We start from the raw sequence: 121896 nt of genomic DNA on the forward strand, positions 1-121896 counted from the left end.
CCTACTTTGAAATAAAATTAAGTTTCTTAGTTTCTCTCTCTTCCACCCAATATGTGCAACCAGGTGCCTGGGTGTTGTTTAGCAGATGTAGTGAAATTTTGTAATATTCTGTTTACACAGCTAATAATGCTTCCCGTCCTGAGATTTTCTTTTGAAAGTGTTTTCAGTTTTTCATGGAAGGTAACAATGAGTCATTGGTCTCCCTCTAGTAATTAACAAATCACTTGATCATTTCCCTATGACTTTATTAAACAATGACAGCAGAAACTTTGTTCTGAGTCGCAGTGGGAGTCTTTCACTGGTGAGAACGTACTGCTTTTGTATAAATGCCTAGAAAATTTACCAGAGAATCAAGCACATACATTCATGTAGGTGATTAAAAGAAATCACATGTGAAATCACTTTATAAAATAAACCATTCCTGAATTATTTTCTTTCCTATAAATTCTATTTCCTAGTCATTAAGCTGGCAAACAATTAAGCTCAGCTGTTTGTTTGTTTGTTTGTTTAATGCTTTGTTTATTGTTTGAGCTAAGTAATACCAACATCCCAACTGCAGAAAGGGTTGCTCTGAAAGCAGGCACCCTACACACACCCAAGGCTCTGGGTGGGGGAAACCGCACTGAAAGAATTAGCCTCAACTATATTTGGAGCCAATGGTAGTTTGAAAGGCTGAAGTCTTTGGGGCAGGTCATCTGTGAGCAAAAAGTAATAGAAGGAGGTGGTTTTATTGGAACAGGAGTTAAGTGACCTGCAGATCAGCCTCTCATCTAAGGCGGGATCAAAGCATTACCAGGGCTGCATCAGGAGGAAGCTACAAAATGTGGGGACAAATGGGCCATTGTCTTTACTCCACCAGAGGCAGGTTAGAGATTGTAGAGTATAAAACAACCAGTTTATAAGATTATGTGGCTTTTCTTCCCTAAAATTCCAATCTCAATTATACATACGTGGGCACTGAACAAATGATAATGATGTACATCATGGATACTGAAGAAGTGGCCATTTGAACAACTGAGAGTAGATAGACCTTCAATATATTTTTATTGAATGAACAGCTCACCCAATACTGGACCCTGGCCCCCCAAACTGTTTACAATAGTAATTGGGAATGAAAAGAACTGCTTTCCACAATGGCAGCTGCTGATAGCCGGGCTCCCAGCAGCACTCTCAGGGAAGGACTCTAACCCATCAAAGGTGCCCAAGAAATCCATGTGGCTCAGTGAGTTTCAAATATTCCAGACATGTAACTATGACAGATACAATACAGAAAAAAAGAAACAGAAAAGAAAGACATACACTTAGTACTATAGTCATTATTAAAAAAAAAAAAAAAGTTCAGGTACACTAGGTGTTAAAAAAGCTCTCCAACCTGTACATGTCTTGCCATTTACTGCAATAAGTTCTAAGGATGTTTGCATCCAAGGACAGCAGAGGATGTCAGCTCAAGGTTGTTCTCTGAATCTAAGTTTCCTTGGGTCAAGTTCAAGAGACACCTGGAGAGTATTAGCACATCATTAGCCGATGGTACCCAGGTGCTATTTTCCAATTATCATAGGTGATTCTACACAGATTGGAGTCAGGTAGAGAGACAAGCAGACAGAAAGGAGACTGCGAACACAAAGAACCAAGGAGATATTATTGTTCCCTTCAAAGTAAACTTTCAAAATCATCACGACAACATCGCAGATCCTAAAAATTAGTACTGCTACTAAATGTCCACATGCATGCCGTATTATTGCTTCTGAGACTGTGGTTGCTAGATCACTGAGACTAATGGCCACCACTGGAGTCACTTTTTGCTCTGAATGCAGCAACAGCCCCATCAAGTGGCCCTGCCCATACACTGATGGGTGATGGGATCCGTGCTGTCTGGAGGGCTGATGGCTGGGCCTGCCCCCAAGACAAGGGACCAGCCAGCCTCCTGGGCTCTCTCACTTCCCAACTCAGAATGCTTCCACACCATGACTATCCATCTCCACAAACACATGTGTTATTTAAAACCAATTTTTCAAAGCTTTTCATTGATTTTTCAAAGTGAAACACAAAGAATAAGCAGTAAACCCATCATTTATCACTGGTGAAGCATGCAGGGAGTGTCACATCTAATTTGTGTGAAAGCTACACTTTAGTGGTGTCTGGTGTGAGTTGCCAACAACATAGAATCGAGTTTTAGAGCTGGAGGGAGCATCTCCATTTCACAGCTGAGAATCCCGTGTTTCACAGGGATGAAGAGGTGCTGGCCATGAATGAATTGCACAACTAGAACTTGAACTTTGGGTTATACACGCCCACCTCCAAGTCCCTGGCCCCATTTCAGGCTGGCTCACCTGTGCTCAGGTTTCACCTACCAGCTGCTAGAGGAGACACTGTTCCCCAAATTCATCCTGCCCCGAAGCATATGCTGAGGCTACATAACAGGATCACCTTGTCCTCCTTTCCCATAGGCATGTCTCCTGAAGGCTGTGGATCAGGAAAGAAAGGTCATCCTTAATCTAAGCCTTCACGTCTCATCTCACCTCAGCAGATTTTCTCGGGGTATTTGTTTTGTTTTGCTTTGCTTTTAGCAATACTCTTTTTTTTTAGAGAGAGAGAGAGAGAGAATTTTTTAATATTTATTTTTTAGTTTTTGGTGGACACATCATCTTTATTTTATTTTTATGTGGTGCTGAGGATCAAACCCAGGGCCCCACGCATGCCAGGCGAGCGCACTACCGCTTGAGCCACATCCCCAGCCTAACAATACTCTATTATTGTTTCATTACACCTTGTCTTGTCTTGATTCTTGGATCCAGTGAATAATTAGGAATCTGATTCCATAATGATGATATTTCCACAGGTTGCCTTAGGTAACACACCCTGACCTTATTTTCCTGATGTAGGGTTTGTGGTTGGTACCTACTAGGGTCTGAATACATGTGTCTCCTCACAATTCATAAGTTTACATTCTAATTCCCAAGGTGATTGGGGGGGTCTTTGGAAATGACTAGGTCATGAGGGTGGACCCCCATGAATGGGATTAGTATTTTTATAAAAGATGCCAGACAAGTCTCCCTGGACTTTTCTGAGAGCACAGCAAAAAGAGGGAGGGCAGAAAAGAAGCCTTCACCAGATACAGAATCTGCTAGGAACTTGATCTTGGGCTAACCAGCCTCCAAACTGTGTGAAATAAATTTCTGTTGTTGCTAAGCCCCCCAGTTTATAGTATTTTATTATAATAGCCCAAATGGATCAAGCTAGTACTCCATCCAGATTGTCTTTCCTGGGCTGATCTACCCAACCCAGGCACTAGGAATATTAAAAGTTGCCCTCTTCTCTGGATAATTAGCCATGAAGAGGAGCCATCTCACCCTTGAGGCAAATCAGGGAAGAGGGAGAGTCAGTCCAAAATGACAGATCAGTGAGTGCATAAGGCCAGCCCATTTGTTTCAAGAAAAGACAGCTGTAGTGCATCATTTGGTTTATTTTCTTAATATTCTCTCCTCCATGAACCATGCCATTTTCCTGAGATCATATCTTGCCTCAGGCCCTCCTCATTCCTCTTTCACTCTTTATCTGAAGGTTCTTCCTCATTAAATCACTTGCATCCACATCTTGGATTTTGCATGTATAGAACTCAGTCTGCTCTTACAGGTTAGTGCTGGCCACTCTCTGGAGGCACTAACCACTGGCACAGTCAATACACCATGCCCCAGCCATGGAGGGATTTTGATTCAAATTCTAGGATTTACTAGATGCAATTGGCCAAACTATTTAAAATTTATAAGAGGAGAGAGAATTTACAGTTTCCTCATCTCTAGAAGAAAATGCCATAGAGAATTGTGAAAATTAAGTTATAATGCTGCTAAAAGTTATTAGAGTAGTGCTGGAAACCACGTCCTCTGATACGTGAACATAAGAGTAACAGCTAAAATCTCTTGGGTTTTTACTCTGACTCAAGTTCTGTGAAGCATGTTACATTCATTATTTAATCCTTTCATCAATCCTTTGAGGTAGGTTCTACTATTACTCCACTTTACAGATGAAGAAACTGAGACTATGATTTAACCAAAATCTCTTACTCTGTACATGGCAGAGCTCAGATTTAAACCCCCATGTATTCTGGCTCTAAATGACAATGTTTTGCTTTGTCTCCAACAGCATTATATCTGCTTTCCTGCAGCCACATCTTTCATTTCACCTCCATTCTAAACCCCTCAACTCCTGCTTCCCTTAGGATAGCCCCTCGTTTGTAGAATTTCACAATTAAATGCCCTCATACTCTTGGTCTCCATCCCCCGACAAAACGTCATGCTCTGGTGTCCTATTCTGCATTAGCTGACTGATGACCCCAGGCTCCTCAGACTGAAGGCAGTGGTTTTATGCATTTCCAACATAGAGAACCTCAGCATTTTAAACCTGCTCTTCAATGACATCTCTTCAACAATTGCATAATGCCATAATTTCAGGCATGTTGATGGGTCAGTAGGAAAAATATTATTTGTAGGCAAAATGTTTATTCCCAATATTTCACAAATCCTCCCACTCTGATGATTGCCACCTTCTCTCTGAGAAACACCCTGAGCTGAACCCCTGTCTCAGGGGGATTATCCACCGGATCATTGGAGGATCAATTTTCCATTAGCTCGGCCGGACAGGTCCTATTCATTCATCCCTGCCATCATAAACATTATGTATTTCTTTTTTTAAAGGCAGAAAACATGTTTCTATTTCTGAAAAGCACACGGGTCACTTCAACTTCTCCCTTATAAGTGGGAGCAAAAAAAAAAAGAGAGAGATGGAAAACAAAGAATAGATCATATCCTCTTTTCTATTAGGTCTCATTTTATTTTAGTTCACTGGCCCGATTATCTAGATTATGCTTAAGCAGCAAAGCTTCCTTCTTTGCAGCCTCTGCAGACTTTTGCATTAGGTAGAGGAAAGAAAGGTTAAGAAAAAGTTCCCCTGGACAAATGAGCCTTTAGACAGAAACTTTCATTAGGCACACAGCTCGCTGATTCTAATCGGAGAGATTCAAATTGGAGAGGGTCACACTTGACCTCAGCCCTCTTCCACTGGGGTAGATAGTGGGAGCTCGGCCTGGCCCTCAATTTCTGAATATCAATTAGAGCAGAAATGTTCATAAGACATGCTTACATGGATTGTGCATAATGAAATCGGGTCTTTAAATCTCTTTTTCCTTTTCTAACCCCACAGGGAACTCAGCAAGTTTCCTTAATAATCAGAAAATATGCTTAGCAATTCAAAAAAAACATTACAGGATCACATTTCAGACATAATGGCTCAAAATTATAGTAAATAAGCCAGAAAACAAGAGTTGTATAATGAAACAAAAGAAATCAGAAGTTAATCACCTTAGATCATTAAGTAAAACGAAAAAACAAAGTAGCCTTACAAAACAGCATACAGTATTATTGCATCTGGATTTAAAAATACATTATCTGCACTAATAAAAGGTTGAAAAATAGACAATGTAAGATTCCCCTTTTTAATAGCTCAGTGGCTATCTCTGAATGATAAGAACATGTTTGGGGGGTTTTTATTATTTTAATTGTGTCCCCCAAAAGGGTATATCAAAATCCTAGCACCTAGCATGGTAGTGAAGGTTGTTGCAGACCTAATTCATTAAGATGAAGTCACATGGCGTGCCGCACGCAGACCCTCATCTAGCATGTCCACTCAGCAGACCCTACTGTAGCATGTCCACTGTCCTCATAAGAAGAGGAGAAGGGGGGATGGCTTCAAGAAGACTCAGACACACAGGGAGGATGTCATGACAGAGATGACGGCTAGAGAGAAGCAGCTGCCATCCTAGGGACGCTCAGGACTCACAATGCCCTTGAAAAGACCAGAAGAGAAAGGAGGGGAGGAGGGATCTCCCCAGGAGGGAGGCCACCCTCACACCCTGACTGTGGCGTTCTGGTTCCCAAGAATAAATCTCTGCTGGTTTAAGTCACCCGGTTTGAGCTACTTCGTCACTGAAACCTAAGAAACAAATACAATAATGATTTTCAAACTTTTGTTTGTCTAAGTTTTTACTTTCAATAAAGCACATGTTGCTAATTTTGTGATTTCAAAAGGGTTGTTTCATAAAAAGAAGGAGAAGAAGAAAGGAAAGGAAAGGAAGACAACTTGCTGTTTTTTTTTTCTTATTGTTCACCACCTTGGATGAGGCCATAGAGGATAGTTAATAAAAGAGTCATAAAAATCATAGCTGATAACAACCCAGAGATGCCAATAACTCCCTCCAACGGCTAGAAAGTACCTCTGGATCACCTGCTCCTGCACCCTCTCCTTCCATCAGTCAAGCCTTATCAATTCTCAGTCCCATTGCCCCAGGGCCCTCTCTCTTTGGGACATCCTTTTATGTTTGCCTTCACCGGTCATTTACTGAGCACTACTCCAGGCCAGGCAACAAGCTGGAGTGTAAAAATAAAGAAGAAGTCCTTGCCCACACATAGGTCACAGTCTAGTGGCACAGAAGGTCAAGAAACAGAAATCTCACTGGAGTGTAGGAAGTAACTGGAGGTGAGGATGGTGCAGGGGCGAGGTAGAGTGTGCAGGAGACCATGGACCAAAGGTCCCTCACTCTGACTTGGAAGGGTGGGGCTAGGGAAGAAGCCAATGTTGAAGCACACATAAGAGCCTGCCCAAGAAAAAGAGGAGAGAGCATTCACAAATAAAGGAAGAAGCAGCCCTTGGCAGAACCAGAGATGCAAGACGCCCGTGGTAAATTTGGAGAAATTGTGGAACTTTACTGGAAGATGATGAGAGAAGCTTCTTAGATGGAAGCCAGGGGTTCAGAGCCACAGAGAAACAGAGAGGGTCAGAGATGGCAAGAACTCCGAACTCGACTCTGCCTGCAAGACAAAGACACGGGCAAACTGAGACAGGGCAGTGCCACAGGATCAGAGTCCTGTGGTAGAAAATATTACACTGGAGCAGTGTAGAAGAGTTCCAAGAAGGGAGGCAGATGCTGTCACCGGGAGGCAGGGCAGAGTGAGGCAAGCTGAATGACAAGATAGCAGGGGAGCAGGAAAGGACCGACTAGAACAGGTACGTGCAGCAGAGTGACTGAGAAGGGGAATTTTCTCTCCCACATCCCAGGTGTGGGTCCTCGTTCTGTCATTTACTTTTTGGATAAAGTTGGGCACTTTTTTTGTGCCCCAGTTTTTTCTCCTATAAAATAAGGACAACTAACAGATTTATCTCATCGGGTTGTGGTGCAGATTAAATGAGCCAATATATATCAAATGCTTCAAAATTATGTGACATATTACGTCTTCAATAAATATCATTGTTGTTATTCTTCATAAACACACACACACACACACACACACACATCAAGAGGCCTTTTTAAAAGGATTTGGAGGAAAAAAAGAAAGAGAAAAAAATTCCAATGCATTTCTACTTTTAACCTAGGAACTGGTGTCTACCTCCTCTACTTCTTTTTTCCTGGCTAACTTCATTCAGTCTCTTGTTTGACATGACTTCCTCCAGGAAGTCCCCCTGATCACTCAAGTCCAGATCAATTAGTTGTCCCATGAGCATGGTACACTGCCCTATCACAGTGCTGACGTCATGACCACATAATGGTTCTTTCCCTGTCCAACGCAAACCCTCCTGTGGACCTCAAGCTCTACGAGGACAGGACCAATTCATGGTGTTCGTCACCATATTCCCAGTGCCCAACTTGTCACTGGTACTTAACATATTTATAATGGATACATGAGTAAGTGAATAACTTGATCAATGAATTAATTCAGATGAAGCAGAGAAAATGGTGAGGTCATGTTTGAACAGTCTATATGGAGGCATCTGGAGAATATTCAACTGAGTTTACCCCATAGGTGATTGGAAACCAGTTATGGAGCTTCAACCAGTTTGGACTGAACAGTGAGCATCATTAGCCTCCATAAGGCAAAAGAACAATGAGAAGACCTAGAAAGAAATGGAAATCCTAGAAGAGAGTGAAGGGCGAGGGGAGGGACAGCAGGTTGGCTTGATGTCTTTGCCCTCTATGCTGTAGCCCCACCATTTAACAAAACCAAGAGTAAATCCTTGATGAATTACAAGGGATTTTCAAAAATTTTTTATGGAACTCTCAAAAAACACCACACAAGCAGCCATATACTCAATGTCTCAATAAGTTTGAGGTGCTGTAACAAAGCACCCCAGACTGGGTGGCTTATAAACAATACAAACTTATTTCTCATAGTTCTAGAGAGTAGAAGTCCAAGATCATGGTGTTGGCATTGTCAGGCTCTGGTGAGGTCCTTCTAAGGTTGCAGACGGCCATTTTCTCAATGTACACATAGCAAAAAAGGAGGGCTGGGCATGGTGGCCCACACCTGTACTCCCAGTGGCTTGGGAGGCTGAAACAGGAGGATCACAAGTTCAAAGCCAGCCTCAGCGATGGCAAGGCACTAAGCAACTCTGTGAGATCCTGTCTCTAAATAAAATACAATTGGGATGTGGCTCAGTGGTTGAGTGCCACTGAGTTCAAACCCCAGTACCAAAAAAAAAAAAAAAAAAAAACAACGGATAGAGAGTTCCTACGGTCCCTTTTATGAGGGCACTAATCTAATTCACAAGGAGTCCACCCTTATTACCTAGTTACCTTACAAAACCTCACCTCCTAATATGATTACATTGAAGGTTTTTATTTCAACATATATCCATATTATGTTGAATACATGTCAAAATGGAGAAGCACATTCAGTCCATTGTACTACCTCTACTCTCTCTCTCATGGCTAATACTGACTGAGTGCTTACTATGTACCAGATCCTATTACAAATGCTTTACAAGTATTATTTTTTTTATTTAATCCTCACAACAATACTGTAAGGCGGGCATCATCCCCATTTCACAGCTTAGGAAACTGAGGCCCTGAGATACAGTCCATTGTGACTTCCTCTTAGATTACAAAGGTAGCTCTCTAGATACGTAAGAAAATACAATTATCTAGCTGCTAAAGCCAGTTGGAAGAGGACGACTCATCCAAGTTGACAAGTTCCACACAGTTTGTCTATGAGGTCTGAGGGTTTTATCCCTTAGGAGCACAGTCCCATTCCCCACCACCACCTTAACAAAAATGCCTCTTCTTCACTGTTTGCTGGCAGTGCATTGCCAGCACCTATTCCTGGCAGCTGATTGAAGACATTAAATCAGCCCACAGGAATAAGTCAAACTCTATTAGTCACTCTCTAAAAATGCTAAGTCTATTTATTTATTATGAGTTATTCATAAACATCAAGAGGAGACTCTATAATTTAATACCACCTGCAATGATTCCTGAAAGTGGTAATATTTTACTACTACGATCTGATTAATTGACCTGTTCAAACAGAGCTCCAAATCAAGCATCACTTCCCTGTGACAGAAGTGTATTCATCCTCACCTCAAAGCCAGTCTTCTTGAGTCATCAGGGAAGAACAAAACAGCTCATCAGAGGAAGTCAATTAGAATTGTCTGAAGTGATAAGGACATTCCACTCAAGAAATGCTGATAAACTCTTAATAGTTCCTTTGTAAAAAAAAAAAAAAAAAAAAAAAAAGAACAAATTAGTACACTCTTGATAATTTCAGTCATATATGCTCAAAAACAGTCAATGTAATTCAAGGTGTCAGAACAACAGTTTTCCTTGGTGGCAGAATCTGGGAGACCCAATACCTAGGAAGGGACATAGGTGGGGGACACTAAAGTACTGGAGATATTCTGGGTGCTGGTATCACGGTTGGGATCACTTTGTGAAAATCCATCATATGCACACTTTTCTTTATATACGTTATATTTCAAAAAAACTTATCAAAAATGTAGAAGGGGAAAAAAGAAATAATTGAAAAATTCATACTTAAACAACAAGATCAGTGCGAATTTTAATCAAAGATGATACTACCCTACCTCTTCTACTTCCTAAGTTCATTTGAATGGACAAGTCATGTTACATGAGCCTCAGCTTGTTCACTTATAAAATAAGAATAATATGTATTCACAGATGGATTAAATATGATATATATATATATATATATATATATATATATATATATATATATACATGAATCTATTAACAGAGATATATCTGAGAAATGCATTGTTAGGAAATTTCATCAGTGGGCAAATACCACAGAGTATGTACACAAACTAAGACAGTTATGGCATCACTAAACAATATAATCTTATGGGACCACTGTCTTACATGTGATCCACCATTGATCAAAATAGCATTATATAGTTTGTGACTATATACATAAGATATACATAAGAACCTGAGTAGAGAAGTTAAAATGTTGATTTTTTTTAAAAAGAAAAATACTCCTATTGTTGTCAGTCCTGACTACAATTGTGCCATTCTCCCTGAGTCTTAAAATCCCATTGTTTATGGAATTCCCAAGTAAGGCCAATCTTTTACCTAGACAAATTAGCAGCCTCTAGGCCTTGTCCCTAAATATTCCTGTTCAAGGTTTGAAAGAAAGAATCTTGATGCCTCTTTCTTTCTCTTTCCAGTGCTGGAGCTGGGACCCTGGGCCTTGTGCATGTTAGACAAGGGCTTCACCACCAAGCTACATCCCCAGCCCCTGTGTCTTCTTTTAAATGACTGGATTTTGCAGCCACTCACCAAGGAAGCAGGGTCCTGGGTGAAAAGATACAGAAAAAGGAGGTTTATATCTCTTGAAGACCAGATGCCTCCCCCCACTGTTTATTGGGGTCTGACATCCTGTCCTCTGAGTTCCTAAGTCATTTCCACAGACCACTGCCCTCCGACCAGCACTCTTAAATGGTCATCATTACTGTCAAACACTTCACATTCAAAAACATTCATTCCAACGAGCATCAGTGCAGAGAACACTGCTGAGGGAGAAAGCATCTGCCCTCCCAGAGCCACTGTAAAAGCATAGTGATCAGTGTGACAAATGTCACCTACCAGGTACCTTGGTGATGAGTCCCTGTCCATTTGTAGTAACCGAACCCAACCCTCTTTCCCCCTCTGTCTCAATCTCATTACAATTAACTCTGGAACCCTGGGAAACAGAGATATGGATTAATGTGGACATTGGTCCTCCCGAGCTCCTCGTGGGCAGCAGCCTGCAGGTTTTGCGCTTTTGGGACAGGGAGACCACACATTCACAGGAGCCCACGAGGGTCTGCAGTCACCCCCACACTGTTTTTGACCTTTCTAGATTGGAGCAGGAACCTGGGGGTTGGGAGATTTGCAAACGAGGAGGTAGATGTACAAACATATGTCCTCTATTTCATGTCTTTACCTAAAGCCAACCTTGTGGCCAACTAAGCAGCCACTGGGACACTGGATTCCAGGGATGGCCCAGTTCCCAGGGCCCACGCCCAACCACAGAAAATAGCCCTCCCCTCAGGCAAAGTCCAGTTGGTTACTTCAAGTATCCTGACAAAGCTCAAAAAAGAAAAGAGTTAATTCTTCCCTGAAAAGTGCTATTTTCTAATAGCAATTCCAAGATCTCCCATTAATCTACATAAAGGTTTTCCTACCCAACAAAGACCTTAAAAACTATCTAGTCCAGAGTTTAAGTAACTGTAGACTGCAACCTATGAGGGAATTCAGTGGTCTCCATTTGCCTCTAAATAGTCAGAATGGTATGGACTGGATTAGCAAATATAAGAGCATCAGATACAGAAAGAAAAACTCTCTCTGAAACTTTTATTTATGCTTTTTGTTTGTTTGTTTCTACTCATATGTATGTATACTGGGCTATAACACAAAATGCATGTCTTACTGTGAATTGTATCCATACGGCTAAAAGCTAGTGGTGCAACCTAACGCCCTCATTGTATAGATGGGTATACTAAAACTCAGAGAAGTAAAGCAACCTTCCAAAAGATACACAGTGGATTAGTAGCAAATCGATAATTAGAATCTAACTCCCCTGACTCTTTAGTCACTGGCATTACACCACCTATTCAAAACCAATCTTACATCTCATTTCCACCTTTTAAAATAGCACATTCCTGCCTATAAGACTTGTTTAAAGAGGTCTTTCAATAACTTTGCATCCATTGTCTTAAAGGAGACTCTAAACAAAATAGTAATATTGACCTTTGCTGAGATCTGGGCCACACAGACATGGAACCAGGGGCAAAACCTGAAGGTGTTTAATTTTTTGCCTTGGAAATTTCCTCACTAAATATAACAGAAGGGAACATAGCTGGGAGCACTGTGAAGTCTTATTAAAGAATGTGTCTCTTAAATAGGTACTGCTTACAAAATAAATGATAACAGTCCTATTTTCTCCTTTATGATCTAATTTTCTTGTTGGCAGAGCTTAGATTTCTTTTTCTTAAAAAGAAAAACAAATCATTCTACACCAGTGACCTTACCCCCAACCAATGAGAGCCGCTGTAAATAATAACAACGTGATCCTAACGGTTTCTAATAGCCTTTAAATTGGACAGAATTCTCTCAAGGGATTTGAAGCAGAGGGGGAAAAAATGTAGCACTTTCAATTAGACTGCACATGGGCAAAAGTTGCCAGAGAAGAGGGGAGAAATGGGTAAGGGCTTTCTTTTCTTTTTTTTTAATATTTTTTAGTTGTTGATGTACTTTTTATTTTTTTATTTATTTATATATGGTGCTGAGGATCAAACCCAGTGCCTCACACATACTAGCTAGGCAAGTGCTCTGCCACTGAGCCACAATCCCAGCCCCGAAGGTTTTCTTTTTGTTTCTTCTTCTTCTTTAAATCTTTTACAAATAATTGTGCAAGTAATGTCAAGCTATTTAAAATGAACTCTGGAGCCTGCAAAAAAAATAATAATTATGCTCATATTTCTGAAGATTAATTCTCTAAAACAATAACTGGAACAGGGGAGAATAAGTGCTGATGAGTGTTTCAAAGACAAGAAATTTTACTTTTGCTTTGTTTTTCACCCCAAGGCAAGTTTATGAGCTATCCTATGTCCTCAAAGATACATTGCTCATGCATGTTTAATAATAAAATAAAACAGATGCAGTTCAAAATGTGTGCAAGGGAGAGTGTAGATGAAACAGACTTAATTCAGATCCTGTGGTGCTGTCTTAAGTGACATGATGACTTTCCACTGAAGTGTCCAGTCCACTCATGACCAGAGGAAAAAGAACTGAGCACCTCAGGGCCCACCTGTCCCTGCTCTGTGGGCCCACAGAGCAACGGGTTGTTTAATATGTCAGAATGACTTTGCGTAAATCACTTATAAGGCCCTAACACAACTGCAACAAAAGCTCCAAAACCAACACTTGGGTTTCAAATATTCGCTTTCAATTCCAGTATTTGCGGCTAGATTTCCATTTTTCCATTAAAAAACAGACATGCATCATCGTCATCATCTCCACCGTTTCATATTTAGGAGTACTTCCCCTGTGCCCGTCATTGTTCTAACCACTCTACATTTTAACCCATTTAATTTTCACAGCAAGTAGATACAACAGATGAAGGTGAGTTCCAAGCGGACAAAGAGTTTTGTCTGTTTTGTTCACGATTCTATTTCCACCATTCAAAAGGGTGCCTGGCTCATACGAGGGCTCAGAAAATGTGTGCTGTTGAAATGCCAGGACAGACAGGAGAGAAGTGGGGCAGAGAGAGGGTTCTTGCCCAAGGTGAAGAAGGTAGGAGAGGTTATAAAATGATCTACAACCCACACTTAACAGCTTGTAGTGTCATTCAGTGGTGGCTTGCTACCATTGATTTTTAAATGCAGTGCTTTTCAAAATATTCTTTAATTTTTTTACTTTTTATTTTTTTGTGGTTGTAGATGAACAGCATGCCTTTATTTTATTTGTTTATTTTTATGCAGTGCCAAGGATTGAACCCAGTGCCTCACACATGCTCTGTCACTGAGCTACGGCCCCAGCCCCTCAAAACATTCATTTTAATATGTGGGCATTTCTAATTTTAAAGTTTTATTCATAGAAAAATTCAAAGATATGACATAGAAAATAAGAAATTGCCCTTCACCCCACTATTAGAATAACCCCAGTTAACATTTTGTTGTTGTTGTTGTTTTGTTATTATTGTACTGTATAGCAAATTAGTGAATACACCAGATTGCATTTTCTCAAAAGGCAAATGAGACATAGGATAACATTTCTCTTTGATTCTCCCAAGAATCTCAATATCATCTGTCATTTGCAGGATTGAGTTTCTTATGACATCTGTGATGCTGTCCATGAAGATATCAATGATCCCTTCGGGGAAAAAAATATTTTCCTAAATTTTTCTATTTTGGGTCCTTGCTGAAGGTTTTCACCTTTTTCTTCTAATCTGTTTTCAACACTTGATCATGTGCACAAGATCTGGTTGAGAGACAGTTTCTGTGTGTTCTTATGAGATTTCCATAGAAGGGCTATAGCATACTATCGTCTTACCATCAGCTGTCAAAGCGAGCTCTGCTTTGCAATTATAGTTATTTGGAAAAGAAGAACATCTAGATTTACGACAAACACCAGATAAAGCTCTAGTTTTGGACTGGAAATAAATGCTTCAAGACAGTTCTCTTTGATATCACCCATTTCAATGCTGTGGCTGCCATGATGTCATAGGACAATTATCAGGGGATACGATAAAAGATGTTTTAAAGAGAACCTGCCTTTGAAATCTGCTTCTTGGCACATCAATTTTTATTTCTGCACCAGACCACCATGTTGCCTCAGTTCAGGTCCTACACACCACCCCAGCCCTGGTTAGCATTTTAGAGAGCTTCAATATCTTTGATAAATTTATACGCATTTCATTACTGGAGTAAAAGATGTGATCTCAAAAAATCTGCATTCTGAACTTGAAATTGACATGTCAGAATAACCCCAATTAACATTAAAAAGCAAGAACATCTCATTGTGGTTTTTGACTTGCAATTCTTAATGAAGTTGAGTATTTTTTTCATAAATCTATTGGAATGGCTATTATCAAAAAGACAAAAAAATAACAAATGCTGGTGAGGATGCGGAGAAAGGGGGGCTCTCACACATCGCTGCTGGGAACATGCATTAGTACAGCCACTATGAAGAACAGTAAGAAACTAAAATATGATACAGCTCTTCCAGTTCTTGGTGTATATCTACTTGAATTTATTCTTTTAAGAAGTGTCTGTTCATATCCTTTCTCACTTTATATTTGAGTTATTTGGTTGAGTTTTGTCTCTGTTGATGAGTTTTTTAGTTCCTTATACATTCTGAATATTAATCCTTTCTCGTGTGAATAGTTTGCAAACACCTTTCCCATTCTTTAGGTTGCATCTCCACTCTGTTAATTGTTTCCTTTGCTGTGAAGAAGTTTCTTAGATTGATATAAACCCACTGGTCTATTTTTGCTTTTGTTTCCTATGCTTTGAGTTCTTTTTTTTTTTTCTGGATGCGCCACAGTTTATTTATCCATTCTCTCTTCTGTTGATTTTTTTCTTTGTTCTTTTTAGTTATACATGATAGTAGAATGTATTTTAACATATCATCTGTACATGGAGTATAACTTCCCATTTTTGTGGTTAAACATGATGTGACATTACATTGGTCATGTATTTATATATGAATATAAGAAAGTTATATTCGATTCATTCTACTGTTTTTCCCATTCCCATCCCCCCTCCTTTTTCCCCACTACCCCCCATCCAATCCAGTGAACCTCCACTCCCTCCACCATTGTGAGTCAGTATCTCCCTAACAGAAAGAACATTCGGCATTTGGTTTTTTGGAGATTGGCTTATTTCACTGCTTTGAGTTCTCATCCAAATAATCACTGATATACCAAGGTCTTGAGGTGTTATCCCTGTTTCTTTCTACTATTTTCATAGTTTCGGGTGTTATATTTATGTTGTTGATCCATTCTGAGTTTTTTTTTTTTAAAAGTGGTAGATAGGAGTCAAGTTTCAACTAAGCATCACCTTAATTTTACTCTTGATAATTTCCAAATTATTGTATGTGTTTCCTATACATTGCTGTAGAATCCTGTAATCAGAATCATTTTACAGAAAAGAAACTTGATAGTTATACATTATGCATTATGACTTTAAGATTCCAAGGCTGAACTCCTCATTCAGAATATCCATTTTCTTAGCACCATTTATTGAAGAAGCTATCCTTCTCAAATATATTCTTCTTTCAGCATTGTCAAGAATCATTTGACTCTAAATGCATAGAGTTATTTTGGGGTGCTCTACTCTGTCATATTGGTCAGTGTGTCTGTTCTTATGCTGATAACATGCTTTTTTAACTATCGCTTTGTTGTGTATTTTAAGTCAAATAGTGTGATATTATCTCAACCCAGTTAGAGTAGTTATAATAAAAAGATGAGAAATAGTGGGTTGGGGTTGTGGCTCAGTGGTAGAGCGCTTGCCTAGCATGTGTAAAGTACTGGGTTCAATTCTCAGCACCACATAAAAATAAATAAAGGTCCACCAACAACTAATAAGATATATTTTTAAAAATATGAGAAATAATAAATGTTAATGAGGATGTGGAGAAAAGGAAACTCCCATACACTGTTGGTTGATATGTAAATTAGTATACTTATTGTGTAGAACTCAAAGAAACTAAAAACAGACCTACCATATGGTCTAGCTATCCCATTTCTGAGAACATATCCAAAGGTCATATCAGCATTTCAAAGATACTCCTGTATGCCCATCTTTGTTGCTACCCTATGCACAATAACTAAGATATGAAATCAACCTAGATGGCCATCCATAGTGGAATGGATAAAGAAAATGTGGCATATACACACAGTGGAATATTATTTAGCCATAAAAAGGACATGTCCTATCATTTATAGAAAAAAAAGTTTGGAACTGAAGGAAACTACATTAAATAAGTCAAACTGAGAAAGACAAATAGCACATTTTTCTCTCGTATGTTCTCATTATAATTAAACTAAAATGAGAATTTTTAAAATTCTTAAAGTTTATCAGAATAGATAATTATGATTATTAAGGCTGGAAAGGGTTGGGAAAGGGGGAGTTTGTTGACTACCCTGATTTGATCATTAAACACTATATGCATGTATCAAATTATCACACCATACCACATAAATAATTAATTTTAAAAGGCAGTCAATGCCTTGACCAGTGATGTTGAAAAGATGACTAGTTGTCGATGGTTTGCCAAGTGTTCATTTGTAAAAGCAAAGTTTCTTTTTTCCTACTGTCAACTCAGAGTCTTCCAACAACCATTCAGGTGTAGACGCTGTTTTGTAAGAGTATTTTTATATGGGAAACTGTATTTTTTTTTAGCAAATTCAAGAAATGTGGAAATGTTTTTGAAGACTAGAAGAAACACCAGATATAATAAAGAGATGATACTAGAACACACCTTCTTGACTCCAGACCCAATATCCTTCCCTTCTGTGTTGCTTGGTGACAGTACAGGATCTTAAGTGCACTAAGGGAAGGGGGCCTAAGTACACTTTGATGGGTATCAAGTCAGAAATAAGTTCTAGAGCTTTGAGAAGGTTAATGAGTGGCCAAAAACATGAGCAGAGGCCAGGGAAAGGTTAAGGTAAAGAGGAGAGCAGGAGAGAGTAGGGGAAATACATTGCTTTGTTCCTAAGTACTGAAGGTCCTAAGCAGGGACCTGAAGGTGCCTAGCCATTGAGTAAGATGCCCAAGTCAACTTCTCAAGGCCGAAACAGCACCATGCCACGTTGTTCAACTGACATGGACCAATCTAACCAAGAAGAACTGAAATCAGATGACCATGTAACAGGATTCAAATTACCAGGACATTAAGTCAGTATCAAGATGGGCACAAAAACACAAGAAATCCATGAAGAGGCTCAGTATAGATGGTCTGGAACAAAATCAGACCTCTGGCCCCCCAATTTCTTGATTATTTGCCACTAGGAGGAAAGTGTTTTTCAGCATATCCTTCTAAATATTAGTATTTTATGTTAATGTACCTGTATGTATCACTGTACAATATAAACATTACAATCCATATGTACAAAACAGATGCTTTTAATGAAATGAAATCAGTTTAAAACTGTTTGCCTATAAAAGATTATTTTTCCCTAGAGGTAGATTTTAATATGAAAGGAAAATGAGAGATAAGCATCTGATAATACAAAGAGAGGCTGCTATAAGTCCCCTCTACGTGCCCCTCAAAAGGGGATGAGAACAAATAGAATGATGTCCTGTTGGTCAGATAAGATATTTCAAGAGGTGGAATTTTGGAGATTATTATGCCCCCAAGTGATCTTGGAACTTAGACTACCTTACTTGTCCACTTCAAAGAGCTATGCTTGGCTTGAAAGCATCACCTTAACTTTGCTCTTGGTATTTCCAAATTACTTGTTTGTATGTGTTTCCTATACATTACTGTAGAATCCTGTAATCAGAATCATTTTGCAGAAAAGAAACTTGATAGTTATACATTATGCATTATGACTTTAAGATTCTAAGGCTGAAGTACTGGTTCAGAATTCATTACTTTTCCTACCATAATAAGTTGTCTTTTACTTATAACATTTAATAAATTTGCCTTTAGTTAAAATAAGTGTGAAAATTCTTTCCCAAATACCAATGAGCCATGGCACACCCTGGATTACATTCCCCCTTCGATTGCCTGAGACAGTATGGGGGTGTGTTATTTTGTTTTATTTGTCTGTCGTCGGTGCTGGAGATTAACCCAGGACCTCACATGTGCTAGGCAATGGCTCTACCACTGAGCTGTAATCCCAGTCTTGGTATTTTTAGTTATAGTGCCTGCTTCTTTTTAACTCACGCCATCTGTCTTAAGTGGCCTTACTCTTGGTACCAGGTGAAGGTTCATTTTTTTCTGTTCACAATCTTGCCTGCTCTAAAATTTTTTTTTTTCACACAGACATAAATAAAAGACAAATAATGCCCAAAGCACTGTGCTGGATCACAAGTTCATTTTATAGTGATCCCCATTCCCCCAAATCAGGAGAAATTAAGAAATCTTTCTTCTTTTTCACAAAGGAAAGAAATAAGTAATTAGCAGCTGGTATAAACAGGCAATTCAAAAGAAAACTAAAAACAGTCAATCAAATCATGAAAAGAATAGCCAAAACAATATTGAAAAAGAACAAAGTTGGATAACACATATGTCCCAATTTCAAAACTTACTTCAATGCGACAGTAATTAAGAAGTGTGTTGCTGGCCTAAAATAGAGGTACTAAGTATCTAACCAACGGAGTAGGACTGAGTGTCCAGAAGCAAACCCATGTGTTTATGGTCAGTTGATTTTCAACAAGGTCGCTAGGACAACTCAATAGGGAAAGAACAAACTTTTCAACAAAGAGTGTTGAGACTAGATGTTCACATCCCAAAGAGCACAGTTGGACCCCTCCTACAAGATATGAAAATTAACTCAAAATGAGAGAGAGAGAAAGAGAGAGAATATCTAGATCACTTTTAATTGTAACCTCTAGAGATGACCATTTTTAACATTTTGAGATTTGGCCTTTTTATAAACATGGGTCTTACTAAACATACTAAATGTAAGAGCTAAAATTACAAAACCATTTAAAATCTTGGAAAGGTGTTTAAAATTAACTAATAATAAAAAATAAAAGTCCAAATAAAGGGAAACCCTTTTTTATATCTCCAATAGATGAAATAAATTCTAAAGATAGAGATGGGCTGTGTAAGGAAAAAGAATTCCAATACACTTGTGATTGTCACATAAGTTGGCTCCTTCTGGAAAAGTTCATCAGCATGAATCAATATTGGAATGTGCATACACTTTGACTCAATAATTCCACACAAAGGAAATCATCCTTAAAAATGCATAAGGATACCAAGTTGTATATACAAAATTTCCCATCTAAGTATTTTAAAGGAAAGCAGAAAAATGGAAGTAAAATAAATGCCCATCAATTAAAGTTTGGTTAAAACAGATATAGAACGGGATAATAATCAGCAATTAAAATTATTGATTAATATATATTTTTTTTACTGCCATGAAAAAAGATTGAGAATTTGTTATTAAGGTACAAGAGTTAGGCAACAAAATAATACATTTAGTATAGGCCTGTGTTTATAAGAAGGCCAAATCTCAAAATGTTAAAAATGGTCATCTCTAGATGTTACAATTAAAAGTAACCTAGATTTTTGTCTCTCTCTCCCTCTCTCTCTCTCTCTTTCTCTCTCTCTCTCCTTCTCCCTCTCCCTCTCCCTCTCTTTCTCTCATACTGAGAATCAAACCTAAGACCTCATGTATCCTAGGCAAGTTCTCTACCGCTCAGCTATAAATTTACCCAATCCCTACATTTTCTTCTTCTACATATCTTGCATTTATTTAAACATACACAAACATGCAATATATACATATATACATACAGATGTCACATGGAAAAAAGTCAAGCCCTTTCCTTAACACATTGGTATAAAGCTATATTATGTGTACGTATACAGTACACAGCTACTAACTCTCACTTAGTTGGTCCCATTTGCGAAATAACGTGATTGGAAATATGTCCCTAATCTCAACTGAGCCTGAAATGTATTTAGGAGAAGACAAGACCCTTGAACTAGATATGACAATAAAATTACATTTTCCTAGGATAAGTAGCATATAACTTATTATATAATCTTATTCCCACCCACCCCTCTTAAACCCTTTTTCCTTATACTTTGCTCACTGATTATCTATTAAAGAAATTAACGAGCTCAACCTAATCCTATCATCAGACAATTTTCTAAAAACTTATTCTAGTAGGAAAATGTGCTCAGAGCACAAGGACAGTGTTTATCTAATACAAGAAAGGAGAGATATAATAGAATATTAACCATATATTAAAATCATTAATGAATATATATATATTATTGTTATTAAATGAAACATCTACAACTTACCATTAAAGTTTTAAAAATTCCTAGAAATATCCACAAAAGAAAGGGAAATTAACATCCAGCAGAAACATTGAAGGTACTAAAGTGTCCCTTTTGCTTTTTCATGTACCAAACCTGTCTTTATACTCCCTCTAATATGCTACAGTTTGATTTTTCTCTTACAAGTATTTACAAGAAGTACATCATGTCCTCCCATCAGTTTCCTGGAAACAATCTGAACATTAAGACCAACAATTAGAGGCTAATGCAATAACTTTAGATTGGCTGGTGGAAGTGGAAGACCCTGGATGCATCATTAGACAGTTTCTTCCTGCTACGCTAGCCTGTGGCAAGAGGTTCTAATCTTTGGATAATTGGAATTGATGACCCTGAGTTATTGGATAATCCCAATGACTCTAAATCCTTCGATGCAAAAGAAATAACAACATTCTCAGCTAGCTGCTGGTAATCTTTTGTAGTATCAAACATGAGCCTGAGAAATCCTTCCATGTCCACTCTTAGTTAGAACCCTCTGGAGATAGGGTCTGTCTGACCCAGAGAAGAGATGTATTTATTCCTCCAAACAAGTTCCCTGGGGACAAGCATCTGTCAATACAACTAAAGCCTAACTTACCCCAAATGGAGCAAAAATCAATAGCTTTTCTTCCTCTCTCCTTCAAGAGAGTGCTTAGAGCATTAAAACAGCCCATAAAAGATTAGAGATCAGCTATTTTATTACATGTCAGCTGCTTGAGCTACATTTCATAATTATTTTGGTCACATTTCCAACAGCCACATAAAAAGGTCCCTAGAGGTACCACATTACACAGATGTCCAAAGGATCAGGCAGCTTGTAAAGCCTCAGAGTGAGGGAAAAAAAATGCCAAGGACCCAGTCACCTGTCTCAAAGCCCCCCTCCTTTCACTTCCAGGCTTAGGCTGAAGCACGCTCTCTCTCACCAACTCTCCATGCATCATCAGCCAAGCACAAAGAACTGACATTCCAGGGACTCAGTCAAGTTCACTTCCTAAATGCTCAATTAGATGTAGCTGTAAATTCTTAAAATTTTAAAACTTGAGTAAAGTGGATATTCCCATTGTTTCAGTTAGCTTTATCCCTGCTAGGACCAAAAGACCTCATGAGAACAGTTGGAGAAGTTGATTTTGGCTCATGGTTTCAGAGGTCTCTGTCCAAAGACAGCTGACTTCATAACCTGTGCCTGAGGAGAGGCAGAACATCATGGCAGAGGGTGGGTGGAGAAAGCGGCTCAGGAGATGGCAATCTGGGAGCAGAGAGAGAGAACTCCACTCACCAGGGAAAAAACACAAAGTCATGCCCCTAGTGACTCACCTCCTCTATTCACACCCTACCTGCCCGTAGGTACACTCAGTTAATCCATATCAGTGGATTAATCCACTGGTGAGGTCAGAGCTCTCATAACCTAATCATTTCACCTCCAAACGTTCTTGCATTGTCTCACACATGAGCTTTCAGTGAACACTGTATATCCAAACTGCAACACCTGGCAAATTTTACATATCCAAGCATCAGGTATTTCTCATGGAGGAAGAGGAAGACTGCTTTCCATGTAGTTCCAAGAATCACCAATGAGGAAGCCTCAACTTTCCGCCTTGTCCCACCCATGAGAAATCTGAGGCTCCTGAGCTATTGTGTACACCAACGCAATTATCTTCAAAAATTGACTGCATGATATTTTATCTTCTTCTGTATTCTGCCCTTTAAAAATTTGCTTTTTGCCACCAACTCTATTTTTGAAACCCAATGGGATATACAAAGTATGGCTTTTTTAAGAGATGGCACTACTTACCAGCTGCAAGTGGGAGAGGGAGGTATTGAATAATATTGCAAATGGAAGCACCGGGGTGCTATGTGCTCTCTGGCAGGGGATTCTTTTTTAGCCTTAACTCTAATCAGAAAGTTACTTTTTGTGTTAACAGTAATGGAAGTGAGCAATATTTCATGGGGGAAAAAATGGTGGAGCAGATGGCCAAAGTCTTCAGAACAGTGGAAGAGAGGAAGGAAGAACTACAGGAACAAACAGCCAGTAACCTATTCTTGGGTTAATGAAAATAAAGAACAAGCCAGACAGGGGCTGGGGTTGTGGCTCAGTGCTAGAACGCTTGCCTGGCGTGTGTGAGGCTCGAGGTTCCATCCTCAGCACTGCATATAAATAAATAAAAGATCCATTGACAACTAAAAAATATTTTTAAAAATAGCCAGGCCTGGTGGCACATGCCTATAATCTCAGGGCTTGGGAGGCTGAGGCAGGATGATCTTGAGTTCAAATCCAGCCTCAGCAAAAGCAAGGTGCTAAGCAACTCAGTGAGACCCTATCTCTGAATAAAATACAAAATCGGGCTGGGGATGTGCTCAGTGGGTAAGCACCCCTGGGTTCAATTCCTGGTACCAAAAATATTTAAATAAATAAATAAACAAGAGTCTTCAGAGCCTGCTGGAGGTAACAGGCTTCCTTAAGAATATGGTGGACGCCGTGTGAGGAAGCAAGAAAGCACCCCCTATGAACTAGAAAGCAGACCCTTAGCAGACACTGAATCTGCTGGCATCTTTATCGTGAACTCCCAGCCTCCAGAGCAGTGAGAAATACATACATGTTTGCCATTGTGAGCCAGGCAGGTTGTGCTGTTTTTTGTTAGAGAAGCCCAAGCAGACCAAGAACAGAAGAGCCCAGATTCTATATTATGGGTAGAAAACCAACCTTGGCTGACAAGGAAGGAAAAAGAAGAGACTTGCAGATGATCCCTGGCTTGCGGTTGAGGGGCAGGATGGATGGTGACATTTTCCAGGATGGGACAGACTGGAGGACTGGCAGGGTCATCACCACAGAAGAGGTCAAAGCAAGAACTCTGCCTCCAGACATGGAGGCCCCAGGGACCCCATCCAATGACAACTGCTGACCAGTTCTGCAGTCCAAGGGCTCCAATCCTCACAGGACATCACCCCAACATCTGCCCTCCAACCAAAATCCCCAGGATTTGGGGGATTGGGGGAATTTTCTTTAGAGGAAGAAAGGCTTTGAGTTGAAGCCATGTTAAGAAGCAGCACATTAACCCAAATATCAACTTCCTCTTCTATCTTGTTAAGACAATATTGCTGAGAATACCTTAATTCCCTCTTACTCTATAATAACAGAAAGGAGGAGATAGAGTTGTCTCTCTGTACCGGCAGGTTCCACATGCATGGATTCAACCAAACACCAAATGAAAATATTGAGGGAAACAATTACATTACACTTGGACTTGCACAGCCTTTTTTCTCCTTGTCCCTATTCCCTGAACAATGCAGCAGAACTATTTATGCAGCATTTACATTGTATTAGGCAGCAAAAGTAGCCTAGAGACTGTTTAAACTACCTGGGAGGATGCACATAGGTTTATGCAAATTCTAGCTCCCTTTGTAAACGGGAATTGAGCATCTGTAGATTTTGGTATTTGCAGGGTTCCTGAAACCAACTGCACAGATACTGAGGGAAGACTCTACCTCTTCACAGTTTTCATTTTGTAAATGAAACAAAGCAACATATGTAACGTGCTTTTCAGCATGCCTAGGGTATATCAGGTGTTTAACAAATCTTGGATGTCATTATTCTTCACATTTCTTTCTTTTTCCTTTTTTTTTTTTGAGTAAATGTTTTTACCAGGCACCAATTTGCTGCTTTTCCAGAGAATCTAGAAATAAGTTTTGTTTGTCTTTAGCTCTGTAGATGAGGGATGTTTTGTAGAACTATAATTATTCAAACAAAGAATAGTTGTCCACCAGGAACATAGATAGTCAACTGTATTTTCCCAAAGTAAATAAATGAAGATGGATGAAAGCAAAACAAACAAACAAAAGAAGACGGTGGAGATAGACTGTAGGTAAAAGGATATTTTGCCTCTTCATAAACACAAAAACTTAGTATTTTTTACCAACTGGGGCCATAATGAAAACAAGGGAAATCTCCAGGCACCACTGTACGGGAGAATAAAGCAGTATAAGAAATTCTTTAGAGGATAACGGTACTTTTTATAGTAGACAAGGAATACCTAGACTAGACAAGAGAAGGCCCTTCTCTATACTTTCATTCAACATTTTCTTAGTGAGGAAGAAGAGCAGTTTCTCCTAGGCCCCTAATATCACCTTTGATTATCATATTCAAAAACTTGTATGGCTTTTGTTCCAAAGTATAAGTTCGATCAGGCCAACTAGTAGATCTTCGTGAAATTCTGAATGAAAGGCTTCCTCCAAATAGCATGGAAGGGAGACGTAAGATGGTGGACCAAAATGTCAGGGTATCAGTGCCTGGAGGGGAAGGCCCCATCTACAGGAAGAGCATCACATCACTCTAACATGTCACCACCTCCCATTGTGCTACCTGGGCAAGTTTTCGTCTGTGATGACTCCATATTAGGTTTTTAGATGACAAACGTGATTCTTCTTAAGCAAAGCCTAGAAAAAAAACGTGTGTGTGTGTTTGTGTATGTGTGTGTGTGTGTGTGTTTGTGTGTGTGCACGCACGCGTACCTAGAGTCAAACCCCGAGGGCACTCTACTACTGAGCTACCACTGAGCTACATCCCTAGCCCTTTATCTTTTATTTTGAGGTAGAGTCTCCCTAAGTTGCTGAGGCTAGCTCAAATTTGCAATCCTCCTGCCTCAGCCTCCCAAGTCACTGGGGTTACACACATGTGACAGTGTACCCAGCAGTAGGGCACCTATTTTTAAAATTTTTATCATTCTGTGTGGACAAGCAATGTTTCCAGCAGAGCTGAGTTCTTTGTGCTGACCTAAGAAGTAACTTAATTCACCATCAGAGTCAGCCTTGGAGATAAATGAGACTGATAAATGAGACAGTCAAAGCATTGCAATGGAGCAGCCTTCTCTTCCTCCTAATTCTTCGTCTTCTTCCTCTCGCTCCTCCTCCTCTTTCCTTTTGTTTTCCTCCTCCTCTCGTCCTCTTCCTTCTTTAGAGCGTCCAGTGCTTCATGGTTATTAATATTCAGATACAGCCACATTTCCTCAGCCAAATACTAATTTTTCTATCTGGTATTTTGGAGGAACCGTGTTACCACGGCGTCTGTGAACAGAAGTAACAGATTGGGGTTTCACCAGCTTCTGTAGCTGCTTTGCTCAGATGTCAGATTCCTGCCCCCTTCTGAAAGGATCAGTAATTGGGCAGCAGAGTTTTAAATTATCAGCAAGCTTGGGTGACATGCCATGAGTTACTCAGCCCTGGGCACATGGAAATGAGAAAAGCAAAGTCCCTGCAGAGGTCATCACAAACACGTTTGCATAACAGAAATGAAAGTATCAGAAGAGAAATAGGAGCAAAGGCCATGGGACTGCAGAGGAGGTACCACTGGAAGCAGCTGTCCCCAGTGTAGTTCATCAGTGACAGATAATGTTTGGGAGCTGAGAAATATTTCTGTCCTGTGGCCCACCGTTCTATGAGAACATATCCACCTTCTCTGACACGGTTTTCTTACCAGTGAGGATTTTCAGGCTCAAGTAAAGTGTGATACTATCGTGACCATTCATAAGGCTGAAGGGTCCTTTTTCTTGAATTCATCCTTACATGGCTCCGTGAAGTCGTTGGCTCCATAGACGTGTGAAGCAATGGAGTTAAATAGGTTGGTAGATGAACAAAAAGAAGCGATTCCAGATTTTAGACTTAGAAAGATGAGGATGAAATGGGAAAAAGAAATGAGGAGGGGGGTCAAGAGCTCTTTCTGAACTCTATTAATAATGTACCTAAAACTACTATCTGTGTCATCATGTCTGAATTTATGTATTCTATGCTTTATATGCCATCTTAAAAATTGAACTGTGAATCAACATTTGCATCAAAATTCTATTTTCAAGTGTACCCCAAGGCAATTTTAAAAAATAATTAAGGATTTTTTTTCTGTAAGCTGGCTCTTTTATAATGTGAATAATCACATTCTCACTTTCTGACTTGTAAGTTGGAGTTTTATCACATTTGCTTAATGAAAGACAAACTGCACCTTATATTGGATATTTAAAAAATAAGTAGTAATGAGAAAAGGGTGGGATGCTGGTGTACTTTATCTTCATAGGTAGTTTCATCACTGGGTTCATGAGATCAGTATTTCCAGTTTTGGATAACTTATATCAGGTAGTCTAGAAGCTCAGAAAGTAGCCAGATTAGGAAGGAATGAACTCTGTTCCCTAGTTTAAAATATATGTATTATATATGTACATATATATACACACACATATACACATACACACACACACACACACACACACACATAATCTAAGCCAACACATCTTAAACTTCAATGCACAGGAATCAACTGGATTTTGTTAAAATACAGGTTTTGATTCAGAGTGTCTGGGGTGAGGCAAGTTGTTCAACCTTTCGGTGATGGTGCCAAAGCCACTGGTCCCTGGGCCATACTTGAAGCAGCCAGGATCTAAGGTAAGGTACTGAAATAGATGGTTAGAAGCAGGTGTTGTACTGTGTGGTTTCTCAGCAATTTGAATGTCCAAGCAAAACGTCTTTGAGGTCTCCAAATCTTATCACTGAGGGGGAAAGACGGGAAAAGGGGCTTCACAGACACTATTTCTTGTTCTTCCTCTTTTCTCCTAGACTCTCCCATCCCTACCCTGATTTTTCAGAAGGCTGTTGGCATGGGGAGTCAGCTCCCGTACCATTTCTGGCACAGTCTTCATATTTCATCTTCACATTTCATAACATCAGTGAAAAAGCAGGACATACAGGGAACGGTCAAAGGTTTTAGCTTTGATCTCATGCAATACCATTCCACTGAGCTACCTGATGCTCACTCTACACAGCAAAATTAATACAATACCTTTTACTCTAGCTCTCTTCCCTTCTTGAGAAATCTCTGGAATAATAGTGCGGTGCTGGATATGTAAAGTTTTCCCTTTGAACTGAGACAAAGGAAGCACATAAGCCCCAGAATACCTTTGAGCTCTAAGCGCTGTGTCAACTTTGAAACTAACTATGAGACTCTAGTTCTGTGTTTTTAAAAACACACACTTACTGAAAAATTGTGCAGATATGCCATTGCACCCGTATTTTAAATGCCATCACCCAAATTAAGGCACATGAAGAACTTTCCTTTACCTGAGCCTCTGGATAATTTCTATACCTTGGTTTTCCAAATATCTGAGTAACCCATAATAGATTGTACCTCACCATTATAGAGCTTCCACTTCCACATGATTTAGAGAACTCCTTAAAGCCACAAATCAGCCATAACATTCACCATGATTTAGCTTTCAATCAACAGAAATCAGTCAGCAAAAAAGTACTCAAAATCAAAATATTTCCACTTAGAAATTGCAGCTAGCTCTTCTCCAAGCTGGGAAAAAAAATCTTGAAGTGGGGGAAAAAAATCAGTGGATTGGAATTGTTGTTTCAAAAATATATCAGGCAAAAGTAACATATGAGAGCAAACTTTATGGCACATTACTCCTACATTTATTTCTCTTAAAAATCTCCTTTTGTATGATAAAGTTTTTTTTTCTTCAAAGGAAAGCCAGGATAAACAAAAGAATTTCTATTGCTCAAGACCCTGTCTGATCCATAAAATCACCTTATGAGAAAGTATAACTATGACAAGAACATATATATATATATATATTCGCTTAGGATATTAATATTATGTATACTAATAAAATTTAGATGCTTTTAAATATTAACGATATGCAGAGAAAAACATGGGAACATAATTTTGAGGTTACATTTTTACTAATGTGGTCTTTATGTAGAACATACTCTGGGTGTATTTCAACAGATATGACATATCTGCCCTCCAGTGGAAAGATGGGATTAGCAATTCAGGCTGGCTATTCTGGTTCCTGGAGAGAAATTCGCCTGCAACTGGAGGAATATCTCTGCCAAACTAGCAGAAGAATATGATTCTACCCTGACTGGAGATTACTTTCATGCTAGGAAGAAGACTTATCTGGGTATACCTTTCAGGTTTACTAGGTAGGCTCTGCAGAAATAAAAGATATTGGAGACAGTAGGTAAAAGCTCATCCTCCAGGAAGTCATTAGGCTCATGCATTTGGTTGCATGAGTGTCCTAGAATTCACTGGGAGGGATAATTTTGAGTTCTACTGATACATCATCTGGACTTCCATAGACACCATCTTTATCTACTCCTCACTCCAGCTGGTGGGTGGGAGGAAGGCTCCATTGTGCCCTACAGAACACAGAACTACAATTCTAGATTCCAGGCATCCTGACTAGGGATGGGCCTGATACAAAAACATGACAAATAGTTTGTCACCAATGATGCTCATTTCCTCTTTCAACACATCCACTGCCTTCTTCACCCACAAAATAATTACTGAATGCCTGCCGTGCGCTGGCCACTCCATCTTTCCCCCTAGGAACCTGGAATCTAGTGGTCAAAAGGGCACCCAAATAATCAGTGTGTACATGACTCACACTTTTGAGAATGGATCATGTGCTAAGGGAACACTGAGGATAATACCTTATTTTTGATCAGTCTGCTAGGATGAGTTGGGGAAGGTTTCCCGGAAATGATATTGAACAGAGTGACCCAATAGAGAAATAGGAAAGAAAGGTATACAAATAAAATCTTAAAAAAAAAAAAAAATAGCCCTGGAAATTGCAATTAATTAACTGTGTTTGGAACATGGCAGCTGGGGTGGGAGTGGAGGGTAAAATGGAGAATAAACCCACTTGGAAAGGCAGAAAAGGAGCCGGCTAGAGTCTTGGATAACAGACGAAGAGGTTTGGAGCCCTATCAGGGATGGAGGAGGGCAGGACTGAAGGAGAGAAGGGCAAGGAGGAGGAGCTGAAATGACTTCCGGGACAGGAGCCTCCAGAAATTCCTGGTGTCCCTTCTCCCACACACTGCAGTGTCAGCCAGGAATCTCCACTTCACTCCCCAGCCCGGCCTGCTATTTACCTGGTCCTGTGCTTTCATCCCTCTCCTTCACTCACCTCCACACCAGGCCTGAGACTCCACTCCCCTTTGATAGCACAATGAAAGAAGTTAGGAACTTTCATATTTGAACGACAAAGGCTGAAGGGGCCTGATGCACACACAAAAAGATACATACAGCCCCCAAAACAAGGGCTCTGAAGGAAATGGAGGGGGGGGTGCAGCCAGAGAGGTGAAATGACAGCAGGCCTTTGCCCACCCTAGGAGGACATTCTGAAAGGACAGTGGGAGGGGGCAGGCAACCTCTTAGGTTCATATAGAAAAGGTAAAAAGCATATTTAAGAACAGCACTACCAGGGCTACATTTCAAATTAGAGCTGCCTTTGATTGCAAATGTTTAAACTTATATTAAAGGAAAATGGCCATCAAGGAGATTGCTTCTGAAGCCAGGCTCAGCATGAAGTAATAGGACGGTTCCCTCGTTAGAATGAGACAGGGACAAAGCTGTGATTGAAACCTCAGCAATCCTGCTCCCGCCCTGAGCATTTGGCCATTTTTTGCACTGCACTGACCCCTAGTGGTACTCCCTTTCATTCACAACTAGCTATGCACTTGATGCAGGCGAAAATAAATAAAATACAGCACAGTGTCCCTTCAGTTTCTTACCATCAAAAGGGGTACGGAGAGGGAAACGCAATTCCACGGCCAAGTGCTATCAATTAAAACCACCTTAATAGAAGCGAATTTGGTCCTGAATTCCTCATGGCCCAAGTGCAGTTGCAAAGCTTTTTACAATAGGAGTCAGACAGATTGGAAACAAGTGCTTGCATTTTGAATGTGAATCTTTGATTTCCTCCCCCATGCAACAGCTAAGACCCTAGGCCCACTGCCAACACACCCAGGCCCCTCCTAATACAGGGAAGGCAGTGGGAAGTCATGGTCCTGTCTGAAGCCCAGGTGGCTCGAATTACCTTTTCACCTGTCACCTTACTTAATTCCTTGCCCAGAGGAGAAAGAGTCCCCAAAGTGCCCTGTGTCACATTAAGTTGAAACCCAATGCTGCGTGCAGAAGCAAGCTACATTACTACTACAGGCTGGGGTGGGGGTGGGCGCCACGTGTCCAGTCCAGACCTCACAAGAATCTTAATGGCACACTCTGGCAACGAAAAGCTTGATTTTTAACTCACAGTTCATCCTGGATCTGACTCCATCTAAAGAGAGAAGAGGAAATCAGGCCCAGGCAACACTGGGGAAGCAGGGATTCCCAGTCTGCTGGTGTGACTTGGGGGCAGTTTTAGGGTGGATGTCCAGGGTTGCATAAGCACTTCAGCCTCTTCAGGGAAGACAGTTCAGAGCAGTAAGAGATCCAAGAGGGTCTGAGACATGTGCTTTTAAAATTTAAATGATCCATATTTATAGTCAGAAGGTCTCCACAGTGTCACATATAGGGATGAAGGGAGGGAAGTAAAGGACTTTAGAAACAAGAGCTCACAAACAATAGCTTGGTCACTCCCTAAATATCACCTACCTAAAGAAGCCCAGCCCTTCCAGAACTCTAGCTCTGGGCTTTGAAGTGGCTTGTTTGTCTCCTCCAGCATCGTGGCTCAGGGTTCCCTGATTGGAACTGGATGGACTGGATGATAATCATGGAAGAGATGCCAAGGGCCATGAAGAGTTCACTGGAGTCAGTGGAGAAGGCAGCTGGTGTCTGGGCTCCTCGTACCCAGATGGCCTCTGTCCGAACCAGCAGGAGCTTGCTGAGATTCTCATGGATTTTCCTTTGGGTAGTAACCATCCATCCCTCCTACAAGAGAGCAACCCTAAAGCTACTTTCTTTCGGTGGTAATCATTAACATCTCAAAGCCAGCTGGTAAGCTGAAAAACACAATCTCAGGTAAATCTCCTTATCTCAGTGGACACGGGAAGAAGCGTTTTTAAACCTGTGTGCACATGGGGGAATATTCTGCATTTTAAAAGTGAATAATGTCAGGGACAAGGAGTTGTATTTGATATTTGATTTGACACCAAAAATAAAAACATGGAATGTAATTCAATCCCTCATTCCTGTGACTACTAAACCAGTTGTCTGTTTCATGAAAATTACAGTTGTGCCTTAGACACTGACCCAACAAGTACTTTTCTGGAATTTCAGGCCACCTTTACTACCAATGATCCAATCATCAATTGGGTGGTGATCTGACTTAGCGGGTGAGTTAGCTGGAATAATTGGATTGACAATTTCCATAGATGAGAAGTTCACTCGTACACCATCTTTCGCCCATTAGGATGTCATGCATTCCTCCAATAATTCAAAGAGCATCATAATTATTCACAAAATATTCCAATTTCCAACTGCAGTTGTCACTCAGAAAGTATGCCAAGAAGCTGAGCGCAAGAAATTCATAAATATGTAAGCCCCTGTCAAATGATCCACCTCACCGTTGGCAACTTCACTCCGAGGAGCTCCCATTTTCATTTACTTAAGGAATTCTGATATAGTTCCAAAGCATATAGAACTATTTATGCCTTAAAATAAATCTTTTCCCACACACACATAGAGTTTCAAAAAAGTATCAAGACAAATACTGGTTGCAAATTGTAAGGCTTCATGGCTACATATGTAATTTCTGAAAAAACTAGGAGAATACAAATCTTTCCAAATTACAGATATTTGCTACTTGTGTTTACTTGTCATCTGGGTTTTGTTAGTTAAGAAATTTTTGCCCAAGGGAATAAAATACTTCCTGTTCTCCCTGGAGTTGGAAGGTAAAATTAAGTGGCGAGAAGGGGGCCCAGGAACAGCCCTACAGCAAGCGTTGACTATATAAGCACTGTTCTCACCCCACCCAGCACAAGGCAAGAGGAATTGTTCCTTTGATTTAATCTTGTGATCTGGAAATGACAGAGTGACCTATGTAAAGAAGTCCAATGACAATACTACATCAGCCTTTCCTATCCAAGGGGGATTGGTTTCAGAACCCTGTAGATACCAAAATCCAAGTTCAAGTCCCTGATAGAAAATGGCGTAGTATTTGCATATAATCTATGCACATCCTCCAGTACACTTAAAATCATCTCCAGAAATGAATAATACCAAATACAAGTAAATGCTATGTAAACAGTTGCTATACTGTGCCGTTTAGGGAATAGTGACAAGAAAAAAACTTTCAAACATGTTTAGTACTGACACTTTATCTTTCCCCAACATCTTCGATCCATTGGTAGTTGAATCCACAGATGTGAATAATGTCAGGGACAGAGAGCCCAGGGCAGAGTAAAAATTGTATTAAGAATTTATTTTATCCCGTTCAAGATTTCTGGTCAACAGAAAGTGGCTATGACATTGTAGGAAGCCTGATGGAGTTTTAAAGATTTTTCTTTATATTATTAAAATGATTACTGGTTGTTATTCAATTTAGAAGCAATTAATATTGTCTGGACTTTCTAGACAGATGGAAGGATGTAATTTTTAAAATGTATGATGGTAGAAACTCAAAATTTGGGGGAATTAAACTCCAATATGTGTTTCTGAGAAGACAAACTATATTCAAGCCATTGCAATCAACCAGTAGAGGCTAATATACATATATCTATATCTATATCTATATATATATATATATATATATATATATATATATATATATATATATATTTGGCACTACAAACCTGTTTTAGTAGCTATTCCTTGCTAAGACTAAAAGACATGACAAGAACAATGTAGAGGAGGAAACGTTTATTTTGGTTCCCAGTTTCGGAGGCTCAGTCCATGGTTGGCCAACCCCATTGCCCTGAGTGTGAGTGAGGCAGAACATGGTGGCAGAAGGGCATGGTGGAGGAAAGCTCTCAGGACATGACAAGTAGGAAACAGAGAATGCTCTGCTCACCAGGGACAAAATGTAAACCCCAAGGGCACACCCCCAGTGACTTACCTCCTCCAGTCACACCCGACCTGCCTACAGTTACCACCCTCTCATAACCTAGTCATTTCACCTCTGAATTCTTGCATTGTCTCACACAGGCGGTTCTGGGGGACACCTTATATCCAGACCATAACAGAGCCCAGAGGAAAAGTAGACAGCTCATTACCTAGATAGAACCCGGGAAGTCTGGACACAACCTCAGCCTGTTTGTGGACTCCAAGTAATCCATGGGCTCTAGATAAGAGGGCCGGCATTAAACTGAAATCCTGTGTGCAGTGAAAATACGCTGTCACAAGGACCTTTTTTATAAATTCCAACAAATCTCCACATCTAAGATGTGGCACCAAGTATTTAGGATGAGTTAAATTTTGATTCCCCCAAAGTTCATATGTTGAAGTCCTAACCCCCAGTAAATAGGGCTATACTTGAAGATAAGATATTTCATTTCTTTTTTCAGTGCAGGGATCAAACCCAGGGCCTTGCACCTGCTAGGCAAATGCTCTACCACTGAGCAACCCGCCCACCCCCAACCCAGCATTAAGCTCTTTAAAAAGGTAATTAAGTGAAAATGAGATCACTGGGCAGCTCTAATCTAACATGACTGGCCTTAGAAGAAGAGATTAGGACACAGATAGGTACCAGGAAACCTGGGAAATCCCAAGAGGCCGTGGAAGGAGTCCTCAGAACAAACCAACCCCGCTGACACCTTGATCCTGAACTTGGAGCCTCCAGAACTATGAGGAAATAAATGACTGTTGTCTAAGCCACCATGGCAGCCCTAGCAAAATAGCTCCTAGAGAAACAGTGGGGGTGACAAAGTACTGTGCCAAAGGGCTGGAAGGGTACCAAAAGTGAGGATGGATGCTGTTCCTTTGCACTTTGAAGTGTAGATGTTGGGGGGAAAGATAAACAGTAACATTCTACTGAAACTGCTAATACACATTCGGCTGGAACTTTGTTTTAAAACACTACATCCTTTAAGATTCCTAATTTATTAAAATGAGATAGATACCTGTGAGAACGTCCCAGTAAGCCAGCAATAAATACAAAGCCTTTTCCATCACTAGATACATTCAGTCACATGAACAACTTCATAGGCAAGTCCTCACAGCATGAACCATGATGGAGGTACTCACATTGGTGGCTGCCCTTTTGTTAAAAATACTAGTCAGGTTTGACCAGAAAGCAGAGATTGCATTTCCCTGTACAACGTTTTCTTTTCTATCACCACATGTGGTGGAGGGGAAAGGCAGGCTGCACCCTCAGGCACACAGCACATGAATGTTAACACCACATGTGGGTTCAAAGAAAATCATAACCTGATTCTGTGAGCCGACACTGACTGCCGTACCTCTCTTGGAACAGGTTCTGAAAGGAAGCGATGCTGCCATCATGGTGATGGACGAGAGAAAAGACAGGAGAGGAGAAAAGGAGGAGGAAAGGGGAGAGCAAGGGAGGGGAAGAGAGGAGAGGAGAGGAAGGGCCTCCCCACCACGTAGGAGCTGCCCTTTGATCCTGCCTGGGCAATAATCACATCCCAGATCTGAAAAAGCATCAGGTCTGGAAGACTGGGGTGAATTCCAATGGAACCCCAGAAGAGTTCTGTTAGAAACTCGGCAATGACTTTTTAATGGCTGCTTCGTGGAGCACATTTCATTTTTAAGCATTTCCCGGATGTTGATGAATGAGCTGGCAATGCTCATCTTAAATTTTCTTGAATAAAAAACAATGGGGAAACTAGCTTGCATACATTTTTTATATTATTTTTAGGAAGAATGTAGCATTCCGGGAAGATATGAAATTGATGATTTATTCTCAAGAGTAGAAAAAAGTTTCCCATTTGGCCTGCCTGGGTCATTACCTCAGCTCGGCCCATCTGAACCTGAGCTACCCAGACAGCTGGTAAAAAATGAAGGTAATGAGGCTGCCCCTCCAACCAAAGGCTAGGAGATGAGAAGCGCCAGGGCACAGAACAGGCCATCTAAGCGAAGACACAAAGTGCCGAAGAAGCAGTGTTTTCTAAATTATCTAAATAGCTTCTTGCGCCATGGGACTACTGTCCCTATTTTCTTTCCAACATTGACACAAGCTTTTTTTCTTACATTTTATCATTAAAAAGAAACATTTTTTTTATCCCAAGTTGCATTTTTCTCCCTTTTCTCATTCTTTCTCCTCCATTTGCCATTGGCTAGAGAATACATTCTTTCCCTCAGTTCTGAGGGGTTCAGAAGAAGATTGCCATAAAGGTCATTCTCACTAACACAGTTTGTCCCTCTGTAGGGCGACACTCGTCCCCTCATGCAGTATTTCTCTGAATGTACTAACCTGACCCAAGTGGAGAGACTAGAAGGTGAAGATGGGTCTTGCATGGACCCTGGCATGATGCTGCCTGGGGTCAAGGCCTTGCTCTGCTGCCCACCAGCTGAGTGGGTCTGGTGAAGGTGCACTAGAACTCAGTGTCCTCATCTGCCAAGGGGACAGAAGAACCTCCCATGTCTGGTTATCAGGAGTCTCAGTTGAGATTATGTATCTGTCAGCCATCGTATCACATGTCGGCCTTTGGAAATTCTCCAGCTCAGTGAGAACTGAAGAGCCTTTTCCATGGAAAGAAACAGGAAAGGGAGCAGGAAACAGGAGACAGTAATGTTGACCCGCATGGGTTCGATCTGTGTCACCTCCCAGGTGGAAGGCCCTGAACCTGCAGGAATCACTTCCCTCTTCCAATGTGGCACCTTCCTGTGATCACGAAGGTGACTCTGAGCATAGGCATCCTCTCCCTTCTCATTTGTACCATCACACAAAGTTCTAAAAGGAGTTGTATCTTTTGAAAACACACCTCAGGATCAAACTGAGAGCTGTTTTAAATCCAATCATTTTTTCCCTTCAATAATTAACCAAAAACTGTTCTCAAACCCATCTAAGAAGACAAAGAAACTACTCGGCCATCAAGGAAGAAAAGAAATCAAAACTGAAATGCATGATGTGAGCAAGATGGCTTATGACTTATAAGTTCCACCTTTGACTGCCATGAGCAAGATCTAGGTGGAAAGTCCCCACTTTCCAGTTCCACAGAGTTTCAGGAGCATTGCAGACCAAAAATGAGAAAGGCAAGACATGTTTTCCCAGCTCACTCAGAAAATGGCCAGGTCAGATGCATCTCTATGCATTAACACACAGCAGCTGGTGCAACCAGAAGGCCCTCCTACCCACATTTGCTTAATCCTAAAATAGCCTGAGAAATTCTGATCTCAAATGATAGAGTCACTAAGACAAAAGAGTCATTCAAAAACACATGATAGGAAAATGTGAAAACAAATATCAGAATTAAGTTCTAGCTCCATAAGAGTATCATTAAGATTATACTGTTGTTCTCTCTTTAACCCCACAAAGATTGTGATCACTAAGCAAATCGCATTCCTGTATTATGTTGGATTAGGCCAGAGGAAAGAGATGATGTTTCCCTAACTACCTTTTTTTTTAAATTTTAAAAAATTATGGTAAAATATACATAATACAAAATTCATTATATTAATAATTTTACGTGTACACACACACAAACACACACACACCACACACACACACTTACTTCAGTGGCATTGAGTACATTCACAATGTTGTGCAACTGTTAATCAGCTTTCTGTTACCATAACTGATACCAGAGATAAAAAGATAAATCAACTTGTAAGGAGTAAAGGTTTATTTGGGCTCACGATTTCTGAGACTTCAGCCATGATCACTTGGCCCTGTTGCTCTTGGGTTTATGAGGTAGAAGCACATCATGGCAGGGAGTGTGGTGAAGCAAGGGCCTCACTACTTGGGAGCCAAGAAGCAGAGAGAGAGAGAGAGAGAGAGAGAGAGAGAGAGATGAAGGGGCGGGGTCCCACTATCCCTTCAAGGACACACCCCCAATGGCCTAAGCCCTCCCACCAGCCCCCAGCTCTTAAAGCTCACAGCGTCCCTGAATAGTGCCAACCTAGGCTCAGTCGTTAACAGGTGGGCCTTAGGGGTCATTGCAGATCCAAACTACAGCAGCAACCATCACTACCGTGATCATCCCAAACTGAAACTCACTGAACACTAACTCCCTGTGAGCCCTTCCCCCTCAGCTGCTGGCAATCCTGCATTCTTCTGTCTGTCTATATGAAATTTATTACTCAAGAGACCCAAAAAAGAAAGTGGAATCATACAGTATTTGTATTTTTGTGACTGTCTTATTCCATCTAACAACACTTAAAGTGCCACTTAAAAGTTAGAAATAAGTGCTTTTTGGTAATTTTCTAGTCAGCTTTTTCACTGCTGTGAATAAAAGACCTGACAAGAACAATTTTAAGGAGGAAGAGTTTATTTGAGGGCTCATGGTTTCAGAGGTCTCAACCCATAGAAAGCTGGCTCCATTCCACAGGACTCGAGGTGAGGCAGAACATCATGGCGCAAGAGTGCAGTGGAGAGAACAGCCCCACAATGACCCACTTCTTCCAAGCACATCCTACCTGCCTTCAGTTAATCCCTCTCAAGGGATTAATTCACTGATTGGGTCAAAGCTCTCATAACACAATTACTTGACTACTGAATGTTCTTGCATTGTCTCACACATGAGCTTTTAAAAGACACCTAATATCTAAACCACAACAGGTAATATCTGCTTACTATTCATTAAAAAAAAATTAGTTTCCTCTATGCCAAGAACTATGTAAATAAAAATATGTTGTTTGGTCACTACAATCTGGTCATGAAAATGAATCAAAGTGCTAGGAGTTATAATAGGAACAAGACTGCATAGAATAACAACCCCAAGTGATTGCAATCAACAGCCAGAATCTAAGCCACTAGCATCATGAATAGTAGAGGTAAGAAATGATCAGAGTTGACTGGTTAAAGTGTTAGTAATTCATGGAGAAAGGGCCTTAGAGAGTGGGTTAGTATTCAGTAGAAACAAAGTGGAGAGAACTGGGGACAAGGACTTGAGGAAAACCAATGCAGATGTAAAGGCAAGAGGGAGAAAAAAGGGACCTAACAGAAATGGAGGGGTGCAGATTACTCAGTGTACCCTGTGCTCCTACCCCTCTGTCCCTGCCCTGCCCTGTGCCCCAGGACCATGACTCTATAGACTGAATCACACTTGCTCTCTGCATTGCAACACCTTCCTGGTGTTGCTGGCCTCAGTGTTCAACCAGCATTTGGTTTTAAAGCTGTCTATATCTCTGCAAACAGTCCATTCGTCGGGTAACTTTCACTTAATCCCATAATGCACAACATTGTGAATGTCACATCAATTTCCTGCCGGGCCCTCAGTGTTATGCTGAGGTGTGTGTTGCACTTACAGGGTATTTTGTATTTTCGTGATGAGATCTAGCATGATCATGAGCCTCTACGAAGGTGAATGAATGAGGTTCTCTAAAGCAAAATAGAGAATGGTTAAATTGTTTTGCATGTGTATTGGACTGAATTTGGGGGCCTCACATTATAGAGAATATGAGGCTACTCTTTTATTTGGTCCTGTTAACAATAAACAAATCTTTTAAGATGTGTTATGGTTACAGAGCTTCAATAGTAAAACAAAACACAGCAACATCCTTTAACACATGAATGGATAACAATGAATAAACAGTCATAGCAGTGAAAGAATGAACTGATTCTCAAACACATTATGCTAAATGCAAGAAGCAAAATACATAAAGCTATATACTACATAGCTCTATTCACTCAATGTAACAGAAAAGGGACAGAGAAGATGTCAGTGGTTGACAATAAGGAAGAGGTTGATCACAAAGGAAATTTGGAGAGTGGGCTAACTGTTCTGTATATTTATGATGGTAGATATGTGACCATACTCATTTGTCGACACTTACAACAGTACATCAAAAACACTGGATTTTAGTGTATATAATTTTTTAAATACACAATTTTTAAAAAAAAAGAATGGCATGTTGGCCTTCAGGCATGCAAGAGCACTTTAGAGCTTTCTACCCATCCTCCCCCATTCACCTATAGTGATTGACACTTACAAAGAAAATAAAATCCTCAGAAATTTCCATGTGGCCTTAAATAAACAACAACCAAAAAAAACCTCTTTCTTTAGAACAGGAGTTTGGCAATATTGACATGCATTGTTGGATCTTAGCAGCATCCCTGGCCTCTACCTCCTTGATGTCAGTAGCAACTCCACTTCTCTCCCCAGTAGTGACAATTGATTCAATATTGCCATGTTTCCCCCAGAGGGGAGGGAATGTTGCCCTAGATTGAGAGTCACTAATTTAGACTAATTTTAGAATTAGTTTGTAGAGTTATATATGCCAAACTATTTATGGTGTACATTATAGTAGATCAAGAGAGTTTTCTAGAATAATGTTGAACAGAGACAGAGAGAGGTAAAGGGATTTTTTCACTTCAATGTTGACGTTGAAACCTCAGGACTCCCAAGATATGATGACTCCTTAAGTATAAAGACTCATTCCCCTGTCTTGCAGCCCCATTAAATTGGTTTGTCCCTTTATGAGACATAAGATCAGAACCAAGAAAGTTCTAATGCAATATAGGAGATGGATGGATTTCAAAGGCCTAAAAAGTATTAAAGATAGGGAAGACCTATGGTTTTGTAATTGCTGCAATAATTAAGTGTTATTGCTAAGGTTAAATGGAAATCATTGTTTTTCTTACCAGGAGGTAAAGTGTTTGCAAAATTACACAGTCTATGTCCTTGCAGTTTATTCTTAAGCCATTTATCTGCTCCGGATTAAGAAAAAAGAGAGCAATTATGTCTTAATTATCTTATTTAATTTGTGGTAAAAGAGCAAGAGATAGATTCTCTTGATTATTTTGTGTGATGATTGCAAGGAAGTACTCCTTCATAGTAAGAGTAGAGTTGAAGAAAGTTTCAGTTGGATGACATTAAATGCTAATTGCTCTTTTAGTTTCATTATTCTAGAATACCTAAATATTAATTTGATTATCAACAGAATTTTTCTGAAGGCCCTAGTAATAGCCAAGTTTATATCAGCTACCAAAAGACTTATCATGACATGCATATTAGAGAATTTGGCCCAAAAAAAAAGGTCTGGCCTTTGCCCTTGGCCTCTTGCCGGGTATTCTAGGTCATATCTCATAACACAGTTCTTTTTAGGGTGAGGTCTGGTCACAGTGAATTTTAGAGAGGGGCCAACCATATCTGAAAGTAATAGGGTAGTGGCTGTCTGCTCCATAAAGCCCAATCCCCTGGTTTAGGTTGAGGGTTTGGGGTTACGTGATATTTCAAACAGGAGACTGAGTTCAACCACACGGGCATCAATCCATCATACCTACACAGTGAAGCTCCAGTAAGAAAACAAACAAATCTCTGGACCATGAAGCTCAGGAGAGCTTTCCTGGTTCACAATACCCCACACAGGGCACACATGGCGTCAGGAGGGGAGTGCATTCCCATTCAACAGAGAACAGTGGGTGTTTCCAGACTCTCCAAGACTTTCCCCCCATGTGTTTCTTTAGTGGATGCTAATCTATAATCTTTCCCTCTGTAACCATGAATATTTTTTAATGAATTCTTTGAGTCCTTGTACTGAATTATCAAATCTAAGGATGGTTTTGAGAACTCACTAAACTTGAAATCGGGGTCAAAGTAAGGGTGGTCTTGTGCAGGCCTGTGCCCTCAAACTTTGACTAATGCCAAGTACTAAATGGATTAATTAACCCCCAAATTCATTCATTTTAAAAGTCATTGTTCATGGGGCTGGGGATGTGGCTCAAGCAGTAGCGCACTCGCCTGGCATGCGTTCGGCCCGGGTTCGATCCTCAGCACCACATACAAACAAAGATGTTGTGTCTGCCGAAAACTAAAAAATAAATATTAAGATTCTCTCCCTCTCTAAAAAAAAAAAAAGTCATTGTTCATGTCCCAGAGGAACTTAGCACTTGGTCGAGAGGAAGAACATTTGAAGAACCACGGTTATATAGCCATATACAACGTTTCAGACTGACTCATGCCACCAAGAAGAGACAGACTGGAAGCAGGAATGCATTTTACGAGCCCTTAGGAAAAAAAAATTGGTGCTCTTGGCCTTAAAGAAAATATAGGATTTGGATTTATTATGAGAAAAATAAACTACTTTTACAAAAGAAAAGGAAGGAAGGAAAGAAAAGGAAAGGAAACCAGAAGCATAAAGGTTGGGAAAGCGTAACACAAAAGCGTTAAAATGGAAGCAGGTATCCTCCCTGTGGCACTCCTGTGTTTCCACTCCTGTGTTTCATCTGCACCATCCGGGTTATTCCAATCCCCTTTCTGTGTGTCTGGCTTAGGAATGAGCATGTTACCCAATAGCCAATGAAGCCTGAGGGAGAGTGCTTCCGGCAGGAAGGGTGTGTAAACCACTGGCCAGAACATCATTTGAGGAATTCAGGCCTGGGGACAAAAGGGAAAAGCCCCACGTAAAGTGTAACCCGGAAGGTCAGATAATGTAGAATATATGAAGAAGATCCCGTGGCACTATACAAAATGGAATGAAGCCTGAGAAAATTAGAAACAGTGAGAACAGATAGAAATCACCTTAGTTATCCAGGCAGGGTCTTCAAAGACCTCACATGAGTAGTAACACAAGAAGTCTTGATAATGAGGAAAAAATCTTAACAGAGCTTCCGGAGAATAACTGAATATTATTGTTCAAAGCTGAGTCTAAAGTTTTGAGTATGCACCCATTAGCATTAGCTTAAATTTAAAGAAAAGAGACACGCATGCACATATTGTTTATTAAGCTAGCAGCAGAGAAATATTCCTAGGATTAGTTCAAGAATTTAAGAAAGTCATTGAGACTGGATTATTTCTGGCTTTCTCGTCCACTGGCATTGCAACACTGGCTTTTGAGCCTCAAGTTTTCTCTTTGATGTCACACCATGACTTTTGAAGATCCAACAGGAATTAACTGGGAGCATCAAGATGGCAGCAGTGCATCGTGCATGGCTGTTGGGCTAACCTACCTTTTATGTCTGCCATGTGCCAGATGGTTAAATAAACAAACGGAAGGCCAGGATGTAACTCAGAGGTAGGGTCCCTGCCCAGTGTGTGCAAGACCCTGGGTCCATCCCCACCCCCATCACCACAGGAAAAATAAATGAGAAACATAAGTTTCAAATTTTATTTGAAGATACGAGTTTTTAGCTTGGGACATTTAATTAACAAGAGGGCATTAGGTAGGCATGTTTATGGGAGTATGAAGTCCTTCACTATTATATTTACTTCTTTCTCAAATCTCCCGTGACAAACTATATCAGAGAAGTTTGAATTATCTTCCTTCTTTAACTCTTGCTCCTCTACTGATCTTTAAGAATATAGTAATATTCTTAAATATTTAAATATATTCTTAAAGAATATGGCAATATTGTGGAACTTTTTTTTTTTTATCAGAAGAACAGACATTATGACCCCTGTTTTGGATAAGTGTCCCAAAACGCTCACCTTTGACTCCATTAGGAGGTAGTGGAACCTTTAGGTGAGGCCTACAGGGAGGAAGTGAGGTCACTGTGGGGAGAAGCATGTTTTTGAAGGGGATATTGAACCCCCAGCTCATCCCTGTCTCTTGGCTTGCCTGACACCATAAGGTGAGCAACTTCCCGGGCCACACATTCCACGGTCTGCCTTGCCACAGGCCCAAAAGCAATGGGCCAACCATTCATGGACTGAAACTTCCAAAACTAAGCCAAAATAAATCTTTGCTCCTTATAAATTGATTATCTCAGGTATTGTCACAGTGACAGAAAGATGTCCCAGTGACAATTCCCTGGATAAAGTTCAGGAGAGTTGAGTGTGTTTTTAACTCATTAGTTAACAATGTATTTTCCCTCCACTTAAGTGTTTTCAGTCTTAGATGACTAATTCAGCCCTTCTTGCTGGGGCTTCTGATAAATCAAAATGGTTTTTTTTCCCCCAAAAGCCACAATCGTTTTTTAAAATGACAGTCATAGCTGCAAGGTTGTGGTTCCTTCATTTGTGACATTATAGTAAGTGGCTCTGTTTTAGGAAGACAGAGGAAGGAAAGAGAGGAGTTTTTAAAGGTGTGAATGTCCATCAAAGACAGCACATTCTACCATGTTGTTATGGAGCCTCCCTCTCAAGTTTCCATGTTACTATTTTCACACACCTAGAAGTTGTTAGGTCTAAGGGTTTTGTATAGACCATACCGTGTCGCAAAGTCACATTGAGAGCTTCCCATCAGCCTCCCCAACGCATAAGTGCAACTCCCACTTTCATTTTTAGTCCAAGGAATATCCATTCAGTCAGAAAAATAAAGGTAACACCCCCCAAAGCATATTCTAATTCCTAAAATTCATCAGGGTTGTTTTGTTTTCTTCTTTGGTCTGGGTTTTTTTTTTTTTTTTAAGAAAAAGGTTACTGGGCTGGGACCATAGCTCAGTGGTAGAACACTTGCCTCCCACGTGTGAGGCACTGGGTTCGAGCCTCAGCACCACATAAAAATAAATAAATGTATTGTATCCAACTACAACTAAAACACATTTTTTTAAAAAAGAGATATTGCATCCATGTACAACTAAAAACATTTTTAATAAAGAGGTTAATACCATTTATGAAATGTGTTATCATATGGGGGAACACTCATATACCTTGTTATCATTGATTCATTAAATCAAAATGGAAAGTTAAGCTACAGATGATCTTGATTTGTATTTGGCAGCATAAGCCACCTCAGTGACTCGTTCTTCCTTGATACACACTCTCCATTTAAAGTTTTATAGAAGCTGTGGATACTACCCTGGAGAAGGACACATGATCAGAATATTTCGTATATGATGGCAAGAAGTTGGAAGGTTCCTTGATTTCAGGAGCATAAGGACCCTAGATGAGGAGTCCTACATGGAAACAATGGTCTTAAAACTCTTTTAGTAATAAACCCTTTCAAAAACAAAAATATAGGTCCTAAACTTTTGGATATTTTTCTATAAATTAGATATGTAGAATACCCTACTAATATGTGCATAATAAAATTACGCACATATTAGTAGGGTATGTGCAAAATAAATTAAATATGTGCAAAATAAAATTAATGTTATGGTTTGGATAAAAAGTGTCCCCCAAAAGCTCATGTTTGCAACAATGCGGAAATGTTTAGAGTTGATGTATTGATTATGAGAGCTGTAACTGAATCAATAGGTCAATCCATTTGAGAGATTAATAATTTAAGTGGGTAGTGGGATGTAACAGGAGGAGGGCACTAAGGTGTGCACTACCAGGAAGGGCTTGCTTTTTTTTCTTTCTTTTTTTTTTTTTTTTTTTTGGTGGTGCTGGGGATTGATCCCAGGACCTTGTGCATGTGAGGCAAGCACTCTACAACCTGAGCTATATCCCCAGCTCTGGTCGTAGTAACACGACCTAACCAACACAGATGAGATGAAGACAAATGTTAGGTTAAGTATTTTCCTACTTCCAGTGCATGGCTGTATGCATCCCCTACAAATATGTACCTTATTTTGAATATTCTTTTCCCAGGGCCTCTGGTCCACTTGTATCTTGCTACCAGGTTCAGGGACACAAAGCTAAAAGTACTACAATGGAAACAGTATGCTTAAACGGCCCCTCAAACAATTCCCAACATTCTGTGATTAAGAAGGTACACATGTTCCCACCTCCTACATAAAACAATCCTTGTAAAGAATTTGTAAACAGAAGAGTTGGCTGGAAAAAGTTTTGACTACTCATACATGAAAGGCCAGTTGTCCTTTGAAGAATCACTCTGCCCTATCTAGGGTTTTAGACCATAGCCATAATGTACTTGATCAACCAAACTCTGTTGTTCTCTTTCTCTGTACAGAAAAGCAGCGGAAGCCTGAATGGGGGAATGTTGGAGAGTGTGACTTTCCACAAACAGGAGACCTCTGCATTCAGATTCCCCTCTCTGTACCTTGGGTAAGGCGTTTCACTTGTCTGAATATTTGGTTCCTTAACCTGTGAGGATAATATGTACTTATTGCATGGTTAAAATTCATGATGACACTAATGGTAAAAGTATTCTGAAATGAGGGTAATAAGAATGTCTACATATTGCATGGAAAATTCAAAGATGACACTAATGGAAGTAAAAATATCCTGTAAATTATAAAATACTACATAAGAGGAAATGAAAGCCTTTGTACTCCTGTCATAAAAATAAAGGTCAATAATTTAAAAAGTAACTCTTACTACAAAAAATACATATGATCTTGTGGAGGAATCCATGTACGAACTATAGTGCACTCCAGACCCTTTGAGACATGTAGACTGATCACCCACATGTGGCTCCAAGCCCCAGCCCCATCTCACAGTGGTTTCTAGCCAAACCTGATGTAACTGATGTAACCTGCCCCACCTGGACTCTTCAGAGGCAACTTAGCCATATGCATCCCTGAAGTGAATGTGAGCAGAAAGACAGTTAGGACAGCCACGCTGGAGACAAGGGCCCTAGGGAAGCCTTCCCCTGGTTCTGTGGAGGACCCTTTCAGTCCCTTCTGTTCCTTAAGCTTGCCAGAAGAACGACTGAGCCACTGTCTCTGGATCTATGAAAGTAGTGTCAATCAGTATGCTCTGAAAGACCTTGCACTCTAGTCTGAAGTCTCTTGGTTCTAGGAAACACAGGCCAAAGATGTCAATCATGAATTAAGTCACTGAAGATGACTTACACAAACATTTTTAAAGCTTCAAAATTTATTGCTGTACATTTTCTCATAGCATTTACTATGGAAATATTAATAGTGCAAATATTTATTTTGGATTTCGTAGCATTTGAGATCACAAAGCTTTTGATATCTTTTGCAATCATTGATGAAGATCTATATTATTCAACTCATATTATTTTTAAAATCTACACAAGTAATTTTATATTCAAAGAGATTACATAATGCTCTCTAAATCTCCTTTCTTGAGGAAAAAGAAAGAAAGAAAATACCCTGGAAGCCACCGGGCACTCCCCTTTCTTAATAATACATATATCTTCCAACAGTTTTCCAACTGCATCACTCTTTGTTCAATCACAAATTCATTCAACAAACACTTATTGACAAGCTATAGTGTGCCAGGCACTGTGCAAGGTCCTGGGGACATTAGGATGTAAAGATCAAATCTCTGCTTTCATGGTGCTTACAGTATCATAGAAAACACAGACATGCAAAAAATTTACAATACAATACAATAAAGTGCTTCCACAGAGGTATTTACAAAGTGCAGTGGGAACTTGGAAGAGGGAAAAAGAAAATCTGCCTTGGAGAAGTTAGAGACAACATCACAGAGGAGGTAGCCATTGAGCTGAGACTCGACCAATGATCAGGAATTTGCCGGGGATGGGCAGGCAAAGGTTGTGTTAGGCAAAGGGAACAACAGGTACAAAGAAAGAGAGGCCCAAAGGGAACTTCAAAGTGCAAGTGATATGGTTCTTCTTGAGCCCAAAGTACAACAGGGATAGTAGCAGGATGGGGCTAGACAGGTATTTATCAGACCTTGAAGAACCTCTTGCCCATTCTTCCACTAAGAGCAGAAATTGAGTGCTTACTATGTGCCAGGAGCTCTGAACGGGACAGACACATCCTTGCTCTCACGGAGCTTACATTCTAGTAGAGAAATAGACAAAGAGTCAACAAATAAATAAAATACAGATTTAGAACTTTCCTAAAGAGGAAATAAACAAGGTACTGAAAATAAAGTAGTATGAGTGTCGGGGTTGTAAGGGTTATCAAGCTTCTAATACCTGCAGGGACAAATAACAATAGCATTCTCCAATGTGTGAAACCACTGTGCGCCGCACACTGTGCTAGACAGTTTATACACAGTATCTCACTGAGTCCTCACAACTCTCTGAGGTAGGTATTATTCCTAGTTCACCCGAGGAAGAACAGGTTCAAAGAGATTAACTAACCTGCCAAATCACACAAATGGCAAAACCAGGATTCCGACACAAGTTCCTAATTTCAAAGTGCCTGATCTTCAAAATTTCTCTAAACTGCACACAAATTGAGGAATCTTGAGCAGAGAAGGGGATAGAATCACATTTGCTTGTTTTGAGGATCACTCTGATGACTACATGGAGGAAACGAAAGTCGAGAGGTAAGGGGGTAGAAAGGGGCAGTACAAGGTACAAGTACAATAGAGGAAGCTCCTGAAAGAGAGGAAGGCTCACAGGTAGGCAGTGGTCCTGGGATGGAGAGGGGCATACCTGTGAGAGGTATGGTGAAACTCACAGTTCTAACAGGATCAACAGATATCTCAAACAAGGAAATAACAACATCTGAGATCACTCCTGGACTTCTGCCTTAGGCAACTGAGATAGTCTGCTTTTTACCCAAGCTGGAGAATGCAAGTTGGTGGCAGGTTTGTGGGGATGAGATGATGAGTTTAACTTTGGACATGCCCTGTGGGTACATGGGGAACATCCCAGGCTTTAGGGATGGTCCCCAGTAGAACACCATGTAATGGCTTTCGTATCTCATTCTCTACCTGAGCAGAAGAAAAGCAAAGTTTTGTAGTATTGTACATTATATTTTCATTTACACAAATCTGCTTAGAAAGCACGTTTACCTTGATTGAAGTACTACAAAAAGAATATATGCTTATCAAGGTGAAAACACTACAATGCCTGATAGCAAATGAAGTCACAGGGTTGGAAGAGAAGGAGAAAAACCTTTGGATAGCCATCCTAACTAGTGTATTACTGGCTCTTAAAAATAAATTCATATTAATTCCCCACCCTCAACCCACTTGGGACACTCAGATCGCCCAGAGAAAGGATCCTCTGCCAACAGTCCTTCCAGAGAACCTCAGTCTCTCTGCATGTCTACTAGCAACACTGTTCCAAGGAAATCGGTGGCCTAGGCATCAAACTCAAATATAAATCAGGAATTTCAAGAAATCACCCCTTCTATCCCTCCCTTGAGAATGAAAGGGAACTAGAGGTACTGGTGATAAAATGTGCAGGTGACAGATGCAGAGCTGCTGGTCATATATTTGAACACATCATTTTGGGTCTAATTTTAATTTTTATTGAATTTATTTATTTACCTATTTTGTGATGCAAGAGACCAAACCCAGGCAAGTGCTCTATCAGGACTACTTTTAAATGAACTCAAGAGTTAAGAAGTATATAAATTGTTAATACACAATGACATTATTTTTGCTCTACTTCTCAAAATTTGCTTTAGTTTGCTTATAACCACTCCCTTCCTTTCTTGGCATCAAATTAATTTAAATATGTTCTGATTTTAAAACTCACTCAATAATATAATGCCAGTTTTAGTAACCAGATATCAAGAAATTTAAGTGGTAATAAAGATTTGGCTTATAAGCATCAACAAAAAAAATTGTTAGTACTTTGGGGGCCAGATAAATGACGGGTAAAGTATCACGATCTGCTTTATAAAGCAACTCTGCCTAGAAACTACTTCTCACTATGGCAAAGCTTCTGACCTGCACCTGTTCACTCAGTAAGCTAATTGGCGTCAGAAACAGCCAAATATTCTAGCAAAAACAACAAACACGGACTTCAACTAACACCTACAGGGCACCTGCATACCTAAAGCAAGCCAAAAAGAAAGAAATAGCATGGCTTTTATGGAACTATCAAAAGTACTAGTGAAAGACAAGAAAAACACTGCACGTGCTACCAACAGTGCAACGCTGCTGGTCGAAGCACCTCCTGGGGGCAGGCTCACTGCCCATGCACAAGCTACTTTCTACCACCTCCATCAAACCCAGGCCCAGGGATCAACGCTGCATGTCCATCAGGAATGCTAATGAGGGGCTATTCACTATGTGTGCTCTTTAACAGAAAAACTTCCAATCAGTCTGTGAATATAATCATTTATTTGTCTTTACAGTGATGATGGAAGAATGTACAGTTGTCCTCTTTCAATAAAGTATAAAAATCTGTTTATATACAGTGAAGTCACAATAATCTTTAATTGGGAAATTTATTTGGTACTCCTGATCTGTTTATATTAAAACTGTGGGGAAACAAATATTTCACGTAAGTGCTACATTTCCAGTAGATTGCACCTGGCATCAAAAGCTCAGCTTCATCTTAAGGGTCCTGCTTGATATTACAAAAGACTAATTTTAAGTCCTAGGACTCAAAATAAACATCATTTTTGAATAATAGATATATACATCAAAAATACATCTAAAAAGGCATTGGTTAGTGCTATTAAAAAGCTCTATGTGCTCGGGTACATTTTTTTCTTACAGGCAAAACCCAGTGGAAACGTTTTATTCAATTTCTAGGAATTTGCTCTTGGGGAAAGTCAGTCGAAAGTTACCTGTAAGGAAAAACAAACAAACTTAAGTAATTCAGTGATTTATCAGGTGAGAAGAAACTTGAAGTAATCAGAGCCTAAATTTCACTTAGAATCAGAAGTCTCAATTAAACATTTAGTTACAGTACATTATAAATACAAAGTATTCAACATATTCCCTCATTATTTCAGATGTTTTATTTTGATGATACTTTTTAATACCCATTTCATTTTCAAAGAAAGTATATGTACCCCTTTTCATACTTATACAAATATTCTCTATCTACCATTAGCTAAATCAGCATAAAAAAAGGAATTGAAAGAGTTCATAATAGATAGCAGCCAAATCTAAGCATATTCTGAGAAAATTTCTTACAATGATTTATTCTACTTCACAATGATTGATTTTACTTTAGGGCATTTATAGATGATAGATATGCAGTCTTTTTATTGCTTATCCTTTTATCATGAGATGGTCCTGTGCAACTGCAAAGTGAACTATTTATGTCTTTGATATGATATCTCATTCATAGCTAAATATTTTAACTCTTTTGTTTTATAGTTATCTTCTTGCAATCATTCCTAAAATGTTTGATAATTTAGACACTTCTCTATGATTGTAAAATTTAAGTAACAGTAAATCTAAACCTATCATTTAGCTAATAAGCTAAATAAAAATAACTAAAGCCAGGTATCGTAGTGTACCCCTATGATCCCAGCTACCCAAGAAACTAAGGTAGGAGGATTATATTATAAGTTTGAGGCCAGTCTTGGCAACTTAGGGAGATCCTGTCTCAAAATGAAATAAAAAGGGCTGGGGTTTTAGTTTCAGCTCAGGGGCATAGCATCCCGGTTTAATCCCTGATACTACAAAATGGAAGCTTTCTTACACAGATTGAGCTCTGCCTTGATCTCAACCTGCCAAGTTCTCTGCAAAGAAAGCACAGGTTTAGTCTACAGCCATACCACCCTGACTCAATGTGCCCATTTTCATCTGATCTTGGAAGCACAGGTTTGATAAAGCCTAGACTACATGGCCTTTGTTTACCCCAAACTGTTGATGGGAGAAAAGGCTGAGGAAAAACCAAAGCTAAAAGCAGAAGGCCTTCCCAGAGTCTGTTCTGACACAATGGCACAGAACCTGGTGCAGGTGCAACAGTGCAGAGTCCCTCGCTGCACCCCAGAGCCGCAGACAAAAGAAACATGCTCAGACTTCTCTCTGGCAAACTTTATATATACTATGTACACCCACCCATGAGAGCCCAAATAACACATCCTTGCTAGTTTGGAAAACAAAATACCAAGTGTAAATACAGTGTCTTCCTGTCCTCATCAGGAAATTAAATAGGGTTGGTGCTGGTGCTGCAGTCACTGGACTTGCAGATGTAAGACACTATATCTCTTATTTGGTTTAGGTATCGTTGTGGCATGAGTCATTCCTGAATTAAGGAAAGGCACTCATGGAAAGGGAAGATGGTGTCAACAATGACACTCATGCTCACTGCCTCTCTCTGCTCCTCTACCACACAGGAATCCCTCCCTCTCTTCCAGACAGAGGGAGGGGGAAATATTCATCTTGCCACTCTCTCAAGCTCACTACTGATCAATCACTTGCTCAAGCTGATTCTATCTCCAAATATATCTCAGATCTGCCCTTTCCTCCTCTCCTCCCTGCTCACTGCCCTTTCCTCCTCTCCTCCCTGCTCACTACCAACACCCTGGAGAAGCCACCACCGTCTCTTGCTGGACTACCACAATAGCATCCCAGCCAGTCTCCCTGCTTCAAGTTGTCCCTACTACAATCCATGTTTTCCTGCAGCAGCTGTAGGGATTTTATAAATAAGCAAATCTGATTATGCTATTCAGCTTCAGTGGACTCCCACTGGTGTTAATGATAAAGCTCAAAGTCCTTAACATGACCCACGGGCTCTGTGTGATCAGGTACATTGCCTACACATTGGCCCTCCCTCTCCAGACATACCATGTTCAGATCATGTTGATTTTTCTTTGTTCCTTAAAGAAACCAAGCTTCCCTTTGCTGTCCCTTCTAACGGGACCCCTGAAAATCTCCCGACATGGTCCTACACACTTCAGGCCCAATGTAAATGTCACTTCCCCAGAGAGGCTTTTCTGACCTTTCACACCATGTTAACTAACCCATCTCTCCTCAATTTGGGCTTCAAAGGAAACAAATAACTGGCTAATGGGTGGCAGAAATTAGAACAAGGGATGCCAAGATACAGGATAGAAGTTGGGAAACAAGATGCTACACTAAAGGCTAGGGTTGCGGCTCAGTGGTAGAACGCTCACCTAGCACATGCGAGGCCCTGGGTTCAATCCTCAACACCACATATAAATAAGTAAATAAAATAAAAGTATTGTGTCAACTACAGCTAAAAAATATTTTTTAAAAAAATGCTTCACTGAAGCCTTAGAAATCTGAGTGTAATCATCTAAAGAAAATATACACCCACGAAACAGAGACTATGAACTTCATATGTGGGTTTAAGGGTAAGATCAAAATTGTATTGTAAATTATGTACTATATTGTCAATGTCCTTCTTGTTCTCTCAGCATTGAGTCTACAGTAAAGAAAGCCTGGAAAAAGTGAAGAATTTCGTCTATATTGCTAACATAATTCTAAAGAGGGATCAACATACCCCAGAGGGCTAATGGGGTGAAGATGACAGCTACCTTCCTCTCCTATAACCACTCCTCCCTCCCTGACACAGTCCTTTTCTTTTTTCTCTGCTTTTCTTAAATGACAACTTGGAGATTTCCCACCTGATTTAATAAATGAGAACAAACAGGTATAATAACTTATATGGTCATTAGATACAAAGGGGGGGCCAGACAGCAGCATATGCATAACCTACGTAAAGCAGCAGCTTTTTCACTCAGTGCTGAGGAGGCTGCAGACAAGAAAATAAACATGTGAGTTCCAAGTGTGTCTATGTCTGGTGTCAGTTTACCTGATCATATTCTTAGGCTTCATCTCCACTGTCCATTTCAACATCCATCTCTTCTGTGTCAGCAGCCCGGGAAAGGATGTCTGCCATCAGTGCTTCTTCCAATTTTTTCCGTACTTGTTGTACTCGCTCTTCCTGTTTCCTTTTCAAAAACAGAAAAAGACACTAAAAATCTGGCATGTACTGAAAATATGAAGCTGCTACAAAAGTCCATCCCTACTTCAAAGTCACTAAATTCCCCAGGAAAAATACACTTTCCTCTCCTTTGACTTTGCAAAGATTGTTTATAAACTCACAAACCAAATACACTGGTACCCTTGACTAAAAGAGGGATGGTCACATACAGTTATCTTTTGTCTCATAGAGAATTCTCAAAAGAGTCACTTTACTTTAGTGACCTCTTCCTCAACTCCAAGAATCTCAAATGTGTGAAGATATAGGTATATTCCTACGAAAAATAATTAGAAATAATTTGGAGGCAGGGATAGAAGGAGGAGGCAACATGAAGAATAAAGAAAAGTGCCTTCCTAAATGAAGCACTAAGAAAGACGTGAAGTAGAGAGTCAGTGGGCTGGGACTTGGCCTGGCATTCCATGGCTACATTGGGAGAGAGTGCTCTCCTGGGCTCCCAGGTCTGCAGGCAATGGGACAGCATGGAAAAGCCAGGCACATAAGCCTGCATACCAAGAACAGAGACCAAAAATCTCCACTTCAACCGAGAGAAGCTGAGCACAGCAAGAACATGCCATGGGTTTTTCTGTGTCTTGGTGACTGCAAGGAGTCCTCAAAAGTGAGTTAATAAGGCTCTGAACCATCGGACAGAGAACAAAGCCCAGGAGAAAATGCTGTTGATAGACACTTTGTCTTAAAAATTCTGAGAGGGCAAAAGAGGAATTTACATCGAGAACTAAGTAGAAAGGCCAAAGTTGAAGAAACACAAGGGAATAGTAAGGACTGGCAGGTAAAGGCCCTGGTGAAAATAAAAAATGAAGAGAGGTGAAAGCAGAGGGAGGTGGGTTAACTACCAACAGAGAACAGGTCAAGTGTTCTGTTGAGAGCAGAGGAAAGATGGTCAGGATGGATGCAGAGTGGGAGATGGAACACAAGGAAGACACAACAAGGAAAACGCAGGGCTCTACTGGAAAAGTGATCTTCCAAACAATAACTGAAGGAAGACAGCTTGCAGCACTGCCCAAATCTAGGACAGCAGAAAGGTAGAAGCACCATGTCACAGAGGACGTCATCCTCGTCATGGAGTAATCACTTCCTGGGGGCTCAGCCAGCTGCATTCACACATGCTCTCCTCCAGAGCACGTGTCTCTAGGCTCAATGAGACATGTCCAAGGTAGGAGGTAATGAGGCACATATACTATATAGCCACAAAAACTTCAGATCTTTATTAAACTCCAAAACAGCAATGACTTCTACTCTTTAAATAAATTTTCAGCTTAAGGGGCAGACAGGGTGGTTACTGGGTCAGCCTGAACTCTATAGCTTCTGTCATATAAGAAGACACTGGAGATGACAGATTTTTATGTAGTGGGGCAGGATCAACATAACACATCTGTTTATTTCTTAAATAATCTGTCTCTCTGCTTGCCCACTGACTCAAAGTTTATGCTAAATGGCACATCAGTCTCATGGGAAGTGTCTCACTTTTCGTAACAGACTACAAGAATATATACCACTACCCTGGAGTAATCCCATCAGGAAGACAGGGAAAATGGAGCAAACTGTGCTTTTGGATGAAGAACTCTATCTTAACAGCTAACGAAGACTTTTACTTTAAGCAGTACTTCTCAACTTTATGATAAATGTTGAAACTAAAGTGCCCACGGTGGCAGGCAGAGTTCTAAGATGTTCCCCAAGCCCTCCTCACTCCACTCCTTTTATCCTCCTTACATAATTTTTTCCCTGAAAATGAACAGAACTTGTAAGTATAATGGGGTTACTAATCGAATGATCTTGAATTAATCAAAACAAAGATTTATACAGTGGTTCTCCTAATAAGAAGAGCCCTTAGTGAGGCTGAGTCTTTCTGACAGATGTGTTTAAAGGATACATGAAGGGGGCTATATGGCAAGGAATTTCAGGCCCACCTTTAGGTGCTGAGAGCAGCCCCATCTCTTGGCCAACAAAGGCAACAAGAGTCAGCCCTTCAGCCACCGAGAATTAACACTGTGACAATTGAGTTTAAAGAGAATCTTAAGCTCCAGAAGGTAAAGCAGTCCAGCCAACACTTTGATTTTAGCTTTGTGAAACCACGCAGAGAATCCAGGCTGCTGAACCACAGAATCATGAGCTAATAATAAATGGGTCTTGCTTTAAGGTGCAAAATTCATAAGAATTTGTTATCAAATATTAGAAAGCAAGTACACAGGTGGATGAAAATATTATCAAATAAACTGAAAAGATATATACTTAATATTGACATCTTTAGCTGGAGGTTTAATATAAACAGAATATTGGCCACACAAATCAAGGAAAAGTAACAATCCCACTTACTGTCATTTATTTTGAACCTATAGGAATTCAACAAAAAACGTTTGCTTAATAAGTTCTGCTTAATTATTGTTATGACAATTAAATCAAATGAGTAATTTGATAGATAAATTTGTCTGAAAAGAAAATCATCTAGACCTGGCTTGGAGACAGTTTCTTCTACTACCAGATGATGTGATATGGAAGCTGTTGGCATTCTCATGATACCACTTAGAGAACCTCAGTCCACACCCATGATGATCTGGTGGAATCCCTGATGACTAACTTGGTCCTCATTCCAAGATGGAAAAGAACTTTTCCTTGAGTAGCTGTCTTCCTCAATGGTAAACAGTACAAAAGGCATGTTAATTCCTCAACTCAATTTTACATTTTGCTATTTTCTTTTTTTTTTTTTTAATGTTTATAGATATTTATTTTTTTATTTATTTATATGTGGTGCTGAGAATCGAACCTAGTGCCTCACACATACCAGGCAAGTGTGCTACCACTAAGCCAGAGCCCAAGCTCCCTATTTTAATTTCTTCAGAAATAAAGTTGATAATAAACTCTGCAAATGCACTGGGGTTGTGGCTCAGTGGTAGAGCACTTCTCTAACGTGTGAGACACTGGGTTCGATTCTCAACACTGCATATGAATGAATGAATAAATTCCAAGCAATCAAGTCATATGACTAGAACTCTGAGCTGTTTTATACCCTTGCAAAGGGAATTACTTTAAAACCCAAGAGCTTTCCAATATAAATCTAGCTAGACTCATGCATTTAGAAATATTTTTATGTCAACTTTTTATAGATTTAGAAAAAAACAAAATACAAATAGAAAACATATTTTTATATTTTGTGATTCAAAAGTGCCATCTGCTGGTTTTGTCTAGGAATAATACTCCAGTAAAATTTTGATTTACATTCGGAAGATGGGAACAGTGAAGTATACATATTGTCATATTTCTGAAGCAAATATACTATAGCATCATTGGTATCAATGATATCATTAGGTATCCTTAATTAATGATACTGAAGTTCCTAAATACTAGACAAGAATTTCTTTGAGGTTTTACTACCCAAAATAGTTTTGTTTCTCCTGAACAATGGTTTGCTCATACTATCAATCTAAGTTAGATGCTTTCCCCTTTTACTATTTGCTACTAAAAACCTAATTTGTGGTCCAGTCTTAGAAACAGTAAAAGATGTTAACAGAGGCAACTGTGTCCCCTTATTCCTGGCTCTTATTCTTTACCCATTGCTCAGCTTTCTTATGTGCTTCTCTTCTTGCTCTATTGTGTGTTTGTGTGTTTATGGTGTCTGTCTTTGGAGGCACCTTAAGTATTTACTGAAACAAAGTGAAATAAGTAAATAAATCTCTAAATTGAGCATAAGTGAGGTAAACACAATCAAGATAACTAAATCATACTTTGAAAAGAAAACTTAGGGCAATATGGCTATCATTTGCTTTAGAGAGATCTTTTGTTTGCAAATAAACCAACGCAGGAAGCAATCATAAAAGGTATTACTGAATGAATAAACTGAGAGAACAGGGAACTAAAATTCAGAAGCCCAAATTGTAAAACTGTAAAGATGATGTGTAAAGAAAATAATTGTCCTGAAAGCTGTCCTTTGGACATGGTCATGATGGTCCCCCTTCCACCTTTTACAAGCATGTATTTATTATAACAGTACTTTATCATCATCTTCCATTACTTTCAGAAAAGCTCTGGGAAGGAAGGAAGAGAGGGAAGGAGGGAGGGAAGGACAGACGAAGGATTTTCTAGTGAGTGAATTCACTTGCAGTTTGAGGATCCTTTTTCTAAAATGCTTGGGACCAGAAGTATTTCAGACTTTTGTTTGACTTTAGAGTATTTGAATATGCATATTGAGATATCTTGGGGGTGGAACCCACGCCTGAACACAAAATTCATTTGTGTTTTATGTATTAACTTAAATACACAATCTGAAAGTAATTTTATACAATATTTTTTAATAACCTTGTGCATAAAATAAGGTTTCCTGGTATGGAATTTTTCAATGTGGCCTCATGGTAGAGCTCAGAAAGTTTCAGACTTTGAAGTACTTTAGATTTTAGATTTTTGGATTAGGGATGCTCAACCTGTACTATGTGTGACACTGAACCTAATGGGCAATATAAAATTTATCCACAGGCAAAAATCAAGCTTTATGGGTTATGATAAACTGAATTACCTAATGTCTTCATCTGTGACAATGAAAGCTTTGCAGAGGGGCTGAGATGTGTTAAGCCAAACAGCGGGGTTCTTTTCCACAGCAGCAGAGACTTGTCCCGTGATTGGTGCGGAGCTTGTGTGCAAAGCACTAGCAACAGCAGATAAAAGGGTCTCATCATTACTACCCGGACCAACTCCTGCAATCAGAAAGAAGCAATACTTAAAATTTTCAATGTGACAAGCAAACCTTATGTGACCTGAAACAATCAACATTTTTGTGTTCATGTAGGGTCATATGTTTAAAGTCAACATGAACCAAAACAGCAAAAGATGATATCACAAGCAACTAACATAAAAGACATAGTAACAAAAAAGTATAGCATTTCAATAAAACTTTTAAAATACATTTTCTAAGGTTTTAAACTTACATTTCCTCAAGTAAAGTCAATTATTTGAATAATCTAAATCCTTTATAAAGGCATTAGATTATGCTCAAGTATCCCAATTAATGTACCCTGGAATAGTCCCTCCTTTTAGCTTTTAAAATTAATTTCTAGTAATATCCCAAAATGTATCTTCCTTGTTTCAGGACTTTGAAGGAAAAGTCAAAGCAAGCATGCTGTACTTGCAGCTTTAACATCTTTTTCAAATGCCTAACTATCCAGATTAATAGAATGAATGACTGCACACAGCAAAATTAAAATGAATCGCTTAAAGTTCTAAAATAGTTCAACTAGTTAAAACAATAATTCCCAAGAACACAAAGAGACAAAAGTCAAACTATAAATTATGAGAATTTCTGAGTAATCCACAATCAAGACTCAGATGCTGAAATTCTAATACTGGAGGGATAAAGATTCTCTAGAACACAGAGTTGCCATATGAAATGACGGGTAGATTGGCAACTGAGTTCTCCATCCCACATTCCACTAGCTGCCAAAACTGAACCAGAGTGCACATTCTCCCACTGCTACTTACAGCAACAGCTTGTAGAGGGAGGGGCAGAAAAAGAGCTTAGTTTTTCTTTTGATAAGAGGAAGAGAGAAAGAACAAATGTTGGGCCCAATGCTGCTAGAAGCTGGAAGTTTGGGAAATCCTATTGTTCATTTGCACTCAGTACTAAACACACACAGCACACGCATTAAATTAGATGACAAACCCAACCTAGAGCCAAAGCTTTTATACAGAAAAAAAATCTAAAGTAATATACTCCATAGAGGCATCCCTACAAGGTACAAGTCTCTTATGTATGTCCTCCCTGGGTTTACTACCACACAAGGGGTATGCCATCCAGCTAGACACACATGATCCCTCAAAACAAAGACCTGGTATCATTCAATTCTTTTTTTTTTTTTGTTGGTACCAGGGACTGAATTCAGGGGTACTTGACCACTGAGCCACATCCTCGGCCCTGTTTTGTATTTTATTTAATGACAGGGTTTCACTGAGTTACTTAGCACCTCGCTTTTGCTGAGGCTGGCTTTAAACTTGAGATCCTCCTGCCTCAGCCTCCCAAGCCGCTGGGATTACAGGCCTGCGTCACCATGCCTGGTGAAATTGTTCAATTCTGAATCCAAAGCATCTAACACAGTGCCTGGCACACAGTAGGTACTTAATAAATATCTGCTCAACTAAACTTAGATAATACCTTGAAGACCTTTAGGTAGTTCCATGGTTTTTATAATTTGTTCTGTTACATCTGATGCACTAAGTCCTTGTAGCCTCTTCTCCCAGAAAAGCTGTAAGGCAAAATATCACTGTTAATAGATACATTCTTGAGACAAGAAAGTAGCGCATCGATGCTGTTGGATAATGAAATTTAAATCATGTCAATAGTTTCCTATAATTTTCTCATTTTTTCCTTACAACAAGCTAAATAATACTCTAAACATGAATTATTTCAACACATCATAACTCTTTCAGATCAATATTACTCAAAAAATGTTTTGTTATTTCATGCAACCTATTTATTTGTTAAATTAAATAGATCATTATACCCCGTATTCTATGTATATTTCTTTATAAGGTATTTTCCAAAGAATATAATTTCAATTTTAAAAACTCATTTGGCATGAAATTTTTATGTTAAAACTTATCAGGGAAAAAAAACCACAAATAATATTATGTATTAGCCCCTTTATCCAATACCATTAGGGGAAGAGCTATTGCACATAGATAATTTTCCTAAGACCTGATGTTTATTTAGCCCTTTAGCATATTTAAAAGAAAAAAAGACACTTTTTATGGCTAAAATGTCTAGGTACCACCTTGGTTTTACAATGGATATCACATTTGGGAGTCACTTTCTCCCTGCTGCACAAGGCCTGAGTCACTACAGTCCCTCAGTGGCCCCAGGCCATCAGTCTGAGCAGCGGGAAGCATACTGAAAGGCTATTCCTGCCTCAGTGGGCGACTGAGATATGCACTGCTTATTCAAAGATTAATTGATCCCTGACAGTCATCTCTTTTATTTATATCCTTTTTATATTTTAGTATTTTCCCTGTTAGCTATTATTTCTCACCCATGTCATTCATCTATTCAGCATGTATTTATTGAGTTCCTACTATGTACTGTGCTTGTCCTGTGGATGCATAGTTAGTAAGACAGATTTTGGCCTCGTCTTTGAGCCTTATTTCTTTTCTAGTCTGCTTCATAATTTTCGTATTTATAGCAAAGAAAAAAAGTCAATAGAACTCTCCACCTTTAATCTTGGATACCAGGGCTTTCCACATAGTTGGTACTGAAAAAATATTTGGGTTAATGACTGAAAATGGGAACAACTGGACTCAGACTGAGGATGTGAAGGACACACACAAAGCGATGTCGAAATCCAAGTTTCAACCACAAAATATATGACCTTAAATGTATTCTATAACCTTTTCAGAAGCTTCAATTTCCTCCTCTGCAAATGTGGGAGCAATGGTTGCTACATCCAATTAGTGTGTTGATTAAATATGGCAATACATATATATATATATATATATATATATATATATATATATGAAGCACCTGTCCTAAAAGAGGCATAAGACTCAGTGTATTTACATTAAACAAATTGTGCCCACTCTCAGAGCTTTGGGGGCTATATTCTGAATTCTGCGTACAGGTAAAGTATCAGATGACTGCCCTCCAGACACAGCAGAATATAAGGTAGTACAACTCTATTTATGACAGAAATGTAACAGAATGCCTCTCTCTTCTGAAGACCTTCTTGGCACTTGGTAACAACTCCTGATGTTTCCTACAAATCATATCATTAGTAAAATACGTGGCCAATATGAACAAATCAACAATTATAATAATTCATAATCATGGATATCAAGTAATTAGATGAGGTTAATAACTGGTGAGTATAAATGTCCCAAGAAACCCTGCTTGATTTCTATTTACTTTGTGGCAGAAAAATATTGTGTTTGTTTTGAATATCAAAGTTATAGTAAAAAGCAAAGAAAACAAAACTCAGTTAAATTTCTCATCAGTGTATGCAGAATCCACAGATATGTATGAGTGTGTACATATACACCTACATACATAAAATCAGCTCTTTGTATCTCTGGTTTCTGCACACACTGATCCAACCAACTAGAGATCAAAATATTCAGAAAAAAAAAAAGTGTCTGTACTAAATATGTACAACTTTTTTTTTGCCATTGTTCCCTAAATAAAATAGTTTAAGAACAATTTATATAGCATTGGTATTTATAAGTAGCCTAGATGTGATTTTAAACATAAAGAAGGATGTGCATAGATTATATGCAACATTGTACTATTTTATAAAGAAGACTTGAACATCTATGAATTTTGGTATCAGAAGAGGATCTTAGAATCACTAAGGGACATCTTTCTGTCTCTCTCTCTTTCTCTCTCTATCTCTCTTCCTCCCTCCCTCCCTCCCTCTCTGCCTGTGTATAAATTTTTTGATTTGCAAAAATAAGTTAAAACTACCAGAAAAATAAAAGCGTAAGAATTATGGACAAATTTGACTGCTAATATTTTATCTAAAAATTCTAATTCCATATATTAGTAGATAATTAAAAATGATAACTTTTAAATTTCTATCCATAAGAAGGAGAACAATACAAAAAGTTAGAAAGGAAATAAACCTTGGATTGACACATGGGTGTATGGACCTCGATTACATCAAGCCCTGGTTATACCATATGTCATCTGACAGTCCTCAACTATGGCTGAAATCAGAATCTGATATGCATGGACAAGTTCTGTACATGTTCTTTCAATGGTAAAAGTTATCATCTCCAGAATTCAAAAGCAGAAAAATACGTTAAATGTGTATACCATGAAAATGGATATGTGTGTGTTTGTGTGTGTGCATGTATTGTTTACCACCCAGGACGGAGGGTAGTGGGAAAGGTTAGAGAAGGGAAAGAGGCTAGTTTGAGAGAACATAGTGAGTGGTCAAGGTCATTTCCTCCCTATCTTCCCACCATCCACCCACTCATTTCACTGAGAACAGAGCCCTCATGAAGTAAATGTCTGTTTACATCTCAGTATGTTCCTAACTCACCTCTTCTCCATCATCCATCTTCTCAGATGCTTCCCTGCTTTGTTGTTTTCAGGGTGGGGGTGGGGGTGAGGGAATTTGGGCATTTTAAAATACACTTTAAATGTACACACAGCAGGCATTATGCTGAGTGGGAAAGGCTAGTTTTTTTCATACCATGTGATTCAATTGATAACAAAAAGACAAAGCTATGGGGTACCAGGGTCTAGGGTTTGGGGTGGAGGAGAGTCTGGCAACAAAGGTCAGCACAGGTACTTCTTTGGAGTACTGGAATTACTCTTTGGTTTTTAGTAAACACAAACTTCATCTGGCTAATACCACCTCCCTTACACCAGGCCTACTTCACTCTATCACCCCAACCTTCTATCCGGTTTTCACTGAACCTACTCTAAAAGCTAGTCAGGTCCTCTCCCCACATTCTATAATCCTTTTTTATTATCTTTAGCCACTTCATAGCCTTCAATGCTCTGGAGGGAGCAGGGGAAGGAAAAGGATATCCTCTGCCTTGAGTTTAAAATTTCTCAGCCTATATATTTATGAACTCCAGGTATTTACTAGGTGTTCACCTGGAGTTCCTTCCTAACCATCCAAAGTCCAAAGACAATCATATTCAAAGACAAATCTCCAAATCTGGACAGGTCCTGTTTACCAGGCTACCTAGTCTGTTCCCGCACACTTTATAAACACCACTGCTGTCATCAAATCCTAACCTATCTGCTGAAAAGCTGATTTTACCTGCCTAATCCCATGGTTTTCTCAGCTTAATCTTGCTGTGAGATGTGACGCCAAATAATCACTAACTATAACGCTTCAAAGTGATTCAATATTTGGAGAAAGCCCCTACACACGCAATCATCCTCCATTATTCCATGCCTCTCTAATCCCCACAACCAGATCCCTTAACTTACTCTAACATAATGTTACCCTCCAGCCTATCAGAAAATTGGATAGCACCCACATGTGCATCACATTTTATTATTTTTTTTTAATGTAGTGTTGGAAATTGAATCCAGGACCTCACATATGCTAGACAAGCATCCTACCACTGAGCTACACCCCCAGCCCTGAATTAATTACCTTTATGGCTTGGGCAACCCTCTATCCAAGAACCCAGTTGATTAAGGGAGAAGCATAGGATGGGATTAATACCACCAAAGTGCCTCAATGGTCAGCAAGGGTGCAATATAACTTTGAAGAAAACATGAGCTCCTCTCTGTATCTTTTTTCTCTCACAGCTCTCCTTACTTGGTAAGTACACTAAGATATCAGTGGGAGCACAATACATGTACTTAGCCTCCCTGAAGATAAGCAGGAGGTGTGTCACAAAAGTTGCTTCTTTAGTGAGATAAGTGAGCAAATATGTTTACTGGAAGTACAGCTAACACAGAACTATAATTGTAGCATTTTTGCCTTTTAATTGCTTTTTATTTAACTCGAGTTTTGGCGGATTTGTTTACTTGTTTATTTGAAAAAGATATTCAAGAACATGATAAAAAAGAACCAAGAATCACAGGAAAACTCCTCACCAACACCCACTCTTATTCTGATGCTATGAATTGAATCTGAACAGACTTTTTTTTTTCAAAATTAGAGGATGTTTATAAGGAAAAAGTAATTAAAAGATCAAATCAAATTCAATAAATATTTTTGTGTGTGCCCTTTATATGCAAAGTATTTTGCTGGACACTGGAGGTGGCTGCTGTTAGGACACTGCTGCCCTCCAGGACCTTTCAAGTGGCTGGAAAACAAGCAAAACTCTTCAAGGCAGACTGCAACAACTGCAATCAGGAAGACAAATTAACCTTGACTTGCAAAAATTTGGAAAACTAAAGCCTCTGGAAAGAGGTATCTCTTGAAAAATACGTAATATTCTGTAAGTATGCAGAAAATGAAAGACTATTCCTATTACATAAGCAAAGACCAGTGTTTCTAAATTATTTCATACAGAATAGTAACCAAGATGGCTTACTTAACTGCATGTCTGAAGCCTTGCCCTGTGTCTGGGATTAATTAGTTTCATTTCACTTTTTTTCTTTTAACAAGTATTTTAGGAGATTCTGATGCAGATACAAGGATCCCAGTTTGAGTAAGACTGGCCTAGTTTGGGGAGAATGAAAAATAGTGCACACAGAGAAGTGGTATCAGTGATCACCAAATCTCCAAGTTTTAATCCTAATTATGAGAGAATATAATATAATATAAATAATTTATATATATATATATATGTGTGTGTGTGTGTGTATATACATATATATATATATATATGTGTGTGTGTGTGTGTGTATATATATATATATATATATATATATATGTATGTATATTATTCTATCATCTTCCTTGTGGAATACTGGAACATGACATTTGCCTTCCTATTATTTCTCTGCAGGAGGACATGTGTTAAAAAGTTTAAAAGTCTACCTAATTGTTTAGGTGTGAAGAAAGGGCTTACCCAAAGTTCTGTGGGGAGGGGAGGGGGAGGAGGAGGAGAATAAGAAGGGCGGCTACCACTTGGCCATCAGGGCTTTTTCATGAGCCTGCACTGTGTGAGAATTCAGTTACTCTTACCTATAACTTTCTGGAATATCACTCCTGTTTATAGGTAATGAAGTTTAGAAAAGTTAAATAATTTATCACAACTAGTCAGTAGCATAGGTGGAATTAAAATCAAGTCAGAATGATTAAACACTCCTGGCTTAACAGCAAAAACCAAAAGAGCATTTACATGTTTGGCTCTGTTAGATCTTATGGTACAGGCCTCAGACCCCTCTTTTTATGACATCAAAGGCTGACAATAGAGCAATAAATGCTAAGAAAACTATCAAGTTATTCTTAATCCTTTTAAGAATAAGGATCTGTTTAAGGAACCTATGTTCAAATCCTTGCTTTGTCACTAAGTAAAAAATATCATGTAAATTGTCAATTGTAGACAATCTGTGCCAGATGCCTGCCTTCTTCTCACACAGAATCAAGAAGCCCAGCTAAAACGGAAGTAGATTTTTAAGAAGATACTAAACTGATTTGGGATAGTTCATATGACAAAAAGCAAAAAATTCGTGTTATATGGCTGGGCACAGTGGCACACACCTATAATCCCAGCAGCCTGGGAGGCTGAGATGGGAGGATCACGAGTTCAAAGCCAGCCTCAACAATGGCGAGGCACGAAGCAACTCAGTGAGACCCTGTCTCTAAATGGTGTTGTATGTATTCTCTGAAAGCTTTCTTAGACTCCACTGCAAATGCCAACCACATAAAACTCCAAATTTTTATTCAGCAGATAGAAACTAAAGATTTAGACCCCCTCTTCTAAGAAAACACTTCCAGATAAGTGACACTAACAATATTGCAAGCAAGTATTTCATAAAGTGGAAAAAGAGGGAGTGGCTTACTAAATATTTAACTGAGAACTTCTGAATTTTTGCTCTATAAGAATAGTGTGATAGATTAAGGGTTATACTAACAGCTACTTGTCATGGCCACATTGAAAAGAATATACATCAATACATCAGTATTATTTTCATCTACCATTACAATTCAATTCAAAAAGCACTGATGTATCTGCACAGTGTTAAAAAACAATTTACTAGAGATAAAAATATTGACCTTCCATGTTTACTAATGACCTCAACTTGACAGTCATCTCCAAAGACAGACATATATGAGTAGCAGAGTGAATGGGACTGGCCTTAGACTTAGAACAAACTATGTTCAAATCTTTATTGTGTCACTAGTTTATAAACTTGAACAGCTAACTTAACCTCTATATCAATACCAGTTTCCTATCCAATGGAATGGGAAAATAAAAACAATCTCAAAGAGTTATGGAAACTAAATGAGGAAGTTTTATAAATCCTTGTACATGCCCAATCAGAGTACTCTTTTATTTCACCTATGGCTGATAGCACATCATGGATCATACAATAACACTGAATTAGTTAAAATTAGTAAGAACAAACAATGTATAAATAATTTACTCTGAACGGTATCAGCAAATGAAGAATTTGAGCACATGCACATGAATCTGTCCTTCTCTCCCAGATTTTCTGCTAGGGTTTCTTGCTACTCTTAAGTATTTTATAACTCTTCCTCTTCTCCCTCTCATCCAAGCAGACTGCCTCACAATTGGGCTCAAAGTTGGTTGGGAGTACTTTGGTAGCAGTACCAGCTACATAATTTGCAAGACCAGTAGAAAATAAATATGTGAGAACCCTTTTTTAAAAAGGATTAAGAAATTTAAAAGGACAACAGCAGAGGATTAAACCAGGCACAGGGTCCTTACTTCTAAGTGAGGGGCTCTTCTAAGCACAGGCCCTCTGCAACTGCACAGTTCACATGCCTGTGAGGCTGGTGTCAGTGGTACAGGGCAACATGGAAATGAGGAAAGAACAGAGAAAGGAGGCCCCTATGCTGTGCAGCAGCGCTTAGGGAAATGTTGTAATACAGGGAAAAGGATCACTGCCTAAGCTCCACAGTACTAATAAGGAAGGAGGGAAGCCCAGGGGATGGAAAAATCATCCTGGGGAATAATGAATTGAAGCCTAGAAAAGATCAGAATTTGTTCTATTTCAAGTTCAGTGGCTAACATGAACAGCTTTTAATTAAGATTTCCCAAAGCTATAATTTTCTTGTTATTTTTAGTCTATCTATTTCCATGTTGTGATGATAGTAAAGCCCTTAGAAAAACCTCAAAAGGGCTCTGAGCTTGTTTCAAGAGCAGATGACAGGAGAGAATCAGGGAAACAGACTGTACTTCAGAGCTGCTGCTGTGCATCAAGAAGGAAAAAAAAAAAAAAAAACCCTAACCAGTCCCAATGGTTTAAAGCAGGGTTTCTTAGTCTTGGCATACTGACATTCGGGAAGTATGCTTAGCAGCCTCTTTGGTTTGCTCACATTAGATGCTAATAGCACAATCCCAATTGTAACAACCAAAAAAGTGTCTGCACATTGCCTAATATTCCTGGATGTTAGGAAGCAGGAGAGGTGAAAGTAGGTCTGCTTGGGAACTGCTGGGCTGGAGAGTAACAAAGAAGACAGGAGGGTTAGACATACATAATGTCAGAGGCCAGACCTCACAGCAGAAATAGGAAGGAGAGTCCTCCAATGGCATTTGCCAGCACTACAACCAGCTGTGCTCCCTACTCTGAAGACAGCCCCGTCCCAGTTCTTCCTTTTCTGGGCTCTGAGAGCCCCCTCAGTAGCCTGAACTCAGTGCCTTTTTTTCACTGCCAGACAAACAGGGACTGCTGGGGAACCCAGCCAACTCATCACTAAGATACACAGAATTGGGAGAAACATTTTTTCACCTTAAGTTGAAATTCAATGCATTTCCTGATAAAACAATAATTATTTGTAAAATTCAGACATACTTTAAATGAGCTGGCCTAAGATGCTAGAACCATATTGTTCCTATTAGAAGATGTAAAGTTCCCAATATCTGAAATGTAAAATTGTACATCACAACCCATAAGTTAGAAAATGTCTTTATGTACATGTATATATTTGTCTATATGTACAGATTTAGAAAGAGTCTCTATTTACCATAGGTTTGGAGATTGTACACATGTGCCAGTCTGTTTTTGACTATTGAAAAAAGCATAGCCCTATGTAGAATGGCTATCAGTGTTCAAACACAGGCATACCAACAAAGTGGAACTGACCAGCTGATCTTGAACATGCCAATTTCCATAAATTCTTAGTATGTAGCTATCAGGAGGCCTAGCTATTTCCAAACAAAAATCCCAGAGAAAAAGCAACTTGCCAAATAGCCATATGAAAAAGTAAAACATAATTCAGCCTTCATAAATCACCTTAAGATGCATTTTTCCCTTTGAAACCATAATCTCCATTAGAACAAAAATAAACTGACCACATAGAACACACTGAAGTTCCACAATGAAGCTAAGTAAAATTCATTTAAAACTCATATATATCTAAACTTCTATTTCTTTTTGTTCATTTTAAATAATATAAACTGAATATTAGGTAAGCCAACAGCCTATAACTGACTCTATTGCTAACTAAAAACACCAGATGCTATGCCTAAAGGTCCTGAACCTGTACAAATATCCTCCCCACTCCTCAACTGTCTTCCTATTGCAGGGAAATAAGTATTCTGCTGTTTTGCTAAGATTTTCTCCATATCCATGCTCTTAATGTCTCCTTCCTCCTCCTGGGATTGCTTTTATTAATTCACCCAACTTCTCTTCTCACAATTTCCATCTTCCTCCTTCTTCTCCTTGGGATTCTCCCGTTAAAGAGCTAAAAACACTTGAACACTGACCACCTAAAACATGTCCTTAATTGCATTGCTTCTCTTTCAGTCCACCTCTAGCCTTTTATTACTAGTAAAAATTCTATCTTACTTCCCCACCTTCCATTCATTCTCTTCCTTCCAACCCAGGTTCTGCCCCTACTATTAAATTAACATTAACCTTGCTCAAGGTCCCAGTAACCTTCTCATTACCAACTCTAATTCCTGAGTCAAGCCTCCTCTGTCCTACTTCACTTCTGCATTCACCTGCTATGAAGAAACTTAATGAAATTCTGCCTCTCAGGTGGTTCTTTTTATATTTCACTATTCTCTGCTACTGTTAAGCCACAAAGTTGAACATAGCATAATAATTATCAGAGAAATAAGACTATAAACATTTTTACTTTTCTAATAAAAAATACCTAAAATGCATAATATATGTAAGAAAAAAGTGTTAAAACTTTGTAAAACAAAAGAAACAAAAGTAGCTTTAAAAATCTCATTAAGGAGTGGGGACAGAAATAGGAAAGACAGTGGAATGATTGTGACATAACTTTCCTATGCACATGTATGAATACACCATAGTGAATCTCCACATCATGTATAACCACAAGACTGGAATACTAATTAGAATAAGAAAAAGAACAAAATTTTTTAAATTTAAATTTTTTTTAAAAATCTCATTAGGAGTTTTACTCTGCATAGTCTCTATGTTTGTGTCAAGATACACAAAGATGCCAACGCAGTTGCTAGCACAGCAACTACACATAGCATAGATGCTAACATAGTTTGCTTTCAAATATTAGTGGGATATGTTTGTGATTCAATAGAGTAAGTACAGTATGATAGAAAGAGCACTAGTTTGGCAGTTAAAATACTTTGGTCCTGGTGCAACCATTAAATAGCTTTGTTGTCTTAGGCAAGTCATCTAATCTGTCTGGATATATTTCCACTAGTAAACTAGAAATACTAGTAAATATTGCATCTATCACTGAAAATTATCAAAACACTGATAAAATATGAGGAAGTTGTTTGAAAATACAAATTTTATTAAGATGCTAGGAATATTTTCTAATACTAGTATTATATAAATTCAATGAATATCTTTTTCATTTTCATAAGGTAATTACTAGATCTAATCAAACAATAAAGGATCTTGGGCCCACAGATATAACTCCATAGTAGAACACTTGTCTTAGCATACACAAGGACTTGAGTTTCATCCCCAGCTATATAGGAGAAAAAAAGAATAAAAGATACTGTCACATTCTTGTAGACAAAAGCAAAATCCAGAAAATGTACATTTTACATTCACTGACTCTTGAAAAAGTTAAATATGTAAGACACTAGGTTAGGGTTATGTAAATGAATGTTGTTTCTGCCCAGAGGGAATTCACTGTCCACTTTATAAACTGCTCTATTTCAGATCAACCTCAAATAATATTTTAGCCTTCTAGTTATGGTCAGTAAAACCAACTCAAATACCATGGACTGCAAACATCAAGGTCAAACATGAGCAACCCTTTATTTTGTGTTGGTGTCCTAGAAAGAAAGGGCTAGATAATGACAAGAAAATTATCATGTAAACCAAAGCAAAGCTTGATTCATGTGGCTGTGCAAATTACAACATGATCTCTTATTAAGACAAAAGATAACAATTTAAACTAAAGAGATGGAGGAACAAAGCAAAAGGCAAAAGTCAGGGTTGATGAAGATGAAGGAGCAGAAACCACCTGCTATAGCTATTTGTCTAAATTTCACCATGAACACTCTGTAACTTACACGTAGTGGCATAAGAGTCAAATGCCTGAAAAGGTACAATTATCCTAAGATGCCCATGGTATATATAATTCACAGTCCCTAAATTTATCATGTGCTACTCCCATACGAAATATTTCAATAACTTTTTTTTTTAACATATAAGTTACATCAGGATTAGGTAAGTATGTGTCATCTGTCTTTTCATTTACTTGTAACTTGCCAGCATACTTGGAACTATTTGTTCAGTGCGTGTTTTCTTTATTAGATTCAAAGTTTTGTGAGGGTAGGGTGCAGGTCTGACTTCTCTGTTTATATAGGATCTGTAATATAATCAGCAATGTATGCTGTTGATTTATTTCAAAACCCACTCATCTTCAGGAACTTCAAAAAACATAGTGAATGGGGAAAAACTGAAAGCATTTCCTTTAAAATCCAGAACAAGACAAGGAAGTCCACTCTCAGCATTCCTATTTAGTATAGTGCTAGAAATTCCAGTCAGAGCAATTAAGCCAAAGAAGGAAGTAAAAGGGATAAAAAAAAAATAGGAAAAGAATAAGTCAAATTATCACTATTTAGGTAATAAACAAACTCAACAAAGTAGCAGGTTATGAAATCAATATACAAAAATCATAGCTTTTCTATATACCAATAATGAATCTTCAAGAAAGAAATTTTTAAAAAGTTTCATTCACAATAACCTCAGAAAAATAAAATACCTAGGAATAAATTTAACCCAGGAGATGAAAGACTTCTACAATGAAAACTACAGAACATTTAAGAAAGAAATTGAAAAAGACACAAGATGAAAGGACAGAGGTTCATGGATAGGCAGAATGAACATTGTTAAAATGGCCATACTACCAAAAGCAATATATAGATTCAATGCAATCTCTGTCAAAATACCAATGACATTTTTCACAGAACTAGAAAAAAACAGTCCTAAAATTCATTTGGAAGAATTCTAAGCCAAAAAAGCAATGCTAGAGGCATCACAGTATCTGGCTTCAAACTGTAATATAGCTATGGCAACAAAAACTGCACAATATTGGCATAAAAACAGATACACAGACTAATGGTACAGAATAGAAGACACAGAGACAAACCCACTCAGACACATCATCTTGTCAAGGGACAAGAGTGCTAAAAACATACATTGGAGAAAAGATAGTCTTTTAAACAAATGGTGCTGGGGAAACTGGTTATCCACATGTAGAAAAATGAAATTAGAACATTATCTCTCACACTGCACAAAAATCAACTCAACATGTATCAAAGACCTAGGAATTAAATCAGAACCTATGCAACCTTACAAGAAAATGAAGGTCAACACTCCAATCTATAGACAGAGGCAAAGACTTTCTCAATATAACTCCTAAAGCAGGAAATATTGCCAAAATAAACAAATGGGATGGCATCAAAATACAAAGTTTCTGCATAGCAAAGAAAACAGAATGTGAAGAGAGAACCTACAGAATGGGAGAAAATCTTTGTGAGTTATTCTTTTGACAAAGGATTAATATCCAAAATATACAAAGAATTCAAAAAACTTACTACAAAAATCCAAACAACCTAGTTAGTAAGTGCATATATTTCAACAAATATATGAAAAAAGGTTGAAAATCAACAGAATTAGGAACATGCAAATCGAAACTACACTGAGATTTCATCTCACTCCAGTCAGAATGGCAGACATCAAAATACAGACAGTAATACAAGCTGGAGGGGATGTGGATAAAAAGGAACACTTTTACACTGTTGGTGGGATTGTAAATTAGTACAACTACTATGGAAATCCGTGCAGAGGTTCCTCAAAACAGTAGGAATGAGGCAGATTCAAGATGGCAGGCCAAAGGGAGGTAGCATTCTGTGTCACTCTGTGACCCAGGTCTCAACTAGTTGGAATACTGCTTTACTGAGAGCAGCAGAGGACCCCCTCCAACACCCATCCTGCGCAGGAATCACGGCCTCCGTGCTGAGTGGGGGGCGAGGGGGCGGGACCTCAGCGTCAGGAAAGGACTCCTGACTACTTGCCCATGCAGGTCTTGCAGGTGCCTTAGGGGACCACCGGCATCAGCACTGGCACAAAATTTCCAGATGCTGCTCCCATGAAGGACACTCAACTGCTACCCACACAGAAACTCCAACCACCAGTCCTGTGTGGACCCCCATCTACTAACATGGGGCTCCTCTGGTTGCCTCCATCTTGGGACTTGGCAGCTACTGCCAGAGACCCCTACTCATGGTAGCCTGCCTGCACCTGGGGATATCACAGCCAAACACTGCAGGCCACAGAGCTCATCTTTGAACACATCACACAACGCCATCGCTTGGCTCCCCCTACTCAACCCGACCCCCCATCAGTGAAAGCAACTACTTCCATCTTGGGTCACTTCAATCACCATCTTAAGTCAGGGCAACTACCAACTTGGAACACCAGAGAGCCAGGTACCCATATTTTCTAATTCACCCCAATCCCCAGCAGCTGCTAACTCAGCAGAGTGACTGCCCAATTCCAAACAGCCCTCTGCGACAGGTGTACAGCCACCAGAGTGCAACACACATCACCCCCCAGGGAGAAAGGTTTCCCTGATTAGGAAGTGGAAAGGGAGAGTGAGGGAGATACACTTTAGAGATTAACTTAGAGGGCAGGAACTGTGAGGTCTACAGGCAAGACGAGGAAATAAGACTCGGTGCCCACATCACAGGACCAGACCCCAAAAGGAGATCCTATCCTTGAGGTGCAATCTCGCAATGGGACCAGCGGGTGCCATACCCCACTTCCAGATGCCCTGCACCCAAGACCAACCCTCACATCCTGGTAAGCCCCACCATCCTGAGGGTGGAGATACCAACTAAGAACAGACAACCCCACCTATTGGATGAGAAGGGAAGCAGGAAAGATAGTGATCTCCGACCAAACAATCCTTGTTTCTTCCTCTGAGATCTGTTTTTCTTTCTTCTCCCTCTCTATTCTCCCGCCCTCACATCCCCAACACATGTGAAACAAAGTACTCTGCACGAATTAGGATACTGAGGACTGAGACAACTGAATAGTATATTACAGTTGTATATATATTTTTTCTTCTTTGTATTTTTCTAATTTTTACTATTTTTACATTTTTTATTTTTCTTAATAAATGTGTATTTGTCCTATGTACTCTACTAGTAGTCTTCCCTTTTACTTGTCTACTCAAATTACAACCTCTCTATTCTCCTGCTACTATCCCTCTTTCTCACATTTCTCTTTCACACTTTCTAGTTGTGAGGTTTTCCTCACCTCCTACCTCCTCAGCATATCTTCCTACACCTCACCCCCGGTTCTTTGTCCACCAACCGAAACTGTAAACCTTTTTACAAACCTACTGATTATATTGTAGACAATAATTAAGTTCACCATTTCTGTACACTGTGACCAAACTGCAAATAGTCCAAATAGTCTTAATAATAACTATGTGGTTTTAGGTGGTAATTTGTTTATATTGGGATCTGTTAACACTGTCCTTCCCCTCAAAGGTGAGGTATTAGAACCCTATGGGGGCACTAAAAGCCGATAGGGTAAAAACAGTAAAACCTCAGATCCACAGAGCTAGAAAGGAAGAAACACAAGCAATATGAAAAGAGCAGGAATGAAACCCCCATATGACCCAGCTATACAACCACTCCTTGGTATTTATCCTATAGCATTAAAGTCATCATACTACAGTGATACATGCACACAGATTATTACAGCAGCATATTTCATAACAGTTAAACTATAGAACTAGCCTAGGTGTCTACAACAAACGAACGGATAGAGAAAACATGGTACATATACACAATGGAATTTTATTCAGCCATAAAGAAAATGATTAATAGTTTCATGTAGTTTATTTCATTTGTAGGAGAGCATTATGGCAAAACTAGACAGACTCAGAAGGTCAAGGATTGTAAGTTTTCTCTAATATGTAGACACTGGGGAGGAAAAAGGAAAAGAAAGTGGGGGAGCACATCAGGAAGGAAGATCAGTAGAGTAAAACAAAGGGACAGAAGGAAGGAGGAAGAGGAAATACTGGGGAATGATATTGGCCAAATATTCTTGTTATATTGTGTGCGTGCACAAACATGTAACAACTAATCCCATCAATGTGTACAACTATAACTCACCTATAAGATATGGAAAGAAAAATTATTTCTAATTAGCAAAAGATAATTAGAAAATAAAAATTGTGTAACTTTACCATTTATAGTAACACCAAAAACATCAAATATCTAGGAGTCAATTAAAATGTCTAAGATCACTATACTGCAAAGTATAAAATCTTAATAGGCCAAAATTTGTAGATTGGTCAGTACAAGACTTTATGCTATAAAAAATATTATCTCTCCCCAATTAGTCTAGATTTAAATCCTAGCAGGTGTTGTAGAAAAGTGAATGAACTGAGTCTAAAATTTATGTGAAATGCAGACAGACCAGTATAATCAAGATAATCTTGAATCAGAACAGCAAAGCTTCAAAACTTATGGTACCATATATTTACACTTTTTTGTAAAGCTAGAGTATGATGGTAAATTATTAAAAAAAAAAACGAACTAATAGAATACAGCAGAAGAGAAGCGAAAGAGATTAACATGTACAAATAGATTAAAAGAAAAGAACATGGAGTCTAAAAATTGACTTTCACATATATAAACACTCCATCTATGACAAAGTTAACAATATAAAGCAAAGGATTCAATAAATAGTTCTGGGTCTGTCTGTTAGATACCCTTACAGAAAAAATAAATAAGTCTACCTTACATCAAAACCAAAGGTCAATTCCAGTTGGACTGTGGATCTAAATGTAAAACAAGTGTCAGAAGATAACATAAGGGAATATATTGATAATCTTGGAATAATCACACATTTCTTAAATGTGTCACAGAAAAACAAAAGAAGAGATTGATAAAGTATTTTCTTTACTTTTTGCAAATCCTCATCACAACACTGCATACAAAAATGTGTTAAAAAAAAAAAAAAGAAACAGCTCACTGAAGTTTTACAAATAAACATGCCTGTGTAACTACCACCCAAATCAGAAAATAGAATTTCAGCAGCGCCCAGAAGTGCCCACACCCTCCCAGTCTCTGTCCCACCTCTCAACTTACTTCAAATTATGATGTCATATTTACAAAAAAAAAAAAAAGAGCATTAAGTAAAAAGATAATCTGCAAATTGGGAGCAAGCATTATGACTCATAGCCAAACTATACAGAGAACTCCCACAATCAATGAGAAAAAAGACAAATAATCTAATAGAACAATGCATGAAAGACTTGAACAGGATTTCATAAAAAAGGGGATCTCTAGATGATCAATTACACGTATAATTAGTTATTAGTAGCATTAGTTACCAAGAAACTGCAAGCTAAAACAACAAAGAAATATCCCAAAACACATATTAGAATATTTAAAATTTTAAAGACCGAGAGTTGGACATGAAGCATTCCCCAAAGACTCATCTGCTGAAGGCTTGTCCTCAATGCAAGCAATGTTCAGAGGTGGGATTTTAGGGAAATGATTGGATCATGAAGGCTCTGACCCTTCAATAGATTAATCTACTAATGGATTGATGGCATTATGGGAGGTACTGAAAATATGAAGAGGTGGGGCCAAGTTGGAGGAAGTAGACCATTAGTAGGTCATGCCCTGGAAGGCTCTCTCATGTGCTTGACCGTTTTCTCTCTCTCTGTTTCCTGGCTGCCATGAGCTGAGCAGCTTTCCTGCTATGCCCTTTTGGCATAATGCTCTGCTTCACCTCAGGCCCAAAGCAATGGAGCCACCCGACCTTGGACTGAAACTGTGAGCCAAAAGAAATCTTTCCTCCTGAAAGTTGTTTTTCTCAGGTGTTTGTCACAATGACAAAAGGCTAACACAAAGATTGATGACAACAGACAATAGTAAGACTGACAAAAATCTGAAGCAAATGTATACTGCTGGTAGAAGTATAAATTCACATAATCACTTGAAAAACTGGTAGTATCTAACATAATTGAACATAACAATTCTAATTCCAGGTGTAAATCCAAAACAATGGGTTTTTTACTGAAGCAATGTCCTAACAGCCAACAAGACAGACAGAACCCAAAACAAACAGTCAATGGAGGGAGCAGGAAATAAACCTAACATCGAATAAAACATCTCTACAATTAATATAAAAAAGAGTTAAGAGTTCATGTTGAAGGCTGGGGTGTGGCTCAGAGGTAGAGTGTGCGCCTAGCATATGCAAGGCCCTGGGTTCGATCCTTGGCACCATGTAAAAATAAATAAATAAATAAATAAAGGTATTGTGTCCAACTACAACTAAAAAATAAATATTTTTTTAAAAAAAGAGTTCATGTTGCATTCATGAAGAAAGAACAACATAGCATAATTTTACACATAAAGACCATGAAAAAGTCATCTGAAATTTAAAATATAAATCACTAAAATAAAAAAATATGAATAACTAGAAATTAAAAATCAAGATAATATTCCAGAAAGTAAAACAAGATGGAAAAATACAAAAGCAGACAGGCAAATTAGAGAAAATTCTAAAATGATTACTACCCAATTACACAAAAAAAGAATGGAAAGTTGAGGAGTTCAAGGGAAAAGGGAATTATGGAAGACAAGAATATTGCCCAAACAAAGGACAGGAGTCATCCATATTACCCACTAAAACAGGAATGAAAAAAGACCTACAGTACACACACCACCGAATTTTTTTAAATCATAAATATACTAACCAATCTGAGAGAGGGAAAACAGGCCATAGGAGAAAAAAGATTTGGCATGGCAATGTATTTCCCTTCAGCAACCCTGAAGGTACAGGACAACAAAGCAAGGCCTTGAGAACTCCAGGGAAAATGATTTTCCACTCTACTCCCATCTCTAGACAAACTTGATTGTCCAAGTAAAATAAAGTCATTTTAATGTGCACATTCTCAAAACTTTGCCTCCTATTACATTTTATTAGTAAGGTACTGGAAGGTATAATACTGATTTAGGAAATAGACCAAGAGGGAGGAAGACAGAAATCCAGAAAACTCCAACACAGAAGCTCAGCAAACGCAAATCCAGAGCTACGGCTGTATAACAAGACCAGAGAAGGAATCCAGACTGGAGTAGGAGCTAAGATGATCCCAGAAAAAGTATAAGGAGGAATCTCATGGACTTCAGCATATAGAATATATCGTTGATGGCAGGTGGCAGAAATTTTAAAGCACCAGGAAAGATTTACTGTAATTATATAGAAAACCTAGCATAGAATTAAGATTACAAACAACAACAAAGAATCATGAGTGAAAGGAGTGGTGATGACAGGGCTTCACTTTCCCTACCTACGAATATTCTCAGTTACTAGAATATAAGCCCTGATTATTTAACCTAGATCTAAAACTGAGATATAACTATGTGAGGAGCATGACAGCAGAGAGAGAAAACCAGATACAAATCTATCATTGCAGGATGTCAAGAAATAATGCCTAGAATTTAAAAATTAACAGATATAGCCTAATAAATGTATCATTTAGAATTATAGAGGTAACTGCTAAGGCATATAATAACTAAGAATAAATGCTTTGAGGAAGGACTAAAAAGACATAAAAAATTGAAATAGTATACTATTGCTGTGAGAAATAAAAGTTTTTCAATACTACTTAATTTTTTCACTATATTACTTTTGCTCAGAGAAATACAAATTTTTAAAAATTCATGCATTCTTCCACATGATAGTCATCATTTTTTAAATGGATTAGAAAAATACATGATGATTAGAGGTGACAATGAATGAATATACTATGGATGCCTTAATTTTTAAAAATATACATATAATGCTTCCATTTCAATGCTTACCTTCATAAAGCATTAGATTATATTTCAAAACACTCCCCCCCCCTTGGACTCCAGGGAACTTGAGAACTCCATCTCTTATAATTGGATAGCCAACAATTAGTTTAAGAGTATAAATTTTTTAATACTGAAATTCTTATTTTATTATATTTTAAAAATATTCTTGAGGCAGGAGGATCACAAGTTTGAGGCAAGACTCAGCAACTTAGCAAGGCCCTAACCAAATCAGTGAGACCCTTCTCAAAAAAATAAAAAAGAATGGACACATGTGTCAGTGATAAAGTGCCTCTGGGTTCAACCCCCAGTACCAAAACAAAACAAAACAAAACAAAAACTGAGTGACCCTGACATATCTGCATGTTCCTGTCAAAAACAATAACATCAATTGTTCTTGCAGTCAACTCTTCATCTGGCCCAGTCAGCTATCTAAGATCCTTCATAGAGAAACAGTTAATCAACTAACGTATTTTGTCAATCTCACCACCATGAAACAAGCCTTATAATTTATGCTTTAATTTAACTTCCGAGAAGAGGGGTTTTTTTTTAATGATCTTCTAGCCCCTAAGTAAGGCCTCATACATACAATAGCCAAAATAAGACTTTTGTCTAGAATAGCCAAAATAAGACTTGTGTCTAGAAGGCTCTCCCCACACTTCTGCTTTTGAATATCATACACTCTCTCATTCTTCCATTTTCCTCTGCATATATCACAACATGATACACTATAAATGCATTTGTTTGTTTGTCTCTCTCTCTTTCTATTACAATAAATGTCAAGTTCCATGAGAGCAGGGACTTTGTTTTGTTCACTACAGTATCCCCATTGCTTAGAAAAGTGCCTGACACAAGTGGAAGGCACAGTGACAAATGATTGGGTAAATAAATAAATTCATTCATTAATTCAATTCAATTAATTCAAGAAATACATATGAACACTGATATAATGGAGAGACTGTGCACAAAGAAATGAATAACTATAATACAACTATAATCAGAAAAGGAAAAAGAAGAAAAACTGAGGAAGGTATCCAAATCAGACTTGACAACAAAAGTTTTCTAAACAGAAATGGCATTTAAATTCAGGCTCAGAAATGAGTAGGAAACAACCAGTTGAAGATGGAAATAGAACAGCATGAAATATAATCATGTTATGTAAGGACGAGAGGTGGGGATGAATAACACATTCAAAAAGCTGAACCAGAGAAGAAAGTGAAGTCAGACAGGTAAACAAAAGCCAAATCAAGAAGAGCTTAGTCATGTAAAATGTTCTGACTTTACCCTAAAATCTAACAGGAAACATCAAGGGTTTTCAACAGAACATTACTATTAGAGCATCGTGTCAGAAAAGCAACTGGCTACAATATGAAGAATGAAGGAAGACAGGAAGAAAAGAGGATAAAATGTTAGTTACCTGGTATAGGGATGGAACGAAGGAACATTCAGGAGGAAGGATCAATAGGACTCACAGAAAGTAGCATGAAAAGATGCAAAGAATCAAGGATCACACTCAGGTTTCTGGGTAGGGCCAGAACAAAGTAGTGAACAGAGTACTTTTACTGGAATAAAGCACAAAGGTTTGATAAGATGCCGAAGGAGTTTAGCAAGATGAATTAGAGGTATGGTGATACTTCCAAAGTACGTCTGTTCTTCCCTAGCTGCCCCCCATCCCACCCCTTATTGTGAATTAGCATCTGCATACCAGAGAAAACATTTGACAGCAATCTTGGCAGGTGGACTAATAGCAATAACTCAAACTCAGGATAAAGACACAGATTAGGAATCACTAACATACAGGTGATGACCAAAGCATAATACAGTCACTCAGCCACATCAATGTTTATAGTAGATCAATTCACAATAGCTAAACTATGGAACCATCTAGGTACCCTTCAACAGATAAAAGAATAAAGAAAATATGGCATATATACAAAATAGAATATTACTCAGCCTTAAAGAAGAATGAAATTATGGCATTTGCCAGTAATGGACAGAGCTAGAGACTAACATGCTAAGCGAAATAAGCCAATCCCAAAGAACCAAAGACCAAATGTCTTCTCTGGTATGCAGATGCTAATTCACAATTAGGGGTGGGATGGGGGGCAGCTAGGGAAGAACAGATGCACTCTGGATTAGACAGAGGAGAGTAAAGGGAGGGGAGGGGTATGAGGGTAGTAGGAAGGATAGTAGAATGAATCGGACATTATTACCCGATGTGCATATATAACTAGGCAACCAGTTTAATTCTACATCACATACAACTAGAAGAATGAGAAGGTATACTCCATATATGATATGTCAAAATGCATTCTACTGTCATGTATAACTAATTAGAATAAAAAATTGAAAAAAATTGTTGTCTAAAAATATATTAAAATATTTAAAGAAAACATTTAAACAGTAAAAGAAAATATTAAGATTTTATTATAAAAATGAAAATGAGTAATTTTTTCTTTTGACTATTCCAAATATTTCTCTTATAAAGAAAGCAATACCAAAAAATAAAATAAAGAAAGCAAATAACATTTTAAAAACTTCTAAAGACTAGCATTTAAAGAAACTTCAACATGAACCACCCTCAACTCCCGCAATTTCCCATAAAAACTTTTTTCCATTCAGCTTGTTCCTCCTTCTTTGCCCATTCCCTAGTAACAGCTTTCTGAAATCTACTCTCCCAAATTGGAATGTTCTCTCCCTCTCAAGTGCTTTTCCAAACTCCTCTCAATCTTCCAAGTCCAGCATACATCTCATCCAAACCTCCTAGCCAGCACATGTCTTATCCCAAACCTCCTAGCCACAGTCACCTCACCCTTCTTCAACACCTACAGCACTTGCCTATACCTTTTGTGTATGCGTGTGTGGTCCTGGGGATCTAACTCAGGACCTTGTGCATATGAGGCAAGCACTCTACCAACTGAGTTACATCCCCAACCCCACTTGCCTACACTATTTATTTGTCAATGTGTACAAGGCAGGTTCCCAACATTCCCCACAGTAATGCTTTTAAGAAGCATAGGACATGTCATGCATTTTCTATGCCCGAAGCAGCCAATTTTTCTGTCAAGAAAAAGGACTATAATACCTTTCATGGGATTCTGTACTTGAGCTGATCTATTTCTCAATCATAAACCATTAGGATAAGACTATACTGGATATCTCTGTCAAAAGTTAGAAAGAAGTAAAGGTGCTAGCTAGAAAGCCTTGATGAATAATAATTGTCTCAGTTATAACAACTACATACTGAAATACTTCACAAACTTTTCACACACAATGTGTTTAAAGTTGCACATGGTTTTTAAATTTATCTTTCATCTGCAATGTTTCTTCTAATATATTTTAAACCATTCTTTCTAAAAGATAAGGCTGACTTCTGGGAGGGGGTAAAGAGATATTTTATATCCTCTGGAAGGAGGATTAGAAAACAAAATAAATGGAAAAAAAATCTAAGATCAAGTGGAAGACTCAAATAAGCGTTTTTCACTGGCTTTAAATATTTACTCCTAAAAAAAAAAGTGAATATTCTTTAAGAAATATAATTAATATTCATAGATTATCAATAACATCAAAAGCCTATTAGCACCCTATAATTTAATAATTAAAAGGAAGAAGTTATAATTCAAAGATGAAATTTCTTTGAGGATAAGAGTTAAAAAAAGAAGCAAACAAAGTCCGGAAGGCATTAAAGATGACAGCATCAAAGAAATAAAATCCAAAATGTGAGTTTTTCACATATTTAAAGACATAAGCCAGGAAAGATACAATAAAATCACAATTCAAGCACACTAAAATCCTAGGACATGTTTAAGTATCTGAATCAATACAGAGATTTTAGTGATCCTACTGTTGGGAATAACAATCTGATAGTTGGAAAAATTCACTTCATTTCAGGTTTCTTTTCAATCTAATGAAAAGATAATATCAAATATGCTAAAACTTTATATAAAAATTATTGACTACTTACTCTATGATAAGCAGGAGTTAAAATACCATTTATACTTCACAATTTTAATTATAAGCAGAAATCACTACTGAATTCTGTACAGAATTCTGTTTAGTGTACTTTTCTTTTTACATACACCAATTTACATTTTTAGAGTTAAGACATTTATAAGGAATCAATATATTAAAAACTGATAATGTGTATAATTTACTTTAGACTGCATATAATGACCTGGACGTATGTGCCTATAAGACAGAATTACTTTTATAATTGCTTATTATTTAAATTAATCACTTGAAACCTATTGAAGGTAAAATGTAGATTAAGATGCAGAAACCTAATCCCCGTTCTGGGCTTCAAAATTCAACATACCTGTGAGTGTGGTCCTAGGGACTGAATTCAGGGCCACTCTACCACTGAGCTCTATCCTAAGCCCTTTATTGATTGATTGATTGACAGCTGTCTCACTAACTTTCTTAGACTGGCCTCAAACTTGCAATCCTCCTGCTATAGCCTCCTAAAATAGTGAGATTATAGGGGGGGTGACACCACACCCAGAATGTGATGTGGTTATAGAATAAAAATATCTACAGAAACTTCAAGAATAGAAACCTCATTGTCTAATTCATTTACTATATGATAAAAATAACTTCAAATGAAACAGGAAACTTAAAGTTTAATTAATTAATGGGTAGCAAAATTGGAAGAATCATTTTTGCCTATGTATATTTGCCTAACTATCTACTCAATAATGATTGAGTAGCTGTCATCTGCTATACATTTCAAAATATAATTAAAATCAACATCTTTCCTTTACTAACAAACCTGACTCTAAACTGGAATATCAAGATGACAATCAAGATGACAGATCATGATGTTAAAAGCATTAATTGTCTCTCCTCTACTTTCCTAGATATTTTGGAATCCTATTGGAGACACAGTAGTCACATATTACCTCAATTTTTATGTTGAAGATAATGAAGGCAAAAGACAACCAATGTCTTAGTATAATCAAACCATTCTGTAAATATCATCCAATAACATGAAGATAAAGTGAAAAACATCCCAAGCTTTTGGAAAAGTAGTCTGCCTTCCTGTCTATGTAAGCTAAAAGGAAGACTAACCTTCAAAAGACCTGCATTAAAATGACATTCTTTTTTTGCTGAGAGAGGAAAGGGAAAGAATTTAGCTTTTGTGACACATACTTTTCATTAGATAGTAATCTCATAAACCATAATAAAAGAAGGAAAACTCAAAACTATTCAACATACGAAAGAATAAGGAGCAATTATTCTGGACTCTTCAGCTTTAAAATTCTAAGTTACCAATATCTTTATAGACAGCAACATATTCAGTAAATATAACTGCTATAGTTTTTTAAATCTGTGAATGAAATTAGGTTCAGAAAACAAATTACTGTCAGAATGACCAGAAGTTGCTAACTGACTGGTCTGTAAACAAAATATTTGTTCATTATAGACTACATTGAGAATGTTTAGGCAAAGAAAAGATGAGGATAAAAATCCATTAAATGCTACCTATGAAAACCCAAATTTCCAATGTAGAACACTGTTATCAAAGATTATATATATTCTACCTTTACCTTTTGGGATTTTTGAAGCAACTTACTCTTTTACCCAATTATGCACTTTCAAAAATTTCAGTTAATAAAAATCTCTGTGAGTAAGTGATTTTTAAATCACCAAAAAGTGAAAGAACAAGATGTTTAAGACTTCAGACAGTACCTGAGAAAGAATACAACTAGGGAATGGCTTTACCTAGGTGGGTAAAGTTCAGAATGGCAGAATTCCTTCCATGTTGCAATGAATATTCTGAAACTACCAGTGTTTGGTGACTATCCTGGGTACAGTAGTAATACAGAAGGGAAAAGCCTCACACAGAAAGCTGAATGGTCCAAAGAAAACCTAAGTGATGACAAGAACCTAAAGGCACATGCAGGTACGCATCTTTGATATTGGATGTGATACACTTACATGGCCCCTGTTGAATCTCTTGGGGACCAACAGTAAAGCAAGTTTAGAACTTCAAATCTTGAGACATCTATAGCAAGATGCTGATCCAATGTGGCTCCAAATATCTTCTGTTTTCCTGGCTCACCTGAAGAGGAAAAAACACTACAGAGGATGTGGGAACCGAATTTCTTTAAGTAGATTCTTCTAGAGTAACTGTCTGAAAGTTTTGACCCAGTCTTTTGTGAAGTCTGGAGATGAGACACTTGAAGGACTAGTGAAAAACAAAATTCAAATGAAAGGGTGGAGTGAGACATCTAAAAAGGGAGTATGAGAGCAAAAGACCATTGTTGTAGGTAACTCAGTGTTCCTCATTCTCAGGTGGGAGAAGGCAGAGAAAGGAGAGGAAAACAATACACAGATGCTTCTCCCTCCACTCCCTCACCCACAGTTACTGGAACTTCATAGAAATAGCTGAGCTTTTGACCACAATTAGGGGAGTGAATAAGCAACATTATGTAGAAGGTTTGGCATTTTGTCAAGTCTCCCTCTCTGACTATATGGCATTACTATGCAGCAGGGAGGCCTTTCAGATAATACCATTTTTCTAAGAAAAGATTCTGGTGGAATACAGCTTGAAGCAATAAGAAAGAGAAAAATAAATTGAATTTATACAAATATGAAACTCACAAGACAATATACCATGTTTACAAAGTGTATCTGTTTTTCAAAAGGGGTGGGATGGTTTTCATGAAATAAGAAATCAGAAGTCCCCCCCTAAAAAGTAGTTTCCAAGTAACAGAAATATTTTTTAACACAGACTGCATGCTTCGTCCTTCTGTGCCATGTTACTCCTAGAAAGATAATCTTTAAAAACTAAGATTAGCAGAACCAAGTCTGATATATTACCACACAAAAAGCATAAAACTATAGTCCATGTCATTAGATTCATTTTTAATGAACTTCTAAACTTTTTCCTCAAGATACTTAACCTAAATCTTATAACAGTGATTCTCCAGCATTCATGTAATATTCCTAGAGCATAAAATAATTTTGTTTCCATATACATTCCATTTCAACCAGAATTTTCTTGAACTGTCTGGCAAAAATACTAGAATTTTCTGGAAAATGAGACTAGAGGACAAATCAGGTTCTTACCTGGCGTGGCTGTTCGTTCATTCGTTGTGGGTCTGATTTCACTTTATTACTAGGATGATTTGTGACTTTGGTTACTGGTTGTTTGAAAATTGATGCAGTTTGTCTAATCGGCAATGTTGTATTCAAGTCTGGTTTACCCTGTGAATGAATATAAGTGTGTTTTCATTAATAAATATCATATATAAACACGATGATTTTTTTCTAATTCAATGTTTATTACTTTAAATCAGATTATTCCAAAATTCTCAGTCTAACTCAGCATTTTAAATACTCTGAAAGTACATTTTAAGTACTTTTAAGACAAATATGAATTTTTCTCATAACAAATGAAAATCTTGTGTATACTTCAGGGATTTGTTGTTTTGTTGTTTGTTTGTTTGGTACTGGGCATTGAACCCAGGGGTGCTTTACCACTGAGCTATATCCCCAGCCCTTTTTATTTTGAGACAGGGTCTTGCAAAGTTACTTAGGGCCTCACTAAATTGCTGAAGTCTCAAACTTGTGATCTTCCTGCCTCAAGTAGGTAACTTAGTATTCCTCATCTCCCCAGGTGCTGTGATTATAGGCATGCACCACCACATCTTATATACTTTTAAATGTAAGAAAATTCTCTATATAAAATTCATAATTAATTTGGTCTTTAAAGTATTAAGAATTTTAAATTGCCAAATCTGTTTGGGTTATACAAAAGGAAGGAGAAGTTTAAGGACAACAATCACTGGCATAGCAATCATCTCTACATTTTGAGAATAGAGAAAAATATTGGTACTAAATATACGTGGGTATTAAAACATAAACAACCTGATCAGCAATTAGAAAGCCACACTTACATGAAATAACATAAATTAACTTTCCTTTTTATATAAAAATAATTCTTAAAAATCTCAATTAAGAAAAATGTGATAAAATAAGGATATACAAGTTAAGCATGCCTAATTTGAAATTTTGGGGGCACCAATGTCATCACAAGTGGAAAATTCCATACCTGTGCAACACGTCACAGTTGGAACTCGGGTTCACTAAAAATACTTATAAAATTACAGTCAGGCTATGTGCAGTAAGTATACACAAAAAAAACAAATTTCGTGTGTAGACTTGGGTCTCAATCCCAAGTGAGCTATCTCATGCATGTATGCAAATATTCCAAAATCTGAAAAGAACCCAATCGAAAACACATCTGGTCTCAAGAATTTTGCATAAGGGTTTTTCAACCAGTATTCCTAAATTTTAATATATTCACATTTAATCTTTTTACAGAAGAGATTTTAAATTGAGCTTCAGAAAGCTATGTAACACACTTATCAAGTTTTAACCAAGCAGAAAATAAAAATGTGAGATATACTCTAATGAGGTCAAAATGTGGCACAGAGTTGTTATTAAATTCTCTTGCAATATCCCAACAAAAAACAAGAAAAAAAAGTATGGGGGAGGAAATCCAATTTAATGATTGTGCTGATTCTGGCAAAAAAAAAAATTGTTTTTCATACACATACACACACATACATATGTACACACATAATACAGTCATTTATATTAAAAAATATACCCTATGTATTTTTTAAACAGAAATATACTTGACAAATTTATAGGATATTTGATGAGTTTTTGCCTTTAGTATCGCCACACAGAAATTGCAAAATATCTTCATCTTCTCAATAATTCTCAAACCCAAGCATACATCAGAACCTTGTTAAAACAACGTGGATGGGCCTCATCCCCAAAGATTCTGATTTAGTAGAGCTGAGGTGGGATCTAATAATCGCATGTCTAGGAAGGTCACCATTATGCTGATGCTGCTGATGCAGGAACCACACTTGAAGAGGCAATGCTCTAAAACAAAGACTGCTGATTTGTGGTAGGAACACCAAAGCTAACAGATGGGTATCTGTTGTTCACTTTTTGGTACCTTCAGTACATTAAACCAGCATCTAAAAACCTGGTGTGTTCACATAAAGTCCGGAATCCCAGCTCCTCACACAGGAAAGATATAGGAGAAATGCTAGACTTGGTTTGGCAACAACAGGCCCTGACTGACAACAGCTGTCCACCAGGGATGTCAGGTTCTCGTTTTGCAACATTTCTCAATAACTTACATTACCTACCAAGCTCTAAAGGCATGGAGTTTGTGACCACTGCTTAATGAGTATTAGCATCTAGGAAGGTAAGTATGGTAATTACTACAACATTTGGATCCACTAATAAATGTGCCCTCACCTCTTCCCCTTTACCCACAATACGCCTACCTCCTCTGTACGTACTGAACATTTCTGTCATTCCTTTATCTCAGTTTTCTCCAAAGGTATGTTTATATTCATCTCAAATGATTCTAACATATTATTTCTCTGATATACAGCTTTATCTTGATGACTTTAAAAAATAAATCATCTGCAAATGTGACTGACAGGCTACAAAACCACTACCTTGGGATACCATCTTTAAAAAATACGACGCCCACGAGTGTGAATTTTTAAAAAGGTCCCTGCTAATTCTGTATTCCACAAAAAGTTTGGACATCTCTGATTCATGCATCTAAAACGTTCTGAAGTCCTTAACGAAGTCATACAATCTACAAAATTGTCAACATTCAATCTTAAAAAAGCTTAACATACAAATACTTATGGAAAACTGTTTCTGTTGCTAATTGGGTATAATCAGATAATTGTTTCATTAAACAAATACCTTGTTTGGTTTTTAAGTTTTTTGTTTTTTAATAAAAGAACAATATATTCTGCTGGTGCAAAAAAAAAAAAAAAAAGTGGCAGCTATTTGTAGGAGCAAACATATTGGAGCCTGAAATTACGACTGTTACAAAGGATAACTGGAGGCAGCAGGGACCCTTCGAAACTGTTCTAAACCATGACTCTAGATTCAACACAGACTGGAAGCATGGGCCACATGAAATTATTGATGAGTAAGGCTGATGTTTTTGCATTAACTTGTGCTTTGGGGGCACTAAAGAAAAATTGGGAAACCAGCTAAAAGATTCAAGACATACAATTAACCTCTATTGTTCAATGAGGCAGTTAATCCCCTGGTGGCACAGAACAGGGGACCTTATTCAAGCATGCTACATCATTCCTCTCTTTTTTTTTTTTAATTTTTTATTGTTGGCTGTTCAAAACATTACATAGTTCTTGATATATCATATTTCACACTTTGATTCAAGTGGGTTATGAGCTCCCATTTTTACCCCATATACAGATTGCAGAATCACATCAGTTACACATCCATTTTGATTTACATATTGCCATACTAGTGTCTGTTGTGTTCTGTTGCCTTTCCTATCCTCTACTATCCCCCCTCCCCTCCCCTCCCCTCCCCTCTTCTCTCTCTGCCCCCTCTACTGACATTCGTTTGTCCCCCTTATATTATTTTTCCCCTTCCCCTCACTTCCTCTCTTAATCTCATTTGGGTTTTTACTACTGCTTCTCTTTAACTGGCCTACCGATTTGACAGAAATAAGTTTTTACTAATTAATATTATATTCCAAAAACGTATCAAGTTGAGTCATCCATAAAGCTGGACTAACTGGTTTTCCCAGAGGCTGTTACAAAAACAGTAAATTGTATTATCCCTCTCCCCTAAGGACTTGAAGAGTCACCACTAATTGACACCCAGCCACATTGCAGAATTCTTCTAAACAATAACCAACAGGCCATAAACTCCTTTTAACTTAGGAGTTAAAAAGCAAACAGTCACAAGGCACAAGATTAGAGCTGCCCATATATTTGAAATCTCTTTCAATATTCAAAAAAAGTAAAGCAGTTCTTTATATTACAAAATGAAACTGGCAAACAAGCACATTGTAACATTAGAACTAAAGGTTTGCAAACTTTGTCAACTATTCTCAGTATGTAGGCAGGTCCTTGAATGAAAATTTAATGAATTTTATAATGTACACTAGACTTATTTTTAAATTTTTTTTAGTTGTATATGGACATAATATCTTTTTTTGTGGTGCCAAGACTTGAACCCAGTGCCTCACACGTGCGAAACAGGCACTCCCCCACTGAGCCCCAGCCCCAGCCCCAGCCCCAGTCCCAGTCCCAAGTATTTAATTTTTTTGAGGACCTATTCTATCCTCAATGCTGAGGGGAAAATAAATTTTTATTTTGAAAGAAATTTCTTCTCTTTCCATGAAGTATGTGAGGTGGTTCTTTGTATACTCACAAAGGACAGATATGCAATAAAATTTTCATTTAAAAAATTTAATTTTTAAAAACACAATCAAGGATGCAGAGAAAAAAAATTCCTTTTGACAAAGTTGAAAGTTATACTAGAGCTGAGCATCAAATGTAGATCTGAATTTTCCACAGGCTGAGGCAAAAAGGAACATTAAATCATTTAGTTATCACAGTCAGAAAGGAGGAAATATACCACTTAATGAAGAAAACAAATGTCCTGGTGCTAAATATAGAAGAAATAAAGACACTCAACATTACAAGAACTATTAAACAGACTTCAAATGGGTTAACTTTTTTCCTTTTTTTTTTTTTTTAGTAATCTTTCATAAAAGAACATAAGACTTTAAGGACAATTCAGTGAAGATAATTCTAAAAAGGGCTAAAGCAGTGGGATCTCATTATTGTATAATCTTCCAGTGATCTAACTTAATTACAGAATAACTTAAGAGGTGGATAAGGGTTATGTTTCATAAACCAGTGGTTGTCCAGTATTTTTTGTATTCTTACACAGAGAATTTTAAAAATATACACACCTCACTCATATTTTAAAGTTGATAACAAGAATATTTCATATTTTATTTAATGTAAATAATTACAAATGATACACTTACCAGAAGTATTTGAAATACTAACACTTTAATAATAAACTATTATATCACTTTATGATGTATGTAACAGAAGTCAATATACCCAATATTACCATCTATACATACACACACAAAAAAAAACAAAAAACTTTTTTCTCTTTGAATTAATGATTCCATTCCTGCCAGGCACGATGGCACGTGCCTGTAATCCCAGCGACTGGGAAGGATCATATTCGAGACCAGCCTCAATAACTTGGTGAGGCCCTAAGCAACTTAACAAGATCCTGTCTCAAAATAAAAAATTTTAAAAGGGGTGATGGATATAGCTTAATGGTAAAGCACCCCTGGTTCAATCCCCAGTATCAAACATAATAATAATTCCATTCTCACAATTACTTCCTATTTTAACTTGAAAATTTTTGTATACATGAATATTTTTTAAACTTTGTAACCATAAAACTCTTAGTGATAAAATTTCTTCTACAGCATATAAACCACTAAGAATAATGTATTACATACAAATTTTTGGATTTAGAAAACACACACACACACACACACACATAATCTTTCTTAATTATTTTTGTTCTATCTTGAGTCAAAGTCTATGTTGCCCAGGCTGATCATGAACTCCTGGTCTCAAGTAACCCTCCTGCCTCAGCATCCGGAACAGCTGAAACTACAAGGCCCACTGTCCCTGGCCAAGAAAAAAAAAAAATTTTTTTTAAATAACTTTACAGTCTAGATAAATACTTTTAACTTCAAGAATAGGACAAAAATTGGTGTCAATTCTATTCCTATTCTTAATTTTGTATAGATGTAGCACTAAAAAACCTTGATCACATAAATAAGCAGAATGAATTTTACTGCCATTCAAATCTCTGAACTCCTTTTGAGTTGTATGTTACAATATCACACAGTGAACCATCAAAAAGATGTTAATAATCAGTTGATAACTACATAAAGTCCTCTAAATTTTTTTGAAAGCAAAGAATTGTACTTAAGGGGAAAAAATCACTGTTATTCATTTTCTCAAACCAATATTTCAAACTAATTGGTAATCAAATGTTTTGTACCATAATAATATTGCTGACAATAAGAGGAGGGGGCCTGTAAGACGAAAGATTGATAATGAAGAATACAGGGAATAACAGGTGCCTTTGTTTACAGTAGGTATGTTTGCAGAACAATTGAAGGAAACAGTATACTATATACAGAACTTAAAGATATATGAAATGAATTCCTTAAAATGATCTGGGTCAAACTTTCACATAACATGTTCTGAACACCAGAGACTTGCTGTATATTCTAAATACTGTTTTTTTCAGACTGGCTTTGAAAAAAGCTGCATGAGAAAGTTCAACATTGCACATATTCCATGACTGGCTCATTTTATCCTTAAAATTCATGCAAATTTTGCATTTCACTTTAAAAATTAGCCTTAAGGTTAAAATGTTGTTCTACCTATCCAAAGTGTTCAAATAAAACTGATAGTTCCAAATATCATTCAAGCATTATTTAATTCTGTGCTTTTGTATACACAACATAGAGATATTCATGCCCCAGTTTGAGAAGTAAAGACTATATCTCTAACTTCAATTTCCTTATCTGGTAGGAGGATAACAACTATTGCAAAGATTCTTATAAGGATTCAATGAAGTAATGCATATGTACTGTTGTAGTTGTCGTTGCTGCTGCTGCTAATGCAGTTTCCAGTTAGTCACTGAACCAATATTGAGTGCCTACCATATGCCAGACACTGACTACACACTGAATACACAGTCATGAAAAGAAAAATCAACAACAAAACCCAACAATAAAATCCCTGCCTCAGAACTTTTAATTCTGGGGGTAAGGAAAAGATAACAATAAGCAAAAGAAGTTTATAGTTATCTTGGCACACAGATTCTTTATCTCTTTCACATTAATTCGATACTGAGCATACCTTTGAAATTTAGAAAATTAACCTGTTGAGCTTTCCCAGAAGCAAAGTCATCCCTTGGCTCACACAGACAGATGTGCCTGAGTAGTATTTTTAGATCAAATTAAGACTATTCTCAAAAAGCAATTCCAGATTTGCTCCAGAATACATACAACAGCCAATAGTGAATGCTATTCCATAAAACCAAATGTCAACAATGAAAAGTGCCTAGCAATCTTCCATAGTTTTTACAATTTAGATAAAATTCACATACCATAAAACTTACCATTTTAAAATAGACAATTCAGCAGTTTTTCCTGTATGCACAGGGTTATACAACCTGGTGGGAGACCAACCTTGCACGTGACTGGCTCACACTCCCCTGCTGGGGGCTGAGGCACTCAGTCACAGAAATGTGGCAGAGCTTTCCCCACCCTTCTTGGGTTCGAGGGTCAGTGTCTCGTGCGTGGGTGTGTCTCGCTACAGCCCCATGGGTGAAGCTATGCTCACCTGTTCCTTTGTAATATAACCCCTTGCTCTGTTTAGGATAGAATCTTCCATGGAAGTGCCTTGTGTGTGTCCCCTTCTGTTACTGTGCCCTTGGGTGTGGCCTACCCATGTGTCAGTCAACCTGCTCATAGTGGACATCATGAAGATAAACTCAGCCCCCTGAAACCTGACCCCTTGCCTCATTTGAATAGCTTTTCCTCAATAAAAAGGGTCAGGGCATCTTGCTCTCTCTTCCTGGGGACCCTTAAGGTCAGAGGAGCTGTCACAGAGACCCCAAAGAAAAAGGTATTTGTGTCTCTTGTGTGGTTATTTCGTGCAGCCCAGTTAGCTCAGTTTAACTGGAGTGACCCCTGAGCCTTTTAGTCACGAGAACAGAAACCCGGCAGCAACCTTCATAGTTTTTGCAAAAAGCAAAGTGTATCAGGCATCTATTATTTTGTATGGAAAATCCACTTGGTCTAATATACTAAGTGAGGAACAACATTTAAGGAGATCAATAACATCATACTAAAAAAAATTAATAATGGGTAGACTACACTTTGAGCTCATTTTAAAAGGCCTATATTTACAGCTAACACAAGAGTGGAAGGCTGAAATCCACTGTCAAAAACATTTCTTGAAGAGTTCTGCTTGAAAAAAATTTCTTAAAGAGATTTAATTATAAAGCCATCAAAGGATTTATTTCAAAAGATGCCAAAGAATTTCAACCAGATATAACAGCCCTACCCAAACTAAGGTTGCTATTGTATGGAATTGTCTCATTCACACCTAATTTAACACTAGCTGTATATATTTATTTGACAGTCAAGCCCAGGCCCTCTCAAAAGGATTTATTACACTTGGATATGTCTGAGGCACAAAAAGTCATGTATACCTAATTAGAATAAATAAATTGATTTTTTAAAAAAGAAAATATTTTTAAAAAGTGTTATTACATGTTAGGTGCTCTGCCATCCAGCCCTTCCCATTAGTCTCATTTTGTCTTAAACTTACAGATGTTAAGTAAGTGGTAGATATCATAATTAAATGTAGCCTTTCAGTAAAGACTTATTAAGCCAAGAATGGAGTAATCTGTATTATCTGACTCAAATTTAATAATGTAAAAGAAATAATATCAAGATTTGCTCCATCTATTACTATTTAACATTCAAAGTTATGCTTATAGATAAACATGACCAGCATATTCTTCTGAATCACGCAACCAGCCCTACACAAGTGTCCCGTGGGAAAATAATCCAGTCTCCAGATGGTGTTTTTTTGGCAGTCACTGTCAACCACAGTGCTATTATATTATGAAATAATAGGAAATAAAGAATACAAAGAATCTAAAGCTCAGCACATTGACAAGAGATTAAGACATCAAAACAAGCACTGTACATTGCATGAGGCACACTGCATTACTCCCTGGAGAGCCAAGGTTCATAAAAAATATGTTCCTCAATTCTGAATCCAAAAACTTTCATTGTAGGTAACAAATCATAGTAACTGACTGCTGTATAGCTAAGAAAATAATCTAGCACACTGGTTCTACACAAAGAGAACTAGTATGATGGTTAACACCTTGGTGAAAAGTACAAAGTGTAAGGTCAACCAACAGGATGACGAGTTAAGTCATAAAGACAAAACAGATTACCCTTTAGAGGTGAACAGAAAGTTTAACTGGTAAAGATAATATCAACTTGGAGATAAATAAGAGCCAACCAACCTTGGATACTAATAAACTTTAAAGAGAATCAAACTTGCCCAAAACAGTGACCTACTCTCCTTTAGAGATTTAGCAAAAAGTTAAAGGAGCCCATGCGTCACTGTGTAGTTTTATTACAGATCACCATATAAAAAGCTAAGAATGAGGGCAAGAGCAAAGCCACAAAGCCAGTGTTCACGGAGCTCAGTGTTCCAGACAGGTCCTAAGTACACTAAGAAGATTCGAGAACGCCACTCTCAGAATAACCAAAACTAATCCCATCACACCTTACGTTTCTGCCTGCCCAAGTAATAATGAAATGGCCTCACTTCCTCATTTCTCAGATCACATACATCATCACCCACCACTCATCCATATTTTCTGTACATCTACCTCAGACTTCCATGGCTCTCAAATTTCCCCTCCCTGCTTCCATGTGATATAGCTCCAACCCAGGGCCTACTGAATAGGCAAGTGCCCCACCACTGATCGTACTCTCTGCACTCCCTTTCTCTCTTGATCCATTCCGACCACACATCTAAGGGGCAGGAAGTGGAAAAGGTTTCCCTCCTTTCTCTCCATTACTACTTTCAAATCATTTCCCATTTTTGCTCCTTCAAGAACACCAGCTTTTTTAAAGCCCGTAGCATTTAGCTACCCTCTGCCCCTCCTGTTTTCTCCGTCATTTGTTAAGACTTTTTTTTTTTTCCAGTCATCCATTCAATCCCAATATTTGTCCTCAGGGACCTAAATACTCATGTAGACAACTTACCCAACATCATGAGTCTTTTGACCTTCTCTATCTTGCTTACCTAACATAGTCACAGGCTTGTCAATGCTAATAACTGCACCATCTCCTCTAATGAAGCACCAATTCTCTGATTTCCACTACCTTCCCTTGCAGCTCACTTGGTACTTTTTTCATTTTTTGACCCCCATCTGCAACTGTTGTCCATTGGCCATCCTATTTTCTCACTGCTGTTTACCCCTTTCACGTTTTTCCCTACCTAGCACAGGTTGCATGTTCCCATCACGATCATTACACTGCAAATATGTTTGGCTTTCTTGACTTCCATGGTTTTTTCACTGATTCTATCCATTTACCCAGAGATTAACCAAAGCAGCATCTCTTTTGTCTACCATCTAGTAATTTTCCCACTACTGAAGAAAATTTATTAAAATAATTGTCTACATTAACCAATTTTATCTCCGATTTACTTTACCACCCAATCCAATCTGCCCTTTGTTCCCACCAAAACTGTTCTTGAGGTAATTAGCAAATTTCATGTTCTCAAACTCAATGGAAATTTCAGTCTTCCTCTACTTAAACTTTCAACAGCAATAACTTTTTTTTTTTTAACACTCTCCTCTCGGAAGTCTCTCCTCTTCTCAATCCCTCAATCCACTTTGCTGATTTATTTAACCAAATCCTTAGATTTTCTTCAGGGCTTGGTCCTGGTTCCTTTTCTATAGGTGAGTGCTTTTCTCTAACCCATTGCTCAGAATACTATCTATGCCCTAATGACTTTCCAGCTCAGACTCTCAGTTCTAATACAGTATACCCAACTGCATACAAGACACCTCCCCTTGGATATTTACTAGGCACCTCAACTTTGCACATTCAAAATGATTTTTATCAACCCATATAGTCTTTTCCTACAATGATCTCAGAAATGAAACCCTAATCCATCCAATGTGAAAATCAAGAGCTCACCTTTGAATCTTTTTGTAATGTTCCACACATAATTCATTAGCAAACCCTATTAATTCTCTTTGCAAAAGAGATCTAGAATCTGTCCAGTTCTATCTCCATGGGCACCACGTGTGTCTAGACCATTATTATTCCTCACTAGACAAGAGCAACTTCCTCTTCACTTCTATTGTGTCCATTTCATATCAAATTAACAGAAACCTATACTCAATAGTGGCCCACGCTTATCAAATGCCAGTAATCCCTTGGAAGAACTTCTTTTTTTAAAAAAATATACATTTTTTAGTTGTAGATGGACACAATTCCTTTGTTTATTTATTTATTTTTATGTGGTGCTGAGGATCGAACCCAGTACCTCACACATGCCAGACGAGTGCACTACCACTGAGCCACAACCCCAGTCCCCTTGGAAGAATTTCAAGGTCTATCAATGTTAAATTTTTCACCATGATGTATTCACTTCCCCTTTTCACTTCCAGGGAGAGACTAGAAGGCACTCCATTCAGCAAGGCCTTAATAAACTGACAAATATAGCCCACGTATCTTTGGAAAATATCTTTGGAAGAGATTTCAACTACTTTCTCCATTGGCCAGAAATGTTGGTAGAAGGAATGATGTTTATTATTTGGTAGAAGCCAACAGGCAGTTCTTACCACAATATGCCCTACCTATCAGAATGTTCCTAGCATAAGGCCTTTTAGTGGTGGCTAATTGGTCATGGTATCCCCCAGATAGATATGTCAGTCCAATAACTAAAAAGGCTATAACTCAGTGGTAGAGGGCTTGCCTAGAGTACGCAAGGCCCTAAGTTCAACACCTCTACCAAAAAAAAAGTAATCACCAAAAAAATACATAGTCAAAGGCCTAATTTGATTTACAGCAAGTGACTTGGTCCCTTGCCTATTCACTCACATCATCTGTCAAGGCCTTGCTCCTTCTACTTTAAAGTCAGTGGTTATTAACGTTTTTCAACTTCATTCCTTTAAGATTCTGATGAAGATAAACTCCCCTAGAAAAATGCAAACAAAAAAAATACTGCACACAATTCAAAGGTTTTTGGGGTTTTTTTGTTTGTTTGTTTTGTGATGGGGATTGAACCCAGCCCTATTTTGTATTTTATTTAGAGAGAGGGTCTCAGTAAGTTGCTTAGTGCCTCCCTTTTTCTGAGGCTGGCTTTGAACTTTAGATCCTCCTGCCTCAGTCTCCCAAGCCACTGGAATTACAGGTGTGTGCCATGGCACTCAGCAATTCAAAGATTCTTAGAGGTCTTCCTGAGGCACAGACTCTCAGGTTAGAACTTCTACCACACACTTCTCTATTGGTTCCTTAAAATCTGATCTTTCAAGCTTTAAAAGAAAAAGAATATGTTCCTTATTATAAACATGTTACTTATTGTACATTCTCTTCTGAATATTGTCCTATCTGTTCTACCTGTTGCTCAAGCTTCCTAAGAGAGTAATCTAACCATTTTTATGGAAAAGGGTTTTTTGTTTCGTTTTGTTTTAAAAAAAAAAGGCACATAACATTTGCAGCTGCAAAGCTCTAAAAACAAAGAAACCAAAAACTCATTAACAATAGTTTCCTTAAGGCAGCAGGACAGGTTACTAAGAGATAGGAGAGAGAGAAAGACATTTTCCACTGAAAATCCTTTTCACTATTTATGTACATTACTTCACTAAATAAAAACAAATCAAAATTTTAAAACTTTTATAAAATCAGGAACATATCGTTTCTAATTTCTCATCTCCCAGAAACTTTCTGGCACCGAAAATATGATTTCTGATCCCTCAGTCTATTGAAGGAGGGTTACACAAAGGTCACCAGTTCCCTTCTAATTTTTTTTTAAACATTTCTTTAATTGTAGACGGACACAATACATTTATTTTATTTATTTACTTTTGTGTGGTGCTAAGGATCAAACCCAGTGCCTCACTCATGCTAGGTGGGTGCTCTACCACTGAACCACAATTCTAGCCCCTCCTTTCTAATTTTGAAACAAAGTATTATCCTCCTTGATCACTCCATGGCATTTACCAAAACTCTTTTCTAGGATTTTGTTATACCACATTCTCTTGATTCTGGAAGGTACTTCTCACTCTCCACAAGATTATTTCATCTTGTGAATACCTTTCTTCTCTTTGTACCTACACTGGAAAACCAATGACAAACCAAAAGGATAAGAATTCTAAATCCCTGGGGATCCCCCAAGACCCTTTTGGAAACACAAATACAAAATTATTTTAATTTAATCTTCCTCCTCTATCCCCAAACTTGTTCTTCTTCCTTTACCCTTATCCAACCCTGCCCAACAAGTGACTAACTTGATCAGTTTCAAAATACTGAAAATACTGAAAGCTGACTAACTTATTAAATGAAGTTTATTCTACTGGCTGGAGAGTCCAAATAGCATGGTGCCAGGTGAAGGCACTCTGCCTGTGTCACAATATGACAAAGCAGCAGTCCAAAAGCAAAAGGACTGTGCAAACAGGGAAGCCAGACACCAGGCATGGGCCAGGCTCATTCTTTTAATACCAACCCATTCTCGCCAAGGGTGGTGGTGCACAACTGTAATCCCTATTGGGATTACTCAGGAGGCTGAGTCAGGAAGGATCGCCAAGTTCAAAAAGGCAGCCTCAGCAATTTAGCAAGGCCCTGAGCAACTAAGCGAGACCCTGTCTCAAAATTTAAAAAAAAGGTGGGGGGGGCTGGGGATATGGCTCAGTGCTTAAGTACCCCTGGGTTCAATCCCTGTTACCAAAAATAAGTAACAACAACCCATTCTCTTGTGAATTGGGATAAGACCCAATGCATTCCACAAGACCAGATTAATCCCTTCATGAGAACAGAGCTCCATCATCTTATTGCCTTCCAGGAGGCCTCATCTTTTTTTAAGATTCCACCACTCCAAAACCGTTTATTGTGGGGACCAAGCAACTAGCACATGAACCTCTATGAGGCAAACCACATTCAAACCATGGCAATGAACAAAGTAAGAATTTTAGCAGATATCAGCAAAATTCCCTCTCTCTATAATCTTAGTCATCAGGTACCTTGAGTCTCCCACTTCCACTCCTCCTGCTACAACATTAATTCAAGCCATCATTACTTTTCTGAACTATAACAGTCCAAGTAATCCACTTCCAGTTTCATCCCTTCTCAAATCCAGTATCCACAGTTCATTCCAATCTATATCCATCATCCAAATCTGATTTTATCACCAACAACTAAGTTGGTATTTTTTTTTTTCCAAACTGCACAGGTTTGTCCCAAGATATATCTGAGCTCCCTAAAAAATTTTACTTTTATTAGTTTGTGAAAATAATTAAAATAAGCATCTTTTAAATGGTTGAGAACTTAAGGTACAGTCATATATAATCCACCTCACACCAAGATAATTCATGAAAAATGAATAAGAGATCTAAAAAATTGATTCCATTCAAAAGAATATGTTGTTTTGTTTTTCTAAATACATGTGATGAAAGAACTGTCTTCCAAGCTTGTTATTGCAAGCTGTTAGTAGGACTGTCAAGCCAAAATCAAAATTGTTCTGTACCATATTCATATCATAAGCAATTTGTAAAATACATCATAGGTCACACTAATGTTAGAGAACTTCATTATTATTAGTTTTGTCATTTTAATTTATAAAATTTTCATGTTGTCAAGAGCTGGAAACACAAGGAATTTGGTCTATATTTACACATCTGAAACATTAAAATAAGAATTTTTAACAATAAAACCAAACTACTTTAAGTTCCCTAAACATGTCTTGATCCAGAACCACTGTACTCTTCTTTATACAATCCTACAGTGTTTCAAATTAAATTTTCTTAGAAACTATCACCTTGCTTCTTATCTCCATTTTCTTCCTAAAATATCAAAAGTCTTATTTCTGAAAACTTGAAACATTTCCTCTTTGAAAAATCAAAACCTGCATAAATGCCTACACATTATTTAGCTTTTGGAGAGAAGAGTATATTGCTTTATTCACACTGAGAGGCAAAGCCCTAGAAGTGTGCTCTATAATACTGTTGCCATTAGGCACATGTGGCTATTTAAATTTAAAGAGAACACTAAAAATACAGTTTTTCAGTCACACTAACAGTGTTACTCAACAGGTCATGTGTGGCTATGGCTATAAGATTTCCATCATCACAGAAAATTCCACTGGATATAATACTCTAACTTCTTCTTGGAATATGCTCTTAAAAAGCTGCTAGTGACTTTGAATACCATCTCTGAGTTGATGACCTTGAAATCCTTCTGTAGTTTTTTTATTAACCCAATGTAATATCATCAGGAACTTACTTGAGAGTTCAACCCACTTTGTCAGTTGGTGAGACAGGAGTTACCTAGAAATAATTATAGCCTTGGCAACAAGATCAATAAGACATAACATAATCAAGAACGGAATTGATTTTCAGGGTAAAGTTAAGATTGAGTTTCAGACAAGTAGAAATGGATACTGAAAAACAGTAATATCTATTAACCAAAAAACAATGCCCATTTCATCCCACTCACCCATGCTAAAATAATTAAAACACACTCTGCAAGATCTTCAAAAGTTATCTTTCCAATCACGCTTGAAAATATTACTAATCACCAGTAAACTCACCTTTGATAATGGAAGACACATTAAGATCCTGGCTTATAATTAGTCAACTTAAACTGTAAGTTAGCCTGTTTCAAAGTTTATTTGTTGACTGTATCTCTAATTCTTTAAAAAATTTTTTTAAAAAAACCCTGAAAAACAACACAATTAATGATGTGCTTGGGCTAGGCTTATAACTGTATAGGAAATCACTACCTCAGAGTTCTGTTAATAATTTTAAATCTCACAACTTTCTTTATATTGTACTATCATAATTTAAAAGACATAATTCAGTTTATTTTGCTATACATATTTTCTGTCTTATTAGAGATGTTTAATGTTGGTGTTGGAGTAACAAAAAGAGAGCTTACTTTAAAAAAAAATGAAAAACTCCACTTTATGACTACGTAACTAAAATAAATTCGCACACAAAAATAAGACTATGCCTCAAAAAATTCACATAGGAAGTTTCAGAAAACAATGAAAATGAAAGCCAAAATAATGTCTGGTACATTAATTTATTTAATACACTTTTATTACTACTATAAATTTCTAGAATGAGGTGGATATTAAATAAACATCAAACAACATTTATTAAGTACCTACCGTGTGCTAGGCTTTGGACTAAATATACAAAAACAAAAAGATATGGTCCCTGCCCTCATGGAGCTCACAGCCTAATTGAAGCAGACAAAGTCATAAATACAATGGCAAAGCATCAGGAAAGCATTATGGAAGAAGGAATTATTCTGCCTGGAGGATGCAGGGCAGGCTTCCCAGAGATGGAGACAATGGAGCTGGGCCTTGGATGAGGAGGAGTTCGCCAGATGGAAGGGAAGGGGGAAGCACATTCCAAGCAGAGGAAACAGCATATGAGCAAGCAGAATCTTGAAAGTGCATGCCATGGTGCAGGATGATGAGTGGTCCAGCGCAGCTAGAGCAGAAAGGTGCACACAAACTAAAGACACGAATTAGTTTTGGGTTTTTAATAAACTATAACTGTCAAGGAAGTAAATCTTCACATTACACTAAGTGTAGCTAAACTGTGATTGTGGAAACAATAGGATAATTTGAAGGCTTTCTGTTCATTTTGTAAATATTTGAGCCCCTTCCATAGGATCTGCACTGTGATTAGAATTTCCAAAAGGCAGTTTCAGAAATATGAATCTTAATTTTCTTTTATACATTTAAGAAGCAAAATAAATCACAGCTTATAGGCGTATCACCTTCACATATACATGGTCCCAACTTTTGCTAACTTGAGCTCCATATATTCCTACCACTATCTTTCATCCTTCTTAATATCTTCATAACTATTAACTCAAATTAACCCCATAGTTAAGCAATGCAGAAACAGTTTAATCTCCCCTTCCCATTCTGCCTCTCTAAACAAAAATGCCAATGCCCTATGGAAATCAATATAAGACATCATGTGAGACAATGTATTCTGCGCTCCATATCAATTTTTAGAAATCAACTATCATAAAACAAACTATTAAGCTAAATTATTAATAAAAATAAGTATGAAGCAGAGACCCCATGCCCTTCAGAAAAAGTTAAAAACACAGGGAAGAAGACAGCTTAGGTAAGAAAGTTTACTACATTGGACACCAAGTAACACTGTTTGCCAAGGTAGCTTAATGCTCAGGTAGATGGCAGCTTAGAGAAGGGTCAATGGGGAAAGGAAAAGAATTAACTTAGGTTAAATACTTGGCTAAATGTTTTTACACAAATGTCCATGTGTTTCTCACAATTATGCTAAAGGAAAATTTTTCTTACCTTGATTTTACAAATGAGAAGCCTAAAGCACTCAAAAGTTAAGAAAGTTGCCTATGCCTGTATCTACTAATAAGGAATAGAGCCAGTCCACCAAAACATGCCTTCAGAATCCTAAGTCCTTTCTACTCTATTACACTGCTTCTGGATTCCTAAAATCCATTCAGGACTCCAAAGACTGCAAAATTATAGCAGTCACATGCAAAGAAAGAAAAACCTGACTTCTCCCTCCATTTCTTTCAAACCAGTGGTGTGACACAATGGTGGTTATAGAAAAACAATTCAACAACTGATAATCAACGTATTAAAATTGTCCACTTAGGCATCCACAATGGTGACTTTAACTTCAACTCCTGGCTTACTGATGGAAGTAATCTGGTTAAACAATTTCAGAAAAGGTTAGGGGTATCCTCAGTGGCAGAGTGCTTCCCCAGCATGTGTAACAACACCCTGGGTTCAATCCCAGCACCAGAAAAAATAAAAACAAGAAAAACAATCTCATAAGTACTACACAAGTCAATGGGCCACTTGTGGGTTTTATGTTTATAGTTGCTCTTGAAGGAAAAGAAAGATATTGGGTTTTTGAATATAATTTCACTGTTTACATTGCTGTACAATAAACCATCAACCAACAGCTCAATAAAATTCAGAGCTAATGGAAGAAAACTGCAATCACAGTACTAGGATGAGATTATGCCCAAGAGTCAACATCTTCAACATCAAAAGTCAATATAAAATTGCCCTTCCTCAAACTTTGAACCTGAAAATTACAATTATGAAGTATGTGGTAAGGATATTTCCACACATTAAAATTTTTCCTCTTTTTAGGCAATAAGAATTTTGCTGGGCATTTTTGTGGTTTTTTTGTTTTGTTTTGTTTGTTTTTGTAGTACTAAGGATTAAGTAAGTACTTAGTACTTACTAAGCCCAGGAGAACTCTACCATTAGGCTACATATTCACCTTTTTCTGTTTATTTTTGAAACAAGGTCTCACTAAGTTGCCTGGAACTTTCAATCCTCTTATCTAAGCCTCCTGAGTTGCTGGGATTATAGGTGTGGGCCACTGCCCCCAGTTTTTTTTTTAAAAAAGTGGACAATTAATACTAACAAAGAAATCTTCTGTAAATAGAATCCAAATGGATCAAAAGGTGTAATATATACTGGCCTTGAGAAATACTGAAATGTTTTCTACTTTGCATGATGTACTTAGGTTCTCTCTGTGTAGGTACTGCCGAATAACAGGAAAAAAATCAATTTATAAGTCAAAGAGTTTTGCTGGGAGAGGAGGGGACAGAGGTTCAGATGGCCAATATTTCAGTCGTTAATACAACATAAAATACTCTTTGGAGAGCATTTGAAATAGCATATAGGTACAATAATAAATTAACCAACCTTATTTTGATTAAGAGGATCATTCCGAAGTCTCTGTTTGTTCTTCTGTAATTTACTAGGCATCATCTTTCCAGTTCTGAAGTCGAAACTACTGAGGTCAACCGTATTTCCCAGGTACCTTGCCAACTGAGGTTTGCTTCTGAACTTCTTCCCACTTGGACTAGAAGAAAGATAAAATTAATTGTACAAAAGCAGTAGTAATAGATATCTATATAAGTCTTTCCTTCATATTTTCCTTTCTGCCCCCAATGTTGCTACATTAAAAAAAATTTTTTTTAAGAAACTTTCTAACTTCATTAGAAAGGAGACAATGTGTCATCTAATATAACACTCTCTTAGATGCACCACTGGGGCATACAACAGATGTTGCTACAGATTATCCCACTAGTCACTCACCCAGTAACTGCCAGAGAACCCAAACAAGCTGCATACATAGAACAGCATGCACAATGCAAATTGTCTTCAAAATTACAAACTTACTTTTCAACTTCTGAAAATGCTGGGGTTTTTTCCAAAAGTATTTTATTTATACACACACACACACACACACACATATATACACACACACACACACATTATACACACAAAAGTATTTTATTTATACACACACACACACACACATATATATACACACACAAGTATAAACCAGTATACATATATATGTGTGTGCCAAGAGCAATCAGAAAAAAATTCTGATCAAATTCTGAAATCAATAACCCTTTTTAATCACTACTCACAACCTCAAAGACTCCATATTGTCTGATCTGAGCATATAAAATTTATAATAGGAAACCCTTGAATTTTGACATTTTAAATGTTCCTAGTATAATTATTAAAATGACAAAAAAAATCTCAGGCCAACATCTGTGAACCTGTTTATGCAATGCTGACATTAGTTTTGCTAGCCAAACTCCTATCTTGGGAGTAAGAAATATTGCCAAAACTGGAAAACTATAGAAGTGTCAGAATTATGAGGAAAACAAAACTAATCATTCCTGAAGTTTTTCTTGTAAGAAATTAATCTGGAAGAAAGTTTTTATAGAAAGAATGCCCTCAAAGTCTTATCTAATAGATTTCCTGAACCAATTGTATAGTCATTGTGATAACTCACCAGAAAAAAATTGTGAGAATTTCAGAAAAACTCTAAAAGAAGTCAGCATATCATATTTAAAAACTAACCTTGTACCAACTAATCACTATAAAATAAAGTCAACAGAAAGACAAAAACAAAAAAACTCTGAGAAATCAACAATACAATATTCCCCTGAAACAATAAAACAACTCTTTGGGTCAAGTTTAAACCAGTATACACCACTTGTCACATTCTACAGTATTCTGTCATCACAAACTTTAAGACAAATGAAGATCTTATCAACATTGTTTTTCCACAATCCCATGACTAAGTATTCCTGATACCAAATTCAAGATCTATAGAATTCAGTTAACAGATAAAAGATAACAAGGGCTGGGAGTGTAGCTCAGCAGTAGAGCTCTTGCCTAACGTGTAAGGCTCTAGGTTCAATCCCCAGAACTGCAAAATAAAAATAATAAAAGCAGATGGAAATAAAAACCAGAACATAATGGAATAAAACAAAGGAAGTAACAACCAAAATACACCAAGGGGCAGAATACAGGATCATATATAGCAAATTTCTAACATTAATTTCCAAAATGTTCAGTAACACAAAATAGCAAATAGCTTTCAATATTGTCTAAAACTTGAATCATCTCTGCCCACCACATACTTCTACCCCAAAACCTCATCTTCTGCATTCCCATCTATCAGCAGCATCAATGTCCACCTAGTACCTAATCCTCCAATCTAGACAGCCACATCACAATCCTTCACTGTTCCCCTCCACCAGCCACATAACCAGTACCAAATTCAAGTTCTAAATGTTCAGAGTCTCCTCAGTGCTGACAAAATAGTTTCACATCCTTAATAAGACTTTTAAAAGTTTTTAATTTACTTCCCAGATTCTTTTCCTACAAGCCTTGGTGCTGTGATTCTAACAAAGTCACCAAAATATGTCATATACCTTTGCTGTTCCAATCATGCCAACATGTCACCTCTCCTCATAAGCCTTCTATTACTCTCCAATTCAAGTTTAAAATAATTCTACTATCCTCTGCAATACTTATTTGTTTGTTTGTTTATTGGTACTGGGGATTGAACCCAGGGGTGCTCAACCACTGAACTACATCCCTTTTTACATTTTATTTAGAGACAGGATCTCAATGAGTTGATTTGGGCCTCACTAAATTACAGAGGTTGGCTTTAACTCAAAATCCTCCTGCCTCAGCCTCCTGAGCCACTGGGATTACAGGTGTAAACCACCACACCCAGCTCACAAGTCTATTTCATTACAATTTCTATACATTTCCGAAATGAGTCCAACAACCAGAAATTATGATGCCACATTTTTTAAAATATTTTCTTAGCTGTCAATGGATTTTTATTTATTTATATGTGGTGCTGAGAAATGAACCCTGTGCCTCATTTCACACATGCTAGGCAAGTGCTCTACCCCTGAGCCATGACCCCAGACCCTGATGCCACTTTTTAAAACCCTCAAACATCATACACAAGATAGTACTGAACAAGGTAACTTTCTGAGAGCAAGAAACCATCAACTGAATAAGAAAGGATGTGGTTTTCATTTGCAGACACAATGAAATGATAAACACCATGCTTACTTAAACATTATTTTGCATGAAATTTTGAAAATTAAACTGGAAAATATTTTTATGATTATTATGTTATACTTCAAAAGAAATAGAATAGTAATAAAAGATCCAAACGAATTTGAAAAATTGGTGAAAATTTCTCTGCTCTTAGGTCACTTATATAATTATTATTTTAATTAAGCTAGAATACTCATGTAGCCTTTATCATCAGATGTTCAAGTTACTAGTAAAGAGGATTCTGATAAACTATTCAATGTGCTTCAAAAATGAAAACAAAAAAATCTCTCCACAAAATAAAATGACAAGTCTCAATCAGGTTTCCCTCAAAAGATCTCTGTAGTACAATAAAAAGGTGAGCTCAGGAACAGACCCTGATTTGACTGACAAATTTTCCAGAAGGAAACATTCAGGCAGCAACTTTTGCCAAAAAGATAAGCACTACTGATTTTGGCATGTAGTTGTAATAAGTAATTTTTTTACATAACAGCTGAAATGTCAAGTACCTATTGCATCTGAAACCCTACTAAAGCCTCACCACTACACTGCTCTATGGAACAAAATTCATGTGAGACATATCCATTTTCGACACCTCTCCCTCAAGCCAAGAAAATGTAAATAGGTACCTAAGAACTCCACAAGCTATATTGGGTTGGGGCTGCAGCTCAGTTGTAGCTTAGCACCATGCATGGCCCTGGGTTGGATCTTCAAAGTCAAAAAGACAAGCAAAGGCTGTATTAATGAAATGTGATTCCGTAAATTAAAGACCAAAATTAATAGTTTAACCTGGCTTAAAATCATTCCAATATTTACTATTTTTTAAAATATCAAGGCATTATTTTTAAAAAATGCCTGACATACTACACAAATAAATTATTAATGAAAAAAAAAAAGGTTCAAGTCAAGTTTTAACTACTAGCATATCCAAAAGCATTGGACTATCAACTGACAAGTAGTACATTCCTACTCATTCTGTTACTACCTCCTATGACTAAAAAATAGAATTCTATGAAGCATTTGTATTTGGACAGCTATAGTAATCTGTCATGCATTAAATGCTGTCTTCAGGAAAAAAAAAAAAATACAGAACAAGCCAGGCATGGTGGCACATGCCTATAACCCCAGCAACTCTGAAGGCTGAGGAAGAAGGATCCCAAGTTTGAGGCCAGCCTCACCAATTCAGCAAGACCTCTCTCAAAAAAAATAAAAAGGACTGGGAATGTAGTTCAGCAGTGAAACACCCCTGTGGCTCAATCATCCCCAGTACCAAAAAAAAAAAAGAGGAGGAGGAGAAAAAACAGAACTAGCCATCCTCTCTTCTATGACTACTCTAACTTTTGTTCAGTTCTTTAAGAAGAGTCAGCCTAGCTTCCCCAAGAAATGTTAAGACCAGAGACCTTGCTCTGAAGGAGATGAAGACAAGCAACAGAACGCAAGTCTCAGGGTATAGTTCAAAAATAAATCTACCCATGAGATACAGACCATCTGCACAACTGCAGACTGACCCTGGAAGTCAAAAACTGAGGACATAAGCTCTGGTCTGACCCAGAACGATTAAGTTACCACCCAACTGCCCTCTAAGATGACTGTTCTAGATCCCAATCTCAGAAACACCAGGACTTACAAAAGTGACTGTTACTTATTCTTAAAGTATCAATTCATAATGTGAGGAAATTATTTTTTTAAGTCTAGTAGTTTGGTGAAGGATATTAGTCATTTTCAGCTTTCTCTGCCCAAAGTGATTACTTCTAATCCCAGTAATAAAATACTGTTTCACTTTCAACCACATAGAAAAATTCCCTGTCAACTGCCCTTTTGATATGCCATTCCTGAACTAACACCTTTGTGATCACACCTTTAATTTCTGCTACCCATTATTAAAATACCCTAAAGACAAGGACTAATAGAAAATCAAAATTGAGTTGTATTTTTCCAGTTCATATAAGAACACTGAACCTTGCTTCATTTCAATTAAACTGTTTAAAGCAATTCTTAAACCCAACTCCATCTTAGGGTATCTTTATAAATACAAATTCTCAAAAAGAAATTTTATCTGATGTCAAACTTTCAGATCTAAAAAAAATGCAACCAAAACACCAGAATACTTAAACTAGTCAGCTTAATTTAGTGGTATTCATACTTTTTATCACACTGTGGACTTACCTGTCTTTATCACTGCCTGAGCTAGACAACTAAGTTGCCAGTTGTATGGCATAAAAAGTATATCTTCAGAAGACCTACTTTGTGTATGTGAAATGACAGTCTTCAACTATCCCTTTAATATAAAAGTTCCAATACTAAAAATTCTACAGCAACGGAGATTTGAGACTAAAGAAACATCAACTTTCTAATTTTTTTAACCTTTTTATGTGTTAAACTGTACTTGTTAGCTTACAAGTTAACTGTTCAAATAAAAGATTTCCCTAACTTTTAACTAATAATTGGCTCCAGAAATCAAATTTTAGTAGACATGAAAAATATGAAATTAGAATAATCTTTTTGTACTAAAGTATAAAACCTATAATCAGAAAAACCATCAAATCAATAAAAGAACAGAAATCAAAATCAAAACACACACAACAAAAAAAAACTAAAATATCATCATTCCCCTCTTCACAACTCTTTTCCTCGTGACCTTTAAATGTACATTTTAAAATAGACCATCCTAAGCCCCCTTTTTATTATGTTTCTGACATATTTCTATCTATTCTTATATTGTATGATTTATCTTATGTCATTTCTACCTCCCATGTCAGATCAGTTATTAAATAATCATCCTGGGCCCATCCTTTATTTCCATTGCCACTGCCCGGTACATGTCTTTATCATCTCAGATCTAAATAACCATGACAGACTAACTGATTTGATATTTGCTAGACTCTTCCCATTCTTAGCTATCCATACTGCTCTTCATAAAATACCACTTTGATCACAGTTCCTCTTTAAAAGCCTTCAATGTAAATTTGATTTTAAAAATGTAAGTATAATCTGTATTGTAGTTTTCATGTTATCAGTTAAAATAAATTTAATTTTAAAATAAAATAATCCCATAAATATGTATAATTTTTATATATTGCTTAAAAATTAAATTTCTAAAAATAGGCACAGTGTTGCACACCTACAACCACAGCATTTTGGGAAACTGAGGCAGAGGGATCCTAAGTTCAAAACCAGCCTTAGCAACTTACGGAGCCCCTGTCTCAAAGTAAGAAATTTTTTTAAAAGAGCTGGGGATGTAGTTCAGTGGTAGAGTAACCCTGGGTTCAAACGCCAATACTGCAAATAATTAAATACGTTCAACAAACTTTACCTCATTAGCAAAAGGAAGCCAAATATCTTAGCAATTCATCTGAGATCCTTTTCCATCTGGCATCCTTTTTACCATTCAACCCTACTTTCCACTTCTCCTACCTAGTAACATTTGCTTCAGCCATACTGATTTTTTATTCACTCTATCCTGTATAGGCTGAATGGTTTGAAACGGTCTTTTACATGGTCCACAAGGTATGATTTTGCCTCCAATATCCAAGATCTCCATCTAATATTCTATCTCTACTAAAAACTCTCCACAGAAATAAGCAATGTCAGTTCTTCCTACAGCAAGTAAATGTTGGTTTCTCTTCTAGTTCTGCAATAGAGTTCCACATGGTTATAAAACTTCCACAAGTTTAAACCTTACCTTCACAGATAGCTATTGAAGTACTTTTTTATGAATTACATTGTATGATGTTAGATTTGCTTCAAATAGTGAAGGGTGGGTTACAGTAGTGGATTTATTGTGTGTGACAGGGATGCAGTAAGATTGATCATGTGTTGACAATGGTTTTGTACAGTTCTACTTTTAAATATACGTTTGACAAATTCTACAATAAAATATTTTAATGTAAACTAAAAATCATGCAAGCTCTTTTCCCTGAAAACAGGAAAGTGGTTTTTAAAAATATCAAGATTTTGCCCAAGTATATCTGATCATTAAACAATTTCCTTGGCTGTGGGGATGGAGGTGGAGAACTATACATTATTAATTAGGAAAAATTTCTTTATTTGGCTGCTGATAAGATGGGACAGCATTCCTCTTTTTCTTCAACATTAATGTTCAAGGAAGTCACAATTTTATAAGATATAAAAGAAATAAACCAAATTCTGTACCAATATCATTTCATTCCATAAAGTAGCACTTAATGTGACAAAAATTACAAAGAGTATATTACTGTAGCTAATTATGACACCTCTACATCTGGTTTAATAGGAAAAAATAAAAGACCAGGTTGACTAAAATCTGAAAATGAAAAATGCAGATACTAACTAATTTTATACCACTGCTTTAAGGCTCTTGTTTTCTCAAAATAAAAAAGAAAAATACTGTTTATTTTAAATTAGGGATGAGACACTGCCATAGAAATGTCAGAAGAAATTAAATGTTTAAGAATTATGTGAAAATATAGTTGGGGGTGAGTTGAGATAAGACAAGATTTGCCAGAAGTCGATAACTGTTAAAACTGAATAAGTATGGGGAATTCATTATACTTTCCTATCTACTTTTACATGTATGAATTTTCCCTTAATAAAAAGCATGTGTCTACGCACCCCCCCCACACACACACACAAAATATATACATATATGCACAGACAAATGTATCTAAAAACAGACTGAAAAACACTGTTAAAATATTAACAGTAGTTCTTTGGGGAACTATAATGATTGTCATTTTCTTCTCCATACTATTCTACATTTTCTACATGGAGCACAAATTGCTCATAACAAAAAGTGTATTATTTTGTAAAGCCCTGAAAAATGTTTATAGTCTAAAATTTGCTCTAATCACAATCACACTTCAAAATATAATAAAGTACTGTTAAGTCTTCACATAATTACTAAGCACATGCTTCTACTTGATTGGTTAAATTAAGTGAGGAAAAAGGAACTAAAATTTTATTGACCTGACTATCTACCATCTATCTATTCATACTAAATGCCCTACATGTATTCATTTAATCTCAAAACTCCATGATGCAGAATTCTTACCCTTAATTTATATTTTAAGGAATCAGAGGTTTATAGAAAATTAAAAACGTGTTCACATTAAAACAGTAAAGCACAATTCAAGTCCCACTCTTCTGAATCCAAAGTCCCCATTCTTTATTCTAAATCAGGGCTACTATTCCTCAGATCAGTTCACAAGTACATGGGAAGCATTTAGAGACTGCAGTTAACTTGACAAGTAAATATATGACTATGGAATTTAATAATAAAAAATTGCAACATGTATTTTGTGTATCCACTTCTACTTCATTTTTATATCATTTTATTGTAGCTCACTCCGCTTTTAACATACTATATATAACCAGCATCTTCACAATTACAGAAAAAGCAATATTATCCTCCAAAATAATTCAAAAGCAATTTTTGAATTTTATTCTTTTCAAGCAAAGAATAAAAGAATGGTTTCTAATATTAAAAAGGAAATAAAAAATTCTATAGCTCCCTTCGTGTCTAAAAATCTACATATATACAATATAAATAAATACTAATAATACAAATAAATACTACAAACACACAAATTTAAAATAAAATAACATTTACTTCAGCTACTCAATATCTGTATAGCTGATTTGGCACAAGGCAGACACTGGGTAGAGCAAGGGGACACAGGACAGCCCATCTACAGCCAGCATTAACCCACCAGTCTTCCAGATTTAATAGAGAAACATATTAACTATTTGCTTCATTCAGCAAGATAATACCAAACTTCCACATACCAGGGACCATACTATATACTGAAGATTCAAAACTGAATCCAACCAACTCCCTAACCAGGGAGGTTCTGAATCTGGTAGATGACAAAGATGTGCTAACTAGTTATTACAGCAAATGTTAGCATTAACAGAATTACACTCAAAATGACATGTTGCAGGGGGGTCCTCCAACAGCCTCTGAGAAAGGTTTTTTAAAACCAACAAAGCCTTATTAAAAAGAATTTTAAGGATATTCTTCCTTGCTCTGTGAATACTTGCAGCATAAAAAGAACAATGGAAAAAGAACACCAAAAAACAGCATTCAATGAGAAAAAAAAAATCTTTAAAAGGGGATTTGTTCATCATCTCACTTTTGTAAATTACTCATAATACTTCCTAACAAATGTTAGGTGAATACCTGTAATCCCAGCCTCGGGAAGTTGAGACTGGAGGATCATGAGTACAAGATCAGCCTTAGCAATTTAGGGAGGCCTTCCGCAACTTAGTGAGACCCTGTCTCAAAATAAAAACCAAAAAGAACTAGGGATGGAGCTCAGTGGTAAAGTATCCCTGTGTTAAATCCCCAGTGCCAAAATAAATAAACCTGACAAGTGCTAATAAGCATTCAATTTTAAAATCGGATTTTTATATTTTATATCTTATTTTTAAATTTTATATTATATCCACAGAGTTAAGTTATATCACTTTCCCAAACTAATGAGTTTGAATTTATATTATAATGAAAATGAAGACAGCCAAACGATGAGATCCCAGATATTACTTAAATTTTATTCTATTCCATACTTCTTATTTTCCTTCATTGGAAATTTAATTTTGAGAAGTTCTGATAAAATTAAATAAAAATTCCCTTTACAAATTTCCTACTCAATTCTCAGTGGAAATGGCTCAGGGCAATAAAAGAACAATAAGGAAGAGCTACAAAGGGTATTAATTTCAGGCCAAACAACAAGTCCATGAAATAAGAGTTGACAGCTTATTAGGTCTTTAGAAGATCCCAAAGATAATTTTTAAAATTATGAATTATTATCCCCACTAAAAAAATTTTTGAAATCAGTTTCACTGTACAAACAACCGCTTTTGTTCCAATAATTAAATTATTTTAAAAATGACTATATCTTACAAATAAAATTTTAAAAGTAATTTTTAAAAATCATCTATCAATTTCAGTTGGAGATTATTTTTAGAATGCATATGCATCAGTTCCCTTTGAGCTATGTATTTCCTCTAATACAGGTATTGCGGGTATTGTGGCAGGTGAGATTTTTGCATGTCAGATTCTAAAAATCAGATGTAGGACAGATGGCAATGTTGCACCTCAACAAAAATTCCTCTAGCATATCACAAAAAGATGTGCTGGTATAGCTAATGGAGAAGTATTCACACCACACCGGTATCTTTCATTTCTGGACCCAAGCTTCAATTATACATACAATATCAAGAGGAATAAAACAAAAGCATGCCAAACTTTGTATAATTAAACAAGCTCATAACTAATATTTTGATTCCTTTCCTCTCTCCGACTACAGAACTTGTCTAAAAATTAGTCTTTAGGCCAGGTATGGTGGTGCACACCTGTAATACCAGTGGCTTAAAAGCTTGAGGCCAGAGGATCACAAGTTCAAAGTCAGCCCTGGCAACTTGTCGAGGCCCTAGGCAACTTAGTAAGACAGTGTCTCAAAATAAAAAATAAAAGGGGCTGGTGATATGGCTCAGTTATTAAGCACCCTTGAAAAGATCTTTAGGGACCAAATGTGGTGGTGCACACCTGTAATCCCAGCAGCTGAGGGTGCAGGTGCTGAGACAGGAGGATCATGAGTTCAAAGCCAGCCTCAGCAATGGTGAGGTGCTTAACAACTCAGTGAGACCGTGTCTCTAAATATAAAAAATAGGGCTGAGGATGTGGCTTAGTGGCTGAGTGCCCCCGAATTCAATCCCCAGTACCAAAAAAAAAAAAAAGATCTTTATGGTACATTTCAACTTTATCTCAACTGTGAAAGCAGTAAATAAACTTCTTCAGCAACCCATATAAAACTATCATGAGATGAAGCTAAATTCAGTCTACAAGCAACAATTTGTTTTTTTCTAATTTAAATGAAAGCTTTTAAAATGAAAACCTACAGCTTGCTCCTTAGGGCATGTGCTGCCTATCTGAATATCTGAGAAATAATAGCGTTACTCCTAACATAAATCAGAGACAAAATATTTCTGAACAAACTGATCATTTATATTACCCAGAATATTTCTTTAATTATGTTAATATACTACTAGTTTTCATTGTTTTCTTCCAGTATTACATAAAGCTGGAAGGTTATCCTTTGGTACAATGGCTTCACTATCAAATTTATCATTTGCCATCTTCAGGATGCGAGTATAATAGTAAAAAATTACATTACTCTAGTTGCACACCAAGCTCAATAAAATAGATTATACATGAGGTGTTGCAATGTTTGAGAATATGAGTAGAGAACTTTATTCTAGGCAGCACAAAAAAGTAGTTAAGAGTTCTGAGTTCTGAAGTTAAAACACCTATTTCAGGATTCTACCTCTGCATTTACCTGCAGTATAACCTCCAGCTTATTACTTCACTGCCCTGTGCAAACTTCCCATCTGTAAAAGGGAAGTAATTGTACCCATGCCTCCTAGAAATATAAAAATCCAATATAATTCATGTAAAATAATTCTAATAAAAGTACTAATAGCTGACAAAATTCAGAAAGTGTGACACACAATACATAGTTAAGGCACACAAGACCCTATGCTAATATACTATACACATACTGTTTTTTTGTATCTGTGTACTATGAATATCCCATTCGCCATTTTCACAATATCCAAATATCCAAAATCCCAGAAAAAAATTCCTTCTACTGTACCCTCACATTAATGATGAAAATTAAAAACTCAAAAATCTTAAGACATAATAAAATAACCTTACAAATTTCATCCCAACACCATAGGCAATATAAATAAAGCAAAAACTAAGAAGTCATTTAAGGCTTGTTTTTACAAAATTTGAGGTGCAATATCAATAGATAAACATTTATTTAGCATCTCTGTGTTCAGTATCGTGTTTAGGGGGAAGGAAGACAGCTATGTGAGAAAACCACAGGTTCCACAGTAATGAATATGAAAGCAATCCAGTAAGTGCCAGGTTTAACTATAAAGGAATAACCAGGAAAAATAAACTGGCTAGCCAGGCATGGTGGCACACACCTGTCATCACAGCGACTCAGAAGGCTGAGGCAGGAGGATCACCAAGTTGGAAACCAGCCTCAGCAGTTTTGAGAAACCCAACCAACTTAGTGCCCTACCCTAGCAAAAATAAAAAAGGCTGAGGATATAGCTCAATGGTACAGTGCCCCTGGGTTCAATCCCCAGTAACTAAAAATAAATAAACAAAAGAATATACAGGCTAAGCATCTCTTATCCAAAATGCCAGAGACCAGAAGTATTTCTAATTTCAGATTTTTTTTCAGGTTTTGGAGTATTTACACATACAATGATGACAAACTTACGGGATGGGACCCAAGGTTAAACATAAAATTAATTTGTTTCATAACACCTTATACATAGAGCCTGAAGGTGATTTTATGCAATAATTTTAGTGCATTTTGACTGTGATCTATCATATGCAGCCAGGCATGGAAAGTTCTACTTATATTGCTTTGTCTGCAATTTTCAGATTTTGAAGCATTTCAAATTCAGATTTTTGGATTAGAGATGTTCAATACGTAACATGGGGAAAGTCTTTTTACTGAAATCTAACATGACTTTAATAATAAAGATATTTAAGAACTGTAACAACGGTCACATTCACTCCCCTGGTCCATTCAACCAGTTTTCTACAAATATTACCCAGAAGACTGTTTGGGTTTTTGTTTTTGTTTTTAAACACAAAAGAAATGATGGAAGTTTGGTTAGACTTTGACATCCTTGATGTTTCAGAACTCAGACCTTCAAAGCATGATTCCAGTCTTTAATAACAAGTGGAATATACCTCTACAAATTTTAAACCTATTTATATATACAATCCATACAACTGGGGTTAGCTATTAAGAATTGTTTTTTCTTAATTAGTCCTTAAATATGTCTAAAGCTTCAAGAGATCTACAAATATATATGAGGTACAGGTAACAAACATACCCATCTTACAACTGTTTAAGGTGGCACCCCTCATTACTGAGGAGTTGGAATACCACCTCCATGTCCCTCAATTCCTAGGCTCTGCTGCCTTCCCTATGCTCCTATTTTCATTAAGATCACTCATGATTTTATAGACCTCAACTGAATCTGAGTCCTCTTTCCAGATCAAGAATGCGAAATCTTTTTTAATTTTTCTTCTTATGCCTATGCTCGCTGCATTTACTTTAATTCTCTGGTTCCACTGGACCTTTTTTCCCCCAGAGAAGTGTTCTATACAAACGCATCATAACTTTTTTAAGAATCAAAAATGTTTACTACTATGCTTTCAATATCCAAACAGATGATATGTTGTGACAGCAACTGTAACAGTTTATCATGACCCCCAGTTACAACCTAGACTCTAAAACACAAGTTTAGATGTGACTTTAAAAAAGGCAAGCGAGAGTTATTTAAGGATCCTATGAGGAGGAAAATACTTCAAAACTACCAATGGTCAAGTCTTATATAGGGAACCCAAAACTAGAAATGATACGATCTAGGAGACGAGTTAGAAAATTACTCTTCCAATGATGGGTTCAAATGATGGCAATGAACTTTTTCAGAAACTATAGCAATGGGCTTGATAATTTTTTTATCAAGCCACATCCTTTTAAAAAGCTTTGGATGATATATGAACTGCCATAAGACTATCAAGAATCCTAATAAAAGGCATAATGATATTGCTTAACTGGAACCAGAGCCATGCCCTCCTATTAGAACTTGGCAATTTCAAGAAGCAACCAAAAATATTCTACCAAAATATGAAGCTTTCTCCATGGGCTTAAATTCAGTCCAACTAACAAGTGTCAGCCACACCGTATGTTAATAGGCACAGATTACTTTAAATTAATTTCCCCAGGGGCAGGCTAATTCAGGGGATAGCATTATTAGCATCTGTGTGAAAAACTGGGGGCAGGTGTTCATTAACAACAGAGTTCACTTTTAAACCCATCTATTTAATATGACAGAGGCTTTGTGATCTATTGGTTTTTTTCAAGAGGGGGGTGCACATGGGGACACTAGTGTGTAAAACACAACACTGTGGGTTGAAAAATAATTTGTCCTCTTTTAAAATAAATAGGTGACCACCATCATTCATCACAGAAAGCTGAAGTCACAAGTAAAAGTAAAGTCACAAGTAAAAGTAATTACTATATTGCTGTCACACCATGCTACATATTATTCTACTGTTTCAGAAAGTAACCTCTCAGAAGGAAATCAAGATAGGGTATTAACAATTCTGAGACTAAGACTTTGTAGGCAGTCAATAAACTATAGACAACTCTCTTTCTAAACCTGAACAAAACACAAGTAACAGAACTCTGTTCAATGTGTCCTTTCCATTTTGCATAAACAAGTAAAAAGCAAATTATTCTGCAGCATCTCATAAAAAGGACTGTACAGTAATTATCACTAAAATGGTCTTTGATTTGCCTTAAGATGAATTTGCTTAGAAAGTTTGTTTTAAATCAATTCTATCAGATTTTTCTGCCATAAAATATTTACCACATTTGTATAAAAATTTTAACAGCCGAGCACGATGACACATGTCTGTAATCCTCAGCTACTCTGGAGACTGAGGCAGGAAGATCATAAGTTCAAGGCCAGCCTGGTCAACTTAGCAAGATGCTGTCTGAAAAATAAAAAGGGCTGGCAGTGTAACTTAGTGGTAGAGCCTTTGCCTAGCATGTTCAAAATACTGGGTTCAATCCCCATTGTCCCCCGCCCAAAAAAAATTGACAACACGCTCAAGAAAATGTTTTAACCACATTTGAAATGTGCACAACAACCTTTCTATTTTCTTGCAGCGCTGGGGATCAAGCCCAGGGCCTTGACCATGCTAGGCAGCACTCTACCATGGAGCTATCCCCCTAACCCAAAGTTCTAGCTGTGTTATTTTAGAGACAGGGTCTGGCTATGTTGCCCAGGATGGCCTTGAACTCCTTGGCTCAACAGATTTTCTGCCTCAGCCACCCAAGTATTTGTAACTACAGGCATGTGTCACGGTGCCCCCAGAGAGGGCACTGAGAGGGAAGAGAGGAGAGAAACACTTTGCAATAACCAAAAGTTAGTTTGAACAAATACATCACCCCCAAAACCAAACAAACTATATCCCAAGAGAACTGCCACAGGATGTGAAATTGAAAGTTTAAGATGCTCAACTGCAACTAGACCCTCAAGGAGTTCAATCCCAGACACAGAATATTCTTGTCAAATGTAATTGCCTACATCAGCCCACAGTTCACAGAAGGTTATACAGACTGCCTACTCAGAAAACAGAATGTGCTATAAATGAAAGAACACATAAAATTGAACAATTGTGAATAGCACTACATGAAACAAATGAATTTGGAAAAAGAAACTTTTTTTAACTACAAAAACTTTTATAGCATTAAATCAAATATTTAATCATAGGGAAATTCAAAATAATCACTTGTATGTTTTTAAAAGTAAGTTTTTCATTATATCATTTCAGATTTCAAGATGTGTGGTCTCAAGTTAAAATATAAATTGTAGTGCAGCATCACCTTTTTTATAGTTTTTTAACTTAAAAGGGTGAGATGAATTTACGGAAACTACTCATCCATACATTTGACAGCCATCAAGAAAATGTTCAGGGACTGAACAGACAGTTCACTTGTCTACAGATGCCAGAGGCCCTGGGTTTGATCCCGGCAATCACCAAAAAACAAAACAAAAAAAAAAAAAAGTATCAACACTAACTCAACAGAACTCATTCTTGTATGTACTTATGTACAGACGTTTGTGTAACTATTTTAAATCTATTTGAGAACTCGCAATTCATAAACATTATATTATAGGTATACACACATTTTCCCAGTAGAATGACAGAAGAGAAATCCTTCATAACATTATTCAGATGGCTAACTGGCTCCAACACTCAAACACGCTCCCGAAATATGCTTCAGTCCATAAACACGGCCCTCCAAACCACTGGATACAACATGTTTATACTCTTCTCTAAATGAAAAGGCTTATAAGAAAATTCCTTAAACTTATTTATAATACAATTCCACAAATTTGTTTATAATTCCAATAGTATCGATAACCACAGTTTCCTGAGTTTACTATTAGACAAACTAAGGACATGAACATCATGACCACAGGATTGTAAGACTACATTAAGGTGGAAAACTCTTAAGTATTTAAACCAGAATTCTCAACCTTACCCTGGTAACATTTGGGGGCAGATAATTCTTTATTGCGGGGGCTGGCGTATGTATTATAGGATAGCATCTCTGGCCTCTATCCGCTAGATGCCAGTAGCAATCCCTCCCCAGGTGTGAGAAGCGTAAATGTCTCCAGACATTGCCAAATGTTCCCTGGGGGGCAAATGCTGGTCTAGGCTTCTAACAACTTAATATACAGTGTTTCCGATGTCAAAAGAGAACACGTTCTGCAACACCAAAGAGCTCCAAAAAACTTCAGACATTCTAAGTGGCTACTTCATATGAAACTTTCCTGGATGCCACCAAGTACTGAAACCTTGTTCCTGTGCATGATTAAACAACTCTTGTGATGATGAATCTAGGACAGGCTGGGACAAGAGCCAACGGTGACTGTGTTTTATAGTTTCGATGAATTACACCTTCTTTTTAACCCTTCAGTGTACTAACCATCCCTGCTAGAGTAACCCTTTCTTCAAAACTATCTTCCTTGACGCCTGGACCTAAGACACCCTTACCTTCCAGACTCCACCTCTCGCTATGCTAGGGTCAATCTCACCCAAGGGTTCCAGACACCTTCCACTACCAGGCCTGCCTGTCCTTGCCACATACCCTTGGGGCCCCTGCTCCCATCTTGCATCCCCGGACCTAGCCAGCTCTTGACCCTTGACCTCGGCCTGACCCCGTGGACCCCTCCCCGCCCCCAGGGAGGTACCTGAAGTAGTAGACATCGCTCTTGCCGGCACTGAGCCCAGATTTTCGGATCACTTCCTCCTTCTTCCATCCGGGGGGGAGGGCCGGGCAGTCCATCCTCTTCCCGCTCTCCGTAGCCCGGGGTCCCCTGGGCCCCGGCCCCGCGCTCCCCGACGGGAAAGGGACCGGCTCCCGCCGGGGGGCGCCGCCGCCACCGCTGCCGACGCCGCAGCCGCCGCTGCCGCCGCCGTCGCCGCCAAGGCCGCTGCCGCCACTCGGGGGACGGCCGCGGCCCCGGCCCCGGCCCCGGCCCCGTCCACGGCCACGGCCCCGGCCCCGGCCACGGCCACAGACGCCGCCGCCCCGGCCCACCTGCTTCCACCGCCCCCGGCCACGGCCGCCGCCCCGAGCGCCTTCCCTGCGCACGCCGCTCACCGGGGACGGGGCGAGCGCGCTGCCCTGGCCCCCCTGCTCTATGGCGGAGTCGCCGCCAGCGCCGCTGCCGCCCGCCGCGCTCTCCCCCTCCTCCTGCTCCGGGCAGCAGCGGCCTCCCCCCGGGTGCGCGCGCATCCAGCCCCCTCCCCAGCCGGCGCTGCGCTTCTTCCGTAACCGAGCCCTTGGAATCCCGGAGACCCGCCCCGCCCGCAGCGCGGCGCGCGGGGGACGCGCGCAAGCATCATAGAGCGGGCGCGCACAGAGCGGCCCTCCCGCCCGGGGCGTGGCCCTGGCCGCCGCCTCTTAGGTCCTCCAAGCGCTCGGGGCAGCCATGTTGTCTCCGCCTCCCCGGGGACACGCCCCCGGTCCCCGCCCTCTTTGCCCCCGGCCGCGCCCTTCCGGCCCCCAGTCCCCACGAGGCGCGCTGGGCCCGGAAGGCGGTCGCCCGAGTCGCCAGGGACGGTGTCTAGCCGACTGCGGCTACGGTGTTTCCAAAGTGGTTAACTTCCCCGTGGTTTGATATTACCCGTGTCTGCTTCCCGATTAAAAGGCAAACCAGACCACGGTTTATATTTACTAGCCCCGCTGTTCTCTTAGCGGGATACTTAGGTACCCCTTTCGCCCCGAAAGCCACGGCTTCCCAGGGAGCTCAGGGTAAAGGAATGAGGAAGTGTCCTCCGGAGCTGGCTTCAGGGCCATCGACCAGTTCGCCTAGGATTTTATGAGTTTACGGGAAGGAATAAGATAATTTGGACTATTCCCTTCAGTCCTGAGCGGTTTAATTCTAATTTCTTAGAATAACCAGAATCTCCAAATCCAGCTAGAATTTACCAAATATTCTGGAATCTTAATTTAAATTTTTTTGTCTTAACACAAAAATCAATGGGGTTTGACTTGCTAAATACTCCCTTGTGTTGAAAGTCCAACTTTAGCACCAGCCTTTAGGAACTTGTGTGGAACTCATCACGGTTTGCTAACTCATCATTCCGGAGCAGTTATTAGAGGGTAATGGCGAATAGAAAAAGGAAACATTTAAAATTTACATAATTTTTACAATTTTATAAATTTAATGTCTGTAGAAATATCCTATTGAAATTCAAGATGTTATGAAATATTTGGAAGATTGAAAAGCGTAAAGCACAATCAGATAAAGGTTTCTTTAAAGCTAGGCACTAAAAGTTGAAGACCAAGTTTAATGTATAGAAATAATTGGCTCATGTAATGGAAAATGGAAATCTGATTTGCCTCAATGCGCAAACATCTCTTACACACAAACCTGTCTTTGAGCAAGACATTCTTTCGTGTCCTTGATTAGAGAGAAATTGGGTTGGGGATATAGCTCAGTGATGTGCACAAAGACAAAGGTTTGAGTCCCAGCAACACCTGCATACAGCAAAAAAGTACATTTATTAGAAATATAGTAAGAGCTTCCTACAGGCAATCTGTCTCAAAACGTGGCCAACAAAGAATTAGATGCTAAAGGCAAGTTATCAGGACAGAGGTTAGAACTGGAAATGTGTGCATTTAGGAGTTATTTGTGAAAGTGACAATTGAAGGAGACCCTGCAAGTAATAAGCAAGTAAAAAAGCTTGCCTGGGGCTGGCGTTGTGGCTCAGCAGTAGA

The 121896-nt window shown here is 38.0% G+C and overlaps 1 protein-coding gene across 1 annotated transcript; it reads right to left on the reverse strand.

The window, feature by feature from the left end:
• Window positions 1-49445: 49445 nt before the first annotated feature.
• Mbd2 (methyl-CpG binding domain protein 2) lies at window positions 49446-120476 on the reverse strand. Its single transcript, XM_046419456.2, has 7 exons — window positions 119861-120476; window positions 103334-103493; window positions 84981-85118; window positions 59185-59275; window positions 57556-57733; window positions 52863-53001; window positions 49446-49914 (listed from the first exon to the last, which is right to left on the reverse strand). The coding sequence occupies exons 1-6, from the start codon at window positions 120406-120408 to the stop codon at window positions 52875-52877; spliced, it is 1242 nt and encodes a 413-aa protein (XP_046275412.1). The 5' UTR covers window positions 120409-120476; the 3' UTR covers window positions 49446-49914; window positions 52863-52874.
• Window positions 120477-121896: the final 1420 nt, after the last annotated feature.

The sequence above is a fragment of the Marmota monax genome, unplaced genomic scaffold (genome assembly GCF_021218885.2).
Source record: "Marmota monax isolate L192 unplaced genomic scaffold, Marmota_monax_Labrador192_F-V1.1 WCK01_AAM20220418_F8-fsc00088, whole genome shotgun sequence".
NCBI classification, from domain to species: domain Eukaryota; kingdom Metazoa; phylum Chordata; class Mammalia; order Rodentia; family Sciuridae; genus Marmota; species Marmota monax.

Coding starts and splice junctions, on each gene's coding strand:
- Mbd2 (XM_046419456.2), bottom strand. CDS start 120,408: ATGCGCGCGCACCCGGGGGGAGGCCGCTGCTGCCCGGAGCAGGAGGAG. Junction 85,119..103,333: donor ATCCTCTTAATCAAAATAAG/GTTGGTTAATTT, acceptor ATTCATTCACAG/GGTAAACCAGACTTGAATAC. Junction 57,734..59,184: donor ACTACCTAAAGGTCTTCAAG/GTATTATCTAAG, acceptor TTCTGATTGCAG/GAGTTGGTCCGGGTAGTAAT.